Source organism: Myotis yumanensis, unplaced genomic scaffold (assembly GCF_028538775.1).
Source record: "Myotis yumanensis isolate MYYU_CA2020_CCGP unplaced genomic scaffold, mMyoYum1.0.hap1 SCAF_6, whole genome shotgun sequence".
In the NCBI taxonomy this organism is placed as follows: domain Eukaryota; kingdom Metazoa; phylum Chordata; class Mammalia; order Chiroptera; family Vespertilionidae; genus Myotis; species Myotis yumanensis.
In genome coordinates this window covers 98,060,125-98,202,229 of record NW_027223757.1, presented here as the reverse complement: position 1 = coordinate 98,202,229, position 142,105 = coordinate 98,060,125, and the positions used below count along the sequence as shown (strand labels likewise).

General features: G+C 49.3%; 3 protein-coding genes and 5 non-coding genes across 8 annotated transcripts; 3 read left to right on the top strand and 5 right to left on the bottom strand.

The window, feature by feature from the left end:
- Nucleotides 1-10,905: 10,905 nt before the first annotated feature.
- LOC139013305 (5S ribosomal RNA) lies at nucleotides 10,906-11,024 on the bottom strand. Its single transcript, XR_011471969.1, has one exon. It is a non-coding gene; the product is annotated as a 5S ribosomal RNA (ribosomal RNA).
- Nucleotides 11,025-20,214: 9,190 nt separating this feature from the next.
- TRNAQ-CUG (transfer RNA glutamine (anticodon CUG)) lies at nucleotides 20,215-20,286 on the bottom strand. Its single transcript has one exon. It is a non-coding gene; the product is annotated as a tRNA-Gln (tRNA).
- A 2,889-nt stretch (nucleotides 20,287-23,175) lies between these two features.
- On the bottom strand, nucleotides 23,176-23,257 carry TRNAL-AAG (transfer RNA leucine (anticodon AAG)). Its single transcript has one exon. It is a non-coding gene; the product is annotated as a tRNA-Leu (tRNA).
- A 566-nt stretch (nucleotides 23,258-23,823) lies between these two features.
- On the top strand, nucleotides 23,824-23,896 carry TRNAM-CAU (transfer RNA methionine (anticodon CAU)). Its single transcript has one exon. It is a non-coding gene; the product is annotated as a tRNA-Met (tRNA).
- Nucleotides 23,897-36,814: 12,918 nt separating this feature from the next.
- On the top strand, nucleotides 36,815-36,886 carry TRNAE-CUC (transfer RNA glutamic acid (anticodon CUC)). The gene has a single exon. It is a non-coding gene; the product is annotated as a tRNA-Glu (tRNA).
- A 43,722-nt stretch (nucleotides 36,887-80,608) lies between these two features.
- On the bottom strand, nucleotides 80,609-83,175 carry LOC139012769 (ubiquitin D-like). The gene is made up of 2 exons (XM_070419062.1): nucleotides 83,021-83,175; nucleotides 80,609-81,626 (listed from the first exon to the last, which is right to left on the bottom strand). Exons 1-2 carry the CDS (start codon nucleotides 83,045-83,047, stop codon nucleotides 81,045-81,047), a joined length of 609 nt encoding a protein of 202 aa, XP_070275163.1. The 5' UTR covers nucleotides 83,048-83,175; the 3' UTR covers nucleotides 80,609-81,044.
- A 10,100-nt stretch (nucleotides 83,176-93,275) lies between these two features.
- On the top strand, nucleotides 93,276-95,838 carry LOC139012768 (ubiquitin D-like). The gene is made up of 2 exons (XM_070419061.1): nucleotides 93,276-93,429; nucleotides 94,821-95,838. The coding sequence occupies exons 1-2, from the start codon at nucleotides 93,403-93,405 to the stop codon at nucleotides 95,289-95,291; spliced, it is 498 nt and encodes a 165-aa protein (XP_070275162.1). The 5' UTR covers nucleotides 93,276-93,402; the 3' UTR covers nucleotides 95,292-95,838.
- Nucleotides 95,839-117,387: 21,549 nt separating this feature from the next.
- On the bottom strand, nucleotides 117,388-141,891 carry GABBR1 (gamma-aminobutyric acid type B receptor subunit 1). The gene is given in 25 exon segments (XM_070419047.1): nucleotides 117,388-117,943; nucleotides 118,320-118,463; nucleotides 118,618-118,746; nucleotides 119,180-119,307; nucleotides 119,945-120,038; nucleotides 120,319-120,426; nucleotides 120,500-120,616; nucleotides 121,457-121,589; nucleotides 121,976-122,126; nucleotides 123,260-123,337; nucleotides 124,981-125,044; nucleotides 125,590-125,832; nucleotides 131,562-131,753; nucleotides 132,130-132,195; nucleotides 132,481-132,582; nucleotides 133,594-133,764; nucleotides 134,082-134,216; nucleotides 137,436-137,555; nucleotides 137,557-137,597; nucleotides 138,716-138,736; nucleotides 139,901-140,027; nucleotides 140,029-140,087; nucleotides 140,792-140,995; nucleotides 141,442-141,541; nucleotides 141,819-141,891. Coding segments are annotated over 24 exon segments (2,901 nt in total). The 5' UTR covers nucleotides 141,819-141,891; the 3' UTR covers nucleotides 117,388-117,769.
- Between the last annotated feature and the right edge of the window lie 214 nt (nucleotides 141,892-142,105).

Genomic DNA, 142,105 nt, shown 5'->3' with positions numbered 1-142,105 from the left:
CTCTTTCATGAAGAAGAACACTGAGCTCAGGTCCTGTCTCCTTTTTATTCACTTTGAATACACATTTGCCCTTTAGCAATGTGTACAGACAGATCAAAGGTAAAGTTTGGTATACAATGTAAAGATTATCAGGTCAGAAGAAAGCCTCAAGCCATTGCAATCACAGCAGGGCAGTCATGCTGATAGTCAGCCCTACTGAATATCAAAGTCCATTGGCCTTCCAATGTCTCTTTTTTTATGCTAACTGCTGTTTGCTTTAACCTCCGGCATCCATGAACACAATATATTCTTCCATTTGTTTATGTCTTCTGTCTTTTTTTCAACATCCTGCAGTTTTCTGAGTAAAGGCCTTTTAACTCCCTAGTTAAGTTTATTCCTAAGTCCCTTATATTTTTGTTGCAATTGTAAATGGGATTGCTTTTTTAGTTTCTCTTTCTGTGAGTTCATCATTGGTGTATAAAAAAGCCATAGATTTCTGGGTGAAATTTTGTATCCTGCTACATTGCCAAATTCATTTATTAAGTCTAGTAGTTTTTTGATTGATTCTCTAGGATTTCCTATGTACAATATCATATCAACTGAGAGTAATGACAGTTTTACTTCTTTTCCACTTAGGATGCCTTTTATTTCTTCTTGTCTGATTGCTATGGCTAGCACATCCAGTACTATATCGAACAGGAGTGGTGAAAGTGGGCATCCCTGTCTTGTTCCTGTTCTTAGGGGAAATGGTTTTAATTTTTCCCCATTGAGTATGATGTTGGCTATAGGTTTTCAATATAAGGCTTTTATCAATTTGAGGTATGATTTCTTTATTCCCACTTTGGTATTAGTTTTCTTCAAGAAAGGGTGTTAGATTTTGTCAAGTACTTTTTCTGCATCAATTGATATGATCATGTGCTTTTTGTCTATCAATTTATTTATGTGAGGTATCACATTTATTGATTTGTGAATATTTTACAAGCCTTGCATCTCCAGAATAAATCCCACTTGGTCATGGTGTATGATCTTTTAATGTATTGCTAGAAGCCATTTGTTAATATTTTGTTGAGGATTTTAGCATCTATGTTCATCAGGGATATTGGCCTGTAATTCTCTTTATCTGGTTTTAGGATTAGGATAACAATGTCTTCATAGGAAGAGCTTGGAAGTGCTCCTTCTTGAATTTTTTGGAATAGTCTGAGGAGGATCAGTGTTAGTTCTTCTTTGAATGTTTAGTAAAACTCCCCTGTGAGGCTGTCTGCACTAGGGCTTTTGTTTGCTGGAAGTTTTTTGATTACTGCTTCAATTTCATCACTAGTTATCAGCCTATTCAGGTTTTCTGATTCTTCCTTATTGAGTTTTGGGAGATTGTATTTTTTTTTAGGAATATGTCCATTTCTTCTATGTTTTCCAATTTGTTGGAATGGAGTTGTCCATAGTTGTTGTTTTTTCTTTTTACAATCCTTTGTATGTTTATGGGGTTGGTTGCTATTTCACTTCTTTCATTTCTGATTTTATTTGGGTCATCTCTCTTTGTTTATTGGTGAGCCTGGCTTGTTTATCCTTTCAAAGAACCAGCTCTTGGTTTTATTGATCTTTTGTAGTTTTTTTTTTTTGTCTCTATGTCATTTATTTCCACTCTGGTCTTTATTATTTTCTTACTTCTGATCACTCTGGACTTTTCTTGTCACTCTCTTTTTAATTCTTGAAGTTGTAAAGTTAGATAATTTGTTACCAGTTTTTGTTGTTATTGTGTTTTGAGATAAGCCTGTAATGCTATGAACTTCCCTCTCAGGAGAGTTTTCACTGTGTTCTATAGATTATGGATTGTTGTGTTTTCATTGTCATTTTTTTCCAGGATGTTTTCTATTCTTTGATCTCTTTGGTAACCCAATCATCTACTTCTATAAAAACCCTGGGTGGTGTTCATCATGGCCAGAAGCTCATCCAACCAGAAGGAAGTCAGTCCTGCAGGGGTTGTCTTGGAAATGGCTGCGCCCCCCCCACCCCCACCCCTATCTGTTTCCTGGAGCTGTTTCCTATAAGAGCAGGGTTTGAGGCAGGAACCCGCCCTCAGAGCATGGAGGCATATCTTTAGTGAACCTGAGTGGGGGTGGCTGAAAGGCTTAGAAAAGACAGACAAGAGAATGAAAGCTGGGTCTCAGTGGGACACTGCTTCTCTGAGAGACAGCGACCATGCCCACAGCTGTGTCTTTATTTTATAGCAGATACCAGGAGGCAAAGTAAGGGCGTGACCAAGATGTTTACAACTTTCTCCTGAGTTTCAATCCTACTCAACTACATGCACCTGAACTCTATCAAGCCTACATCACTCAGGCACTTGGGGCCGCGTGTTCGGATCATAGGTTCAAGCTTACAACTATAGCTGTTGGCTATAATTGTGCTGAGAGGGCCCTGCCCTCCAAGCTGGGACTTGCACGTGGCAATGAGAGGACTGTGCCCTCTCATCAGTCCAAGGCTTGAACTTGTCCAAAACACTGTAGTGGCTCCCCACAATAAAGTTTTAATACATTATATTAGAGGTTGTGGAGGTACTGTTTTACCCACAGCATCTACAGGAATCCTGAAAATTTACTTCTCGGGTGGAAACACCTTTCATTTCCAATATAAATTACCCATTCCACTAAATGAAACTTTAGTTTCTAGACTCGATATAAACAGTGAAGTTGCTAAAACTATTAAAAAGGCCCAACTTCTCATTATTGATGAATGCATCATGGCATCCAGTCATGCTATAAACACCATAGACAGATTACTAAGAGAAATTATGAATTTGAATGTTGTATTTCGTGGGAAAGTTCTCCTTCTTGGAGAGGATTTTCGACAATGTCTCAGTATTGTACTGCATGCTATGGGATCGGCCATAGTACAAACGACTTTAAAGTACTGTAATGTTTGGGGATGTTTCAATAAATTGTCTCTTAAAACAAATATGAGATCAGAGGATTCTGCTTATAGTGAATAGTTAGTAAAACTTGGAGAGGGCAAACTTGACAGCATTTTTCATTTAGGAATGAATTATTATTGAAATCCCCTGTGAAATGATTTGTAATGGATCTATTAGTGAAGCTACCTTTGGAAATAGTGTATCTATAGAAATTCTTTGTCCCAAACAATGAGCATGTTCAAAAATTTTTAAATGAAGAAATTTTGGATATACTTGATGGAGATTTTCACACATATTTGAGTGATGATTCTACTGATCCCACAGATGATGCTGAAAAGAAAAATTTTCCCATTGAATTTCTTAATAGTTTTACTTCTTTGGGAATGCTGTGTCATAAATTAAAATTGAAAGTGGGTGCAATCTTCATGCTATTGAGAAATCTTAATAGTAAATGGGGTCTTTGTAATGGTACCAGATTTATTATCAAAAGATTACGACCTAACATTATCGAAGCTGAAGTATTAACAGCATCTGCAGAGGGAGAGGTTGTTCTGATTCCAAGAATTGATTTGTCCCCATCTGACACTGGCCTCCTATTTAAATTAATTTAACGACAGTTTCCCATGATGTCAGCATTTGCGATGATTATTAATAAATCATAAGGACAAACTCTAGACAAAGTAGGAATATTCCTACCTGAATCTGTTTTCACACATGTTCAGTTATATGTTGCTTTCTCTTGAGTTTGAAGAGCATGTGACGTTACAGTTAAAGTTCTAAATACTTCCATCACAAGGGAAATTAGTCAAGCACTCTGAAGGTGTTTTCACTCTTAATGTGGTGTACAGGGAGATATTAAAATAAGTTTAATCACTTTATCAGTCATTGTTTGCATCACTGTTGTTTTTATATCATGTTTTTATTGTTTTCATATCATGTTTTTGTTGTTTGTATATCATGCCTCTGTTGTTGTTATATCCTTTTGTTACTGTTTATTTACTAATAAATTTATATATTATTTTCATATACATTTTACTAACTTCCCTTTATCTCTCACACTTCCATTATAGAGAAAGGGGAAATAGCAATATTAAAATATCTCTGCTAAGTAATTCCATTTTTAAAAAAATATATATTTTATTGATTTTTTTACAGAGAGGAAGGGAGAGGATAGAGAGTTAGAAACATCGATGAAAAAAAAAAAAAAAAAACATCGATGAGAGAGAAACATCAATCGGCTGCCTCCTGCACACTCCTCCCTGAGGATGTGCCCGCAACCAAGGTACATGCCCTTGACCGGAATCAACCTGGGACCCTTGAGTCCGCAGGCCGATGCTCTATCCACTGAGCCAAACCGGTTAGTGACATGGTCGGCAAACTGCGGCTCGAGAGCCATATGCGGCTCTTAAGCCCCTTGAGTGCGGCTCTTCCACAAAATACCACGTGTGGGCACGCACATACAGTGCGATTGAAATTTTATGGCTCCATCTTGGATGGCTGGGAGCAGACCTTCCAGGTCCCAGTTTCTACGGCTGCTGCTTGGCTGCTGTTGTTGCCAGGCCATCGCTCATCTTTGTGCTGCTGCCTCCTCTCTGGCACATGCTCTCGCTCCTGAGCCTGGAAGCAAGACACGAAAATACCAGTGAAAGTGGGAAGCAGGGCTTGCTGCTCCCTCTCCCCTTGTCCACAGTTCAGTTCACTTGAGAGGTCAGAACACACAGAGCAGAGACGCAGGAAAAGGGGAAATGAGATGGGATTTCAAAAAGGAGAGACGATGGTGTGAGAGCCCCAGATCTGAATACACTCTAACTGAGAAGCAAGCACTGAGGCCACCTGTGTGAGGTTGGGGTGAGAAAACAGTAAAAAGATGAGCTGGAGACTCATTTCCCCATCCTCGCTCCATATAAGAATTTTAAGACAGTAACAGTCAGTCCAACTTGGTACCCATTAGGGGCACCGGAGGCGGCCTCACATTTGCGTGGACCTTTGGTTTGCGGTCGGTGCTGTGCAGTTTCATCCATAAGCTGTAAGCAGGAGCGTCTGCTGTAGGCGACATGGCGACCAGAACCAGGACCTGCATCCCCAGACGGTGTGTATTTTGTGGGCCCAGAGGCTGCTGAGCGCACAGCAGTGCTGCGGAGTCAGGACCACACCCTTGTCCCCAGTGCTCCTGCCTCTCCAGGCAGCAGGTCTGGGCGTTGGTTCCTGGGTCACAGCCCATGACAGAGGCTGGTGAGCGGGGAGCGCTGCAGGGTTCCTGCAGAGGGCAGAGGGCAGAGGGCAGAGTGCAGAGGGCAGGGCCCACCCTGCAGGAGGGCGGAGCTGGGTGGCGCTGCATGAGCATGCGCATCCGGGAGAGCCACCTGGGTCATGTGGGAGGTCACAAGGCGAGGGGACTGCAGGACACAGGGAGACACCTGGAAGCTGCCCTTAGCCCTGAAGCTCAGGACAGGCGCTCCCCCCTCACCCCCACTCCCTCCCACAGCCAGAGTCCCAGGTGCTATGACAGCGCCCGCCCGCCCGCCCGGTGGGAGCAGAGGCAGCCCATGCTCTCAGATTCTTGTTAAAGCTTTACTCTAGTGTGTCTGAGTGTCTGCTTACATCACTTAATAATTAAATAATTAGATTGACACACAGAGATCCCCATGCGTGTCGGTGGGAATTAGGAAGTCAGCGGCGTGCCTGATAGCTCAACAACTGACCTCTCCAGGATGGGAATTCGCCAGCAGGTTGCCTGCAGATGAAACGGTCACATGTTGCCGTCCTCTGTCTGCAGCCTGCCACACGCTACTGCACATTTAAACTTGCCGGGTTTTAAAGTCATGGGAAACAATTTTTGTAAAACTCTTAAAAATGGTGTGTGTGTAAGAGAGAGAGAGAGGGAGAGAAAGAGAGAGAGAGAGATGGTAAGATAGAGGTGAGAAAAATAGAGCTAAATATAAAATAGCGGTCCATCCCATTGGTTGTGTTTCTTGGGTGACCCTAAGTCATCCGTAGCTCTTGATCCCATTCTCTCCTCAACTGTCTGCCTTTTCTGGCCCTTTCCAGGGTCCTGCTCTGTGGGACGATCTCTGACTCCTTGTGGGGCAGAGGGAAGCCTGGGCTCCGGGTCCCACAGAGACCTTCAGGGTCAGGGTCACAAGGAAGAAAAAGGTTGGGAACACAAGCGTCACTGCAGACCTGCCGTCCCCCCTCCCCTCTCGCCCTCCTCTCGCTAACCCCCCCGCCCCCAAGCTCAGGCTCAGCGCCAGCTGTCACAGAGCATGGCACATGGTCCCAGCACAGGCTGAGGAGGCCCTGGAACACGCTGTGACTGGGGGGAAGGTGTATGGATTGACTTTCTATCCAGGTCAGACAAGCATTTGGAAGCCCTGGAGACACAGGCAGGAGCCTGAGATCCCATGGGGCCCCGTTTGTTCACTGGCAGGTCTCACAGCTACTTGGGAGGTCAGATGACACCCACCTGCCTGTCCCCCAGGGGCACATGCAGGTCACAGCCCAGGCCAGGCCCGCACCCACCTGCCTGTTCCCCAGGGGCACATGCAGGTCACAGCCCAGGCCAGGCCCGCACCCACCTGCCTGTCAGCCTCGGGGAGGCCTCCCACCCTCTCTCCTTGGAGACTCCATCAGCTCCTCCTGCTTCGCCGGGACGAGGTTCCTGCGCTAAACCTCCCTCCGGCCCCTTCGCAGGCGCAGGCAGTTCTCCTGACTCACAGAAGGGTTATTCCAGGCTGTTGCTCCGTCCTGTCCATGTCTTTCCTCACAGGTCCCCTCGCTTTGCTGAAATCTCCCCTCCTCCCTCCGGGAAGCATGTTTCCCTGAAGACCTGGGAGGGCGCTCATTCCGTTTGGGAAACAGTCACCTCAGAGGCACTGGGAGTTGGGACTGTGAACTAGGACGTCTACTCAGGTTCATTCTCTTGTAACGTTTTATACTTTTCACTGTCAACTTCCTCAGGTTTATCCTTAGCATTTCCTGTTGACATGGTGGCACATGGCCCTGCTGTTGTGACAATGCTGACAGCGCACTGGTAATGCAGTCACTCTGCCTGGGTTTGCATCACAGCATCCCGATTGGACGCCTCAGGCCACAGCACCTCTCAGCACGTCCTGGACTCAGGCCTGGGCTTGACGGATCCGCCTGATGTCGCCAGCAGGCAGTCCCCACGGGAACATTTCCTCTGTGAGTGAGGGAGTCCTGCTTGTGCACAACATGAATGTAGCGAGAATCGGAGCGAGAAATGCATCTGATCCTTGAAATGGAGTCAAGGATGTGACATCTCAGAACATGGGGCCCCAGGAACAGCAGGTGCGATGAGGACCTGCCAGCAGGAGGCCCTGCTGAGCTGATGGACTTGCCCGGAGGAGCAGCAGGTGCCTGTTCAGCTAGGGGAGCGGGCGGGCTGGCATCTCTGGGGCAGAAAAGCCTCCGGCACCGGGTACTCCCCGGCCGGCTCCCATCCAAGCCCTAACCAGGCCCGACCCTGCTGAGCTGCCAGATCAGTGGAGATGGGGCACGTTCAGGGTGGAAGATGCAGGCGGCGGCATCTTCCCCATCTGCCCACGAGCCCCGCCTGGCCTCCAGGCCCCTCAGCCCTTGGCCCCACTCTGAGCTGGTGCTCCGCCTGCACCCGCCCTCTCCCTGGGACCAGCTCTCTCGCTGAGCCTTTAGCTGTCCCTCAACCCACCCCCCCCCCAACTCTGAGCTTCCAAAGGGGCAGGAGGGCACCTCCTAGTGAGTGGGATTCCCTGGGTATTAAGAGAGGGGGTGCCCTCCCCAGTGGGAAAAGAAGGAGCCCCCTAGGGAGGGCGGAAGGGGCTGGGCGGCCCAGGGCCTTTTGTGGGGGGCTGTGGGGTTTTGTTAGCAGGTGGGGGTACCTCCCTCTGCAGCAGGGAAAGTGTTCAGTTCCCCTTGTTTCCAGGCACTTGGGTCCCCAGAGGAGCACTGGGGCTTCCTCCTGGCCAGACGGGTAAGAGACATCCTCTAACTGAGGGGTGCCCTCTGCAAGTCAGGCGACATGTTTTCCTGACTGGGGGTGCTGGTCTGGGGGGACCCACGAGAGTAGGCGGGGACACTCACCAGGGCAGGGAGTGGGGTGGGGGGTGAGGCTGGAGGGAGTATCGGGATGGCAGGAGGGGCGGGTGGTTCCTGCAACAGTCAGCACAGTCCCTGAGGGACAGCCCAGGGCCTAGGTGGGCAGCTGGGAAATTCCTCGGAAACAAGACCCTGGGGCACCCGGGGAGCAGCCCCAGGTGTGGGGGCTGGGGGGGGCGGGGAGGCCACCTCTGGGGCAGAAAGGTGACAGCACCGGTCCTCCCCTGAGCCAAACCGGCCAGGGCCTCCCACTCACGCACTAACCAGGCCCAAGGCCACTTAGCCTCCCAGTTCAGAGGCCATGGGGAGCGCTCAGGGTGGTATCCCTGAATGTGGTGGGGGCGGCACCTGGGAGCCCCCAAAAATGTAGCCTGGCCTCCAGGCCCCTCTGCCCTGGGCCCCCACCTGAGCTCATGCCCCACGACCCACGCCCCACGCCCTCTCCCACTGCACACTCTCCAATGGGGCAACCCCAGGCTCCTGCCATGCACCCAGCGTTCCAGCGAAGCCGCCATCGTTCGAGGGCCACAGCCCCGGCAACCAAACAGGGACCGCACTGCCCACTCACAACTGTGATGAGGTGGGAGTTTTGCCCATCAGAGCAAATAGCCACAGGGTGAGGGTGCTTACCCAGAGGTCACAGGTAAAGGATTTACAGGCTGTGGGCAACCAAGGGTTTCAATTCTAGCTCAGCCCCTTTACTACTGGTTGCCCGTAAGGGAGTCACTCCCCCTCTCTGTGCTGCTGTAGCCTCACCTGTACAATGGGCCAAGCTGCTGCTCCTACTGCCCCACCTGCCCTGCGGGCTTTCCGCTTCCTAGCCAGCATCTCACCACCCTCCCCTCCCCCAGCTTTCCTGGGACTTTACAGGACCCTCTGGACCTCTTTCATGGACCCTGGACAAGTCACTGCTCTCCTGTCTCCTTGTTAATACCAGCTGTCAGAGTCCCACACGAAAGAGCAAGCAGGAAAGATTTCTTGGCAGGACTCTTGGCAGGCGTTAGAGCAGGGACAGACTGCCCACCAGGGAGATGGCATCTGGGAAACATAAACCATCCAGGGTTTCAAGGGTTTGGGGACAGGGGGTCACACCTGAGTGGGCAGGAGAAAGGGTGCCTGGCCATGTGATAGGCTGGAAAAAGGCACCTGATTAGGGGGCAGAGCACGTGATGGCCACAAGTGGGCATGTGATCAGGGGCAGGGCCACATGATGGCCACAAGTGGGCATGTGATCAGGGGCAGAGCACGTGATGGCCACAAGTGGGCATGTGATCAGGGGCAGGGCCACATGATGGCCACAAGTGGGCATGTGATCAGGGGCAGGGCCACATGATGGCCACAAGTGGGCATGTGATCAGGGGCAGAGCACGTGATGGCCACAAGTGGGCATGTGATCAGGGGCAGGGCCACATGATGGCCACAAGTGGGCATGTGATCAGGGGCAGGGCCACGTGATGGCCACAAGTGGGCATGTGATCAGGGGCAGGGCCACGTGATGGCCACAAGTGGGCATGTGATCAGGGGCAGAGCACGTGATGGCCACAAGTGGGCATGTGATCAGGGGCAGGGCCACATGATGGCCGCAAGTAGACACCTTATTAGGGAGGCTATGCTTCATGATAGGCCAGATGTGGGCAGCTGATCAGGGGGGCAAGGCCACGTGATGACTGGAAGTGGGCACCTAATCAGGGGATGGGGCCAGGTGATGGCCATAAGTGGACATGTGATCAACGGCAGGGCCACCTAATGGCCAGAAGTGGGCGCCTGATCAGGGGCCGAGGCCTCATCAAGGCTGAAAGTGGGCAGGTGATCAGGAGGCGGGGCCACATGATCATTCGAGAGTGGGGCTGAGCTCCCACCTGATGTCTGCACCTGCTGTCTAAGGGGTCACCACACTTCCCCTGCCAGAATGGTTTGAGGACCCTGGAGTTGCAGGTAAGACCTGGGGTCTAGTGACAGGCTGAGGCACAGGATTAGCTGGGCCCTGGAACTTCCGTGGAGCTCTGAGTGTGCTGTGCACCAAATGGCTTCTCCAGGGGATGGGAGATGTGGCCACGGAGGTGTGTGGCATCAGGGACTTGTACCAGGCGGCACCCGGGTGGAGTCACCTCTCAGAGAGCGAATGCAGGAAGTCAGAGGGGTTTGGAGACCCGACCCGGAATTAATTTCTTTTCCAGGTAAAACTAAATCTGCCAGGGGATGCAGGCAGGGGAAGCTGGAAACAGGGAAAATTATGGTACTTTGGAATCTAAGCCACAGGCAGGGAGGGGAGGCCTGTGCTCTACACAGAATGTGCCCTTGGCCCAATGCCTGGCACTGCATCAAAGTCACCAGCTGGGATAGAGCCCGGACAAAGAGAGCAAGTGGCCAGAGGCAGAGGTGTTAATAATGGAACCCTGTCCCCTGGGGGTGAAGGAGTGGGTAGGGAAGGGTGGAGCCCATCAGAGCAAAATGGCCAGTTTGAGGGTACTTACCCAGAGGTCACAGATAAAGGATTTACAGGCTGTGGACAACCAAGGGCTCCAATTCTAGCTCAGCCCTTTGACTACTGTGTGCCCATAAGGAAGTCCCTCTCCCTCTCTGCACTGATGTAGCCTCGCCTCACAAATGGGCCACAGCTGCTCCTCCTACTGCCCCACTTGCTCTGAGGGCTTTCCACTTCCTAGTCAGCACCTCAACAGCCATCCCTCCCCCAGCTTTCCCGGGACTTTACAGCACCCTCTGGAGCTCTTTCATGGACCCTGGGATGGAAAAAGCGAGGCGCTGTGTGGTTCCCTTAGCAGTGCCTCCCCAGGACTGTGGGTTCAATCCATTCCCCTGGTTGTTGGGCCCCTGTTGACCCCGGGCAGCTGGGGACTTCCACCTATGCAGGAGAATGTCTTCCCACAAACTGCCAAAGAGAGGATGGGAAGGGCAAAAAAAAAAGCCTACAGCACCCGGTATTCCCAGGCGGTCTCCCATCCAAGTACTAACCAGGCCCGACCCTGCTTAGCTTCCGAGATCAGACGAGATCGGGCGCGTTCAGGGTGGTATGGCCGTAGACGCTGGAGCCGGCCTCCGGGAGCCTCAAGAGCCCGCGGCGCCGGGCCTCCAGGCCCGCTGAGCCCTGGGCCCCCTGGCTGACCTGCTGCTCAGCTCCCCCCACCCTCTGCCCCGCCCGCCCTCTGGCCGGGACTACATCTGTCCCTGCTGAGCCACCAGCTGCCTCTCATCCACCTTCTGAGCTTCCAGGAGATGCGAGACGCGGGAGAGCGGCTCCCGGGGGCGGTGTGCGATGTCCCGGGGAGCCCGGAAGGGGGCGCCCTCCCCAACTGGGCTCCGCTAGGGATTCCATTTCACATCCCCATGGCAGCATTTTGTTGGGGAGAATCCAATGGCTAAACACGTAGCTGGGACCAAAAATGTGCATGTGCCTAGGCAGGGTCCAGGGGGAGGGGAGGTGGAGGCCGCCCACCGTGTAGGCCCACAGCCAGCCCCAGGTCTGATGCGCCGTGTCCCGGGAGACCATAGGAGGGGATATGGCCTGGGTGGTCACCCCTTCGTTTCCTCCGTTTCACCCTCTTACAGGTGGAGACCTAGCGAGGTGGCCCAGGGCGGTGTGACTCCACCAGTATCACAGTGCTGAAGCCCAGGCCTGTTGGGAGTGGCGGTCCAGGCCACATCCCACCCCGTCTAGTGATCTGGCCCTCTCTGAGTTTTTGCATCCGGCGCAGGTCACACTGCCCACAGGTGGGGCGGGTTTGATGTCATATACACCGGTCCAGGCCTCTAGAAGACTGTTTCCTGTACCATCCCTCGTGTGTCGGCAGGGTCCCTGGGAAGGCCCAGGAGGACACAATGGCTTTGCCAGGACACTAAGCCAATCAGACAACGCAGGTCTCACTGGGCTCTCCTGAATGCTAGGCCCCTGGTGGCAAGATCGGGGAGCTGTGGGAGAAAGCTGAGTTGGGGAACTTGGAGTATTTCTGGGGGTGTCAGTCAAAAGCCCAGAGGGCTTTCCGGGCAAGTGTGCTTAAAGGAACACATACAGGTAATGGAACCTTGCAAACCTGATGTCACTTCCTCAGTGACAGGACAATACAGAAGCTAGAACTCTGGTCACCAGGCCCCACATTCCTGAGACAGGCCCCTATCACCTCACTTGACTGGAGACCTGGGAGAGAGCAGGATGTTCTCCACTGGTCTCCAGATGTCCTTGGGCTGTGTCTTTGCAAAAGCTTACAACAAAACTGTTTCACACAGGCAGACAGTGGCTCTAGTCTCCCTTCTGACGCCTGCTGTCCTTGAGCAGTGTGTAGCCTCAGGTAACTTAGGACTGCCTAGCGTTGGCCAATCCCAGGGAGGCCACAACTGGGAGCACTTGAGGGCATCGTATCAGTCCTTGCCACTGTGTGTGCCCATGTGGGAGCACACTGACCACCAGAGGGCAGCTCCTGCATTGAGTGCCTGCCCCCTGGTGGTCAGTGTGTGTCATAGTGACCAGTCATTCCCAGTCCTTCTGCTGTTAGGGTCAGTTTGCATATTACCCTTTTACTATATAGGATAGAGGCCTGGTGACGGGTGGGGGCCGGCTGGTTTGCCCTGAAGGGTGTCCCGGATCAGGGTGAGGGTCCCGCTTGGGTGCCTGGCCAGCCTGGGTGAGGGGCTGATGGCTGTTTGCAGCTGGTCACACCCCCTTCAGGGTGGGGGTCCCCAATGGGGTGCCTGGCCAGCCTGGGTGAGCGGTTGATGGCTGTTTTCAGGCTTGCCACACCCCCTTTAAGGTGGGGATCCCCACTGGGGTGCCTGGCCAGCCTGGATGAAGGGCTGAGGGCCATTTTCAGGCTGGCCGGTGACTGAAGCTCCCAGCCTCTCCTTTTTTTTCTTTTTTTTTTTAAATTCTGGGATTTATTTACCTTCTATAATTGAAACTTCATTGCTATCACTGGAGCTGAGAGCCAGCTCCAGCTCTGAGGCCACAGTCTGCTGAAAGCAGGTATCTGGGGTTTGTTTAGCTTCTATAATTGAAACTTTGTTGCTTTCGGAGATTAGAGCCAGGCCGCGGCAAGCGGGGAACCTTGGCTTCCTCCATCACTGGAGCAAGCAAGCCTCCTGCTTGCTTCAGCTGCATGGCTGCCGGCCGCCATCTTGGTTGGCGGTTAATTTGCATATCACCCTGATTAGCCAATGAGAAGCGTACAGTCAATTACTCTTTTTGTCTTTTATTAGATAGGACTAGGGCAGTGATGGCAAACCTATGACACGCGTGTCAGAGGTGACACGCGAACTCATTTTTTTGGTTGATTTTTCTTTGTTAAATGGCATTTAAATATATAAAATAAATATCAAAAATAAGTCTTTGTTTTACTATGGTTGCAAATATCAAAAAATTTCTATATGTGACATGGCACCAGAGTTAAGTTAGGGTTTTTCAAAATGCTGACACGCTGAGCTCAAAAGGTTCACCATCACTGTACTAGGGGCTCGGTGCATGAAATTCGTGCATGGGGAAGGGGGGGTGTCCCTCAGCCCAGCCTACACCCTCTCAAATCTGGGACATCCCTCTCACAATCCAGGACTGCTGGCTCCCAACCGCTCACCTGCCTGCCTGCCTGCCTGCCTGATTGCCCCTAGCCACTTCTGCCTTCCAGCCTGATCACCCCCTAACCACTCCCCTGCCAGCCTAATCAATGTCTAACTGCTCCCCTGCCAGCCTGATTGCCCCTAACTGTCCTCCCCTGCAGGCTTGAGTTCCCCCCCAACTGTCCTCCCCTGCAGGCTGGTCCCTCCCAACTGCCCTCCCCTGCAGGCCTGGGTCCCCCCCAACTGTCCTCCCCTGCAGGCCTGGGTCCCCCTCAACTGTCCTCCCCTGCAGGCCTGGTCCCTCCCAACTGCCCTCCCCTGTTGGCGTGCCTCCCCTGTTGGCCTGGGTACCCCCCAACTGTCCTCCCCTGCTGGCCCGGTCACCCCTAACTTCCCTCCCTTGCCAGCCTGATTGCCCACAACTGCCCTCCCCTGCCAGCCATCTTGTGTGTTGGAGTGATGGTCAATTTGCATATTACCTCTTTCTTAGATAGGCTATGCATAGCCCATGGACATGGGCAATAGGGTGGTGAAGACCTGGGGGTGAGTAGGGGCTGAGAGGAGGAGGGAAAGGCAGAAGAAAATGGGAGACTGCTGGGGTCCAGCCCCAGCAGGTCCAGGGGTCCCCAAAGGTGTGGACAGAGTCGGCGAAGAAGGAATGACACGGAGGCTGCGTTCAGTTGATCATCATAGTCGGGTTCTCTTGTCAGGGTCTCCTGCCATGTTCTGTAGCCATGTCCTCTTGCTAGGTTCTCAAGCCAGGGTTCTCCAGATTCTCCAGCCAGGTTCAGTCGCCAGGTTCTGTAGCAAGGTTCTCCGGCCAGGTTCTATCCAGGTTCTCCTGCCATGTTCTGTCTAGGTTCTCCAGTGAAGTTCTGGTTAGGATCTGACGTTTATTGTCTTGTTACATCCGTATTTATACCAGCCAATTTTAATCCTGTCAATTTCTATTACAAAGGTTAGGGTGTTTCTTATCTCCATTCCAGGGAGTAAAGATTATGTAGCTTAACTACCAGCCTGGCACTTAGTTAAGGGGTTGTATCCCCTCCCTAACCTCAAGGAAAAATCCCCACCTGAGGAAACAACCTTTCTCAGAGAGGTGACCTTGGTTAAAACACATGGCACTAAGGAGAGCAAACATATTAAGAACAATATGCTATATATGCCAGGTCCATTGAAACATATGCTGTGCAGATGTTTCTTTCCTGCAGCGACTGTGTCAAGCAGCAAGGATGGACTGGCTTCCGGCAGGAGACATCGGTAATCCTATCAATAACAAAAAATACGTTTAAAAGAAAGAACTCAAGGCATGTTCAGCCTGGCCTGCATGGTTGAGTGGTTGAGCATTGACCTATGAACCAGGAGGTTGCAGGCTCCATCCCCTGTGTGGAGCAAGCAGGAGGCAGCCAATCAATGATTCTCATCATTGATGTTTCTATCTCTCTATCCCTCTCTGAAAGCAATAAAAATATTTTTGGGGAATAAGAACAACTCAAGTCTTATTTAAGTAATTGTGTCACTGAAAAAATGTGATTATCTGTAGCCACTTAAGTATTATTTTTTGAAGTGATAATTTGCTTGCCTAATTATATATACACACACACTAGTGGCCCAGTGCACAAAATTCATGCACGGGAGGGGGTGTCCCTCAGCCTGGCCTGCACCCTCTCCAATCTGAGACCCCTCAAAGGATGTCCTACTTCCTGTTTACAGGGATTGAGCCTAAACCGGCAGTCAGACATCTTTCTCACAATCCGGGACTGCTGACTCCTAACCACTCACCTGCCTGCCTGATTGCCCCTAACCACTCTGCCTGCCGGCCCGCTTGCCCCCAAATGCCCCCTCTGCCAGCCTGCTTGCCCCCAACTGCCACCCCCCCTGCTGGTCTGCTCACCCCCATCCTGATTGGTCATTATGTGATGGCATCCCGGCCAATTTCCTCTATTATTAATATCTATAGTAATAAAAGCATAATATGCTAATTAGACCGGACAGCCGAACAACCTTCCAGACATCCTTCCAGATGATCTTCTGGATGAAGCTGGGGCTGCAGGGCCGAGGCAAGCTGGGGTGGCTGCAAGGGTCAAGCTCCTTGTACGAATTTTGTGCCCCAGGCCTCTAGTCTATATATAAAAGCCTAATATGCAAATTGTCCCTGTGGGAGTTCCACCAGGAGACTGATCACTCACTATGACATGCGCTGACCACCAGGGGGCGGCATGAACGAAGGAAGGCCCCGATCAGCCCTGATCGCCAGCCAGGCCTAGGGACCCTACTAGAGGTCCTGCACAGGGCCTCTAGTAGATAACAAAAGCCTAACATGCAAATCGACTGAATGGCAGAATGACCGGCAGAATGACCAGTCGTTATGATGTGCACTGACCACCAGGGGGCAGACACTCAATGCAGGAGCTGCCCCCAGCCCAGGCCAGCCAAGGTGGGTATGAGCAGAGGCCCCCAGACCTCCTCTCTGGTTGCCCCACAGAGGGAGGCGACCAGCAGCAGCAGTGGGGGGCAGGGACAATGAGCAGGCAGCACCAGCTGGCCAAGGCAGGTATGAGTGAGGGGCCCTGATCACCCTGCCAGTCACCCCACAAATTGGCCCTGATCGCCAGCCAGGCCTAGGGACCCTACCTGTGCACATATTCCATGCACTGGGCCTCTAGTGTATACAGATAAACTTGCTTCATTAGACCTGCTTTCTGATTTAGCTAAACTTTTTTCAGCCCAGTGAAGCACCCCAACTTCTCTTTCAGGTAATTGTCAGCAACACAGCAACATGAAGCAGATTATTATTGTAGATCATGCAGGGAGAACAAAGGGTAAAATATTTAACTGCAGCGGTGTTTGACTATATTCTGCTCAGTGAGAAAACCTGAAGTCATTTTTAAGGTCCACCATTTCTTACTTCTTTTCAATTGGGTCAGGTTTCTAAGCTTTCTAAATCTCCATTTTCCAGTTAATGAAAAGAAAATAGGATTCTACTGAGTCTCCTATCTACCTACTCCAGGACAACTGTGAGGATCACATGAGGTGAGGCACGGGAAAACGCTTCACAGACATTTGGTTAAAGTGTGAAATGTTTCCACCTGGCTATAAAGCAAGTTGTGTTCCTGGATAAAGAAACTCCAAGGAGGCTAGTTGCTAGGGAGAGGAAGCCGGGCGTTGCCATGTGATGTCATTACCTGGTGCCCACAGCCATTGTTTCTGGGCTGGGCTGGGCCATGGGGTCTCTGCAGCATTGGCTGTAATTCGGTGGGGTGCCTCTCCGGGGTGGTGGCAAGGCCTGTGTCCCACTTGGGAGAAGCCAGTGTTGCTTTGGCGGTGCCAGGTCCACAGAGCCATTTCTTTGTAAATGGCAGCTCCTGCATTGAGCATCTGCCCTGTGGTGGTCATTGCACGTCATAGCGACCAGTCGGATGGTCGGAGGGACACTTAGCATATTACCCATACACACACACACACACACACACACACACACACACACACACAGATGTTCTCTTATAGTTTGGGTCTTGACTCAGAACTCTTTCCTAGCCAGAATGCAAGTACTGAGGGTGCTGAGCCCAGGTTTGGTCTGACCCCACGGGAAGGGTGCCTTCCCACCACCTACAACACATCTGAGTTGCCAGTCATTGCCACATGGAGTGGGAGGATCACACCATCGAGCTCTAAGTTTGGGGCAATTTGTTACCTAGTATGATGTAATTAGAATAAGGAGTGGCATTAGGTTATTAAACACATCAATATAGGTTACTCACTGTGACCAGTGCCATGGAGGAAGAGATGGGTGCTATGAAAAAGAATAACACTGCGGTGGGAATGGTGTCCTGGACTGCAGGGAGAATCGCTCACGGACCTGCAGGGTACTGGGCCTAAGAAGGTTACAAGGCCTCTGTAAGCTCTGGGGCCATTGCTCCCCCTCCCGGTGCCCAACTTCACACACTTTCCTGGCAGGTGACCCACTCCCTCCAGAATCAGCTTCTCGTAAAACTTCCTCTATCTTCCCAACATGACAACGTCTTCCTTCTTCAGTATCTTCAGAACTTACACCGTGTAGCATCTAACTGACACTGAATAAGGAATTGTCTTACCAGTATATAGTAATTTTAAACTTGTCTAGGTAAAATACACATAAAGGGCAGTGTTTCAGTGTAGAACTCACGGATTAGCTACATGTGTGTAGTAGCTATTCTCCAGATAACAATGAAGAATGCTCTCAGCTTCCCAGAAGGCTCCCTCTTGCTTCCCTCCATTAATACCCACCCCAAAGGCTATTCAAAAGAAATCATTTTTTCATATTTCTAGAAACATTCATTATTTCGCCTGTTCTTGAACTTCATATAAATAAAATCATACAATAATCACTTTTTTGTCTGACTTTTTTTTACTCATTATGTCTGTAAGAATCATTCTTATCTATAGCAGTAATTTAATTTTCTTCTGCTGAGTAGTGATTCACTGTATCAATATATCACCATTTAGTTAAGAATTTTGCCATTGACGAGTATTGAGTTGCTATCAGCTATTGTCTATTATGAAGAAGCTGCCCTGAACATTCTTATAAATGTGAATGGACAGGTGGGCTCATTTGTGGAGTGGGATGGATGAGTTACAGCATAGGTATATGTTTAGTTTTATAGATATTGCCAAACAATTTTCCAAAGTAATTTCCTCCTATTCCTTTGATTACTTTTCTAAACTTTTTTTCTTTTCCATTGCTACATTTTTATTTCCTTGTATGAATATGCCACAACTTATTTGTGCTTTCTGTTGGTGGGTACTTTAAAAATTTTTTTTTAAATCTTTACTGTAGAGAGTATTATAGATGTCCCCCATTTTTCTCCCCATTGCCCCCTCCACCCCATTCCCACCCCACCCCAGGCCTTTACCACCCTATTGTCTGTGTCCATAGGTAAGATCTTTGGTTAAACTCTTCCTACCCCTTCCCCCCCTCCCCTCTGAGATTCATCAGCCTGTCCCATATTTCCATGCCTCTGATTCTATTTTATTCACAAGTTTATTTTGTTCAGTAGATTTCTTGTTGGTTTATTTTGATTTTTACATTAAATTGTTGATAGATATGTATTTGTTGCTATTTTATTGTTCATATTTTTTATTTTTTTGCTTTCTTCTTCTTCCTCTTCTTAAAGAATACCCTTCAGCATTTCATGTAATACTGGTTTGGTGGTGATGAACTCCTTAAGCTTTTTCTTATCTGTGAAGCTCTTTATCTGACCTTCAATTCTGAATGATAGCTTTGCTGGGTAGAGTATTCTTGGCTGTAGGTCCTTGCTATTCATCACTTTGAATATTTCTTGCCACTGCCTTCTGGCCTGCAAAGTTTCTGTCGAGATATCAGCTGACAGCCGTTTGTGCACTCCCTGTAGGTAACTAACTGTTTTTCTCTTGCTGCTTTTAAGATGCTCTCTGTCTGAGCCCTTGGCATTTTAATTATGATGTGTCTTGGTGTGGACCTCTTTGGGTTCCTCTTGTTTGGGACTCGCTGTGCTTCCTGGACCTGAAAGTCTATTTCTTTCACCAGGTGGGGGAAGTTTTCTGTCATTATTTCTTCAAATAGGTTTTCAATATCTTGCTCTCTCTCTTTTTCTGGCACCCATAATGTGGGTGTTGGTGGGCTTGAAGTTGTCCCAGAGGCTTCTTACACTATCTTCATATTTTTGGAATCTTTTTTCTTTTTGCTCTTCTGATTGGGTGTTTTTTGCTTCCTCATATTCCAAATTATTGATTTGATTCTGAAACTCCTCTACCCTACTGTTGAATTCCTGTATATTATTCTTTATTCCAGTTAGTGTATACCTAATTTCTGACTGGTCCTTTTTCATGTATTTCACATTCTCACGAAGTCCCTTGAAGCTCTCATTAAGATCCTTTAGTAACTTTATAACCATAGTTTTGAACTCTGTGTCCAAAAGGTTGCTTGCTTCCATTTCTTTCATCTGTGACATGTTTGGAGTCCTGGGAGGCTGGGGACGGCTGGGCGCCTTCCCTGCAAGCACCATGCTTTCCTGCTGCGCGCTTCCCCGTGCTCCGGCCGGGACTCCGGAAGCCTCGCCGCATCCACTCAAAGTTTCAGACTTGCGTGGATAAAGCTCCGGCTGAAAGCGGCAGAGGCTTACAGTGCACATTCGTCGCCCGGGTGGTCTTGCCCAGCGGGGAGGGCGCGGAGCGTAGGGTTGGCCGCGGGGGGCCATGGCGGGGGAGGGGGGGCCGACGTGGGCGCGGCCCGTGTCCGCAGCCAGTCCCTCTCCCACCTCTGGTTTGTTCCCCATCCTGCTCTGCAGTATCTTTCCGAGCCTGACCACCGACCCGCACGACTGACCCTCAACGTAGTCTGTCGCTTTCCTTTTCCTTTTGGCGGCTCCTTAACCGCGGATTGGGAGTGCTGGGCTGGGGAGGGCAGGAGGGTCCCCAGCCTGCAGACCGCGCGCTGCAGCAGCCCGCCTTCCTGACTACTGCGTGGTTTTAACTTTTTAAAAAATATGTATTTTACTGATTTTTTACAGAGAGGAATAGAGAGTTAGAAGCATGGATGAGAGAGAAACACACCAGTAGGGGACCTGAGACCTTTCAGCCCGCAGGCGGATGATCCATCCACTGAGCCAAACTGGTCAGGGCTACTGCACCGTTTTAAATGAGATGAAAAGTTAAGGTTCCACCGAGATTTGAACTCGGATCGCTGGATTCAGAGTCCAGAGTGCTAACCATTACACCATGGAACCCCTTTTGGACCAGCTGGGCTGGCAACCCTAGTAACTCATTTCTCCTAAAAAACCCATGCGATATAGTTATAGAATATAATTGAAAAAGAAATGCTACTTTTTTTCTGTCTTTTTTTTTTTTAGAAATGCTAGTTTAAATGAAAGCTCTGCTTCTTCCTCCTAATTGATTTTTTTTTAATTTTCAGGAGTATTTTTAAAAATTAGATCTAAGCCGTTTGAAGGACGTGGGGTTTCTCTGGATGTTTTCACTGACCTCCTGTCCCGGTTTCTTTCCCTGGCTACCAGGGGCACGGCAGGGTCCTGATCCGAGAATATTGTTACTTCTGGCGATTTTGATTTCGCCTTCATTTTCGACCCACACAAGGACAAATTGGATTTTAATCTCCCCGTTCAAAAGGGAGATTTTACCTGAGCTAAATATTAATTATTGACCATGTGCCCTTAATGTATGGCTAGTAGTCCCCAAGGCCAAATTGCTAAGAAATCCCTGAAACAGTTTCAGTTATTCATCCTTTTGTTAAATCTCCAACCAAGCAAAATAGCTGCTCAATGAATGTGGTGAAGTGAGTGTATCTTTTGAGAGGTCAGGAGGGAAGCAGAAAAATTCAAAGACTTTTGGCCAGGTGCCAGTAACGCCCCCTCCCTCCACACAGCTCTCCCACCCGTCTTCACGAACCTCCTGGCTCAAGGTGGTCTAAGCTGGCTCAGATGTAGCTGGATCAGGGGCAGGTCTCCCGCCCCCCCTCCAGGTGGCATATGTATTATTCCATGAGCCACAACCTTTTTTCTTAAAGAGAAAGAAAAATGTTCACTGGTTTAAAACGATACCAGAACTTAAAAGCCCATTCACTATTCGACTATTGGCTTGACATTGCTCTCTGAGAGGCCAGGGGGACTGTGTTTCTGACCTTTGTACATTTACCTCCCCCACCTGCCCCCCAGGAAAGCGGGTAAAGACCAGGAAAATAGGGCAGGTGGCCATGGATTGGTTTGTTTATTTTTTGTACTATATTTTTTTGGTCACCTCTTCGTGTGATACTGATTTTTGTGCGTGTCTGTGTATTGGGATTAACAACTTTAATGGTGCAAAACATTGTAATCTTTTCTACTTTTATTGAGAAACAATTATATTAGCTTCAGGATTGCAACATAATGATTCAATATTGTATATATTAAGAAATGATCACTGTAATAAATCTAGTGAACATCCATCACCACAGTTACAATTTTTTTCTTGTGATGATAGTTTTAAGATATCCTCTCTTGGCAACTTTGAAATAAACAATACAGTATTATTAACTATAATCATCACAGTTACATCCCAAGACTTGTTTATTTCATAGCTGTGAGTTTCCCTTTTGATGACGTTCACTCATCTTGCCCACCCCATCCTGGAGGCTTGTTTATTCTCGACTCTAGAGTTCATGAGGCTGCACCTTTTCATTGGAATCACCTACGGTTGGGTTACAAACGTTGCAAGGTAAATGCAAACAGTTGACAGCACGGAGGGAAGGAGCAGAGGGCGCGATGACTGGGCTCCAGTCCAGGCCAGTCTCTCTGGTAATCCACAAAGGTGGTTCGCAGTCCCCTGGCAGCAGGGCTGAACCCGGAGTGAGCAAGTCCGCAGGCCAGACCACACTTGGATGGATGTCCTATAGGAGGAGCTGCAGAACCCTTGCCCCCTCCCTACACGGAAGGTCTCCGAGTCTTCCTGGCTCCTCGGCTGTGTACCTCGCTCACTTCACAAATTAGAAAGCCTTTGTGTCCTGTGCACAGTCACCGAGACCACAAATATTTATCTAGTCCCTGTGACGTGGGGAAGCAAGAGAAACATGGTTCTGTATCTGGCAGAACTGGTGCATGGGGAGAAGCAGACAATTGCACAAACACCTCCAAAACTTTCAGTAAATGCTAAGTCCGGGTTGAGGGGTACCAGCACCTCCGCTGCTCACCGGCAGGAAACCCCAACCAAGGGCCGCCTGCAGCAGCACAGCCTGCTCCCCGCACACTGCATTTCTCCTTTGCTCTATTTCTCCGGTTTCGAGTTTTAAAACTTCATTTTTAAACTGGTGAATTCACGTATTTGATTTATGAAACAAATGCCCACTCATTGTAACAACTCAAACTGAAATGTCTAAAGTAAAAGTTACAATCTCCCCCTTTTCTCTCCTCTGTTACCGCTGGGAGCCATGTAGTGCTCCCCCTACAGCGTGCTGATGGGAATTGGGGGGGCCGGGGCGCTGCGGGGCGCGGCGGGGAGGACGCCGCTTCCAGCTGGGACCCGGGGGTGGGAAGAAGCCCCGCGGGCAGAGCGAGCCTCCCCGGCGGACAGAGGGAACCGAAGAGGAGACGCAGAGGCCTCTCGTCGGTGGGGCGCGGCCGCTGCCTGGCCAGGCCCGGCCCCTGGGGCAGAGTCCCGGCCGCTCAAGTCGCGTCCTTCGGGCTCGCAGGGGAGCAGGAGGCGCCGCCGGCCGCTGGCCGCTGGTCGCGCCGCGGAAAGGACTGCGCGCTGCGGTCCCGAGCGAGCACCCGCGCACCGGAGACGCCGACTAAATTCTAAAAACGCGAATGATTAAATGAAGGTCTGTTAAGTGTTGAAAGCTTCTGGGTGTTGAAAATACAGTGATGAAGGGAGTAAATATCTCTCACACACACGCACGCACACGCACGTGGGTGCTCATTAACTATTTGTTAATTGAAATAGTTGAAGGCCTATCCGGTGTGGCGGCCGTTTGGAAACACGGTGAGCACGGTGCTACCTCTGGCCTGCGGGAAGGCACGGTAGGGCTTGAGGAACCTCCCTGAAGCGGGAGCCTCGGAGCTGTTCACCTGGGGAGTAAAAAGGGGCGTCCACTGACCGGGTCACGGTGGAGCGCGGGAAAAGGCATGTGGCAGCGGTGGGATTCGAACCCACGCCTCCGAAGAGACTGGAGCCTTAATCCAGCGCCTTAGACCGCTCGGCCACGCTACCGCCCGCCAGAGGCTCCTGGTCTGCACTTTCCCGGCACTGAATGTCGCTTCTCCCGGCCTCGCTGCCTCCCCGCTCCCAGGTGCGCCCGGAGCCCGGAGCCGGGGCGCGCCGGTGGCCCGGGAGGAGGCTCCTGCCCCCGGTGCCACCAACACAGGAAAAGGGGTCCTGCCAGCGGAGGGCCCGGGGGCGCTGAGGACGCGGAGGGGAGCCTCCGGGCCGGGAGAGAGCCAGGTCCGCGCCCCTGGGAAGGTCGAGGGGAGTCCCAGGCCGCCGGCCGCCCCCACCCGCCTCGGCCCGAGCGCCTCCCAGAACCCCGAGCAGGCAGCGCGGTTCCGCTCCGGCGGCGGCTCCGCAGCCCGGCCCCTCGCGGAACCGCCTCCGTCCCCGGCCGCCCAGGAAGGTTCGCGGGGAGACGGGTCGGCCCTGCTCTGCTCGGCACCGCTTTAGGGCGTTTGGATGCTTCCTGTCAGTTGCACTGTGCTTTCAGACATTATGACCCAGGGGTCTTTGGTTGCCGCAGCTTACAACGATGCTGGTAGACATTCCGCGGCCGAGCAGCAGCAGCTGCCTCCTTAGCGCAGTAGGCAGCGCGTCAGTCTCATAATCTGAAGGTCCTGAGTTCGAACCTCAGAGGGGGCAGTGCCTTGTTTTTGTTTGGCCTTTTTCTTCTTAAATCTTAACCTAAAAGACAATGGAGCTAACAAAAATCTTTCTTCTTTCTCTATTTTTTTCTGTAGAAAGTGTACACCATCACCATAAAAAAATCCAATGAGGACAAACGGTAATTTGCTGTTTAACCCAACCATGTAATGTTTCGTTACAAAATAGTGATTTTCTTTAAGAATTAAATACTCCAGAATTTTTCCACTCCTTAAACACCACTTGTAGCTAGGGCTAGGAGACTTTTCATATGCCTTTGGGATATGCTTGGCAATTTTTTTTGTTACAAAAAACATCAGCGATAAGAAATACACTGGTTGAGAGGGAGAAGGCAGAAGTGGGAAACGTAGTATGATGTTCAACATGTATTAATGACTGGTTGTTTATTTTTTGTCATTATTCTGCAATTGTTTACCACCGGATCCCTAATGACAGCCTACATGGAAAAGAAAAGTGTCATTGGACCTCTTTTCGCTTCCAGTGTTATTGACTAGATCTCTAAGTCATCCAACTCTGCGGTGCAGGGCGGTGTAAAAAGAAAAACGAGAAGTAAAGAAACGAGAAGTGATATTTCGAGTCAAGATAAGTACCTGACTCAAAAATGAACGAGATTGATATTTAACATCCTGCTCTTTTTCTAAAAATATGTTCTTATTAATTTCAGAGAGGAAGAGAGGGAGAGAGAGATAGAAACATCAATGATGAGAGAGAATCATTGATTGGCTGCCTCTTGCAGGCCCCCTACTGGGGATTGAGCCTACAACCCTGGGCTTGTGCCCTGACCTGGAATCCAACCGTGACCTCCTGGTTCTTAGGTCAACGCTAATATCCTGCTCTTAACATCTTTATTTATTACGTCGGAAGCAGTGGAAAGATATTTGTTGATATTTACCACGCATTGTTCCAAATGTGTCCCTCCCTATTAATCTATTCTCTCTCCTCTTCAAACCCACACTTACAGACTCCATCAGCATGCTCAGGCTGGACATTTGCAAGTCACACTTCCCAAACCTTTGCCGATTGGTTTTTATCTTAAGTTCCCTTAAAAGAGGAACTAGAGGGAGACTGGAATGCAGGAAAAGGGCTATTTTTATTTTATTTCTACTATTCTTGTCAATGTCCCTCCAACAATGGAAGTTGATTCCAAGCTCTGTTCTCTGTAAGGCCCAGCTCGGAAGTTCCAATTCTCCCCTGCGGTCCCCAGCCCTAGACACTTCCTGTGCTATTGTCTCAGGGTTACCAGTGTCCCCACTGAAATACCTGGTGTTGCTTCTTACCTAGACCTTGGCTGAGACGGGGGCTGGGCGCACACGGCGGGAAATGCGGCAGGAGCTCGCTATGTTTTAGTGGGAATGGCAGGCAACAAACTCTTTACTCAGTATGAAAGATGTCACTCGGCGTCATTTGACACGTCTGGATTCGTTCCCATCCTGCAGGCTGCCCTCCGACCCTCTCTGCGGGGCCTCTCCCCCTCTGCCGACCCAGCAGAGTGTCTGAGGGCTCCTTCCTCAGCGCCTGTGTTCTGCTCTGAAGGATCGTCCAGTGGCCTCATTCAAACCAATGGCTTTGCTGCTCTCAGAGCTACCCCGTTAGTCCAGAGTCCGCCCCGGAGTCTCCTGAGCCCCCTGGCTGCAGGAAACCCGCGGCTGCACCTCCGATACCGCACTCAGCCCTCACCTTCTGCGTGCCTCCAGCCACTCGCAGTCCTAGGGTTACTCTCGTAGATCATCCCAGCAGCCCAGTCTTCCCAGCGAGGAGGCTGGGCATCATCTTGCACCGCCTTCTAATGTAATTGTGGATGCAGTCAGTGTGCAAGCCCTCCAGGCTGTTTCCTCTGACCTCCGTTCTTTATCGCTGGGTTTCCAGAGATCGCCTCCTGTCCGGTCTCCTCGCCACCTTCCTCCAGTTCATCCGCACGTGTGCCCGAGTGATCTTCCTAAAGTGCAAGGGCAATCGTGTCGCTTGTCTATTGAAAACCTTTAACACCTCACACTTTTAAGAAAACGTTCTACGTGTTAGGGCACACACACCTCCTGATCTGGTGTCTGCTCACCTCTCCTCTGACCTCACCAAGCTCTTGCACCTAAACTGAACTGATCACACAACAGAGGATTTGAAAGAAAAAATAACCAGGAAGTGAAACAGACAACATGCGTGTGGACACTGACCCGGGTTCTGGACAAGCCTGTGTGATCTGACCCTGCACTCCTCCTCCCCCCTGCAGCTCCTCCCTGCCTCACAAACACTGCGAGAGGCCAGGCCCTGACTATGATACTTACTGTTTCCCTTTTCCCTTTAATTCCTGTCTGGGAAGATAACTCAGCATTGGGCACGGTCTTTGAACCTACTTTGCAGGTCAAAACATGCAACTAGTTGTGCGTATACTGAAGGATGTTCAATGCCTGGCCATGTCCACCCCAGTGAAGACACCAGATTTGGAAGATACCAGATTTTTCCTTGGGCAAGTATTGCAATGACCGCCACAGCAATAACCAATCAGGAAAAACCTTTCAATTTCTTTGCATGAATTATTTTAGACAACAGAATTGCTACTGACCATATCCTAGCTGAGCAAGGTGGGGTTTTACTCTGTTGTTAATGCCTCTTATTGTACTCTGATAAAGTAAAGATGAACCTAGATTAAATCTGAATATAAACCAAAAGCCAGTGTCTACTGGCACCTCATGGTTCTTTAATATCTTCAGCTGTCTGCCCTCAGGTATTGCCTCCTGATTCAGATCTACTCTTATAATTGGACTTGGCATTTTTTTTGTTATTATAAACATTTTGCTGTTATAAATAATTGTTTTGTTATAAATAATTGTTTTGCAGAGCTTGATGTTATGAAGACACCACCCGGATAATGCTTGCTCAACTTTTTAAGATGACCACTAAAGCCTACAAGATTTAATATGAGAAACCTCAAGAACCCATGAAAGGTATTTACCTTTAAAGAAAAATGACGGTAAAGCCTTCCTCTGTGCTGACGCTCTTGCTGCTCAGATGTGGCCTAAGGCTCCTACGCAGGACCTGACAGAACCCAACCCTGAAGGAGCCACCTGACAATGGAGAACCAAGGATGCTTTTACCAACCGATCAGTGTTTCTTTCAAAGGAAGATCTTGATCAAAAGAGGCAAATGTAAACATAATATAAACGGAGCCACTTTGAAATGGAGCTGGAGTTGCCATCCCAGAAGAACTGCCCTACACATCTTATGCCTCAAATGTTTGGGATGTTGAAACAGGGAAAAATGACCATTTTGGACTGGGCCTAAAGCAACATTGTGCCCCAAAGAACTGTTCACAAGGATAACAAGAAAGCAGTTAATATGACTACCAAAGAGGTAGTCATAATACACTAAAAGTTAAAAACATTGTTTAGGAAGGCGGGGGAGGGGGGGTAAAGCTTAACCAAAGAACATATATGCATATGTGCATAACCCACGGACACAGACAATAGTGTGGTGAGGCCTGGGGGGCGGAGGAGAGGGGTGAAGAGGGTTATAAGGGGAGCAAAGGAGACATCTGTAATACTTTTAACAATAAAGATAAATAAAAAAATAAAATAAAATAAAAACACTAGAATTAGCATCACTATATTATATTATCCTATCTGAACCAATAGAAATGTCTATCTTCTATTGATTTAACTATTCCCCTTTCCTTGCTCATCAATACCCCTTGACTTTGTCTCCTAATTGGAAACTATTTGGTCTTCTGCCTGAATCTGTGCTTCTTGAATTCTTTAAAATCTTAAATAAATGTTTGTTGCCGCTCACTTTGAAAGGCCTTTCATTTTTATGTTATAAACCTATACACAAATGTTTATAGCAGTTGTATTAGTAGAAGTAAGAAACTGGAAACAACCTGACAAAAAGACACCTATTGAGAAGGGCTCCTGGTGGCTAACTGGGCTCCAATTTTAAAACCAGAGCCTCGCAGCCATTTCTACACAGCAGCCTCTCACACAAACTGCATTTCACAGAAGCCTCCAGCTGACCGGCCTGCCTGCACTGTGCCCTGCCAGCTGAGCCAGCCCTTATAAAGAAGTTCCTGGTATCCTATTTCAACCAATAGGACTGAGGCTTTCCCCATCCAGTCAGAGATGTGCAGCTCTGGCTAGAGTGGCTCTATTCTGATCAATCAGGACAGTACCCTGTGGACCAATCAAACTGGGAGGATGTGGAGTCCTCATTTGCATGAGGATGGATCAACCAGGGAACAAGGTCAGGTGCTTCTATTTATACTAGAGGCTTGGTGCACGGATTTGTGCAAGGGTGGGGTCTCTCGGCCTGGCCTGCGCTCTCTGGCAATCTGAGACCCCTCAGGAGATGTCAGAGATCCAGTTTTGGCCCAATCCCTGCAGGCTAGGCTGAGGGACCCCACCAGTGCACGATGGGGGCCAGGGAGGGCTTCAGGGCATGTCTGGCCGGTCTTGCCCAGTCCCAATTGGCCTGACCCCAGCAGCAAGCTAACCTACTGGTTGGAGTGTCTGCCCCCTCATGGTCAGTGCGTGTTATAGCGACTGGTCGAAGGGTCGAATGGTTGGATACATATTAGGCTTCTATTGTATAGGATAAGCAAGCGCCCCTGTGACTTAGAGAGTGCATTTTATCTTTCTATGGAGACTGAAAACTTTGATTTCCTGGCTGTGCTGAAACACTGAACATGCCTCCCTGAAGCAGAGCAGACCTGTCTCACTAGAGAAGGGCTGGGTCCCAGGGCTGCCTGGCCCTAGGGCTGCCTCACTGCCATGCTATTTCTACAGACCTGCTGTATTACAATTGAGTTGTTTTGTACTAAAGTTTTCATCTTCACCACACCCCAAATTGGGGAATCCTGTTGGCATTGAATTGGCACCAAACATCAGTTGACAAACCCAAATGTCCTTTATTGGGGGAAGGTTTAAACAAACCCTGGTAAATTCTTACTACAGACCAGTACACAGCAATAAAAAGGAATGGAGCATTGACACTAAGTAACTCAACAACCTGAATGTTTCACCAGACAATTACTATGAGTGCAAAAGCCTATCCCAATAGGTTACATATTGTATGATCTTATTTATATAATACTAGAGGCCTGGTGCACAAAATCGGTGCACAAAATCTGTGCACGCGGGGCGGGGGGCGGGGGTGTCCCTCAGCCTAGCCTGCGCCTTCTCACAGTCCAGGAGCCCTCGAGGGATGTCCACCTGCTGCCCCCAGGGGGGAGCAGGCCTAAGCCGGCAGTCAGACATCCTTAGCACTGCCACGGAGGCGGGAGAGGCTCCTGCCATTGCCACTGTGCTTGCCAGCCATGAGCCCAGCTTCTGGCTGAGCAGCACTCCCCCTGTGGGAGCGCACTGACCACCAGGGGGCAGCTCCTGCACTAAGCATCTGCCTCCTGGTGGTGAGTTCACATCATAGCGACTGGTCATTCTGCCATTTGGTCAATTTGCATATTAGCCTTCTATTATATAGTATTCTTAAAATTACAAAGCCATAGAAATGGAAAGAAGGTTAGTGTTTGTCAGACTGTGGGTGGGGGGGCAGAAGGAAAGTGGAGTGGCTATTAAAGGGCAACATGAGAGATCTTCATGGTGATGAATTGTTGTGTATTTTGACTTATATTAACATCAATATCCCAGTAGCGATGCTACTAAGTGTGTGGAAGCATGGGAGACTTGGTTGGAAAGTTTGTAAGGAAGAAATTCTGAAAAGGGAGGCTGGCTGAAGGTGGCCCGCCTCTGTGTCTCAGAATTCCAACTTAGGGAAGTTGGCTGAAGGCGGCAACTTCCTAATTGTTTCTTCACCTTTCCAAACAAGTCTGCGCACGTGCAGACCCTTGGTTGTTTACCAGAATCATTATGCTTAATCTTTAGGTGTCCTTGCTTAAAGGATACTGCAGACACATGTGTCTCTCCAAGATTACTTACCCTACTGATTGTATCTAAAAGATAAACTTTATCTTAAACTGCTGTTACAATAAAAACCTGAAGAGGCAGGCAAATGAGGCTGTCTGGTTCCTTTAGCCAGGCAGTCCCTTAGCCCTCTCTTTCACAGCAAACGTGTGTCAGAGTTATCATTCATCCGTTGCTCAGGGTCTGCTGGTCAGCCTTGGCAACTAAACTCACAGGGTTTGCCACTTGGGGATACTCTGTTCAAGAACGAGATGTGGTTGTCATTGGGTAGTTTAACTTACTTGCAGCAAATAAAAGAGACAAGGGATTTACATCCAAAACTGTATCCCCAAGACATTCGCCAGTGGTACATAAGGGGTTAATATCCAAATTTTTTTAAAGAACACATACTACTCAACACCAAAAAAACAATCTAATTTTAAAAAATGGACAGAAGACCTGAATAGATACTTCTCCAAAAAGGAAATACAGATGGCCAATAGACACATGAAAAGATGCTCAAAGTCATTAATCATCTGAGATGCAAATTAAAACAACAGAGATATCACCTCACACCTGTCAGAATGGCTACCAGCAATAAATCAACAAATGACAAGTGCTGGCAAGGATGTGTAGAAAGGGAACCCTAGTTCACTGCTGGTGGGAATTGAGGACGAAAGGGCCACATGCTAACCTAACGAGCTCAGGGAAGGCCTGCATGGCAGTCTTGAAAAACTCAGAGACCTAAAGTAACCACAAAAGATGGTCTGAAATTAAACTTCAACTAAAAGCAGTTATGGTGGGTAGTCACCTCCTAGGCCGGTATCTTCCCTGACAAGGTCAATCTTTACCTTAACTGAGCTTATTGTCTTTTTGCATCTAGGATAACATATCATTGAAATGTCAGGGTAACTTGTAACTTCCCTTTTTCCCCAGACCCTTCAGGGCACAGCCAAATGCCCCGGGCGCCAGGACAGAGACCACAAAGTCCTTCATTGTTATTGTTATCGTGCTAATTGTTGGCTGTTGACTATCCTGTACCCACCTAAGAATGTGTCTATCATTTTACTCATTATCCAATCCCAGCAGTGTCCCCACTTTGCTTTCTCCTGCCTCCCTAATCTATCACCAATGGACTTCATGTAACCCGTATACATTTCCTCCTTTAATTGTAATGTATAAAATAAGGTGAAAAACCACCATTCTCTAGAGCATTATTTCAATCTGTTGAGATTCTGCTTCCTGGCAATTGTGGACAGTTTGGCTCAAGTAAACTCACAAAATTTTTTTACAGGTTTGGATGTTTTTACATTAATAGAATGCAGACTGGTGCAGCCTCTGTGGTCTTAAAAAATTAAATATGAAACTTCCATTTGCCCAGTGACCCCACTTCTAGGAATATACCCTAAGAAACCTGAAACACCAATCAGAAAGAATGTAGGCACCCCTATGTTCATAGCAGCACAGTTTACAATAGCTAAGATCTGGAAACAGCCCACGTGCCCAACAGCTGATGAGTAGATGAAAAAGGTGTGGTACATTTATACCATGGAACACTATGTAGCTGTAAAAAAGGATCTCTTATTATTAGCAACAGCATGGATGGACCTGGAGAGCATTGAAACAGGAATTTTAGGGGTAAACTAGGACAGGTTTGGGAAATTTTAGAAATTTTGGACATTAAGGGGACCATGGAGGAAGCACAGGGCTGCAGAGCAGCAGAAGGTATATTTCCACACAATAAGGAAACTGAAAGGCTGCAACAGGTACATTTTCATAGAATGAGGGAGCTGGGAACAGCAGAAGGTCTATATTTACAAAATAAAGAGAAGGAAGCCCTTTATCCAGAAGGAGAAGAAGGAAGCCCAGAGGGAATAGGAAAACAATAAGGAAGGAGGGGGGAGAACTTCACATGTCCCTTGTGAGGTTCAACCTTTGAGCCCAGGAGTAACTATCGTAACCAGTTTAGGGAAACAGTGAGCAATCAGAGGGGATATGAGGGCATCAGGATCTGCAGCCTTTATAAGCCACAGGGAAAAGGAACTCAGTGGGACCCTTTCCCCCGCCCCACGTGGGAATCCATTCTGTGGGACGCTTTCCCTCTCCCCATGTGGGAGTCTGTACTTGTTCTTCAATAAATCTTCACCTTTGCTATGCCACTTTCTGTCCATGGATTCATTCTTTGATTCTGGTGGACCAAGAATCCGGGTTCCAGTCCAAAAATTCTGTTTCAGTATTATGCTAAGTGAAAGAAGAACAAAATAGATCCAGAGACATAGAAGCATGGAACAGATTGAAGAACATCAGAGGGAAGATGGTGGTGGGTGGATGGGTGGGAAGAGATTAACTAAAGAACTTGTATGCATATATTGCATAACTCATGGACACAGATAATAGGGTGGTGAAGGCCTGGGGCGCCGGCGGGGGGGGCGGGGTGGGGGCAGGTGCAGGGTGGAGGAAGGTCAATGGGAAAAAAAACTCCACAAAGGGGACAGCTGTAATGCTTTCAAAATTAAAGATAAAAATAAATAAATACATAAATAACAAGTGTTGGCAAGGATGTGGAGAAAAGGGAACCTTCATGCATTGTTGGTGGGAATGCAGACTGGTGCAGCCACTATAGAAAACAGTGTGGAGGTTCCTCAAAAAATTAAATATGGCCCTGGCCGGTTTGGCTTGGTGAGTAGAGTGTTGGCCTGTGGACTGAAGGGTCCTGGGTTCGATTCTAGCCGGGGGCACATGCCTGGGTTGCAGGCTCAGTCCCCAGTGTGGGGCATGCAGGAGGCAGCCCATCAATGGGTCTCTCTCATCATTGATGCTTCTATCTCTCTCTCCCTCTCCCTTCCTCTCTGAAATCAATAAAAATATTTTTAAAAATAAATAAAAATAAAAAATAAAAAGTATGTTATTTTAAAAAAAATTAAATATGAAACTGCCTGTTGACCCAGCGACTCCACTTCTGGTGAGAAGGAAACTGGTCTTGCAAGGCCTGTCAGACCATAAAAACTGTGAACAATGCACTGCCCTGGGGCAGGGGGGAGGGAAGGTCATTATCGCTGGCCCCAGGACAGATCATCGGATATGGCCTGGGGACCCCCAACACCTGGGGGCCTTCCTGTAAGCCCATGAAAGGGGGTGGAACCATATATGCAAAACAAAGACCCCAGAAGGTTATAAAAAGTGAAGCCCTCTGCGTGTTACTCACTCTGATTTGGAAATTATTCCCGGAGTCCACTAGTGTTAATAAATGTGTTCCTCCCTTTCTCTAGCAAGCATGCTTGGTATTTCTTTGGTCTTCCGTAACACTGGGAATATATCCAAAGAAACACAAAATACTAATTCAAAAGAATATATGCACCCCTATGTTCATAGCAGCATTATTTACAATAGCCCTGGCCGAAGAATGAATCCATGGACAAAAAGATATGGAAGCATCCCAAGTGCCCATCAGCAGATGAGTGAATAAAAAAGCAGTGGTACATAAATATTACCCAACCATAAAAAGGATGAAAACTTGCCATTTGCCAACAACGTGAATGGACCCAGAGGGTATAATGCCAAGTGAAATAAGTCAGCTGGAGAAAAACAAATCCCATATGATAGATGTAAAATTTAAAGTGCAAAAAACCCCATAAGTAAACAAAATGGAAACAGACTATGGCTATGGCTACAATGGTCAGACTGATGGTTGTCAGAGGGGAGGGTGTTGGGGGGCTTCCTAATAAAGGTGAGGGGATTGGGGGCTGGTGGAGGTGAGCAAAGGGGCGGGAAATGGGGTCAGTGATAAAAACAATGTTAAAAATGTAAAAAAATAAAAAAGAAAGTATAATGTTTAAAAAAAAAAAGGTGCCGGGATTAGGAAGTATGAATAGATAGGCACAAAACCACCACGGGCTGTACGGTACAGCCAGGGCACCTGGCCCATCCCCCTGTAATCACTGTGCAGTGCCAGGTGGGCCCGAAACCACCCAGGGAGCCCGTGTGAAATCATGGCTGTCTAGTCAGCAGGCTGGAACAGACACAAGGTCAAAGGGAAGGAAGTCTGTGATTGAAGCATTTAGAGAAGGCAGAGCTCTGCCTCCTGAAGGAAGGCCCAGCGACTCGGCGAGCGGCCTGGTCAGCCATGTTTCTCTTCGCAGTTGGCTCCACTCATCAGGTTGGTTCTTGCCAAGCTCGGCCTGTTCACAGCTGCGTTTGCAGAAGGCTGGGCTGCATTTTAACCTCAGGAAGAAGAGCATTTAATAAGAGCTCCCAGACCCGGAGACCCAGCTCAGTGCTAATGCTCTATAGCAGTGGTTCTCAACCTTCCTAATGCCACGACCCTTTCATACAGTTCCTCATGTTGTGGTGACCCCCAACCATAAAATTATTTTTATTGCTACTTCATAACTGTAATTTTGCTACTGTTATGAATCATAATGTAAATATCTGATATGCAGGTTGTATTTTCATTGTTACAAATTGAACATAATTAAAGCATAGTGATTAATCACAAAAACAATATGTAATTATATATGTGTTTTCCGATGATCTTAGGCGACCCCTGTGAAAGGGTCGTTCGACCCCAAAGGGGTTGCGAACCACAGCTTGAGAACCGCTGCTCTATAGTGTTACAAGATGTGATCATTTCGAATAACTGCACTTGTGAATCTACAGTTATCTAAAAATTTTAAATTTAATTAAAAAAAAAGAGGGAGGTCAGGACACTGAGCATTAGCCATTTCTAAAGAGTTCTTAGAAGTGAGAGGGAAGACTGAATGGAGCAGCCGGAGAGCACAGGGAACAGGGCAGTCCAGGCCCCAGGTCCCAGGTTCTCTACAGGCCACTCTCACTGACCAGCGTGGGAGAGGCCGTCCCCACCGTGGTTCTTGCCAGTGTCATGGGAACAAATTGAAACGAGTGCCCCTGCTTGCACCGTGATAAGGACAACTTAGCAAAGCAAGCAAGCTCATTAGAGCAGCCGGGCAAGCGAGTCTATCTCCTGTGTCGGGCCCAGAGCGCAGGGGCTGTCCCGCTCACCCGGAGAAGGGGTGCCTGGCGACACCCTCCTGCCACAGGTCTCCGATGTCCTCTGCTGAATACCTTGGCGTAGGTAGCTCCAAGGTCCCTCTGCACTTTGTTGTCGTCTTCCCAGCATTCCTGCGAGGCACCGGGTAGCTTTATGTTGGGGGGCCTTGAGACTGCTGGCTTCTCTGTTTAGGGAGTAAAAAAACATAAAACTGCCCCTTTCCCCACCCTCCCCCGCTTCTTTCCGCATTCTCTCCCTTAGGGAGGCTTTTAACCTGGGTCCTTGGCCGGGAGAATGTGGCTTGTTAGTGACAAGCTGGCTGCGGGCTGTCCTCGCTGCGTGGCCTTGTTTAATGCTCTTGTCCCAGCTTCCCTACTCCTCCTGCGCTCGAGTTTTTCTAGCTTCTCGCTGTCCTGTAACAACCTGCGAAGGAAGGGCTCGGTAAGAGCTTGCATCCTGCACGAAATTAAGTTTTAGTGCCAAAACAGAACCCAGGCGTGTGGAAGCTGGGAAGCTGTTGACGGCTCCGGGGACTGAAGGCAGACCTCAGCGGAGGAGGCCGGAGGGGAGCCAATGCGGTTCTTTCGACAAGTTTGGTGATGCGCGAGGAGAGCGAGTCTGGGAAGGGCGCGAGGGCGCCCGGAGGGCGTGCGCCGCCTTTCGCTGTTGGGAGCTGGAGAGCAGGAGCCCGCAGCTTGAAGAGAGGCCGGCGAGGGACGGACCGAAGGCACCGGGCGTGATGGCACCCGGAGGAGCCAAACGCGCAGGTGAAGGGATTCGCCTGGGGAACCAGGGAAAACTTTCCTCTGGGTGGAAAGATGAGGTTGGGATCTGCAAAAAGCTAGCAAATTAGGAGGGAGGGAAAAGAGGCGAAGGAAATGTCCTTTGCTCCCTTCGCTCCGCAAGGGCCCCGCTCCCTCCTCCCCCTCCCGCGGGAGGCCCTCTCCACCCCACTCTGTCCACGAACGCCCGTTCCGGCCTTGCCTCTCTCGTCAGGGGTGTGCAGGCGCCCGCGACGCAATAAATATCAAGGGGGCATGGAACTGAGAATAAAATGAATCGGTGCCCCTCGTATTAAACTTTCCTTTCCATGTCTGTCTATCGGGCCGGTCTCCTTTGCGTTATAAACCCGCAGAGAATACGACGAGGGGAAGGGGCCAGGAAAGAAAATGAACAGGAGGAGGAGGGGGACGCTTGGGGGTGACTCCCTGGGCCGAGGGCGGGCGGCCGGGAGGAAGAGGCGCAGGGCGAGCGGGAGACGCCCGGCCCGGACGGGGCACAGCCCCGCGGGGACCGAGGGGCGCTCCTGCGCTCGCGGACGGCGCCTCCCGGGGAGAAGGCGCTCCCGCTCGGCTCCTCCACCCGCACGGTCGTTTTCTCGCACGAGTCTGTTGTACTTTCCTTTATGAGTTTGAGAAAAACATTCTCTCTCTCCTTTTTTTGTTCAACGAATATTTTCATATTTGTAGTGGGTAGATCCACTATTTTAATCCCTGAGGCGCTCTCTCTGCGACGGCGGGGTGGACCCGGCCTCCGAGACCTTCCGCCCCGCGCCCCGCGCCCCGCTTGCTGCTCGCTTCAGATAAGGCGGAATGGCCTTGTCACTTAAGTATTTTATTCACTAGATATTAAATATTTTTAAAATAAACACCATGACGAACACTTTGAGGAATCCAGAGATATATTTAAACACGTCTTGGACAGTTTATGAGGAGAAAGACAAGGAAACCATTTCAAATTAGTGAAACAGGAGCTGCGGCCCTCGCTAAGGCTACACTTTACTCGAGCGGACTCCCCACGCCCAGAGCAGAGAGGCCCCGACCGGCTGCTGCCCCAGATCTCCTCGGTTGGCACAGCGCCCCTCTCTAGGTCTTATTGGCTGGTGCGCTGCGGTCCATGAAAAAATAAATATAATTTTGCACTAGTTCGGGGAATCGGAAAGGAAGCTATGGTCGCAGGATTGGAGCATTTGACTGATAAACTTTTGTCTAAGAGGCACCGTTGTCCTCCCTGGTGGTCTAGTGGTTAGGATTCGGCGCTCTCACCGCCGCGGCCCGGGTTCGATTCCCGGTCAGGGAAGTTGCTTTTTCCGCCCCCCCCCCCCCCCCCCCCCCCCCCAGCGGCCGCATTCCTTCCGAGCTAAAGGAAACCTATAAAGATTAAACTCTAAATTGCATACAGTTGCCCTTAATATTCATATGAAGCGTATTTTACTTGGAAATTTTGTGACATTCTTGGTATCTCAAATGCAAAATGACTTTTCAATAAGTTCTAGAATTTTGTTAATGAGCTCTGCACTGCTCTAAGTGTTTTTAAAATGTAACTCATTAGTTGGATAATTCATTGAGCGGGACATCTTGGAGACAGTTGATTAACTTCAGGAGTTGTTTCATATTAGCATCACGCGTTGAAAAGATAGTTGATAAGGTGAAAGGAGAAATTGGGAAGTCATTTTCAGATCTGTCTCAGCTGGCGGTGCGTGCGTTTCGGACCGGGAGAGCTGCTGGAGCTGGGACAGGCACACCCTCGCTCCCGGGCTTCCGCGCTCCTCGGTCCCATTCTGGGAGCGCCCCGAAATGCCGACACGGGACTTCCCCCGGGACCGAGGCGGTTCCGGGACTGCGTGATCTCTCGGGAGCCTGGGGTTTCCCCGACTAGGAACAGGACAAGGTCGTGGGATCAGCAAAACCGCGAAGCCCGCGCGCGAGTGAGGAGCACGGCGGACCGCCGCCCGAGGGATGAATGACGCTGCTCGCGGAAGGCAGGCCGGTGCCCTCCTGGCTCTGACCGGGCGGGGCGCCTCTGTGCCGAGGGCTTCGGGCCGTATTGGGAATAAATCTTTGTTACTAGGCTTGTCTAATAGCAACTACAGATATCTTGCTTGTTCTTCCCTTCTCGTTTCTTATGAAAGTTCGATGCACATATGACCTCTTCCCCAGCTTCTAAACAAAGGCCGTGCTGACCTTGGCCTTCCTGGACTGAGACATGGTGATGTGATGTTTTTGTGATCGTGTTAAATGAAGCAGAACTTTCTCTAACTAATTGCACATTCCCTGCTCTCCCCCACGCCCCCCCGCCCCACACACACACATAAATTCATAAATTCCAAAACCTCTCTGAGCTGGGACACTCCTTTTGCCATTTGCCAGTACTCTCCTTGGGTGAATAAACTCGGACACATACGTAAGATCAATTTGTCTAAGAAATTTTGTTTGGACATAAGCATAAAGCAGTATAGTTTGTCAGTTTCCTGTGTATTCTGAGGCTCTTCCCTGTCTTTCTGCTTCATGTTTCACCGGAAATCAGCTCTGGAGGCCTGATGGCACTCACTTCCTGAACACTACCCTCTTCATGACGTCATAGTTCGTCTCTGTATAGCAAGAGTCCTTTGCTTCATTTCTTTTCACAGCTCTGTTTTTATGAAGTACTCGGGGTGGGACCCCAAAATGTGCTCAATGTTTTTTGTTTATTTGTTTCTTTTTTGAACTTTCCACATAAAGCTAATGAGACAGGGACTCTTCTTTGAAAGCTATGTGACTTTTTCCTTCTTCTGTTATGAGCTATTATTCATTCTCCTTGGAGAAAAAAATGTATTTTAGCACAATAGGTTCTGTTCACTCACTTGTCAACTCAGAGAACAAATGACAAACACAAAATCCATCTTAAGGCAAGAGGAAGAAGGAAGAATGTGAATGGGTGTAAAACAGGACAGCCATTGAGGCCAACAGCCCATCCTGAGCACTAAGGCCAGTGTGGGCTTGCGTTACACTGGGTACCCTAGTCCCTGTGGAAGGTGAAAAATGAGCAGGACAGTCATATCTCCTAACACCCCAAACCCCAGCTTTCTCATCGGTTAAAAGGAGTAAATACATTTATTGCATAAAATTACTATGAGGAATAAATGAAATAATGCACAGACGTGCTCAGCCATACTATTATCCTAATCCATATGTTTTTACCATTATCATCATCATTATTACCCTTGTGGTACTTAATGTTGAATGGCGGAGACAGATATTATAAACAAGTTTTGTATTGGTAGAAAGATCAATCTGTTAAAATGGAGTGTGGAAAAAGCATGAGAGAGAGAGAGAGAGAGAGAGAGAGAGAGAGAGAGAGATTCCAAGGCAGGAGAACAGATGGAGACCTGCCTTCCAGGACAAGGGACCAGGACCGGCGCAGCACAGGACTGAACGCGCCTGCCTGTGAAGAGTCCTGCACACTCAGGACTTAGAATTCGAAATTCTTTGAAACTTGAAAAATCTCTGCTACTGATGAGATGGCACAAGTTTTCAATGTTGAGCTTTCTGGCCATACACAGTAAAGCTAGGACTAGAATTCCATGTATATTCCAATGGCAGTTGCAGACATATCCTAAAGACACATATTGTAGTTGCTTCCCAGAAAAATTCTGAAGTCAGTGGGCCCTGGGGAGCGGGTTAATTATTTATTTTTTAAAAATATATTTTTATTGATTTCAGAGAGGGAGGGAGAGAGAAACATCAATGAGGAGAGAGAATCATTGACCCAGGGGATTGAGCCCGAAACCTGGGCATGTGCCCTGACCAGGAATTGAACTGTGACCTCCTGGTTCATAGGTCAATGCTCAACCACAGAGCCACCAGGCTGGGCTTAAATGCTTACAATCAGACTAATCTCTAAACAGAGGATCGTCAGGTTCTCCGTTCAATTTCCAGGAATCTGTGCAGGTGGTTGGGAATCTCATTCTCCTGCCCAGCTTACCCACAAGGCGAACCTGTGCACGGAAGCTCTGCAGCCCTTCTGGCGGGAACAGAAGCAGCAAGAAGTGTGTTGAGTAGGAGCAGGCCGCAGGCCAGCCACGCCCCCGACCAGGAAGAGGGGTGCATTTGTACTACTTACTAATAACTCCTGTTCTGACTGTGCCAGCCTGAGGAAATGGTCAGAGAGTGGCATGTCCAGGGACCCCTGCTCCACCCCCAGCACCCCTGCTGGCCAGTGGAGGCTGTCCGTGCAGCCTCCTCCAGTTTTAATCCTCCTTTGCCACCTGCTGCTTTCTCCCTTTCCTCACTCCTGGCTCCTTCAGGAATCTTGGGTTTCTGCCCTGGAGGCCTGTAGTGGGAGAAGGACTGAGGATTCCCTCCTCTCCCCCCCAGTCTTGTCATTGCAACCCTCATGCAGCCCACTCCTTGGTGCATTGTAAGTTCCTCCAAGCAGGTCTTTCCAGATCCACCCCGTGCTCCCCCAACAATTGTGACCCAGCCGGTCTCCAGCCCCACGCTGAGCTGGAAGTGGAAGAGCTGGGCCGAGGCCTGCCCTTCCAGCCTTGGTTCTGAGGGCAGGGCAGCACCTGCCAGGGTCTCCGCTGGACCCCGTCGTACAGCCTGGCACCCAGCAGCCTGTGGATGCCCACTTGTTGGCGTCACTTTCTCTCCAATTATTTCTTCATTTTTCTATTGGTTTCCCCCCTCTTAGTTCGCTATGCAGGAGTGTGCTAGTGAACACTAGAGACAGGAACTTGGTCCCGGCTTGATGTCTTCGGTGGATGAAATGGAAACTGAGGGAGCACTGACCATCAGCACCCCACGGGAGGGCCTCTGCTCTGTGCGTCTGGCGGTTAGAGTGTCACCAAGCAGCCAGTCTCCATCCAGCTGGGCCAGTCTGCCCGCAGAATCCAGCACTGAGGGGACCTGCTGCTGCGGCGGCTGAGGGCCAGGCGGCTCCGACGCCAGGGAGAAAGGAAGCTCCTGGCCAGGGCTGCGGGGGAGCGCGGGGCCCCGCAACGAGGGAGAGGGGAGAGACCGCATTCTCACGTTCCTTGAAAATCCATTTTCTTAGTCATTTTTCTGAAGTCATCTCCCCAGGAACTAGCACTGGTCATTGGTCAAGTATTGCAACGACGGATGATAAGATAATACTGAATCAATTTTTGACTTTTTTTAGGAGGACGAGGTCATGTGAGGACAAAGTCGAGATTTGAGACGCTGGCTGGAGACTGAGGAGATGCGGCCACAAGCCAAGGGGTGCGGGCGGCCCAGGACGCCGGTGAGCGGGACTTCCGGCCCCCGGGCTGAGAGAGGGCCCTCCCGGCGGTCGGACGCCACGCCCTTTGTGGTAGTTTGTTACCTTGGCCGCGGAAACTCCCCGGGCAGTGTGCAGCCAGGGCTAGGGGAGCGGTCCCTGCTGCAGGCGTTTGTAAGAAAGCCCAGTTTTCGTTAGATGGCAGAATCCAACACTTACCGGCACCGAGTTTCTTGGAGGGACTGGCAAAACCAATGGGAACTCCGCGTGAGTAACTGTCTCTCCTGTGGCCTCATTCTCGACGTGACCCCGCAGCCCGCTCTCAGGTGAGCACACCTGTCTGGCGAGACTTTGGGGTCTTAACTAAGAAGGGACGCGGGCAGCGCCTTCACCAACGCGTTGCGTCGCCTCTGGACGCAGCTCCGCTTGCAAACGATTTGCCTTTCCACCTGAGCCGGCCCCCGCCTTTGGCTCCCCCGCCCCGCCCGGCCCCGGGGCATTTCTGGGGAGACAGAGGCCTCCGTAATTTTTACCTCGAAATCTCCGCACCGGCTGCCTCCGGCGGGTGTCCCGGTCCGCGGACCTGCAGCCCCGAGACCCCCTGGGCGCGCCCCTTCTCAGGGGCTGGTGACAAAGGGGCGGGCGCCGGGTTCCCGGGCTCCTGTCGCAGCCTCCCCCCTCCCTTCTCCCCTCCCCGCGGAGCAGGGCTCTGGGGCTAGGCCGGCAGGGGTTCCCTGCGGGCTGGGAGGGGCCTCGGGAAGGGAGCCGGAGCGGACCGCATTGCCCTGGGAGAAAATGCAGGAAAAGCAGCATTTAGTGGCCGAGCGTCCGAAACCTTGGCTAAGGTCTCGGCCGTGGATGTCCACGCCGCGCTGTTCAGACGGTCCTCCCGAGGGCGGGCCTCGCCCTCGCCCTGAGCGCCGCCAGCCACCTCCCTCGGGCTCCTCTCCAGCCGCCTCTCCCACCAGCTCCAGCCTCACACGGAGGAGGGTCCCTGTCCCCCTGACTTAGAGCCTAGGGAGCTCTCAAGCATTAGGTAGGTTATTGCCCAAATGTGGAAAAGTGCTCACCAAAAGCGTTCTGTACGTGTAGGCCGCAGGGCCCGATTTCGCGGGCGGGTTAGGGAGTGCGCACTGCGCGGGGAGGGAGGCGGCGCGCCTGCGGCTCTGCTGGGGGCCATTGTTCAGGTCTCAGCGCCCGGCTGTGTGAGTCTCTGTGCTGCTTTTATTCACCAACAACGAGTTCTCTGATTCTCCACAGGCATCAGCTGGGTGTCCCACGGGTCAGCTCAGCCCCGGCACCAGCCGAGTTGCCGCTGATCCCCGCTCAGCCCACAGACGTTCCCACCTCTGGCACCTTTGCCCGTCCCAGGCCTGCGGACCTCTGACTGACGAGCGGTAAACAGGTTGGGTAATTTGCAGAACCACTCACAGAACTCAGGAACACACTTACTTGACTTTCATTTAATGGTTTATTATAAACAGATATAAGTCAGCAAGAGCCAAGCCGAGTGCAGGCATGGGCTGAGGCACCTGGCTCTTCCATTCCTGCCCAGATCCCCACCCTCCCAGCACCTCGGCTCCTCCTCTAGTCAGCTCTGAAACTCTCCTAGGTCAGTCATTTTGTTTTTTAATGAGGCTTTCATCACGTGGGCATGAGTTACTAACTCAATCTCCAGTCCTCTCCCCTCCCGGGAAGGATAGGGAAAGAGACCCCCCCACCTCCCTTCCCAGCGGAGCATGGCTTGGTCTTTCCGGCAACCAGCCCTCACCCTGAAACGATGTGGGGGCCCACCAAGCATGGCCTATTAGGACAGAAGGGGCTCCTAGCATCCAGAATTTAAAGAGATGTGGGACCTGTGTCAGGAACTAGGGACAAAGACTACATATATATTTCCTACTATCCCACAGTCACCAACTGCCTTATGTCCTGGACTATCTTTCAAGAATATTTATTGAGTGACATCAGAGGAATGGTGTTGTGAGATCCCTTGGCCTCTCCCCCTGAAACTTTAAAAACTTGATCTACTACAACTCAACAAAGGGTTCCCTGCTCAATGCAGAGGCAGCCTGAGGCCCAGCATGAAGCATCTGAAGGTGGGCAAACGGGAGCTGAGAAGGGAGGAGAGTCCAGATGGCCCAGCGAGGGGAGGAAGCAGGCAGCAGCAGGCACTTCCTTCCCAGAGGGGGATGGGGCAGAGAACCTCAGTGGGCACTCCAGCAGGGCAAGCTGCGTGAGCCATGGCTGAGGCGGCTGAGAGACTGGGGAAAGGACTCAGGACAGCGGTTCTGCCACGCTGCCCACTGTCTAGTGGCCAGAATGTCAGACAAAGAAATGGAGTCACAGAGCCATGCCATCCCCTGGGACTCCCAACACTTGTCTCCAATTGCCCTGCGTATCCGGCAGAGGAGCACATTATCTGTGAGCCAAGAGCTATTGCAGCAGAATCAGTGTTCCCTCTGTGACTGTTACCAAGGTGGGTGCATGAGGGGTGGGCTCAGTGGGGGTAAGGGTGCCGCCATTACTTGATGAGTCTGGCTAAATCAATCTTGTTTATCTTTTCGAAGAACCAGATCTTGGTCTCATTGATTTTTTGTATTTTTTTATAGTCTCTATGTCATTTGTTTGTGCTCTGATCTCTATTATTTCCTTCCTTCTACTTATTCTGGGCTTTTCTTGCTGTTCTCTTTCTAGATATTTAATGTAGGCTTGGATAGTTTATTAAGATTTTTTTCTTGTTTTCTGAGGTAGGCCTGTAGTGCTATGAACTTCCCTCTTAGGACTGCTCTTGCTGTGTCCCAGAGGTTTGGGGCTGTTGTGTGTTCGTTTTCATTTGTTTCCAGGAAGTTTTTTATTTTCTTTTTTTATCTCTTTGGTAATCCATTCATTGTTTAATAACATGCTATTTAGCCTTCATGTGTTTGAATGTTTTTGGTGTTTTTACTGTAGTTGATTTCTAATTTCACGCCATTGTGGTCTGAGAAGATATTTGATATGATTTCAATCTTCTTAAATTTGTAGAGACCTGTTCTGTGTCCTAATATAAGGTCTATCTTTGAAAATGTTCCTTGAGAAGAATGTATATTCCATAGCTTTCGAGTGGAATGTTCTGAAGATGTCAATTAGTTCCGTCTGATCTAGTGAGTCATTTAGGATTGCTGTTTCCTTGCTGATTTTTTGTCTAGAAGATTTATCCAGTATGGCAGTGGAATGTTACTAGTAAAGTCCTATACTATAAGTGTATTGCTGTCGATTTCTCCTTTAAAGTCCTCCAGAAGTTTTTTTTTATTTTCTAAAATATATTTTATTGATTTTTTACAGAGAGGAAGGGAGAGGAATAGAGAGTTAGAAACATCGATCAGCTGCCTCCTGCACACTCCTCACTGGAGATGTGCCCGCAACCAAGGTACATGCCCTTGACGGAAATCAAACCTGGGACCCTTCAGTCTATCCTGCCCGAAGCCGGTCCATCCTTGCTGCTTGACACAGTCGCTGCAGGAAAGAAACATCTGTACAGCATATGTTTCAATGGACCTGGCATATATAGCATACTGTTCTTAATATGTTTGCTCCCTTTAGCGCCATGTGTTTTAACCAAGGTCACCTCTCCGAGAAAGGTTGTTTCCCCAGGTGGGGATCTTTCCCTGAGGTTAGGGAGGGGATACAACCCCCTAATTAAGTGCCAGGCGGGTAGTTAAGCTACATAATCTTTACTCCCTGGAATGGAGATAAGAAACGCCCTAACCTTTGTAATAGAAATTGACAGGATTAAAATCGGCTGGTATAAATACGGATGTAACAAGACAATAAACATCAGATCCTCATCAGTTCCTAACCAGAACTCCAACCAGAACTTTGGCTGGAGATCCTGGCTATAGGTCCTGACTAGGCTGCTGATCAACTGAAGGCTGTCTTCGTGTCATTCCTTCTTCGCCGACTGTGTCCACACCTTTGGGGACCCCTGGACCTGCTGGGATTGGACCCCAGCACTATCCACTGAGCCAAACCGGTTAGGGCCCTCCAGAAGTTTTTGAAAATATATTTAGGTGCTACTATATTGGGTGCATATATGTTTACCAGGATTATATTCTTTTGTTGGATTGACCCCTTTAATATTATGTAGTGACCTTTATTGTCTCTTGTGATGGCCTTTATTTTGAATCAGTTTGTCAGATATGAGAATTACTACCACAGGTTGTTGTTTTTTCCCTTTTCATTTGCATGGACAAATTTTTACCATCCCTTCACTCTCATCTTGTGTGAGCCTTTTGTTCTGAGGTGGATCTCTTGTAGACAGCATATAGTTGGGTCATGTTTTCTTATCCACTCCACTACCCTTTGTCTTTTGATTGGAGCACTTAAGCCATTTACACTAAGGTTATTATTAATGGTTACTTATTTATTGCCATTTTAATTCTGTGTGCCTAGCTTCTATCTCTGTTTCTTCTTCTCATTACAGCAGTCCTTTTAGCATTACTTGCAGTGCTGGTTTGGTGTTGACAAACTCCTTTAGCCTTTATTTTGTCTGGGTAGAAAGCTCTTTATTTCACCATCTATTTTATTTTATTTTATTATTTTATATATTTTATTGAATTTTCACAGAGAAGAAGGGAGAGGGATAGAGAGTTAGAAACATCCATGAGAGAGATCGATCAGCTGCCTCCTGCACAGCCCCCAGTAGGGATGTGCCCGCAACCAAGGTACATACCCTTGACCGGAATCGAACCTGGGACCCTTGAGTCCGCAGGCCGACGCTCTATCCACTGAGCCAAACCGGTTCGGCATCACCATCTATTTTAAATGATAACCTTGCTGGATGTAGTAATCTTGATTTTAGATCCTTATTTTCCACTAGAGGCCCAGTGCAAGGGATTCGTGCACTGGTGGGGGGCATGGCCTGCGGGGATCAGCCCAACTGTGGGAGTGCTGCTCATCTGGGTCATCCCAGCGGTGCTCCCACTGTGGGAGTGCACTGACCACCAGGGGGCAGCTCCTGAGTTGAGCGTCTTCCCCCTGGTGTCAGTACACATCATAGCTACTGGTGAACTGGTTGTTTTGGTTGTTCCGCTGTTCGGTTGCTGGGCTATTATATAGGACTAGTAGCCTGGTGCATGAAATTCGTGCACATTAAAAGGGAATTAATTAGCGGAAATATTTTATTTTATTTTATTTTTTTCTTGTTTTTTTTTCTAGCAGAAATATTTTAATATTGCTATTTGCCCTTTCTCTATAATAGAAGTGTGAGAGATGAAAGGAAATTAGTAAAATGTATATGAAAAAATATATAAATTTATTAATAAATAAACAGTAACAAAAGGATATAACAACAACAGAGGCATGATATAAAAACAACAAAAACATGATATAAAAACAACAGTGATGCAAACAATGACTGATAAAGTGATTAAACTTATTCTAATATCTCCCTGTACACCACATTAAGAGTGAAAACACTTTCAGAGTGCTTGACTAATTTCCCTTGTGATGAAGTACTTAGAACTTTAACTTTAATGTCACATGCTCTTCAAACTCAAGAGAAAGCAACATATAACTGACCATCTGCAAAAACGGGTTCAGGTAGGAATATGCCTACTTTGTCTAGAGTTTGTCCTTGTGATTTATTAATAGTCATCACAAATGCTGGCATCATGGGAAACTGTTGTTGAATCAATTTAAATGGGAGGCCAGTGTCACATGGGGACAAATCAATTCTTGGAATCAGAACAACCTCTCCCTCTGCAGATCCTGTTAATACTTCAGCTTTGATAATGTTAGGTCATAATCTTTTGATAATAAATCTGGTACCATTACAAAGACCCCATTTACTATTAAGATTTCTCAATAGCATGATGATTGCACCCACTTTCAATTTTAATTTATGACACAGCATTCCCAAAGGAGTAATACTATTAAGAAATTCAATGAGAAAATTTTCCTTTTCAGCATCATCTGTGGGATCAATGGAATCATCACTCAAATATGTGTGAAAATCTCCATTGAGTATATCCAAAATTTCTTCGTTTAATTTTTGAACATGCTCATTTTTTTGGACAAAGAATTGCACATTTAGATATATTTTTAATATTATCTATAGATATAGTATTTCCAAAAGTAGCTTCAATAATAGATCCATTACAAATCATTTCACAGGGGATTTCAATAATATCCATTCCTAAATGAAAACTGCTATCAAGTTTGCCATCTCCAAGTTTTACTAACAATTCACTATAAGCAGAATCCTCTGATTTCATATTTGTTGTAAGAGACAACTTTCTGAAACATCCCCAAACATTACAGAACTTTAAACTCCTTTGTACTATGGCCGATCGCATAGCATGCACTACAATACTGAGACATTGTCAAAAATCCCCTCCAAGAAGGTTAACTTTCCCACCAAATACAACATTCAAATTTCTCTTAGTAATCTGTCTATGGCATGTATAGCATGACTGGATGCCATGGTGAATTCATCAATAATGAGAAGTTGGGCCTTTTTAATAGTTTTAGCAACTTCACTGTTTATATTGAGTCTAAAAATTGAAGTTTCATTTAGTGGAATGGGTAATTTATATTGGAAATGAAAGGTCCTTCCACCGAGAAGTAAATTTTCAGGATTCCTGTAGATGCTGTGGGTAAAACAGTACCACCACAACCTCTAATATAATGTACTAAAACTTTATTGTGGGGAGCCGCTACAGTGTTTAGGACAGGTTCAAGCCTTGGACTGATGAGAGGGCACAGTCTTCTCATTGCCACGTGCAAGTCCCAGCTTGGAGGGCAGAGCCCTCCCAGCACAATTATAGCCAACAGCTGTAGTTATAAGCTTGAACCTATGGTCCAAACATGTGGCCCCACGTGCCTGAGTGATGCAGGCTTGAAAGAGTTCAGGTGCATGTAGTTGAGTAGGATTGAAACCCAGGAGAATGTTGTAAACATCTTGGTCATGCCCTTACTCTGCCTCGTGGCATCTGCTATAAAATAAAGACACGGCTGTGGGCATAGTTGCTGTTTCTCAGAGAAGCAGTGTCCCACTGAGACCCAGCTTTCACTTTCCTGTCTGTCTTTTCTAAGCCTTTTAGCCGCCCCCACTCAGGTTCACCCTTGGCCGTGCTGGCACGGCACACTTTATAAAGATATTTCTCCACACTCCAAGGGCGTGTTCCTGCCTCAAACCTTGCCCTTACTGGAAACAGCTCTGGGAAACAGCTCAGGGGAGGGTGCAGTCGCTTCCAAGACAACCCCTGCAAGACTGACTTCCTTCCACTTGGTCGCGCCTCTGGTCGTGATGTACACCCAGGGTTTTTATATAAGTAGATTTACCTTGAGTACTTCATGCCATTCCCTTCTGGCCTGTAGAGTTTCTGATGAGAAATCAGATGACAGCCTCATGGGAGCTCCTTTGTAGGTAACAGTTTGCTTTTCTCTTGCTGCCTTTAAGATTCTCTCTTTGTCTTTAATTTTTGGCATTTTAATTAACATGTGTCTGGGCGTGGGTCTGTTTGGGTTCTTCTTGCTTGGGACTCTCTGTGCCTCCTGGACTTGTGTGACCTTTTCCTTCACCAGGTTAGGAAAGTTTTCTGCCATTATTTCTTCAAACACCTTCTCTATCTATTACTCACTTTCTTCCCCTTCTGGCACTCCTGTGATGGAAATATTGTTACTTTTCATATCCCACAGCTCCCTTGAACTGTCCTCCTATTTTTAAATTGCTTTTTCTTTTAATTGAGTGATTTATTCTACCCTGTCTTCTAATTCACAGATTCGATCCTTGGCTTCTCCTAATCTGCTGTGTGTTCCTTCCACTGTGTTCTTTATTAGAGCTATGCCATTCTTCATAGTTACTGTATCTTTTCTCATGCTGTTGAGCAATTTTGCCATCATTATTCTGAACTCTATGCCTGATAAATTTCTTATCTTTATTTCATTTATTTCCTCTTCTGGAGAATTCTCTTGTTGTTCACTTTGGGGCTTTTTTTGTCTCCCCATATGGGCTGCCTGTTTGGGTTTTTTTCTGTGTATTAGGTAGACCTGTTATGACTCCCAGTCTCTAGTGCAGGACAATGTCAGATGCTGTTTGTGACTGGCCCTGAGTACCTTGTTTGGAGATATCAGCAATCCACAAGTTATGGCTCCCTCTGCTGGTGCTTGGTGCCTTTGTAAAAGACCAAGCTGTGCACCAAGGTCTGCTTTACCTAGCTCTGGGACCAGAAAAAGATCAGACAAAGACTCAAAACTCTAGAGATCCACCTCTGCCTGCAGTTTGATTGTTATTCAGTCTTGATTAGCCTCAGGCCATTGACCACAGCAAGACATAGATGCCAGAGGATGGGGCCATAGGTTTTACACCAGGGTAGGGTAATTGCTTTCCCTCAGGCAAAAGCTGCCTGGACGGTAAAGATATGCTGGAGGAAGATGCCCTCTGCAGTTTGGGGGACTGACTCAGCACAGAAGACGGGGCAGCTGCTTTCCAACCTCTAACCCCACAGCCCCCAACCCTAGATTTTCCTCACACAGCTGTAGTCCACTCTGCCCTCCCTCTGCTGAACCCCAAGGTGAGTGGCTGCACACACAGTTTTGTGCATTGGACCTTTAAGTGGGTGCCAGCATTTCCAGCTGTCTCTCCCTGACAGACAGCAACCCTGCTGCTTTTCACAGCCAGATGTTATGTGGGCACCTTTCTGGTGATCTGGGTTGGGCAACCCAGATTAGGGTTTAGACCCCAGAGTTTTCAGGTGGCACCTCCCACTGCTGAGATATCCCTCCAGAATGTCAGTGCTGTCTGTGGGAGCCCGGCCAGCCTTTTTGCACCTTTGCACTTCCTACCAATCTCTGTGCGGTCTCCACTTTTCATTCTTGGTTATCAGGGTTCTCTCCAGCTAGCCTTCAGTTGGTTATTCAGGATGCTTTCTCTGTATTTTAATAGTCATTCTAGATTGGTCCTGGGAGACTGTCAGTGTAGCTTTCCCTTACTGTGCTGCCCTTTTGGAGTCAAGTCATGTCTCTTTTCATCACCATTTATAAAACCTTTTAGCCTCTCGTGACTAGCCCTACCTCAATTTTCCTCTGGTAATGACCATACTGTTTTCTGTCTATTTTTGTTGTTGTTGTTAATCCTCACCCAAGATTATTTTTTTGCATTGATTTTTATTTTTTATTTTTTTAGAGAGAGTGAAGGGGAGGGGATAGACACAGACAGAGAAACATCGATATGAGAGACACACATTGATTAGTTGCCTCCCACATGTACTCCAACTGGGGGCTGGAGATCAAGCCTGCAACCCAGGCACATGCTGTTGACTAGGAATTGAACCTGTGACCCTTTAGTCCAGGGTTCAACACTCTAACCACTGAGATAACCAGCCAGGGCTGCTTTTTTGTTTTTTATTTTTTCTTTAATCCTTTCACCTTTTTAACCTAATCCTCTTAGCCCCACTGCTCTGACAGCAATAAGTGTGTTTCTCTTTTATTTGTAGTATATTTCGTTTGTTAGATCCCACATATTAGTATAAGTGGAATCATATGGTATTCATCTTTCTCTGACTGGTGTGTTTCAGTTAGCATAATATTGCCCAAGTCCATCCATGCTGTCACAACAGATAAGATCCTTTTTTTTGGTAGCTGAGAAGTATTCCATTGTGTAAATGTAATACACAGCTTTTTTATCCTCTCATCTACTGATAGGCCTGTTGGCTGCTTCCAACCTTGGCTATTGTAAATAATGCTGCAGAGAACATAGAGGTGCATATAATCTTTCAAATTAGTTTTTCACTTTTCTTTGCATAAAATCCCAGAAGTGGAATTGCTTGGTCACTAGGTAGTTCCATTTCTAATTTTTAAAAAAATATATTTTATTGATTTTTTACAGAGAGGAAGGGAGAGAGATAGAGAGCTAGAAACATTGATGAGAAAGAAACATCGATCAGCTGCCTCCTGCACACTCCCTACTGGGGATGTGTCCGCAACCAAGGTACATGCCCTTGACTGGAATCAAACCTGGGACCCTTCAGTCCACAGGCCAACGCTCCATCCACTGAGCCAAACCAGTTAGGGCCATTTCTAATTTTTTGAGGCAACTTCATACTGCATTGCACAGTGGCTGCACCAATCTGTATTCCCACCAACAGTGCATGAAGGTTCCCTTTTCTCCACATCTTCGCCAACACTTGTTGTTTGTTGATTTATTGATGACAGTCTGACAAATGTGAGGTGATATCGCATTGTAGTTTTAATTTGCATTTCCCTGAAGATTAGCGACATTGAGCATATTTTCATATGTCTATTGGCTATTTGTATTTCTTCTTTGAAGAGGTGTCTATGCAGGTTCTTTACCCATTTTATTAAATGGATATTTTTTGTTGGAAGTTATATAAGTTCTTCATAAATTATGGATATGAACCCCTTATGAGATGTATCATTAACAAATATGTATTTCCATTCAGTGAGTTGTTTTCATTTTGTTATGGTCTCCTTTGTTGTGCAAAAACTTTTTAGTTTGATGTTGTCCCCTTTTTAAATTTTCTCTTTTCTTTCCCTTGTCTGAGGAGATGAGAAAAAAATATTGCTACAAGAAATGTCCAAGGTTTTGCTGTCTATGGTTTCTTCATGAATTTTTATGGTTTCAAGTCCAACATTGTTTCATTTTTCTCCTTTATTATTATTTTTTAAAATATATTTTTATTGATTTCAGAGAGGAAAGGAGAGGGAAAAAGAGGTAGAAACATCAACAATGAAAGAGAATCATCAATTGGCTGCCTCCTGCATGCCCCACACTGGGGATTGAGCCTGCAACCAGGCATGTGCTCTGACCAGGAATCAAACCGTGACCTCCTGGTTCATAGGTTGATGCTCAACCACTGAGCCACACCAGCTGGCCTGGTGAGGGTTTTATTCTAGGCTCTCTATGCTGTTCCATTGATTTAAGGTCTGCTTTTATGCCAGTACCATGCTGTTTTGATTATTATAGCCTTGTAGTATATTTAGATATCAAGTAGTGTGATTCCTCTAACTTTGTTCTTCTTTCTAAAGATTTCTATGGCTATTCAGGGTCTTTTGTGGTTCAATATAAATTTTTGGAATATTTGTTCTAGTTCTGTGAAATATGCCATTGGTATCTTGATAGGAAAAGCATTGAATCTGTAGACTGCTTTGGGTAGTATGGACATTTTAATTATGTTAATTCTTAATTATCCATGAACACAATATATACTTTCACTTATTTGTATCTTCAAATTTTTTTTCAGTGTCTTATAATTTTTCAGATACACATATTTACCTTCCTGATTAAATTACTTCCTAGGTGTTTTTTGGTGCAATTGTAAATGGTATTGTTTTCTTAGTTTTCCTTACTTTTCATAAAATTGATCCTTATTGTTGAAAGTATTACAGATGTCCTCTTTTTCCCCCATTGACCCTTCTACCCAACACCTACCACCCCACCAGGCCTGCACCCACTATTGTCTGTGTCCATGGGTTACTGCAAAAATGCATGTAAGTCCTCCGGTTAATCTCTCCCCACCCACTCCCTTCTTCCCTCTGAGATTCCACAGTCTGTTGCATGCTTCTATGTCTCTGGATCTATTTTGTTCATCAGTTTATTTTGTTCATTATATTCCACATATGAGTGAGGTCATATGATACTTATCTTTCTCTGACTGGCTTATTTCACTTAGCATAATGCTCTCCAGTTCCATCCATGCTGTTGCAAAAGGCAAGAGTTCCTTCTTTTTTACCGCAGTGTAGTATTCCATTGTGTAGATGTACCACAGTTTTCTAATCCATTCATCTGCTGATGGGCACTTAGGCTGTTTCCAAATCTTAGCTATGGTGAATTGTGCTGCTATGAACATAGGGGTGCATATATCCTTTCTGATTGGTGTTTCTGGCTTCTTGGGATATATTCCTAGAAGTGGGATCACTGGGTCAAATGGGAGTTCCATTTTTAGTTTTTTGAGGAAGCTCCATACTGTTCTCCACAGTGGCTACACCAGTCTGCATTCCCACCAGCAGTGCAGAAGGGTTCCTTTTTCTCCACATCCTCTACAGCACTTGTTGTTTGTTGATTTGTTGATGATAGCCATTCTGGCACGTGTGAGATGATACCGCATTGTCATTTTAATTTGCATCTCTCGTATAATTCGTGACTTTGAGCATGTTTTCATATGTCTTTCGGCCTTCTGTATGTCCTCTTTCGAAAAGTGTCTATCTAGGTCCGTTGCCCATTTTTTGATTGAATTGTTTATCTCTCTGTTGTTAAGTTTCATAAGTTCCCTGTAAATGTTGGAAATTAAACCCTTATTGGTGATATCATTGGCAAATATGTTCTCCCATGCAGTGGGACTTCTTGTTGTTTTGTTTATGGTTTCCTTTGCTGTGCAAAAGCTTTTTATTTTGATGTAGTCCCATTTGTTTATTTTATCTTTAGTTTCCATTGCCCTAGGAGCATTATCAGAGAAGAAATTCCTTCAGCACATGTTTGCGATTTCGCTGCCTGTGGATTCCTCTAGTATTTTTAAGGTTTCCCATCTTATGTTTAAGTCTTTTATCCATTTGAGTCTATTTTTGTGTATGGTGTGAGTTGGTGGTCTAGTTTCATCTTTTTGCATGTATCTGTCCAATTTTCCCAACACCATTTATTGAAGAGACTGTCTTGACTCCATTGTTTAGTTCCTTCTTTTTACCCACTTTGGTCTTTTTGTTGTTATTTTGTTCCTTTTCTAGTTCCTTTAAGTATAAGGGTAGATTGTTTACTTGGGATTTTTCTTGTTTCTTGAGGTAGGCTTGTAATGCTATGAGTTTTCCTCTTAGGACTGCTTTCACTATGTCCCATCATTTTGGGTTGTTGTGTTCTCATTTTCATTTTTTCAAAGAATCTTTTGATTGTTCTCTTGATCTCATTGTTGAGCCATTCATTGTTTAGTAATATGTTATTTAGACTCCATGTCTTTGTGTGTTTTTCAGTTTTTCTCTTGTTGTTGGTTTCTAGTTTCATACCATTTTGGTCAGAGAAGATGATATGATTTCAATCTTCTTAAATGTATTGAGACTTGTTTTGTGTCCTAACATGTGGTCTATCCTAGAAAATGTTTCATGTGCTCCTGAAAACAATGTATATACTGCTGCTTTAGGGTGAAGTACTCTGAAGATGTCAATGAAATCCATTTGATCTAATGTGTCATTTAAGCCTGCTATTTCCTTGTTGATTTTCTATATGGAAGATCTATTCATCAGTACTAATGGTATGTTAAAGTCCCCTAATATGACTGTATTAATGTTGATCTCTCCCATTATGTTAATCAACATTTGGTTTATATATTTAGGTTCTCCTATGTTGGGTGCATGAATGTTCATAAGAGTTATATCCTCTTGTTATATCACTCCTTTATCATTATGTAGCATCCTTCTTTGTCCCTTACTATTGCCTTTGTTTCAAAGTCTATTTTGTCAGATATAAGTATTGCTATTTCAGCTTTTTAATATTTCCATTTGCATGAAATATCTTTTTCCATCCCTTTACTTTTAGTCTGTGTGTATCACCCATTCCTAGGTGGGTCTCTTAATTTCTTATCCGTTCAGCTACCCTAAGCCTTTTGATTGGAGCATTTAGGCCATTTACATTTAAAGTGATTTTTGAACCTGGCTGGCATGGCTACAGCGTTTAGCATTGACCTATGAATCTAGAGATTGTGGTTCTATTCCCAGTCAGGGCATATGCCTGGCTCTTGGGCTCAGTCCTCAGTGTGAACCGAGCAGGAGGCAGCCAATGAATAATTCTCTCTCATCATTGATTTTTTTTTCTCTCTTTCCCTTGCCCTTCCTCTCTGAAATCAATAAAAATATATAAAAAAAATAAAGTGGTTATTGATTGGTATACATTCATTGACACTTTCTTCTTTATAACTATGTTCCTCTCTTCTTCTTTCTTCTTCTTCTTCTTCTCTCCTCCTTCTTCTTCAAAAAGGCCCTTTAACATTTCTTGCAATATTAGTTTGGTAGTAACAAACTCCTTTAGTTTTTTATTTTCTGGGAAGTTTTTAATTTATCCTTCAACTTTAAATAATAGCCTTGCTGGGTAAAGTACTCTTGGTTGTAGGTCCTTACTTTTCACCACTTTGAATATTTCATGCCAAATCCTTCCAGCCTGAAGTGTTTCTGTTGAGAAATCAGCTGACAGTCTAATGGGAATGCCTTTGTAGGCAACTAACTGTCTTTCTCTTGCTGCTTTTAAATTTTTCTTTACTTTTACCTTTGCCATTTTAACTATGATGTGTCTTGGTGTAGGACTTTGTGGTTTCATCTTGTTTTCAACTTCCTGTGCTTCCTGGACTTGGGTGTCTTTTTCCTTCACCAGGTTAGGGAAGTTTTCAATCATTTTTTCAAATAGGTTCTTAATCCCTTATTCTCTCTTTTTCTTCTTTTTTTAAATTTTATTTTTTATGAAAAAGGGAATAGAGGTCATGAACAAGAACCAGACAGAAATGAAGAATAATATATCTGACATCAAGAACACACTGAAGGAATTAAAAGTAGATTGGATGGAGCAGAGGATCAAATCAGTGAGTTTGGAGACAAGGTAAAATAAATACCTAATTAGAGAAGCAATAGAAAAAAAGAATTAAAAAGCAGGAGGATAGCTTAAGGGAGCTCTGGGACAACACGAAATGCAACAACATCCACATTATAGGAATACCAAAAGGAGAAGACTGTGAGCAAGGAACAGAGAACCTTTTTGAAGAAATAATGACAGAAAACTTCCCCAACCTGGTGAAAGAAAGTCACTCAAGTTCAGAAGGCACAGAGAGTCCCAAACAAGATGAACCCAAAGAGACCCACACCTAGACACATCATAATTAAAATGGCAAACATTAAAGACAAAGAAAGAATATTAAAGACCAAAGGAGAGGGAAAGAAAATTACTTACAAAGGAGTTCCCATTAGAACGTCAGCTGACTTCTCAATAGAAATACTTAAGGCCAGAAGGGAACCGCATGAGGTACTCAAAGTAATGAAAAGCAAGACTACTGTATCTAAGACTACTGTATCCAGTGAAGCTATCATTTAAAATTGAAGGTGAAATAAACAGCTTTCCAGACCAATAAAAGAAAGGTTAAAGACTTAAAAACAAAGACCATAACAAGAAACAAAGAAGGCCTCTACATAATACTAAAGGGAATGATTTAACAAGAAAATATAAAACCCTTGTAAACATGTGTGCACCCAATATAGGAGCACCCAAATATATGTTTTAAAACCCTTGATGGACTTTAAGGGGAGAGATTAACAGTAACACAGTCATATTAGGGGACTTTCACACCCCAGTGACATCACTGGATAGATCTTCCAGACAAAAAAAATCAACAAGGAAACAGAGGCCTTAAATGATACACTAGATCAGATGGATCTAACTGATATTTACAGAACATTTCACCCCAAAAGGACAGAATATACATTCTTCTCAAGTGCACATGGAACAATGTCAAAGATAGACCACATGTTAGGACACAAAACAAGTCTATACAAATTCAGGAAGATTGAAATCATATCAGATATCTTCTCTGATCATAATGGTATGACACTAGAAATCATAAGAAAAAACTAAAAAAAACAGAAATACCTAGAAGCTAAACAATGAATGGGTTAACAATGACATCAATGATGAAATCAGAAAATATCTTGAAATTAATGCAAATGAGAGCACAACAACCCCAAATCTATGGGATGAAATGAAAGCAGTCCAAAGAGGGAAATTCATAGCATTACAGGCCTACCTGAAGAAACATGAAAAAAAATCTAACTTTACACTTAAAGGTACTAGAAAAAGAATGATAAACAAAGCCCAGCCCAGCCAGTGTGGCTCCATGGTTGAGTGTTGACCAAGAGATAATGGTTCAATTCCCAGTAGGGGTACATGCCTGGGTTGTGGCTCAATCCCCAGTGTGGGGCATGCAAGAGGCAGCCAATCAATGATTCTCTCTCATCATTCATGTATCTATCTCTCTATCCCTCTCTCTTCCTCTCTGAAATCAATAAAAATATATTTTAAAAAAATAAATCCAAAAGTGAGTTGAAGAAAATAATATATATCAGAGCAAGAATGCACAAAATAAAGCCTTGAGAGCATACAAAATATTGATGAAACCATTCCGGTTAAGATGGTGGCATAGGTAAAAGTAGTATTCAAATCCTCCCACAACCACATCAAAAATACAATGAAACTTCAGAAAAACCATCTTTCAGAACTGCCTAAACTCTAGCTACAACTAGGGAATTAAAGAAGAAGCCACATCAAGACTGGTAGGAGGGACAGAGATGTGGAATGGGCTGGCTCCACATCCACGTGTGACATTTAAAACCGGAGGGACATCTCAGATATGGAGGTTTCCCCCCTGAGAGCAAGGGGGCCCATCCCCACACATACCCACCCTCCCTCCCAGCCAAGGGTTTCAGAGTTTAGAAGAGAAGTCCCCATATTTTTGGGCTGTAAAATCCAGCAGGGATTGTGGCTGAGTGACATGGAGGCTGCTGGTGTCCCAGGCAATTCCTCTTAAAGGGCCCACTCATGGACTTACTCAGACTCACTCCCTTTGAGCTCCAGTGTGGGGCAGCCACTTGAAAGAGATCAGGGACATATGGGAAGGAACTAAATTGCCTGGCAGGGGGTCAGCTTTATGCCATAAAAAAAGTCCTGGCTGAAGCCATTGTTTCTTTGCTGAGTGCCCCACCACCACCACCACCACCAGCAGCAGCAGCAGCTGACAGATAAGGCACCATATCTGAGTCTCCATCAACCTGTCACACACTTTCACTCTGTCCTGGTGATTCCCTGGGACCCTGCTTCACATAACCTGCAGGCTCATTCAAGCCATTTCCAGTGGCATTTCCATACAAATAGTCTCTCTTACTTTCCTAAAATCTCTAACAAGCAGCATCTGGTCTCTGCATATCCCCTACCTCTTGCTAAGTTGCCCTAGGCCAGGCACTAACAACAGCCCATGTTGATTCACAGCTTGGTCTTTCCTGGGCACCACCAAGTCCAATTCAAGTAGCAGCCATTCACTCTAGCTAGTGTTTGGAGGTCCCGACGGTGGCTGAATTTACACCTCCTGGGAGGCCCCTGAGCCAGTGCACCCAGTAGACAGCTTCAGACAATGCCACATTATAACCCTATCACATCCAGAAGTGACACACTCAAGGGGCAGACTCGGTGAGCCCCAAAGCTCCACTGAAGCAAGTCCTGCTCCACAGGGGCATCTCCTACACAGCAGCTCTTCTGCTGTAGTCACAGATGGTCCTCACAGCCAATGGGCCTGGGGGTCAGTATCTCCTAGTGACTTCAACAATAATGCAGGCTCAACAGGACAGTGCACACAACCTACACAGGGACACACCTAGAGTGCCCAACTCAGGTGACTGAGGAGGCCGAGCCACTGGTCCCTACAGAACACCTACTACTCAAGCCACTCTATCAATTTCAGGAGACATAGCAGCTTTATCTAGTACATAGAAACAAACACAGGGAAGTAGCCAAAATGTGGAGATAAAGAAACATGTCACAAATGAAAGAACAGGAGAAATCTCCAGAAAAATAATTAAATGAAATGGGGAAAAGCAAACTACCAGATACAGAGTTCAAAACAGTGGTTATAAGAATACTCAAGGAAATTAGTGAGAACTTCAAGAAACTTAGTGTGAACTTCAACAGCATGAAAAGAACCATAAAAAAGAACCAGTCAGAAATAAACTATATACTAACTGAAGTGAAGAATAATTTACAGGAAATCAACAGTAAAGTACAGGATGCTGAGAATCAAATCAATGATTTGGAATGTGAAGAAGCAAAAAACACCCAATCAAGTTTATCACTACCAAGCCAGCAATGCAAGAAATGCTAAAGGGACTGGTTAAAAAGAAAAAGAGAAGAAGGAACACAGGCACAAAAAATAAAAATGGCGACAAGTTCCTATCAATAATAACTTAAAATGTAAATGGACTAAATGCTCCAATCAAAAGTGGCTGAATGGGTAAGAAAACATGACCCATACATATACTGTCTACAAGAGACCCACCTCAGAACAAGGGACTCACACAGACTGAAAGTGAATGGATGGAAAAATATCTTTCAGGCAAATGGAAATGAGAAAAAAGCTGGGGTAGCAATACTTATATCTGACAAAATAGATCTCAAAGTGAAGGACATAACAAGCCATAAGGAAGGCCACTTCATTATACTAAAGTGATTAATACAAGAGGATATAACCCTGGTAACATACATGTACCCAATGCAGAAGCACCCAAATACATTTAAAAAAAAAAAAAAACCTCCTTGAAGATATGAAGGGAGAGATTGACAGCAACACAAACATAGTAGAGGACTTTAATATCCCACTGACATCACTGGATAAATCCTCTAGACAAAAAATCAGCAAGAAACAGCAATCTTAAATGACTCACTAGATCAGATGGGCTTAATTGACATCTTCAGAACATTTCACCCCAAAGTCACGGAATATACATTCTTCTCAAGGGCACATGGGACATTTTCAAAGATAGATCACATATCAGGTCACAGGCAAAGTCTCTCCAAATTCAAGAAGATTGAAATTATATCAAGCATCTTCTCAGACCACAATGGTATAATATTATAAATAAACTACAATAAAAACAATCAAAAAAATTCAAACACTTGGAAGCTGAATAGCATGCTATTAAACAATGATTGAGTTACCAAAGAGATCAAATAAGAAATTTAAAACACCCTGGAAACTAATGACAATGAAAACACAACAATCCAAAATCTATGGGACAGAGTAAAAGCAGTCCTGAGAGTGAAATTTATAGCTCTACAGGCCTATTTCAAAAAACAAGAAAAAATGGCAATAAATTCTGTAACTCTACAATTTAAAGAATTAGAAAGAGAGCAACAATAAAAACCCAGAGAACCCTGATAGGACTGAAGGAGGAAACCGCATAGAGGCTGGTAGGAGAGGTGGAGGCCCGAAAGGGCTGGCCGGGCACCCACAGATGGCAACTGAAGTCCCAGAGAGATATCTCAGCTGTGGGGGGTGCCACTGAGAACTCTGGGATCTAATCCCCATCAGGGCTCCCCAGCAGAGAGCACCAAACTGAGGAGGGTACCCACATAACATCTAGCTGCAAAAAGCAGTGGGGTGCTGTCTGCCAAGGAGTGGCAGCTGAAAGTTCAGGCACCCTCTTAAAGGGCCAACGCACAAAAATTCCCTGTGGAGCCACCCACCTTGTGCTCTGGCAGAGGGAGGATGAAGTGAACTGGAGCTGTGAGAGCAGAACCCAGGACTGGGGACTTGGGGGATAGAGCTCAGAAGGCAGACACCCCAAGTTTCCTGGGCTGAGTCATTCCCTCAGACAGAGGAAGACATCTTTCCCACATAGACATCTGCCTTGCCTGGGGGGAAGACAGTCAACACACCCTATTGGAAAACACCTTGCCCTGAGGCCACTTAAGAGATTAAAAGTAACAATTAGCCTCCAGGCAGAAGCAACCGCCCCTTGCTGTTGAAAAAATCTCACCACACATGAGGATGATTGCCTGGGGGCAATTCAAGTTAGAATCCTATTAGTCTATAGACAGAGCCGGTCTCTGAAGGCTTTGAGTCTTTGCCTGATCCAATTAGTCAGAAACAGCCTTTAACACAGTCCTGTACTGGAGACTGAGAGGTGTAAAGGATCTAAGTAATACATAGCACAGACCCAAACAGACAACCAAAGTGAGGAAACAAAGAAACAACTCCCAAATGAAAAAACTAGAGAATTCTTCAAAAGAAGAGATAAATGAAGCAGAGATAAGAAATTTATCTGAAACAGAGTTCAGAGTAATGATGTTAAAAATGCTCAACAGTATGAAAAAAGATATAGTAACTATGAAAAAAGAACAGTCTGAGATAAAGAATGACATAACAAATAAAGAACATATTGGAGGGAATACACAGCAGATTAGGTGAAGTTGAGCAAAATAAGCCAGTTGGAGAAAGATAAATATCACATGATCTCACTCATTTGTGGAATATAATGAACAATATAAACTGATGAACAAAAATAGAGCCAGAGGGGGAAAAATATTCTAGAATATAATAGAAGTAATTCTGCTATTTTTAATATTTCCTACAAATTTTGTGATATCATACTATGTTAGTACAGTTTTGGTAATATTATACTTAAAATCCTTTTATTCTTGAAATATTAATGCTTATTGCATGCAGTATTATTATATGTAAGATCTTTTTTTGAATAATTGGTGTTTATTGCATGTAACATTATTATATTTAAGATAGTTTTTCTTGAAATATTAAGGTTTATTGCATGTAAAAAAATAGCTGAGAATGGATAAATGATTTTTTTAAAAAGAAAAGCCCAGAGTGAGCAGAAGGAAAGAGATAATAAAGATCAGAACAAAAATAAATGACATAGAGACCAAAAAAAAAAATGCAAAAGATCAATGAAACCAAGAGCTAGTTCTTTGAAAGGATGAACAAGATTGATGAATCTCTAGCCAAGCTCGCCAAGAAGCAGAGAGGACCCAAATAAACAAAATGAGAAATGAAAGAGGCGAAATAAAAACAGACTCCACAGAAATACAAAGGATTATTAAAAAAATACTATGAACAACTCCATTCCAACAAACTAGACAACCTAGAGGAAATGGACATATTCCTAGAAAAATACAACATTCCAAAACTCAATCAGGAAGAATCTAAAAATCCCAATAGGCTGATAACTATGGAGGAAATTGAAGCAGTCATCAAAAAGCTTCCAGCAAACAAAAGCCTGGGTCAGACGGCTTCACAGGACAGGGGAGTTTTATCAACCTTCAAAGAACTAAAACCTACCCTCCTCAGACTACTGCAAAAAATTCAAGAGGAAGGAACACTTCCAAGCTCATTCTATGAAGCCAGCATCACCCTAATACCAAAACCAGGGAAAGACATCACAATGAAAGAGAATTACAGGCCAATATCCCTTATGAACATAGATGCCAAAATCCTCAACAAAATCTTAGCAAATCGGATCCAGCATTAAATCAGAAAGATCATACACCATAACTAAGTAGGATTTATCCCAGGGATGCAAGGATAGTACAATATCCGCAAATCAATAAAAGTGATACATCATATAAACAAACTGAGAGATAAAAATCACATAGTCATATCAATTGATGTAGAAAAAGCATTTGACAAAATCCAACACCCTTTCTTGATAAAAACCCTCAGCAAAGTGGGAATAGATGGATCATACCTCAACATAATAAAAGTCATATATGACAAACCCACAGCCAACATCATACTCAATGGGCAAAAACTAAAACCATTTCACCTAGGAACAGGAACAAGACAAGGATGCCCAGCTCTAGCTGGTTTGGCTCAGTGGATAGAGCGTCAGCCTGTGGACTGAAGGGTCCTGGGTTCGACTCCGGTCAAGGGCACGTGCCCGGGTTGAGCACTCGATCCCCAATAGGGGGTGTGCAGGAGGCAGCCAATCAATTATACTCTCTCGTCATTGATGTTTCTATCTCTCTCTCTCTCCCTCTCCCTTCCTTGCTGAAAATCAATAAAAATGTATTTAAAAAAATAAAAGTAGAAATAATGGTGCAAAGTACACCATTATAACATCTTTATTAAAAAAAAAAAAGACAGGGGAAAAAAAAGGACAGGGATGCCCACTTTCACCACTTATGTTCAACATAATACTGGAAGTACTAGCCATAGCAATTAGACAAGAAGAAGAAATAAAAGGTATCATCCAAATTGGAAAAGAAGAAGTAAAACTGTCATTATTCCCAGATGGCATGATATTGTACATAGAAAATCCTAAAGACTCCATCAAAAAACTACTAGACTTAATAAATGAATTCGGCAATGTAGCAGGATACAAAATTAATGCCCAGAAATCTATGTCATTTTTATACACCAACTAGAGGCCTAGTGTGGGGTATGCAGGAGAAAGCCAATCAATGATTCTCTCTCATCATTGATATTTCTATCTTTCCCTCCCTCTCCCTTCCTCTCTAAAATTAACAATAAAAATATATTAAAGTATGTTTAGGCTAAAAATTTACAGTCTTTTGGTATTACCCAAACAATTTAAATATTTGTAGAAAAAATAAACACCTACTTTTTCTTCTTTTTTTTCTTTTAAAAAAAATATATTTTATTGATTTTTTACAGAGAGGAGGGGAGAGGGATAGAGAGTTAGAAACATTGATGAGAGAGAAACATCGATCAGCTGCCTCTTGCACGCCCCCTACTGGGGATGTGCCCACAACCAAGGTACATGCCCTTGACCGGAATTGAACCCAGGACCCTTGAGTCTGCAGGCCAACGCTCTATCCGCTGAGCCAAACCAGTCAGGGCAAACACCTACTTTTTCAATAGTTTATCAGTATTGCTACTGAGTCAACAAACTATGAGAATAACAAAAGACCTACTCTTTTACTTCCTCTTAAATTTCAATTATGGAATCAAATGGTACTCCATTTGAGATGATATTTTTTGCAGAATATTTGGTGAATTATATTGAATTGTTAGTATGATTTCTTCAGAGTTCTTAATCAGGATAAATCCTCTTTCATTTTTCAGGGCTACTGAGCTGTAGAATTAGATTTTTTTTTTTAAGAAATATATTTTATTGAGTTCTTACAGAGAGGAAGGGAAAGGGATAGAGAGTTAGAAACATCCATGAGAGAGAAACATCGATCAGCTGCCTCGTGCACACTCCCTACTGGGTATGAGTCTGCAACCAAGGTACATGCCCTTGACCAGAATCAAACCTGGGACCCTTCAGTCCACAGGCCAATGCTCTATCCATTGAGCAAAACCGGTTAGGGCTAGAATTAGATCTTGATGGCACTGTTTATCTTCAGATGGTAATATGACATAATGGAGATTAGCATGGACTCTGAAAGTTGAGGAACCCAAGCTCAAATAATAAGCAACTTTCAGTGCTAGAAAACACTTATATTTAACTCCACCTGTGCATGAAACGTAAATGTAGAGATCAAACCTGTTTACACATGTAACACCCAATATAAGATGTAGAATCTTTTTCAAGATTTTAGAAGTTTCTTTCATTCCCCTTTCCGACAACGACCCTCAGAATTTCTTAATTTTCTGACCTTTATAATCATTGATAGTACCATCAGCTCATGAAACTCATATCAGTGGATTTATATGATGTATTCTCATTTGTCTCACTTCTTTTGCTCAACATAAAATCTATGAAATTAACCCATATTGTTCTTCATATCAAGATTTTATTCTCTTTTTTTGTAGGTGTGTAGTATTTTATTATTTGAATTTACTACCACTCTTCCATTTTCCTGTAAGCAGATTTGTAAGTTGTTTCTAATTTGAAAATATTATGAATAAAGATACGCTAAGCATCCTTTCACATATGATTTTGAGGACCTATATGCTCATGTCTTTTGGATATATAAAAGCAGTAAATTTAATGACTCATGCTGTAGGCATATGTTTAGTTTTAGTAGATACAGTTTAGCATCCTTTTATCTAACTTATACAACCAACTGCAGTGAATGAGAGTTCCAGATCCTGCAGATACTTGCCAATAATTAATATTATAAACCTATTTAATTTTAGCTATCCAGGTAAGTAAGTAATGGAGGAATAAATTTGAGTTTACCTGGAGAGATGATATTGAATATATTTCATATATTTTTTGAGATTTGGATTTTTAAATAAATCTTTATTGTTCAGATTATTACAGTTGTTCCTCTTTTTTCCCCCCATAGCTCCCCTCCACCCAGTTCCCACCCCACCCTCTGCCCTTACCCCCCCCCCACACTGTCCTCATCCATAGGTGTACGATTTTTGTCCAGTCTCTTCCCCCATCCCCCACACCCCTTTCCCCCCCGAGAATTGTCAGTCCACTCCCTTTCTATGCCCCTGATTCTATTATGTTCACCAGTTTACTCTGTTCATCAGGTTTTTTATTCACTTGATTTTTAGATTCACTTGTTGACAGATATGTATTTGTTGTTCATAATTTTTATCTTTACCTTTTTCGTCTTCCTCTTCTTAAAGAATACCTTTCAGCATTTCATATAATACTGGTTTGGTGGTGATGAACTCCTTTAGCTTTTCCTTGTCTGTGAAGCTCTTTATCTGACCTTCAATTCTGAATGATAGCTTTGCTGGATAAAGTAATCTTGGTTGTAGGTTCTTGGTATTCATCACTTTGAATATTTCTTGCCATTCCCTTCTGGCCTGCAAAGTTTCTGTTGAGAAATCAGCTGACAGTCGTATGGGTACTCCCTTGTAGGTAACTGACTTTTTCCCTCTTGCTTCTTTTAAGATTCTCTCTTTGTCTTTTCCTCTTGGCATTTTAATTATGATGTGTCTTGGTGTGGTCCTCTTTGGATTCCTTTTTTTTTCGGTTCTCTGCGCTTCCTGGACTTGTAAGTCTATTTCTTTCACCAGGTAGGGGAAGTTTTCTGTCATTATTTCTTCAAATAGGTTTTCAATATCTTGCTCTCTCTCATCTTCTGGCACCCCTATAATTCAGATGTTGGGACGCTTGAAGCTGTCCCAGAGGCTCCTTACACTATCTTGATATTTTTGGATTCTTTTTTCTTTTTGCTTTTCCGGTTGGGTGTTTTTTACTTCTTCGTATTTCAAATCTTTGACTTGATTCTTGGGATCCTCTTGTCTGCTGTTGGATCTCTGTATATTATTCTTTATTTCAGTCAGTGTATGCTTAATTTCTAGTTGGTCCTTTTTCATATCCTCGAGGTCTCCCTAAATTTATCAGCAGTTTCTAGAAAATTCTTGAAAAACTTTATAACCGTAGTTTTGAACTCTATATCCAGTAGTTTGCTTTCCTCCATTTCTGTTGAGTAAGTTTCCCTCCACGTTCTGCGTGGAGTAGAGTTCGGTATCTGAAAGAGGGGCCGCACACAAATGAGAGAAATGACATGAGTTAATTTTGGAATACGGGGGACCAGGCGGGCAAGTCCGGAAGGACTTCCAGCGAAACTCAGGCCACTCCAACCTTTTATTTGATGTGGGGTAGCCCTAGGGTAAGGTGGTTTGTCTGGGGTAGCCCTAGGGTAAGGTGGTTTGTCTGGGGTAGCCCTAGGGTAAGGTGGTTTGTCTGGGGTAGCCCTAGGGTAAGGTGGTTTGAATGACACACAGAAGGTAGGGAGGTTGCTTCAGCTACCAATATCTAGATAAACTGGGTGGTGCACAGCCCTGACCTTTGCTAGGGCTTCAAGGTTACTAACTTTTTGGGGTCTCTGTCTATACTCAGCTAGTGAAGACAATAAATGGACTTCGGCACATTTCTGTCATTTGTGATCTTTTTCTTTGTCTCCGCATTTTTTATGCTTCCCTGTGTTGATAGAGTGGCTTTCTGTGGTAGGTGTCCTATAGGGCCCAGTGGTTCAGCCTCCCCAATTACCTGAGGTGGACACTCTTGGTGCACCCCTTTGTGGGCTGTGTGCACAGTCTTGTTTAGTTAAGCCTTGATTGTTGTAGGTATCACTGGGAGGAATTGACCTCCAGGCCAATTGGCTGTGAGAATCAGCTGTGTCTACAGTGGGAGAACTTCTGTGCTGGAGACACCCTTCTGGGGCAAGACTTGCTTCAGTGGCGCTTTGGTGCTCACTGAGTCTGCCCCCTGAGTGTGTCCCTTATGGATCTGAGGAGTTGTAATCTGGATGGTCCCACTCTGACCACTGGGTACACTGGCTCTTGGATCTCTAAGGAGGTGCTAATTTAGCCTCTGCTGAGGCTACCCAGCAGGAGCTACGAAGAGATCCGCAGGTTTCTCTTCCTTGTTTGGGGTTTGGAGGTGCCCAGATGAGGCCCAGCTGTGAAGCAAGCTGCTGTGGGGCCTTGGGCCTTCTTTTGGATGTTCTGGGTCTTTCTGACCAAGCTGCAGTTTGTTAGGTAATTTTAGATTGCAAAGGGCCAGGTCATTCATATACAGAAGCCTCTGTGCACAGCGTGGGTGGGGAGGGGCCTCAGGGGATCAACAGGGCGGAGCAACTAGCTATGGCTGTTCCTCGGTCCTACCCTAAGAGGCCCCGCATCTCAGTGTCCTGGTAATCACTGCAAGCACCTCTGAGAGAAAGCTGCCCTCGAGTTCTGCCCGCTGCCAGACAGTCCAGTTTCTCCCCGTATGAGTCTGGGTTCCCAGAGACTCACCCAGAAGTGGAGTCAGGGCCATTGGGAGCTAGTGCCTCCCTCCCGATTGAAAAAGACACTTGTGTCCTCAGTTGCCAGCCCCTTTCCACTCGCGCTCGAGCCTCCATACCTCTGCACTTTACTTCTGCACCTCCTCTGAGTCTGTGTGCTTTTCTCTTTCCTTCTAGTTGTAGAATTTCCACTCAGCCAGCCTTCCTGTGGTTCTGGATGATGTCTCTTTTGTCTTTTAGTTGTATTTTTGAAGTGATTGTGCGAGGCAGAAATTTTAGGTGTTTACCTATGCCGCCATCTTGGTTTCTCCTTGGATGTTATTCTTTATCAATTCTTGTTTACATTTGTGGTCTCTTTCCTGAGGTGCCGTGATTTTCCCCATATTGCTGAAGGATATTTTCACTGGAAATAGGACTCTGTTGACAGTTCTTTTATTTTTAGACTTTGTGGTTTCTAATGGAAAACCTATTGTCATAGAATTACTTTTTCCTTATAAATAAAGTGTTATTTCTCATTCAGAACTTTCAAGAATTTTTTCTTTGTTTTTATTTTTCAGAAATTTGACTATGATGTGGGTGTTGCTATCTTTGGGTTTATCTCATTTTGTATTTCCTCACCTTCTTAAAATTGAGGATTTCTGTCTTTTGACCAATCAGAAGAGTTTTCAGCCATTATTTCTTTAAGTACTTTCAGCTCTGTCTCCTTTAATTTCTTCCTGGACTCCAAATGTGACAGTTTTATTTATTTTTGTTGTTGTTATGACTCCAATGGTTCTTGTGGTTCTGATCTTTTTCTGTTATTGTTTTCAAGCCCATGTTCTCCCTATTCTCATTGGATATTTTTATTGTTATATTTTCTAGTTCCCTGAGTGTTTCCTCTGTTCCAGCCATTGTGCTGTGAGCCTATTCACTGAGTTATTTATTTCAGTTATTATATTCTTTTGTACTATAATTTTCATTTGGTTCTTCTTTATAGCTTCATTTTCTTTGCTGAGACTTTCTATTTACTTGCCATAACTTTCTATTTTTCCCATTTAAGGATGTTCAAAATCTCTCATGTAAACATTGTTTTGATGGCTGCTTTAAGCTTATCATCAAATAACTCTGACATCTCTACTATCTCAGTGTTAGTTTCTGTTACCTTTTTTATTCAGTTTTAGATCTTTCTGCTTCTTTGTATGGATAATTTGATAATTGAAACCTAGAAATCTTGAGCATTATGAAACTCTGGGTCTTTTTCACCCTGTGTTATCTGGCTTTGCTTTGATACTGCTCTGGTAAGGGAAGTGTGAGATGCCACCTCATTATTTCAAGAAGAGAGTAGAAGTCCAGGTTCCCCACTTGGCCTAAGGTTTGTAGCTGTGTGTGTCGGAGGAGGGGATGGATATTCATTATTGTTATGAGAGGGTGGGAGTTCTGGCTCCCTGCTCTTCTTCTGCCAATATCTCCCCATGTGGAAGGATAGGTCTGCCTTGTTTCTATTTCTTACGGTTTCCACTCCGACCTGGGACTGACTCCCGCACAGCTGGGACCTGGACTGTTACCTGCCGGACTCAGCTGACCAGCAGCCACCGCAACCCAGCACTGACTTCCAGTCTGGTCGAGCTTTGATGGTAACGGTCGTTACACCCTGGCTCTTTATTATAGAGATAGTGAACTTACAGAAAGAGAGATTAAAAAAACAATCCCATTTACCATTGCACCAAAAAAATGAAGATACCTAGGAATACACTTAACTAAGGATGTAAAAGACCTGTACTCAGAAAACTACAGGACGTTGAAAAAAGAGATAGAGGAAGACATAAACAGATGGAAGAACATACTGTGTTCATGGACTGATAGAATCAACATCATTAAAATGTCCATACTACCCAAATCAATCTAGAGATTCAACGCACTCCCCATTAAAATACCAATGGCATATTTCACAGACCTAGAACGAACTCTCCAAGAATTCATCTGGAATAAAAAAAAGACCCTGAATTGCTGCAGCAATTCTGAGAAAGAAGAACCAAGAAGGAGGGATCTCAATATCAGATATCAAGCTGTATTACAAAGCTACGGTTCTCAAAATTAACTGGTACTGGCACAAGAATAGACATATAGATCAATGGAATAGAATAGAGAACACAAAAATCAACCCAAACCACTATGCTCAATTAACATTTGACAAAGAAAGCAAGAGCATACAATAGAGTCAAGACAGTCTCTTCAATAAATGGTGTTGGAAAATTTGGACAGATACATGCAAAAAAAAAAAAAAGAAACTAGACCACCAACTTACACCATACACAAAAATAATCTCAAAATGGATAAAGGACTTAAACATAAGATAAGAAACCATAAAAATGTTAGAGGAATCCACAGGCAGCAAAATCTCAGACATATGGCAAAGCAATATCTTCATCAATATAGCTCCTAGGGCAATGGAAATAAACAAATGGGACTACATCAAAATGAAAAGCTTCTGCACAGCAAAAGGAACCATCAACAAAACAACAAGAAAGCCCACTGCATGGGAGAACATATTTGCCAATGTTATCTCCGACAAGGGTTTAATCTCCAACATTTACAGGGAACTCATACAACTTAACAAAAGGAAGATAAACAATCCAATCAAAAAATGGGCAACGGCCCTAAATAAATACTTTTTGAAAGAGGACATACAAAAGGCCAAGAGACACATGAAAACATGCTCAAAGTCACTAATCATCCAAGAGATGCAAATCAAAATGACAATAAGCTACCATCTCACACCTGTCAGAATGGCTATCATTAACAAATCAACAAATGACAAATGCTGGCAAGGATGCAGAGAAAAAGGAACCCTTTGCACTGCTGGTGGGAATGCAGGCTAGTGCAGCCACTGTGGAAAACAGTATGGAGTTTCCTCAAAAAATTAAAAATGGAACTGCCATTTGACCCAGTGATCCCACTTCTAGGAATATATCCTAAGAAACTACAAACACCAATCTGAAAGGATATATGCACCCCTATGTTCATAGCAGCACAATTTATAATAGCTAAGATTTGGAAACAGTCTGAGTGCCCATCAGCAGATGAGTAGATTAAAAAACTGTGGTACATCTACACAATGGAATACTATGCTGCTGTAAAAAGGAAGGAACTCCTACCATTTGCAATAGCATGGATAAACCCGGAGAGCAATATGCTAAGCAAAATAAGCCAGTCAGAGAAAGATAAATATCACATGATCTCACTCATTTGTGGACTATAATGAACAACATAAACTGATGAACAACAACAGATCCAGAGACAGAGAAGCATTGATCAAACCATCAATCCTCAGAGGGAGGGCAGGGGAGGGTGGGGGTAAGGGGGAGAGATCAACCAAAGGACTTATGTGCATGCATATAAGCATAACCAATGGACACAGACACTAGAGGAGTGAGGGCACAAGCGGAGAGGGTGGGGGGAGGAATGGGGGGATAAAGACACATGTAATACCTTAATCAATAAAGAAAAAATACATTAATTAATTAAGTTAATTAAATTTTTAAAAAAACACCCAATCAGCCCTAGTTGATTTGGCTCTGTGGATAGAGCATCAGCCTGTGAACTGAAAGGTCCCAGGTTTGATTCTGGTCAAGGCCACATGTCCGGGTTGCGGGCTCGATCCCCAGTGGGGGGTGTGCAGGAGGCATCCAATCAATGATTCTCTGTCATTATTGATGTTTCTATCTCACTCTCCCCCTCTCCCTTCCTATCTGAAATCAATAAAAAAAACAAAAAAAACACCCAATCAGAACGGCAAAATAAAAAAGGGTCCAAAAATATGAAAAGAGTGGAAGGAGGCTCTGGGACAACTTCAAGTATACCAACATTCATATCATGGAGGTGTCAGGAGGAGAAAATATACAGCAAGGAATTGAAAACCTATATGAAATAATAGTGACAGAAAATCTCCTAGTTGGTAAAAGAAATAGATATACAAGTCCAGGAAGACCAGAGAGTCCCAGAAAAGGTGAACCCAATGAGGCCCACACTAAGACACATTATAATTAAAATGCAAAAGGTTAAAGACAATCAGAGAATCTTAAAAGCAGCAAGAGAAGAGCAGTCAGTTATCTATAAGGGAGCACCCATACATCAGCTGATTTCCCAACAGAAACTTCAAAGGCCAGAACGGAGTGGCAAGAAATAGTCAAAGTGATGAAAAGCAAGGACCTACAACCAAGATTACTCTACCCAGCAAAGCTGTCATTAGAATCAAAGGTCAGACAAAGAATTTCCCACACAAGAAAAAGCTAAAGGAGTTCATCACCATTAAACCCATATTATATGAAATGTTAACTGGTCTTATTTAAGAAGAAGAAAATAATAAAAAATATGAACAATAAAATGGCAATAAATACATATTTATATTCAATTGAATCTATAAATCAAAATAGACAAGCAGAACAAAAAGAGACACAGATTGCCGTAACCGGTTTGCTCAGTGGATAGAGCGTCGGCCTGCGGACTGAGGGTCCCGGGTTCGATTCCCGTCAAGGGCATGTACCTTGGTTGCGGGCACATCCCCAGTAGGGAGTGTGCAGGAGGCAGCTGATTGATGCTTCTCTCTCATCGATGTTTCTAACTCTCTCTCCCTCTCCCTTCCTCTCTGTAAATATTCAATAAAATATCCTTAAAAAAAAAAAAAAGAATGAGTTGTTAACAGTGAATTTAAAAAAAAAAGAGAGAGAGAGACACACAGATTCATAGATACAGAGAACATTTTGACACTTGCCAGATTGAGGTGGGGAGAGGTTTTGGGGAGATGTGTGAAAAAAGTGAAGAGACTTAGAAATACAAATTAGTAGTTACAAAATAGTCATGGGGTGTAAAGTAAAGCATAGGGAATAAAGCCAACAATATTCTAATAACTATGTATGGTGTCAGATGGGTATGACATTCTTTTTGAATGACCAGTTAGTAAGTTTTATAATGTCTAATCACTGTGCCCAACACCTGAAACTAAGATAATATTTTATGTCAACTATAACTGAAAAATAAAAAAGTGATTTTTTAAAAAGTATCAATGAAACCAAGAGCTGATTCTTTGAAAAGATAAACAAGATTTAGCCAGACTGATCCATAAAAAAGAGGACAAAAATAAATAAAACCAGAAAAGAAAGAGGCAAAGTAACAACTGACTCCACAGAAACACAAGAGATTGTAACAGAATATTACAAACAACTATATGCCAACAAATTGGACAACCTGGATGAAATGGATAAATTCCTAGAAACATACAACCTTCCAAAACTAAATAAGGACGATTCAGAAAATATGAATACATGGACTGACTGGTGTGGCTCGGTTGGTTGAATGTTCTCCCATGCACCAGGAGGCCGCTGGTTCGATTCTCAGTTGTAGCACATATCCTATTTGTGGGCTTGATCCCCAGTTGGAGGCATGCGGAGACAGCCAATTGATGTTTCTTTCCATTGATGTTTCTCTCTCCCTTTCACTCTCCCTTACTCTCTTTGAAAATCAATAAAAACATGGCTATCTCTCTACCTACCTATCCCTCTATGTGTATCGATTATAACTAATGAAATCAGAGTTATGGACCGATGGCTTCCCCAGTGGATATTACTAAACAAAGAAGAATTAACACCTATACTCCACACATTATTCCAAAACATCCAAGAGGAAAAAAGACTTCCCAGCTCATTTCACAAGGTCAGCATCATCCTAATTCCAAAACCAGGTAAAGACACTACAAAGAATGTAAATTATAGGCCCCTATTCTTGATGAATATAGATGCTAAAATCCCCAACAAAATATTAGCAAACCAGATCCAGCAATATATTAAAAAGATCACACACCATGATCAAGTCAGCTTTATTCCAGTATACACGGTTGGTACATATGTCTCCTCAGGCAAGGGAAACAGAAGAAAAAAAATAAATAAATGGACTACATCAAACTAAAAAGTTTTTGCACAGCGAAGGAAACCAACAACAAAATGAAGAGGCAACCCACTACATGGAAGACTTTTGCCAATGATACCTCTGATAGGGGTTAATATCTGAAATTTATAAAGAACATATAGGACTAAACACCAGGAAGACAAACAATCCAATTTAAAAAATGGGCAAAGGACCTGAATAGACACTTCTCCAAAGAGGACATACAGATGGCCAAGAGACATGAAAAAATGCTCAAAGTCACTAACCATCAGAGAGAGGCAAATTAAAACCACAATGAGGTACCATCTCCTCCTGTCAGAATGGCTGCCATCAACAAATCAACAAACAATGAGTGCTGGGGAGGATGTGGAGAAAGGGAACCCTCGTGCACTGCTGGTGGGAATGCAGACTGGTGCAGCCACGGTGGAAAACAGTATGGAGTTTCCTCAAAAAACTAAAAATGGAACTCCCATTTGACCCAGCGATTCCATTTCTGAGAAACCGGAAACAATGATTCCAATGACTGCATGCACCCTATGTTCATTGCAGCGTTATTTACAATAGCCAAGATCTGGAAGAGCCTAAGTGTCCACCAGTGATGAGGACATAAAAAAGCTGTGGTCCATCTACACAGTGGAATATTACTCGGCTATAAGAAAGGAACTCATCTTTGCAACAGCCTGAATGGGCCCGGAGAGCGTTGTGCTGAGTGGAATATACCAGTCAGAGAACGACAAATGCCATATGATCTCACTTACAGTGGGATCTAATGAACAAAATAAAGAAAATAGAAAGAGACTTGTAGATACTGAAAACAGGCTGACAGCTGTTAGGGTGGGGGCTGGGGGGCTGGGTGGAAAAGGTGAAGGGATCAAGCAGAAAAAACAGTCTCATAGATGCAGACAGCAGTGTGGTGATTGACGGAGGCGGGAGAAGAAGAGGGTAAAGGGATCAGTGGTGACAGAAGGACACCACTTGGGTGGTGCACACACAGTACAGTGTACAGATGATGTGTCATAGGATTGTACCCCTGAAACCTATGCCATTTTATTGACCAATGTCATCTTAATAAATTCAATGGAAATTTTTTAATTGATTTCAGAGAGGAAGGGGGGAGAGAGAGAGAGAGAGAGAGAGAGAGAGAGAGAGAGAGAGAAACATCAACGATGAGAGAGAATCATTGACTGCCTGCCTCCTGCAGGCCTCCTACTGGGTGGGGGTGTACTGGAGGCTAAGTCCAGCGGGTCTTGGGTCATAATAAAGGCGAGAAGTCCTCAAAAGGTTGAATGGACTCTTGCAACAGGGCTGAAAAAGAGCCCGGGGCAGTTCCCCCAACCTGATGGTCCTTCTTTGTTTACCAGACCTTACCTTTGATATGTATGTCTGCTTTGCTGGGGGGCAAAAAGTGTGAATAAAAAGCCTGGGTCTGGAGATGGAGATTTGGAGAGCCCACTTCACTAGAAAGTGGAGCCTCCCCTGGCTCCCCCATGCCTCCCCCATTTCTATTTCTAGCCTCTAGTATATCCATTTATGCGCAGCCCTTCTCCAGATTCCTGAACCCTTAATGTGGAAAGACCCTAGCAGGGGTGGGGGTCGAGCCCGCAACTGGGCATGTGCCCCCGGCAGACTCGAACCCGGGACCCTTCAGTCCGCAGGCCGACTCTCTATCCACTGAGCCAAACCCACTAGGGCTCAATAGACATTTTTTAAAAGGAAAAGGACCCCTAACTGGTTTGGCTCAGTGGATAGAGCCTCGGCCTGCGGACTGAAGGGTCCCAGGTTCGATTTCAGTCAAGGGCATGTACCTTGGTTGCGGGCACATCCCCAGTAGGAGGTGTGCAGGAGGCAGCTGATCGATGTTTCTAACTCTCTATGCCTCTCCCTTCCTCTCTGTAAAATAATCAATAAAATAAAATATATTTTAATAAATAATAAAAGGAAAAAAGGAACTGAAAAAAATAGGGGGAAAAGGAGAAAATAATATGATCATTAATAAATAATAATACAAGAATTTTTAAAAAGACTTTCATGACCTGGCACAAACTCCTTTCATCTCTCTGGCTTTCAGCTTTTTCAATTAGCAGGACGGGGTGGGGGGTGGGGGGTGGGGGGGAGTGGGGGGTGGTGGGTGGAGGCTGAACAAATGAGCTCTAGGTTAGGTCCAAGCTCCACCCTAGGCCCATCTTCCCGAGGACTTTGTGCTTCTTGTGGCTGGTTCCCTGACACAGAGGAGACGAGGGTGAGTGCTCCCCGCCATCGCTGCCAGGGTGTTTTGAACCGCATTCATCCCGGCCGAATGCAAGCAGTTCACTTGGTTGCCATGGCAAGCACCAGTCACCTCGGTAGCAAGTTCTAAATTCAGAACTAGGACAGGATCCACGGCGAGCCCAGCAGCCGGGCTTGTTCTCTCGTTGCGCGGAGCGGTCCCGCGGGGAGCGGGCAGGCGCGTGCTCCCCAGGAGACAGGGAGTCGGGAGGGGCCGCCTTCTTAGCGGAGGGAGCTGTGGGCGCCCAGAGCCCACCTCCCGCAGCCGCGGGCCCGGAACGAGACGCCCCTGCTCCGGGCCCAGGGCGCCCGCCTCGCCTCGCCTCGCCTGGCCCCCGCGACGCGGTCCCCTCTGCCGCTGGTCCGAGCCTCCGCACCGGCATCAGGCGGCCCGGCTGGCGGGGCGGGCAGCTCCGTCCTGGCCACGCGTCCCCAGAGGCGGGGCTTCAGCAGCACCCGCGGCGCCGTCCGAAGGCGGCCCCCAGCCGCAGGCGGCGGGAACCGGGCGCACCGCCCGCTGACCACCGGCCTGCAGTCACACCCGGAAGACGCGCCTCGGGAGCCCTTCCCTGGGGATCGCACCTTCCCCTTCAGCCGTTTCTTAAAAGGTGCAGCACGTGTGTCATCTGTTACAGCTTAAAGGGCAGTTCTCGGAGCAAGTCAGGGCTACCCCAGACCGCCCACATCAGGAATTCTGTGGGCAAAAACCATCTTAAAGTCTGAAGCTGCTGCCTTAGCGCAAGGGTGTTTGCCTGGACGTTTCAGGACCAGGGTGTGCCCTCCGGGTCCTGGGGAAGACGCAGTTCCCGCTCTCCGCCACACGGGGGCACGACGAGCGCTGTTAGCTTTGCTAAAGGGAAAGGCCTCTGCCAGATGGTGGTCTCCAGAAAAGTCCAGAAGAATTGGAAAGACAAGGAGAAGGTGTTTGTAAACAATAGCTTTAAGCCGATCTCCAAAGCCAGCCCAGGAACGTGAGGGAGGTCCAAATCATCTAGAAGGAGAAATGCTAGCTTCCACCAACAACTTCAAAAATAACTTTTCTTAATCTAATGGACAAAATAAACTGACCAACAAAATAGGTCCAGGGGCATGGAGGCATGCAACGGACTGACGGCTCTCCGAGGGGGGTGGGTGGGGGCGACGGCGAAGGGAAGAGATTAACCACAGAACTTACATGCGTGTATGCATAGCCCATGGACACTATATATGACAACAGCCTGGGGAAGGCTGGGAGGAGTGGGGAGTGGGAGGGGAGGCGGAGGGGGAGGGGGGGGAAGGGGGACATCTCTAGTACTCTCAACAATAAAAAGTAAAATTAAAAACCACAAGGAGACACCAAAACAAACAAACAAAAAAAACCTTCTTCCAGTGGAAAGGCAGGTTATTCAGAGGGAAGGGCAGGAGGGGGAGGTAGGAGAGGGTACAGCGGGATAAATGGTGATGGAAGGAGACTTGACTTGGGGTGGTGACCACACAGCATACAACATACACATGATGTATTACAGAATGGTACAGCTAAAACCTGTATAATTTTATTAACCAATGTCAGCCCAACAAATTCAATGAATTTTTTTAAGAAAAAGAAAAACATAAATTAAATGGTGGGAGAAAAATTAAACTATTTCAAAAATGAAGGCAGATTTGGAAATAGCATGAAGGAGGATAAACCATTGTTAACGAAAAAACAAAAAAATATTTTCAAAAAGTCATGGAATACTTAAGAAAGTTAAATCTAAGAAAGGAAAAGAAAGAAAGAAAAAAGACAGCTTATTGAAGGGAATAGCTGTGCACAAGCAAACACACAGGCAGCCCTAACCTCCAGCAAGTGAGCCCATCAGGATTTAGTAATAACTTCCACCTTCAAAACTTCTGATTTTCCCTCTGACAGCTGTCAGTTGGAGGGGTTTGCAGGGCAGGGGGAAAAGGGTGACAGGATTAAGAAAGAAAGAGAAAGAAAGAAAGAAAGAAAGAAAGAAAGAAAGAAAGACGAACACACTCAAAAGTAGCTCTAAAATCAGTAAACTGGGCAAACTGAAGAATGATTCTTTAGGTATAGTAGAAGGGAAAGAGAAGGATGAGTGACATTTGCTCATGTTCATAATAGCGATCATGAAAGAAATCCCACATAATAAAGATATAATATGCAAACTAACCATCACACCCTCACACAAGATGGCCGCCCCATGTGGTCACAAGATGGCCTGCAGGGGAGGGCAGTTCTGGGCGACCAGGCCGGCAGGGAGGGCAGTTAGGCGTCAATCAGGCTGGCAGGGGAGTGGTTAGGGGGCGATCAGGCTGGCAGGGGAGTGGTTAGGGAACGATCAGGCTGGCAGGGGAGTGGTTAGGGGGCGATCAGGCTGGCAGGGGAGTGGTTAGGGGGCGACCAGGCCGGCAGGGAGGGCAGTTAGGCGTCAATCAGGCTGGCAGGGGAGCGGTTAGGGAACGATCAGGCTGGCAGGGGAGTGGTTAGGGAACGATCAGGCTGGCAGGGGAGTGGTTAGGGGGCGATCAGGCTGGCAGGGGAGTGGTTAGGGGGCGATCAGGCTGGCAGGCAGAAGCAGTTGGGAGCTAGCAGTCCCGGGTTGTGAGAGGGATGTTCGACTGCCCGTTTAGGCTCGATCTCACACTGGGCAGTCGGACATCCCTCGAGGGGTCCCAGATTGGAGAGGGTACAGGTTGGGGCTGAGGGACAGCCCCCCACCCCCCCCACCCCCCCAGTGCACAAATTTCGTGCACCGGGCCTCTAGTAGATTTATAATAACTTTACTCATTGGTGAAAGAGAGATCATTTTTACAATTGGTTGAGTAATAAATGAACTCTCCTTAATGGAAAAACGTAATACATATATTTAAAATATTTCCTTTCCAATATTCTGAGTGAGAATTATAATTTATTTAAAGCTTCACCCAATTAAAAATCTTTACGCACAAATAGTATACCATATTGCATCCAAACTGGCATTTTCAATATTAGTTTCAATTTTTATTTATGTTGTTTTTGGCACTATTTACATTAAATAGAAGTTTTAAGAAACAAAATAGGGCATATTTACTCTTCATCTTATTTAACCTTATTTGTATGTGTGTGGACATAGCCTAGATCCCAGTTTAGCTTTCGCTTTCTGTTTAAGGCCCTGAGTTGTTACCTGTTGTTTCTAAAGTATTTTAGAATTGAGAGCAATGCATAATAATATCTATTTTGGAAAATGTCATTTATTTTTATTAATGTAAAGTTACATGGATAAATTTGTTAATTTTGATGCCAATAACTAGCGCATGCCCATTTGCTTCATTTTCTTTAAAAGTTGTAGAATGTAATATTACTCAAGATAAATGCTCTGTGTTTTCCATATTAAAGTAAGTTCAGGTAAGATCTTTTCATCTTTTTCTGCATACACTATTCTCACTGTCCAAAATAATAAGAGCAAATTGCAACTGTCAAAAACAATTTCAGATTTTCCAGGTGGGGGCCTGCGCAAAGATTGGTGTTTCCATGCCCCCTTCCCCCTCCCCACCTCTTCCCCTGAAACCCGGAGCTCCAGAGGGGACCTGCTCATCAGCACCAGCACCCCCGCTTCCTGGGTTTGACCTCCGCCCTGAGTGCTGGGAGGAACAAAAAGTGTTTGTCTTATGGTTTTCCGATCGCCCAGACTCCCACCGAGTCCTGCCCTGCTGGAGAGCCTGGGCAGGAGGGCCCCCCAGTGAGGAAAGGCAGATCTTTCTCCCACCCCATCTCACCTGCCATGCTTGCGCCCGGATCACCTACGCCCAGAGAGCTCCCTGGGGACCCATGCACCAGGGACTAGCACCCCGGTGTTCTCTGGGATCTTCCACAGGAAAGCGGTGGACAGGCGTGGGTTCCCAGCTGAAGACCGTGTCTGCCTCTTCTACAGCTCGGCCATCTACACCTACCTGCAACCCACACACAGCTACAGCCAGAGGCACGGCAAGCGCGGTTCACTTTTCTACAGCATAGTCTCACCGGCCCTCGGCCCTCGACCTACTCACCTGCAACCTGAGGAACAGGGAGTGACAGGGCAGCGAGGGGGCCATCGGGAAGTCAGTCTGTGGACAGGGCAGGTTGGGCAGTGAGGAGCGGGGTAGGCAGGAACCTGTGAGCCCAAGGGCCAAGCCTGGGAATGCCCATTGGCAGGTTAGTCAGTTTAGCCTTGAGGCTCTTCATTTCTGTGTGAGAATCTGCAAGAGTTTGCCCTCGGGAGTCCAAGGCTAATAGGGAGACCCTTCCCCATTAGGAAGTGCTCATGTGCTTCAGGGAAAACCCCTGCATCCTCTGCAAATAGAGGCTTGGAGGTTGGAAATGGCCCTCGGGGTTCCTCCCGGGCTGAGCAGGAGAGGAAGCATGATTTGGGGAAGACCTTCCGCATGCTCAGCAGGTACTGTTGACCTCCCCCATGGTGGTGAGATGAGGCCCGCGATGCTTAGCTTGGCTCTCTCCCAGTCTGGCGGAAGATGCCCCGGAACACTCCCTGGCATCGGGAGTCTTCCACACGGACGAGGGAATCCTAGCCTCTACCTTGAAGCACACCCCATCCCGAAGAAGGAGCCAGGGCCTCTCACACAGGGAACCAGTTCCATCCAACGCCGCCTGGCCAGGTGACCAGTGCCCACCACAGAGCGCCTGCCCCATCAGTTTAATGAGAAACACCCACCAGTATGGTTTGTGCTGGGTGGGGTTAAGTTGGGAAACTCTTCTTCTTCAAGGAGGTGGTTCTTGAGCAAGTTTTAAAGATAAGAAGGGACCAGACTAGTGGATCAGTAGGTGGACATGGCTTAGGTGGTGAGAAAAACATGCATGTGACCAGTAAAGTAACATGAGAGAGGGACAGTAAGATAGAGGATTGAATGAAGGGTGTAAGACGGAGAAAGGGCTATGAGATTCCGAGAGAGAACCTGGTGGTGAAGGAAGCAGAAAGGAGAAAGTTCTATCTGCCAGAAGCTGGGCAGAGTGTGGGTGTCAATCCGGGGACCAGCCCCTAGACCAGTGATGGCGAACCTATGACACGCGTGTCAGAGGTGACACGCGAACTCATTTTTTTGGTTGATTTTTCTTTGTTAGATGGCATTTAAATATATAAAATAAATATCAAAAATATAAGTCTTTGTTTTACTATGGTTGCAAATATCAAAAAATTTCCATATGAGACACGGCTCCAGAGTTAAGTTAGGGTTTTTCAAAATGCTGACACGCCGAGCTCAAAAGGTTCGCCATCACTGCCCTAGACCCTTTACCCAAACTGACACCCCACCGCCAGAGACACGAGCTTTCTAGTCCCCAGCGAAAACATGTATCCGTGTCCGCCTTAATCCCAGAAGTAAGAGCCATGGGATCGGGTGTGGGACAGAGGGAGCAAGAGGGGCATGGCGCCAGGTTTCCTTTTATACCAAACAGCTTTGAATGAGGAGAGGAGAAGCAGTTTAATTGAATTTCTAAATTCTTTATTAATTAAACTGTGATCACGTCAGAATAATTAATTCACTTCATAAGAAACCATTTCATTGTTCCCTACAAGTAGAAATTCAATGTGGTTCAACAGTCATCTAGTGATGCGATAGATAGCGCGCTGGCTTACACATAGATGAAAACACAGAAATTAGAACATTGATCCCAGCCTAGAACTGACTATGTTGTTAGATAGGAAAGGAAATGGGGGGTTGTCTATAAATCAGGGGGAACCAAAAAGGATCACACTCAAGCTGGCTTTGAATGCTCTCTCTCATGAGCCTTCACAATGTTACCTTCTGTTCTCAGTTACACACAATCCTGCCACTTAACTACGCGAGAATCAAAGCGTCATAGAGTTGAAAAGTGTTCTGCAGCCTACCACCCCACTCCAAATCTCCTCTCCCTCCTCACCTGTTTCTCACTAACTGGGAGAAGTCATCAGCGGATGTGGTTGGTGAGTAAGAGCTAAGAGGAAATAAGCTCTCTTTTGCTCCTACTGTCATCTCTCCCCAGGATGGTCCCCCCCCGATGCAGTGGGGTGTCAAGAAGAGTAAGGTGCCCTTCCTGATGCCATAACGTGCCATGGTCTTCCCATCTTCCAGCCTCTTTCCATTGCAAGTCACAATCTGCTTCTCGGGGGGCACCGCGGTCTTGGTCTCGATCATCTCTTTCACCTGGGCCACTGAGCTGGACCTTCGCACCTGGAGGAGGTGCCTCTGCCCCTCGACACCCGGCTCCACCAGAACTAAGGGCAGCTCCTCGTCACTGGGCTTCACCACCCGCAGGGTGAGGTGGATGGTCGTCTCGTGGTCGATGCCATAAGATGACAGCGTTCTGTGCAGCTTCAGCGGCTTCGAGCCCAGCAGAAGGACCTGGTCCTGCACGGGCACGTGGGTCTTGGATCGGACGTGTTCGCCGATCTTCTTCACTCTGTCCTCCAGGTTGGCAGGGAAGGTCATTGAGCCCCACTCCTCAGAGTGCACCTTCACCTGGACGAGGAAGGCCAAGAGACAGTTGCCAGGAATACCTGCCATGTTTCCCACTCCTCCCCCCCTCCCCAGTGTCTTCTGCCCTTCATTGCTGTCAGGTCCTCCGGCTCCTTCCTCACAAGTGGTGTCCTTCCCTGCCTCGAAACGTCTCTTTTGGAATCCCCAGGTTATAACACAAAGACAAACATCAGTTTTATTTCTTATAATAATCACACCTCTGATCCATCCCCAAACCGTCATTAACAATCTCCCACCATATATACCTGCTTCCTATCCAGATAAAGTGTGTCAAATGTCAAGAACTAAATACCGCCCTGGCCAGTGGCTCAGCTGGTTGGAGCATCGTCCCGCACACCAGCAGGCCGCAGGTTCAATCCCGGTCAGGCCGCAGGTGGGAGGCAACCGACCCATGTCTGTCTCTCACACTGGTGTTTCTCTCTCATCAATTTCTGAAGATTAAAGAAAAAAACTAAATACAAGTACAAAGCACCCAAAGGCGTACACCAGACTCTTAAAAACAACTTCCAAATGGAAATTCCAAGATTTGGCAGCGTCGTCATCGGGCACCCACGGGCCTGCCCCCGTTGAGTGCTGTAGGAGGAACCCTGGTGAGGACACAGTCTCTGTACTGTGGCTTTCTATTGGAGGTCTGGTTGCTTTATAGTAATAACACGTGTCACAGCGACACTACATTCGATGCTATCTGCTCGTCTGTGTTTCCTGTGTTTCTCTAGCTAACCTGTTGTAGAATATGATCTCTTCCTGTGATTAACACAGGGCCTCACTCACAGAGGGCAGGGCTCTACCTGACGTGAGCCCTGTGCTGTGGCTTGAGAGCCTGGTGGCCCTCCCTCATGCTCTGTCCAAAAGAAACATCTTCCCGACTGAGACCTCCGGGACTCTCTCCCCTGCCCCGCTGAGCGAGAGCGAGCGCTGCCCTCGCTGGGCTCTCCTGGGGCCTGGCCGGAGGGAGCGCGTTCCCACAGAAGGAAGGCAGCAGGTCGCTCACAGCTGAGGGTACGTGAGTTTGTGGACCTCTCTTTTGGGAAGAGAAGGAAACCGGTTTGAGAGCCCTGGACCCCTAAACAGGATAAGGGAAAGGGCTCCGGGCAATATTTCCATCGTTTTCAATGTTGCCAGTCCCATGGGCACAAAGCCCAATGCCACCTCTCACCATGAGTCCCTAACCGTGGCCAGCCCAAGGCCTGACACAGAAGGAACTCGGGAGCCAAATGATCAGCTTTTCTCCCCAGAACCTTCCTTCACACCCTCCTTGGAGACGCCTTCCAGCCACCCCTCTCTGAGCACTGCCCTCACCCATTCCTGAGACCCTCATCTCTTGGAGGTGCCTTCCCTCCCCCGCCCCTCGTCCCCTTTATCAAGGCCCAACTCACACAGAGGCAGGCAGCATGCGCAGCCATCGCTGCAGCCGAGGGAGCAGCAGAAACAGCCTGAGAGCAGGAGCAGCGCCAGCACCCAGCGTCCACGCAGAGAGCAGAGCAGGAAATCCCCTGGGTGTCTGCTTTCCGTGCCCTTTATTGTGGGTCTCTGGTTCTCTTTCACTTTTGCTGCAGAGTCCACACCCAGAGAGCACTTCCTGACCACGCACCCCCGCAGCCAACCCACTGCCTCCTTCTTCCAGACCTGGGAGGGGCCTCTCTGCTGAGACTCTCTCCTGATTGACAACCGCCCCCCACCCCCCACCCCCCAGTCCTGACTTACGACTGTCCAGTCTGCAGCCCTGGGCCCTCAATGGCTATAGCCCTTGAACACTTGGTGGTCTGTGGGGAAGCACGGGACTCGGTTAGAAGGTCTGTAAGGAGGATTCTCCGAAAGGTCGGGGGGCCTCTAGGGGGCCCTTGCCGAAGGCAGCAGCCCCTGCCTTGACTTTTCCAAACAAGTCCGAGCCCCCGGGTGTTTTGCTGGAATCTGTATGCTGAGTCTTTAGACCCGACCTTATAGACGCATGTGCCTTCTCAAGGATGCTTGCCCTGCTGATTGTATCTAATAGTTAATTTTAGTTCAAGCTGTTGTGACAATAAAAGCCTGAGGAGGCAGGAGGACGAGGCTGCTTGGTGCCTCCTGCCAAGCAGTCCCTTAGCCTCTCTTTCATAGAAACGTCTGTCAGTCATCATTCATCCGTTGCTCAGGGCCTGCTGGTCAGTCCCGGCAGTGGTCCTCTCCTGCTGCTTTAGGAGCCCCATCAGCTAGGCCCTTTCTGAGAGCAGGGCCCCAGGAGCAGCCTGTCCTCTCTCCAGGCTGGAGGCGGGAGGCCTGCCCCAAGACATAGGAGACATGACCCTGGCTCAGTCCTGGGTGCCGCCTGCTACATTACCGTGGGCAGATCTGTTCACCGCCTTAGATACTGGTTTTCTGGCCCATAAAATGAGATGACTGGAGGGAGCTCCTAGGTGTCTGCCAGCCTCAGACGACATGTGTATAAAATGTCCTTTCTGCGGCTCCCCAATCCTCCCCGATCCTGTGCCAGAACCTGCAAACCAAATCCTCGACTCGAGAGCAAGCCACAGCCAACAATGGAACGCTGACGCCGGCTCCCACACGCGGAAGCAGGCCCGCACCCACTCTGAGGGCCGGGGCCTCCACTCCCCCCACCCTCGCTCCCCACTGCCCTGACCCCAGCGACACCTAAGCATGCGCTGGCTCCCCGGCTCTGCCGCCCTGGCCCTGCCGGGAGCTCACCCAACCGCCACCACCCTCCTCCATGCCCCAGGAGCCACTCCCGTCCCACGTCCCACACTCTCAGGGCGTTGCCACCGAACCCACCTGAAAAGGGCACAGCTTCGGGCTCCAGATGTTCCCAAGGAAGAAGGCTGTGAAAGGCCGAGTTATCCTTTGTGTCTGCTGTGCTTCCCGCCGCCTTGGACTGCGACTTCGTTTCCTGGTAGATCTCAAACCATCTCACTTTATTTCAGGGCTTTTGCCTCGGGAGAGCTGGGTTCGGCGGAAGTGCCCACACAGAGTGACGGGGTCCAGGGGCTCCTGCCAACATCCCCCAAAGCGGAACACAGACCGCGTTCTTCCACTGAAGCTCTTGTTGCTCAGCTAATAAAACTGGGAAGACGGACTATGATGGACATGCATTTTGTGGGGTTGGGCACATTCCTGTAAACACACAGGCCCGGTCGGAGGGGGGTCTCGGTGGGAACCCCGCTTCCCGCTCTTCTGCGTGCAGAGGCCTCTCCGGGTCCCATGGCCCCGGGTGGAGCGACCGCTGCTGTGGCCTCTGGGTCCGCACAGCAGGGCAGGCTGCTCTGCACCCCGTGTGCACTAGGCCCTGGGTTTGCTGAAGCGGCAGGCAGAGAGTCTGAGGGCAGCTGCCAGGGACAGAGAGCGCTGCTGCGGGCAGGGACGTGGGCAGGGGCAGGGGCAGAGGCAGGGGCAGAGGCAGGGGCAGGGGCAGGGGCAGGGGCAGGGGCATGGCCAGGGCCAGGGCCAGAGCCAGGGCCTGCGGACAGGGGCAGGGGCAGGACCTGCGGGCAGGGGCAGGGCCAGGTACAGGGCCAGGGCCAATGCCAGGGAAGCGCAGTCCCGCTTCCCACTTGTCCGCACCCACTGCCATCTCAGATCCTCAGCCACTTCTGGGAAAGGAAGGCGGAGAGAAAGTGGTCAAGGCTGCTTAACAGCAAACCGCCCTCTTCTTCCTTTTCCTTCTTCGCCATTCTCGCCTCGGCAGCCACACCATCTTGGCGCCAATGTCTTCCTTCTCAGGGGACGCGAGACCCTCAGCCAGAAGCCGCAGGAGGCCTGGGATGACGCTCCCGGGAAGGGTGTCTGCCCGCTGAGGCCCTCGGCCCTGCACGTCCCAGCCCAGGTGGAACTGCAGTCCGGGTGTGAGCTGCTTGCACACACGGGTCCCTGCTCCCTGCAAACCCTGCACACGGGCGCCCCCTGCCCCAGGTTACCCAGTGCACCTTTCCCCAACACCGCCCACACCTGAGAGTGTCAGAATGGGCGTCGCAGGCAGCGCCTCCTCCAGGGAGCCTTCCCCAACGCCCTGGTCCTGCTCCCCTGCCCCCCTCTGCGGGCTCCGTGCACATTTATGCAGAGGCAGGACCATCCGCTGCTCCTCCTGGGCCCACGGCGCAGAGCAGGCCTTTTGAGGGTCTTGACTATGTCTCATTTAACTTGTATCTTTATTTACTGAATGAATGAATGACTAAGTTATGAATAAAAGTGGAAAATATCCACTGAGTATTATATTTCGGGAATTGCACAAGATACTTTTAAATGGTACCTCACTAACCATTTCTCGTATTCTAATGAGGGAAATATTAGTATTCTTATCGGTAAGCAAGGAGCTAACTCACCCACAGACCTATTATGGCAGCTGGTAAGCCAGGGTTCAAAAGCAAATGTCTATTTCTACAGGCCTTGTCCTCTTACTACATTGTGCTTCAGTGGAAAGAAAAGGGGTGCACGCATATGAAGGCCTTGTTTTCACGGGAAAGGTGCACGGGAACACAGATAGGTAAAGGAAAGCCGAGGGTGCAAGGGGCCTTGGAAGGAGTGAGAGCAAGGGGAGTTTGGGGGTCTGTATGTTGGCAGGAGTGTCCCTGGGTGGCACACCCTGCGGGGCCACCCTACACTTCCCTGCTCGGCTGTGAGGGCAGGAGGCAGGGCCTGGAGGAAGGCCACCGCCTCCCACAAAAGCCCTGAGAACCACTCTCCCAGGACTGAGTGCTCCGGGCCCCGTGAGGCAGCTCCACAGGGCGGGGCGGGCGATGCAGGAACTCCCCTGGAGCTGGGGATTTCCACCACAGAGTCAGGTCTAGGCACCCGAAAGCAAAACTAAGTCGGGGAGTGCCCTACCCAGAAAGCATCTGGATTCCGAGAAGCAGTGTCCCTTCAAGTAACAAAAATAACAGCCCTGGACTCTGACCTCTGCCCTTCCCCCTCTGCCTGTCCTCTGTGAACGTCCCTCCCAGCCCAGAGCCAGGGCGAGGGCTACCCCAGGTCCTGTGCCCTCTGCTCCCCACAGCCAGGCTCTCTCCTGGGGGCCTCACCTCCTCCTGGCTTCTTACCACACATTCCACCTTGCCTGTCTGTGTCACAGTAGACGGTTTCACAAGCAGAAAGATGTCTTTTGATTGGCCCCTCTAACAGACTCAGAAAGCCAGCCGCGGTCAAACACTGTGCTGTGAATAGCCTGCCAGGCTGTAACACAAAGGCCAGCTGTCCGCACGCCTCTCCGCCTGGCCCTGGCTGGTGGGGAGGCATGGGACTGCTCGCTGCCCCCACCGAGCCCTCCCTGGGCCAGCAGCCCTTTCCCATCTCTCTACCAACATCCATGAAAGACTTTGTAAAACTACTTTGAGATCTAGAATATTGCTTCAGAAAGGCACACCAATTTCAATCAAAATGCTACTGTGAATTCTCATTTACTGATGGTTGTGGGGGTCGGGGGTGCTTCCTGCGGGGGGGAGACTTGTCCACTCTCAGAGGACAATTTTGCAGACCCATCAAAACGGATATGCCACACTAAAACAACCCAAACGCCTTTAATTATAGGGAAATACAGCCCTGACCAGTTTGGCTCAGTGGATAGAGCGTCCGCCTGCGGACTGAAGAGTCCCGGGTTCGATTCCCCTCAAGGGCATGTACCTTGGTTGCAGGCACATCCCCAATAGTGGGTGTGCGGGAGGCAGCTGATGGATGTTTGTCTCTCATGGATGTTTCTAGCTCTCTATCCCTCTCCCTTCCTCCCTGTAAAAAATCAATAAAATATATTTTAAAAATAATTATAGGGAAATACATAACTAAATTGCAGTATATCACTGCAATTGATACAATAGATGGATTATACCTGCAATAGGGATCACTATGCTAGAAACCTATATCTACATATAAAAACTAAAGCTTCCTTTCGGTCAGCCATTCGACCGGTCGCTATGATGTGCACTGACCACCAGAGGGCAGAGGCTCAACACAGGAGCTGCCCCCTGGTGGTCAGGGAGCTCCCACAGCGGGAGTGCCGCTCAGCTGCCTGGCCTGTCCCAGTGGCCCACCAGCCTGGCGGCAGCCACTCACTCCCTCAGCAGTCCTGCAGGTCCAATCTCCAGAGAACGAGCCAGGCATTGATGGACCTCTCCCTTCCTCTCTGAAATCAATACAAAAAAACAAACAAATAACCAAACTAACAGAGAGACAGAGATATAGGCTACTTTGAAATTCAAAGCATGCTAATTTAAAAAAAAAATGACAAAGCCCAATCTAAATGCTGATGTGAGTTACTTGAAGATATTGCATGGAGAATAAGGCCTTTGGGAACCTCTGACCTCTCATCTTGCCATATTGAGAGTCTACAGTTTAAGAATGGCAACTTAATATTTGGTGAAAGTATTTTATTGAGTGGCATGAATGTATGTTACTTTGTTATATAACTTAGAGATGTAATGTAGACTCACTCTATTAAAAGTAAAGTAATGTAAATAAATAAATAAATAAATGTATGTGCTGTTATGGCCTGAAACATAAACGCTCTAAAGGGAAATAAACACAAGCAGAACTGAGCAACAGGGTGCTCAGGACCATATGTGTGCAATAAAACTACTGTCAAATGTAAAAACCCCGAGTGCCATAGTTACACAATCATGCTCTAGAGTTTATAATTTTGCAGTACCTATCAAAATTAAAAACAGATATGCCACACTAAAACATATATGTTATGTATATGTTACATATATTCACTTGAGGTATCAAAGTTTGTGATAAAAATATAATTTTAAAAGTGTTCATGTACATATCCTCTAACTCCAAAATTCCAATTTAGGAATTTATCCTATTAACATACCCAGATATGTATGAAATAAGCTAATTATGAAATATTCATGTGCCATTATTTATAATAAAAAATGAAAACAATCTATGTCGATAAGGAACTCAATAAATGAAAGTATATAGAGTGGAATTAACTTTAAAAATCAAGTTGCAAAAGTATATGTATAATATTCTGGTATTTAGAAGAAAAGAAAATCTACAGAGACACTGAACTATCTCTGAGGGGAGACATTGCCTCTGGGGAGGGAAACTGAACTGCCTATGGAACAAAAGCAGGACTTGTCCTATTTTCTTATTTTTTAGTTTTTCACCCTGTGTATAATTTACGCTGCATCGGCACCCGTCCCAAGCGGGGAGGGAGAGGCCGGGACGCGATCGGCCCTCCGGGTGGGCAGGGGACACCTTTACTGGTCTGGGATCCAGACCCATCCCGCCGACGTTCACGCTGGTTGTCAGGAGTCACCTGGCGGACACGTTTATATCCTTTCTTCCTTGTGGAGCATCTACAAAGGGGAAGTGGCCCTGGTGCCTAAGGCCGACTTCCAGCAGGTTGGCGGTGCTGTCGAATCATGCCGGTGGTGCCAGGTCCCTCTGCCTGGATTCTTCTCTGAAGATTGGACCTGCAGGACTGCTGAGGGAGTGAGTGATCCCTATTGCAGGTATAATCCATCTATTGTATCAATTGCAGTGATATTCTTTAATTTAGTTATGTATTTCCCTATAATTAAAGGCGTTTGGGTTGTTTTAGTGTGGCATATCCATTTTGATGGGTCTGCAAAATTGTCCTCTGAGAGTGGACAAGTCCCCCCCCCCGCAGGAAGCACCCCCGACCCCCACAACCATCAGTAAATGAGAATTCACAGTAGCATTTTGATTGAAATTGGTGTGCCTTTCTGAAGCAATATTCTAGATCTCAAAGTAGTTTTACAAAGTCTTTCATGGATGTTGGTAGAGAGATGGGAAAGGGCTGCTGGCCCAGGGAGGGCTCGGTGGGGGCAGCGAGCAGTCCCATGCCTCCCCACCAGCCAGGGCCAGGCGGAGAGGCGTGCGGACAGCTGGCCTTTGTGTTACAGCCTGGCAGGCTATTCACAGCACAGTGTTTGACCGCGGCTGGCTTTCTGAGTCTGTTAGAGGGGCCAATCAAAAGACATCTTTCTGCTTGTGAAACCGTCTACTGTGACACAGACAGGCAAGGTGGAATGTGTGGTAAGAAGCCAGGAGGAGGTGAGGCCCCCAGGAGAGAGCCTGGCTGTGGGGAGCAGAGGGCACAGGACCTGGGGTAGCCCTCGCCCTGGCTCTGGGCTGGGAGGGACGTTCACAGAGGACAGGCAGAGGGGGAAGGGCAGAGGTCAGAGTCCAGGGCTGTTATTTTTGTTACTTGAAGGGACACTGCTTCTCGGAATCCAGATGCTTTCTGGGTAGGGCACTCCCCGACTTAGTTTTGCTTTCGGGTGCCTAGACCTGACTCTGTGGTGGAAATCCCCAGCTCCAGGGGAGTTCCTGCATCGCCCGCCCCGCCCTGTGGAGCTGCCTCACGGGGCCCGGAGCACTCAGTCCTGGGAGAGTGGTTCTCAGGGCTTTTGTGGGAGGCGGTGGCCTTCCTCCAGGCCCTGCCTCCTGCCCTCACAGCCGAGCAGGGAAGTGTAGGGTGGCCCCGCAGGGTGTGCCACCCAGGGACACTCCTGCCAACATACAGACCCCCAAACTCCCCTTGCTCTCACTCCTTCCAAGGCCCCTTGCACCCTCGGCTTTCCTTTACCTATCTGTGTTCCCGTGCACCTTTCCCGTGAAAACAAGGCCTTCATATGCGTGCACCCCTTTTCTTTCCACTGAAGCACAATGTAGTAAGAGGACAAGGCCTGTAGAAATAGACATTTGCTTTTGAACCCTGGCTTACCAGCTGCCATAATAGGTCTGTGGGTGAGTTAGCTCCTTGCTTACCGATAAGAATACTAATATTTCCCTCATTAGAATACGAGAAATGGTTAGTGAGGTACCATTTAAAAGTATCTTGTGCAATTCCCGAAATATAATACTCAGTGGATATTTTCCACTTTTATTCATAACTTAGTCATTCATTCATTCAGTAAATAAAGATACAAGTTAAATGAGACATAGTCAAGACCCTCAAAAGGCCTGCTCTGCGCCGTGGGCCCAGGAGGAGCAGCGGATGGTCCTGCCTCTGCATAAATGTGCACGGAGCCCGCAGAGGGGGGCAGGGGAGCAGGACCAGGGCGTTGGGGAAGGCTCCCTGGAGGAGGCGCTGCCTGCGACGCCCATTCTGACACTCTCAGGTGTGGGCGGTGTTGGGGAAAGGTGCACTGGGTAACCTGGGGCAGGGGGCGCCCGTGTGCAGGGTTTGCAGGGAGCAGGGACCCGTGTGTGCAAGCAGCTCACACCCGGACTGCAGCTCCACCTGGGCTGGGACGTGCAGGGCCGAGGGCCTCAGCGGGCAGACACCCTTCCCGGGAGCGTCATCCCAGGCCTCCTGCGGCTTCTGGCTGAGGGTCTCGCGTCCCCTGAGAAGGAAGACATTGGCGCCAAGATGGTGTGGCTGCCGAGGCGAGAATGGCGAAGAAGGAAAAGGAAGAAGAGGGCGGTTTGCTGTTAAGCAGCCTTGACCACTTTCTCTCCGCCTTCCTTTCCCAGAAGTGGCTGAGGATCTGAGATGGCAGTGGGTGCGGACAAGTGGGAAGCGGGACTGCGCTTCCCTGGCATTGGCCCTGGCCCTGTACCTGGCCCTGCCCCTGCCCGCAGGTCCTGCCCCTGCCCCTGTCCGCAGGCCCTGGCTCTGGCCCTGGCCCTGGCCATGCCCCTGCCCCTGCCCCTGCCCCTGCCTCTGCCCCTGCCTCTGCCCCTGCCCCTGCCCCTGCCCCTGCCCCTGCCCCTGCCTCTGCCTCTGCCCCTGCCCCTGCCCCTGCCCCTGCCCCTGCCCCTGCCTCTGCCCCTGCCCCTGCCCCTGCCCCTGCCCCTGCCTCTGCCCCTGCCCCTGCCCCTGCCCCTGCCCCTGCCCCTGCCCCTGCCCACGTCCCTGCCCGCAGCAGCGCTCTCTGTCCCTGGCAGCTGCCCTCAGACTCTCTGCCTGCCGCTTCAGCAAACCCAGGGCCTAGTGCACACGGGGTGCAGAGCAGCCTGCCCTGCTGTGCGGACCCAGAGGCCACAGCAGCGGTCGCTCCACCCGGGGCCATGGGACCCGGAGAGGCCTCTGCACGCAGAAGAGCGGGAAGCGGGGTTCCCACCGAGACCCCCCTCCGACCGGGCCTGTGTGTTTACAGGAATGTGCCCAACCCCACAAAATGCATGTCCATCACAGTCCGTCTTCCCAGTTTTATTAGCTGAGCAACAAGAGCTTCAGTGGAAGAACGCGGTCTGTGTTCCGCTTTGGGGGATGTTGGCAGGAGCCCCTGGACCCCGTCACTCTGTGTGGGCACTTCCGCCGAACCCAGCTCTCCCGAGGCAAAAGCCCTGAAATAAAGTGAGATGGTTTGAGATCTACCAGGAAACGAAGTCGCAGTTCAAGGCGGCGGGAAGCACAGCAGACACAAAGGATAACTCGGCCTTTCACGGCCTTCTTCCTTGGGAACATCTGGAGCCCGATGCTGTGCCCTTTTCAGGTGGGTTCGGTGGCAACGCCCTGAGAGTGTGGGACGTGGGACGGGAGTGGCTCCTGGGGCATGGAGGAGGGTGGTGGCGGTTGGGTGAGCTCCCGGCAGGGCCAGGGCGGCAGAGCCGGGGAGCCAGCGCATGCTTAGGTGTCGCTGGGGTCAGGGCAGTGGGGAGCGAGGGTGGGGGGAGTGGAGGCCCCGGCCCTCAGAGTGGGTGCGGGCCTGCTTCCGCGTGTGGGAGCCGGCGTCAGCGTTCCATTGTTGGCTGTGGCTTGCTCTCGAGTCGAGGATTTGGTTTGCAGGTTCTGGCACAGGATCGGGGAGGATTGGGGAGCCGCAGAAAGGACATTTTATACACATGTCGTCTGAGGCTGGCAGACACCTAGGAGCTCCCTCCAGTCATCTCATTTTATGGGCCAGAAAACCAGTATCTAAGGCGGTGAACAGATCTGCCCACGGTAATGTAGCAGGCGGCACCCAGGACTGAGCCAGGGTCATGTCTCCTATGTCTTGGGGCAGGCCTCCCGCCTCCAGCCTGGAGAGAGGACAGGCTGCTCCTGGGGCCCTGCTCTCAGAAAGGGCCTAGCTGATGGGGCTCCTAAAGCAGCAGGAGAGGACCACTGCCGGGACTGACCAGCAGGCCCTGAGCAACGGATGAATGATGACTGACAGACGTTTCTATGAGAGAGAGGCTAAGGGACTGCTTGGCAGGAGGCACCAAGCAGCCTCGTCCTCCTGCCTCCTCAGGCTTTTATTGTCACAACAGCTTGAACTAAAATTAACTATTAGATACAATCAGCAGGGAAAGCATCCTTGAGAAGGCACATGCGTCTATAAGGTCGGGTCTAAAGACTCAGCATACAGATTCCAGCAAAACACCCGGGGGCTCGGACTTGTTTGGAAAAGTCAAGGCAGGGGCTGCCGCCTTCGGCAAGGCCCCCCTAGAGGCCCCCCCGACCTTTCGGAGAATCCTCCTCACAGACCTTCTAACCGAGTCCCGTGCTTCCCCACAGACCACCAAGTGTTCAAGGGCTATAGCCATTGAGGGCCCAGGGCTGCAGACTGGACAGTCGTAAGTCAGGACTGGGGGGTGGGGGGTGGGGGGCGGTTGTCAATCAGGAGAGAGTCTCAGCAGAGAGGCCCCTCCCAGGTCTGGAAGAAGGAGGCAGTGGGTTGGCTGCGGGGGTGCGTGGTCAGGAAGTGCTCTCTGGGTGTGGACTCTGCAGCAAAAGTGAAAGAGAACCAGAGACCCACAATAAAGGGCACGGAAAGCAGACACCCAGGGGATTTCCTGCTCTGCTCTCTGCGTGGACGCTGGGTGCTGGCGCTGCTCCTGCTCTCAGGCTGTTTCTGCTGCTCCCTCGGCTGCAGCGATGGCTGCGCATGCTGCCTGCCTCTGTGTGAGTTGGGCCTTGATAAAGGGGACGAGGGGCGGGGGAGGGAAGGCACCTCCAAGAGATGAGGGTCTCAGGAATGGGTGAGGGCAGTGCTCAGAGAGGGGTGGCTGGAAGGCGTCTCCAAGGAGGGTGTGAAGGAAGGTTCTGGGGAGAAAAGCTGATCATTTGGCTCCCGAGTTCCTTCTGTGTCAGGCCTTGGGCTGGCCACGGTTAGGGACTCATGGTGAGAGGTGGCATTGGGCTTTGTGCCCATGGGACTGGCAACATTGAAAACGATGGAAATATTGCCCGGAGCCCTTTCCCTTATCCTGTTTAGGGGTCCAGGGCTCTCAAACCGGTTTCCTTCTCTTCCCAAAAGAGAGGTCCACAAACTCACGTACCCTCAGCTGTGAGCGACCTGCTGCCTTCCTTCTGTGGGAACGCGCTCCCTCCGGCCAGGCCCCAGGAGAGCCCAGCGAGGGCAGCGCTCGCTCTCGCTCAGCGGGGCAGGGGAGAGAGTCCCGGAGGTCTCAGTCGGGAAGATGTTTCTTTTGGACAGAGCATGAGGGAGGGCCACCAGGCTCTCAAGCCACAGCACAGGGCTCACGTCAGGTAGAGCCCTGCCCTCTGTGAGTGAGGCCCTGTGTTAATCACAGGAAGAGATCATATTCTACAACAGGTTAGCTAGAGAAACACAGGAAACACAGACAAACAGATAGCATCGAATGTAGTGTCGCTGTGACACGTGTTATTACTATAAAGCAACCAGACCTCCAATAGAAAGCCACAGTACAGAGACTGTGTCCTCACCAGGGTTCCTCCTACAGCACTCAACGGGGGCAGGCCCGTGGGTGCCCGATGACGACGCTGCCAAATCTTGGAATTTCCATTTGGAAGTTGTTTTTAAGAGTCTGGTGTACGCCTTTGGGTGCTTTGTACTTGTATTTAGTTTTTTTCTTTAATCTTCAGAAATTGATGAGAGAGAAACACCAGTGTGAGAGACAGACATGGGTCGGTTGCCTCCCACCTGCGGCCTGACCGGGATTGAACCTGCGGCCTGCTGGTGTGCGGGACGATGCTCCAACCAGCTGAGCCACTGGCCAGGGCGGTATTTAGTTCTTGACATTTGACACACTTTATCTGGATAGGAAGCAGGTATATATGGTGGGAGGTTGTTAATGACGGTTTGGGGATGGATCAGAGGTGTGATTATTATAAGAAATAAAACTGTTTGTCTTTGTGTTATAACCTGGGGATTCCAAAAGAGACGTTTCGAGGCAGGGAAGGACACCACTTGTGAGGAAGGAGCCGGAGGACCTGACAGCAATGAAGGGCAGAAGACACTGGGGAGGGGGGGAGGAGTGGGAAACATGGCAGGTATTCCTGGCAACTGTCTCTTGGCCTTCCTCGTCCAGGTGAAGGTGCACTCTGAGGAGTGGGGCTCAATGACCTTCCCTGCCAACCTGGAGGACAGAGTGAAGAAGATCGGCGAACACGTCCGATCCAAGACCCACGTGCCCGTGCAGGACCAGGTCCTTCTGCTGGGCTCGAAGCCGCTGAAGCCGCACAGAACGCTGTCATCTTATGGCATCGACCACGAGACGACCATCCACCTCACCCTGCGGGTGGTGAAGCCCAGTGACGAGGAGCTGCCCTTAGTTCTGGTGGAGCCGGGTGTCGAGGGGCAGAGGCACCTCCTCCAGGTGCGAAGGTCCAGCTCAGTGGCCCAGGTGAAAGAGATGATCGAGACCAAGACCGCGGTGCCCCCCGAGAAGCAGATTGTGACTTGCAATGGAAAGAGGCTGGAAGATGGGAAGACCATGGCACGTTATGGCATCAGGAAGGGCACCTCACTCTTCTTGACACCCCACTGCATCGGGGGGTGACCATCCTGGGGAGAGATGACAGTAGGAGCAAAAGAGGGCTTATTTCCTCTTAGCTCTTACTCACCAACCACATCCGCTGATGACTTCTCCCAGTTAGTGAGAAACAGGTGAGGAGGGAGAGGAGATTTGGAGTGGGGTGGTAGGCTGCAGAACACTTTTCAACTCTATGACGCTTTGATTCTCGCGTAGTTAAGTGGCAGGATTGTGTGTAACTGAGAACAGAAGGTAACATTGTGAAGGCTCATGAGAGAGAGCATTCAAAGCCAGCTTGAGTGTGATCCTTTTTGGTTCCCCCTGATTTATAGACAACCCCCCATTTCCTTTCCTATCTAACAACATAGTCAGTTCTAGGCTGGGATCAATGTTCTAATTTCTGTGTTTTCATCTATGTGTAAGCCAGCGCGCTATCTATCGCATCACTAGATGACTGTTGAACCACATTGAATTTCTACTTGTAGGGAACAATGAAATGGTTTCTTATGAAGTGAATTAATTATTCTGACGTGATCACAGTTTAATTAATAAAGAATTTAGAAATTCAATTAAACTGCTTCTCCTCTCCTCATTCAAAGCTGTTTGGTATAAAAGGAAACCTGGCGCCATGCCCCTCTTGCTCCCTCTGTCCCACACCCGATCCCATGGCTCTTACTTCTGGGATTAAGGCGGACACGGATACATGTTTTCGCTGGGGACTAGAAAGCTCGTGTCTCTGGCGGTGGGGTGTCAGTTTGGGTAAAGGGTCTAGGGCAGTGATGGCGAACCTTTTGAGCTCGGCGTGTCAGCATTTTGAAAAACCCTAACTTAACTCTGGAGCCGTGTCTCATATGGAAATTTTTTGATATTTGCAACCATAGTAAAACAAAGACTTATATTTTTGATATTTATTTTATATATTTAAATGCCATCTAACAAAGAAAAATCAACCAAAAAAATGAGTTCGCGTGTCACCTCTGACACGCGTGTCATAGGTTCGCCATCACTGGTCTAGGGGCTGGTCCCCGGATTGACACCCACACTCTGCCCAGCTTCTGGCAGATAGAACTTTCTCCTTTCTGCTTCCTTCACCACCAGGTTCTCTCTCGGAATCTCATAGCCCTTTCTCCGTCTTACACCCTTCATTCAATCCTCTATCTTACTGTCCCTCTCTCATGTTACTTTACTGGTCACATGCATGTTTTTCTCACCACCTAAGCCATGTCCACCTACTGATCCACTAGTCTGGTCCCTTCTTATCTTTAAAACTTGCTCAAGAACCACCTCCTTGAAGAAGAAGAGTTTCCCAACTTAACCCCACCCAGCACAAACCATACTGGTGGGTGTTTCTCATTAAACTGATGGGGCAGGCGCTCTGTGGTGGGCACTGGTCACCTGGCCAGGCGGCGTTGGATGGAACTGGTTCCCTGTGTGAGAGGCCCTGGCTCCTTCTTCGGGATGGGGTGTGCTTCAAGGTAGAGGCTAGGATTCCCTCGTCCGTGTGGAAGACTCCCGATGCCAGGGAGTGTTCCGGGGCATCTTCCGCCAGACTGGGAGAGAGCCAAGCTAAGCATCGCGGGCCTCATCTCACCACCATGGGGGAGGTCAACAGTACCTGCTGAGCATGCGGAAGGTCTTCCCCAAATCATGCTTCCTCTCCTGCTCAGCCCGGGAGGAACCCCGAGGGCCATTTCCAACCACCAAGCCTCTATTTGCAGAGGATGCAGGGGTTTTCCCTGAAGCACATGAGCACTTCCTAATGGGGAAGGGTCTCCCTATTAGCCTTGGACTCCCGAGGGCAAACTCTTGCAGATTCTCACACAGAAATGAAGAGCCTCAAGGCTAAACTGACTAACCTGCCAATGGGCATTCCCAGGCTTGGCCCTTGGGCTCACAGGTTCCTGCCTACCCCGCTCCTCACTGCCCAACCTGCCCTGTCCACAGACTGACTTCCCGATGGCCCCCTCGCTGCCCTGTCACTCCCTGTTCCTCAGGTTGCAGGTGAGTAGGTCGAGGGCCGAGGGCCGGTGAGACTATGCTGTAGAAAAGTGAACCGCGCTTGCCGTGCCTCTGGCTGTAGCTGTGTGTGGGTTGCAGGTAGGTGTAGATGGCCGAGCTGTAGAAGAGGCAGACACGGTCTTCAGCTGGGAACCCACGCCTGTCCACCGCTTTCCTGTGGAAGATCCCAGAGAACACCGGGGTGCTAGTCCCTGGTGCATGGGTCCCCAGGGAGCTCTCTGGGCGTAGGTGATCCGGGCGCAAGCATGGCAGGTGAGATGGGGTGGGAGAAAGATCTGCCTTTCCTCACTGGGGGGCCCTCCTGCCCAGGCTCTCCAGCAGGGCAGGACTCGGTGGGAGTCTGGGCGATCGGAAAACCATAAGACAAACACTTTTTGTTCCTCCCAGCACTCAGGGCGGAGGTCAAACCCAGGAAGCGGGGGTGCTGGTGCTGATGAGCAGGTCCCCTCTGGAGCTCCGGGTTTCAGGGGAAGAGGTGGGGAGGGGGAAGGGGGCATGGAAACACCAATCTTTGCGCAGGCCCCCACCTGGAAAATCTGAAATTGTTTTTGACAGTTGCAATTTGCTCTTATTATTTTGGACAGTGAGAATAGTGTATGCAGAAAAAGATGAAAAGATCTTACCTGAACTTACTTTAATATGGAAAACACAGAGCATTTATCTTGAGTAATATTACATTCTACAACTTTTAAAGAAAATGAAGCAAATGGGCATGCGCTAGTTATTGGCATCAAAATTAACAAATTTATCCATGTAACTTTACATTAATAAAAATAAATGACATTTTCCAAAATAGATATTATTATGCATTGCTCTCAATTCTAAAATACTTTAGAAACAACAGGTAACAACTCAGGGCCTTAAACAGAAAGCGAAAGCTAAACTGGGATCTAGGCTATGTCCACACACATACAAATAAGGTTAAATAAGATGAAGAGTAAATATGCCCTATTTTGTTTCTTAAAACTTCTATTTAATGTAAATAGTGCCAAAAACAACATAAATAAAAATTGAAACTAATATTGAAAATGCCAGTTTGGATGCAATATGGTATACTATTTGTGTGTAAAGATTTTTAATTGGGTGAAGCTTTAAATAAATTATAATTCTCACTCAGAATATTGGAAAGGAAATATTTTAAATATATGTATTACGTTTTTCCATTAAGGAGAGTTCATTTATTACTCAACCAATTGTAAAAATGATCTCTCTTTCACCAATGAGTAAAGTTATTATAAATCTACTAGAGGCCCGGTGCACGAAATTTGTGCACTGGGGGGGGGGGGGGTGGGGGGCTGTCCCTCAGCCCCAACCTGTACCCTCTCCAATCTGGGACCCCTCGAGGGATGTCCGACTGCCCAGTGTGAGATCGAGCCTAAACGGGCAGTCGAACATCCCTCTCACAACCCGGGACTGCTAGCTCCCAACTGCTTCTGCCTGCCAGCCTGATCGCCCCCTAACCACTCCCCTGCCAGCCTGATCGCCCCCTAACCACTCCCCTGCCAGCCTGATCGTTCCCTAACCACTCCCCTGCCAGCCTGATCGTTCCCTAACCGCTCCCCTGCCAGCCTGATTGACGCCTAACTGCCCTCCCTGCCGGCCTGGTCGCCCCCTAACCACTCCCCTGCCAGCCTGATCGCCCCCTAACCACTCCCCTGCCAGCCTGATCGTTCCCTAACCACTCCCCTGCCAGCCTGATCGCCCCCTAACCACTCCCCTGCCAGCCTGATTGACGCCTAACTGCCCTCCCTGCCGGCCTGGTCGCCCAGAACTGCCCTCCCCTGCAGGCCATCTTGTGACCACATGGGGCGGCCATCTTGTGTGAGGGTGTGATGGTTAGTTTGCATATTATATCTTTATTATGTGGGATTTCTTTCATGATCGCTATTATGAACATGAGCAAATGTCACTCATCCTTCTCTTTCCCTTCTACTATACCTAAAGAATCATTCTTCAGTTTGCCCAGTTTACTGATTTTAGAGCTACTTTTGAGTGTGTTCGTCTTTCTTTCTTTCTTTCTTTCTTTCTTTCTTTCTCTTTCTTTCTTAATCCTGTCACCCTTTTCCCCCTGCCCTGCAAACCCCTCCAACTGACAGCTGTCAGAGGGAAAATCAGAAGTTTTGAAGGTGGAAGTTATTACTAAATCCTGATGGGCTCACTTGCTGGAGGTTAGGGCTGCCTGTGTGTTTGCTTGTGCACAGCTATTCCCTTCAATAAGCTGTCTTTTTTCTTTCTTTCTTTTCCTTTCTTAGATTTAACTTTCTTAAGTATTCCATGACTTTTTGAAAATATTTTTTTGTTTTTTCGTTAACAATGGTTTATCCTCCTTCATGCTATTTCCAAATCTGCCTTCATTTTTGAAATAGTTTAATTTTTCTCCCACCATTTAATTTATGTTTTTCTTTTTCTTAAAAAAATTCATTGAATTTGTTGGGCTGACATTGGTTAATAAAATTATACAGGTTTTAGCTGTACCATTCTGTAATACATCATGTGTATGTTGTATGCTGTGTGGTCACCACCCCAAGTCAAGTCTCCTTCCATCACCATTTATCCCGCTGTACCCTCTCCTACCTCCCCCTCCTGCCCTTCCCTCTGAATAACCTGCCTTTCCACTGGAAGAAGGTTTTTTTTGTTTGTTTGTTTTGGTGTCTCCTTGTGGTTTTTAATTTTACTTTTTATTGTTGAGAGTACTAGAGATGTCCCCCTTCCCCCCCCTCCCCCTCCGCCTCCCCTCCCACTCCCCACTCCTCCCAGCCTTCCCCAGGCTGTTGTCATATATAGTGTCCATGGGCTATGCATACACGCATGTAAGTTCTGTGGTTAATCTCTTCCCTTCGCCGTCGCCCCCACCCACCCCCCTCGGAGAGCCGTCAGTCCGTTGCATGCCTCCATGCCCCTGGACCTATTTTGTTGGTCAGTTTATTTTGTCCATTAGATTAAGAAAAGTTATTTTTGAAGTTGTTGGTGGAAGCTAGCATTTCTCCTTCTAGATGATTTGGACCTCCCTCACGTTCCTGGGCTGGCTTTGGAGATCGGCTTAAAGCTATTGTTTACAAACACCTTCTCCTTGTCTTTCCAATTCTTCTGGACTTTTCTGGAGACCACCATCTGGCAGAGGCCTTTCCCTTTAGCAAAGCTAACAGCGCTCGTCGTGCCCCCGTGTGGCGGAGAGCGGGAACTGCGTCTTCCCCAGGACCCGGAGGGCACACCCTGGTCCTGAAACGTCCAGGCAAACACCCTTGCGCTAAGGCAGCAGCTTCAGACTTTAAGATGGTTTTTGCCCACAGAATTCCTGATGTGGGCGGTCTGGGGTAGCCCTGACTTGCTCCGAGAACTGCCCTTTAAGCTGTAACAGATGACACACGTGCTGCACCTTTTAAGAAACGGCTGAAGGGAAAGGTGCGATCCCCAGGGAAGGGCTCCCGAGGCGCGTCTTCCGGGTGTGACTGCAGGCCGGTGGTCAGCAGGCGGTGCGCCCGGTTCCCGCCGCCTGCGGCTGGGGGCCGCCTTCGGATGGCGCCGCGGGTGCTGCTGAAGCCCCGCCTCTGGGGACGCGTGGCCAGGACGGAGCTGCCCGCCCCGCCAGCCGGGCCGCCTGATGCCGGTGCGGAGGCTCGGACCAGCGGCAGAGGGGACCGCGTCGCGGGGGCCAGGCGAGGCGAGGCGAGGCGGGCGCCCTGGGCCCGGAGCAGGGGCGTCTCGTTCCGGGCCCGCGGCTGCGGGAGGTGGGCTCTGGGCGCCCACAGCTCCCTCCGCTAAGAAGGCGGCCCCTCCCGACTCCCTGTCTCCTGGGGAGCACGCGCCTGCCCGCTCCCCGCGGGACCGCTCCGCGCAACGAGAGAACAAGCCCGGCTGCTGGGCTCGCCGTGGATCCGGTCCTAGTTCTGAATTTAGAACTTGCTACCGAGGTGACTGGTGCTTGCCATGGCAACCAAGTGAACTGCCTGCATTCGGCCGGGATGAATGCGGTTCAAAACACCCTGGCAGCGATGGCGGGGAGCACTCACCCTCGTCTCCTCTGTGTCAGGGAACCAGCCACAAGAAGCACAAAGTCCTCGGGAAGATGGGCCTAGGGTGGAGCTTGGACCTAACCTAGAGCTCATTTGTTCAGCCTCCACCCACCACCCCCCACTCCCCCCACCCCCCACCCCCCCACCCCGTCCTGCTAATTGAAAAAGCTGAAAGCCAGAGAGATGAAAGGAGTTTGTGCCAGGTCATGAAAGTCTTTTTAAAAATTCTTGTATTATTATTTATTAATGATCATATTATTTTCTCCTTTTCCCCCTATTTTTTTCAGTTCCTTTTTTCCTTTTATTATTTATTAAAATATATTTTATTTTATTGATTATTTTACAGAGAGGAAGGGAGAGGCATAGAGAGTTAGAAACATCGATCAGCTGCCTCCTGCACACCTCCTACTGGGGATGTGCCCGCAACCAAGGTACATGCCCTTGACTGAAATCGAACCTGGGACCCTTCAGTCCGCAGGCCGAGGCTCTATCCACTGAGCCAAACCAGTTAGGGGTCCTTTTCCTTTTAAAAAATGTCTATTGAGCCCTAGTGGGTTTGGCTCAGTGGATAGAGAGTCGGCCTGCGGACTGAAGGGTCCCGGGTTCGAGTCTGCCGGGGGCACATGCCCAGTTGCGGGCTCGACCCCCACCCCTGCTAGGGTCTTTCCACATTAAGGGTTCAGGAATCTGGAGAAGGGCTGCGCATAAATGGATATACTAGAGGCTAGAAATAGAAATGGGGGAGGCATGGGGGAGCCAGGGGAGGCTCCACTTTCTAGTGAAGTGGGCTCTCCAAATCTCCATCTCCAGACCCAGGCTTTTTATTCACACTTTTTGCCCCCCAGCAAAGCAGACATACATATCAAAGGTAAGGTCTGGTAAACAAAGAAGGACCATCAGGTTGGGGGAACTGCCCCGGGCTCTTTTTCAGCCCTGTTGCAAGAGTCCATTCAACCTTTTGAGGACTTCTCGCCTTTATTATGACCCAAGACCCGCTGGACTTAGCCTCCAGTACACCCCCACCCAGTAGGAGGCCTGCAGGAGGCAGGCAGTCAATGATTCTCTCTCATCGTTGATGTTTCTCTCTCTCTCTCTCTCTCTCTCTCTCTCTCTCTCTCCCCCTTCCTCTCTGAAATCAATTAAAAAATTTCCATTGAATTTATTAAGATGACATTGGTCAATAAAATGGCATAGGTTTCAGGGGTACAATCCTATGACACATCATCTGTACACTGTACTGTGTGTGCACCACCCAAGTGGTGTCCTTCTGTCACCACTGATCCCTTTACCCTCTTCTTCTCCCGCCTCCGTCAATCACCACACTGCTGTCTGCATCTATGAGACTGTTTTTTCTGCTTGATCCCTTCACCTTTTCCACCCAGCCCCCCAGCCCCCACCCTAACAGCTGTCAGCCTGTTTTCAGTATCTACAAGTCTCTTTCTATTTTCTTTATTTTGTTCATTAGATCCCACTGTAAGTGAGATCATATGGCATTTGTCGTTCTCTGACTGGTATATTCCACTCAGCACAACGCTCTCCGGGCCCATTCAGGCTGTTGCAAAGATGAGTTCCTTTCTTATAGCCGAGTAATATTCCACTGTGTAGATGGACCACAGCTTTTTTATGTCCTCATCACTGGTGGACACTTAGGCTCTTCCAGATCTTGGCTATTGTAAATAACGCTGCAATGAACATAGGGTGCATGCAGTCATTGGAATCATTGTTTCCGGTTTCTCAGAAATGGAATCGCTGGGTCAAATGGGAGTTCCATTTTTAGTTTTTTGAGGAAACTCCATACTGTTTTCCACCGTGGCTGCACCAGTCTGCATTCCCACCAGCAGTGCACGAGGGTTCCCTTTCTCCACATCCTCCCCAGCACTCATTGTTTGTTGATTTGTTGATGGCAGCCATTCTGACAGGAGGAGATGGTACCTCATTGTGGTTTTAATTTGCCTCTCTCTGATGGTTAGTGACTTTGAGCATTTTTTCATGTCTCTTGGCCATCTGTATGTCCTCTTTGGAGAAGTGTCTATTCAGGTCCTTTGCCCATTTTTTAAATTGGATTGTTTGTCTTCCTGGTGTTTAGTCCTATATGTTCTTTATAAATTTCAGATATTAACCCCTATCAGAGGTATCATTGGCAAAAGTCTTCCATGTAGTGGGTTGCCTCTTCATTTTGTTGTTGGTTTCCTTCGCTGTGCAAAAACTTTTTAGTTTGATGTAGTCCATTTATTTATTTTTTTTCTTCTGTTTCCCTTGCCTGAGGAGACATATGTACCAACCGTGTATACTGGAATAAAGCTGACTTGATCATGGTGTGTGATCTTTTTAATATATTGCTGGATCTGGTTTGCTAATATTTTGTTGGGGATTTTAGCATCTATATTCATCAAGAATAGGGGCCTATAATTTACATTCTTTGTAGTGTCTTTACCTGGTTTTGGAATTAGGATGATGCTGACCTTGTGAAATGAGCTGGGAAGTCTTTTTTCCTCTTGGATGTTTTGGAATAATGTGTGGAGTATAGGTGTTAATTCTTCTTTGTTTAGTAATATCCACTGGGGAAGCCATCGGTCCATAACTCTGATTTCATTAGTTATAATCGATACACATAGAGGGATAGGTAGGTAGAGAGATAGCCATGTTTTTATTGATTTTCAAAGAGAGTAAGGGAGAGTGAAAGGGAGAGAGAAACATCAATGGAAAGAAACATCAATTGGCTGTCTCCGCATGCCTCCAACTGGGGATCAAGCCCACAAATAGGATATGTGCTACAACTGAGAATCGAACCAGCGGCCTCCTGGTGCATGGGAGAACATTCAACCAACCGAGCCACACCAGTCAGTCCATGTATTCATATTTTCTGAATCGTCCTTATTTAGTTTTGGAAGGTTGTATGTTTCTAGGAATTTATCCATTTCATCCAGGTTGTCCAATTTGTTGCATATAGTTGTTTGTAATATTCTGTTACAATCTCTTGTGTTTCTGTGGAGTCAGTTGTTACTTTGCCTCTTTCTTTTCTGGTTTTATTTATTTTTGTCCTCTTTTTTATTGATCAGTCTGGCTAAATCTTGTTTATCTTTTCAAAGAATCAGCTCTTGGTTTCATTGATACTTTTTAAAAAATCACTTTTTTATTTTTCAGTTATAGTTGACATAAAATATTATCTTAGTTTCAGGTGTTGGGCACAGTGATTAGACATTATAAAACTTACTAACTGGTCATTCAAAAAGAATGTCATACCCATCTGACACCATGCATAGTTATTAGAATATTGTTGGCTTTATTCCCTATGCTTTACTTTACACCCCATGACTATTTTGTAACTACTAATTTGTATTTCTAAGTCTCTTCACTTTTTTCACACATCTCCCCAAAACCTCTCCCCACCTCAATCTGGCAAGTGTCAAAATGTTCTCTGTATCTATGAATCTGTGTCTCTCTCTCTCTCTTTTTTTTTAAATTCACTGTTAACAACTCATTCTTTTTTTTTTTTTTTTAAGGATATTTTATTGAATTTTTACAGAGAGGAAGGGAGAGGGAGAGAGAGTTAGAAACATCGATGAGAGAGAAGCATCAATCAGCTGCCTCCTGCACACTCCCTACTGGGGATGTGCCCACAACCAAGGTACATGCCCTTGACGGGAATCGAACCCGGGACCCTCAGTCCGCAGGCCGACGCTCTATCCACTGAGCCAAACCGGTTACGGCAATCTGTGTCTCTTTTTGTTCTGCTTGTCTATTTTGATTTATAGATTCAATTGAATATAAATATGTATTTATTGCCATTTTATTGTTCATATATTTTATTATTTTCTTCTTCTTAAATAAGACCTGTTAACATTTCATATAATATGGGTTTAATGGTGATGAACTCCTTTAGCTTTTTCTTGTGTGGGAAATTCTTTGTCTGACCTTTGATTCTAATGACAGTTTTGCTGGGTAGAGTAATCTTGGTTGTAGGTCCTTGCTTTTCATCACTTTGACTATTTCTTGCCACTCCGTTCTGGCCTTTGAAGTTTCTGTTGGGAAATCAGCTGATGTATGGGTGCTCCCTTATAGATAACTGACTGCTCTTCTCTTGCTGCTTTTAAGATTCTCTGATTGTCTTTAACCTTTTGCATTTTAATTATAATGTGTCTTAGTGTGGGCCTCATTGGGTTCACCTTTTCTGGGACTCTCTGGTCTTCCTGGACTTGTATATCTATTTCTTTTACCAACTAGGAGATTTTCTGTCACTATTATTTCATATAGGTTTTCAATTCCTTGCTGTATATTTTCTCCTCCTGACACCTCCATGATATGAATGTTGGTATACTTGAAGTTGTCCCAGAGCCTCCTTACACTCTTTTCATATTTTTGGACCCTTTTTTATTTTGCCGTTCTGATTGGGTGTTTTTTGTTTTTTTTATTGATTTCAGATAGGAAGGGAGAGGGGGAGAGTGAGATAGAAACATCAATAATGACAGAGAATCATTGATTGGATGCCTCCTGCACACCCCCCACTGGGGATCGAGCCCACAACCCGGACATGTGGCCTTGACCAGAATCAAACCTGGGACCCTTCATTTCACAGGCTGATGCTCTATCCACAGAGCCAAATCAACTAGGGCTGATTGGGTGTTTTTTTTTTTTTAATTTAATTAATTTAATTAATTAATGTATTTTTTCTTTATTGATTAAGGTATTACATGTGTCTTTATCCCCCCATTCCTCCCCCCACCCTCTCCGCTTGTGCCCTCACTCCTCTAGTGTCTGTGTCCATTGGTTATGCTTATATGCATGCACATAAGTCCTTTGGTTGATCTCTCCCCTTACCCCCACCCTCCCCTGACCTCCCTCTGAGGTTTGATGGTTTGATCAATGCTTCTCTGTCTCTGGATCTGTTGTTGTTCATCGGTTTATGTTGTTCATTATAGTCCACAAATGAGTGAGATCATGTGATATTTATCTTTCTCTGACTGGCTTATTTTGCTTAGCATATTGCTCTCTGGGTTTATCCATGCTATTGCAAATGGTAGGAGTTCCTTCCTTTTTACAGCAGCATAGTATTCCATTGTGTAGATGTACCACAGTTTTTTAATCTATTCATCTGCTGATGGGCACTCAGACTGTTTCCAAATCTTAGCTATTATAAATTGTGCTGCTATGAACATAGGGGTGCATATATCCTTTCAGATTGGTGTTTGTAGTTTCTTAGGATATATTCCTAGAAGTGGGATCACTGGGTCAAATGGCAGTTCCATTTTTAATTTTTTGAGGAAACTCCATACTGTTTTCCACAGTGGCTGCACTAGCCTGCATTCCCACCAGCAGTGCAAAGGGTTCCTTTTTCTCTGCATCCTCGCCAGCATTTGTCATTTGTTGATTTGTTAATGATAGCCATTCTGACAGGTGTGAGATGGTAGCTTATTGTCATTTTGATTTGCATCTCTTGGATGATTAGTGACTTTGAGCATGTTTTCATGTGTCTCTTGGCCTTTTGTATGTCCTCTTTCAAAAAGTATTTATTTAGGGCCGTTGCCCATTTTTTGATTGGATTGTTTATCTTCCTTTTGTTAAGTTGTATGAGTTCCCTGTAAATGTTGGAGATTAAACCCTTGTCGGAGATAACATTGGCAAATATGTTCTCCCATGCAGTGGGCTTTCTTGTTGTTTTGTTGATGGTTCCTTTTGCTGTGCAGAAGCTTTTCATTTTGATGTAGTCCCATTTGTTTATTTCCATTGCCCTAGGAGCTATATTGATGAAGATATTGCTTTGCCATATGTCTGAGATTTTGCTGCCTGTGGATTCCTCTAACATTTTTATGGTTTCCCATCTTATGTTTAAGTCCTTTATCCATTTTGAGTTTATTTTTGTGTATGGTGTAAGTTGGTGGTCTAGTTTCATTTTTTTTTTTTTTTTGTATGTATCTGTCCAAATTTTCCAACACCATTTATTGAAGAGACTGTCTTGACTCTATTGTATGCTCTTGCTTTCTTTGTCAAATGTTAATTGAGCATAGTGGTTTGGGTTGATTTTTGTGTTCTCTATTCTATTCCATTGATCTATGTCTATTCTTGTGCCAGTACCAGTCAATTTTGAGAACCGTAGCTTTGTAATACAGCTTGATATCTGATATTGAGATCCCTCCTTCTTGGTTCTTCTTTCTCAGAATTGTTGCAGCAATTCAGGGTCTTTTTTTATTCCAGATGAATTTTTGGAGAGTTCGTTCTAGGTCTGTGAAATATGCCATTGGTATTTTAATGGGGAGTGCGTTGAGTCTCTAGATTGCTTTGGGTAGTATGGACATTTTAATGATGTTGATTCTATCAGTCCATGAACACAGTATGTTCTTCCATCTGTTTATGTCTTCCTCTATCTCTTTTTTCAACGTCCTGTAGTTTTCTGAGTACAGGTCTTTTACATCCTTAGTTAAGTGTATTCCTAGGTATCTTCATTTTTTTGGTGCAATGGTAAACGGGATTGTTTTTTTAATCTCTCTTTCTGTAAGTTCACTATCTCTATAATAAAGAGCCAGGGTGTAACTACCGTTACCATCAAAGCTGTTAATTTTATTGATCTTTTCTACTATTTTTTTTGCCGCTATGTGATTTATTTCTTCTCTAATCTTTATTTCCTTCCTTCTACTTACTCCGGGCTTTTCTTGCTATTGTCTTTCTAATTCCTGAGGTAGTATGGTTAGATAGTTTATTAGACGTTGTTTTTTTTTTCTGACATAGTCCTATAGTGCTATGAACTTCCCTCTCAGTACTGCTTTCACTGTGTCCCATGGATGTTAGATTGTTGTTCTTGTGTGTGTGTGTGTGTGTGTGTGTGTGTATTTTCATTTATTTCTGGTAAGTTTTTTATTTCTTCCTTGATCTCTTTGGTAACCCATTCATTGTTTAATAACATGCTACTTAGACTTCATGTGTTTGAATGTTTTTGAGTGTTTTTATTGCAGTTGATTTCTAATTTCATGCCATTGTGATCCGATGCTTGATATGATTTCAACCTTTTGAACTTGTAGAGACTAAGTTTGTGTCCTAACATGTGGTCTATCTTTGAGAATTATGCTGTGCACTTGAGAAGGATATATATTCTGTAGCCTTGGGGTGAAATGTACTATAAATATCAATTAATTCCATCGGACCTAGTGTGTCATTTAGGATCAGTATTTCCTTGATTTTTTTTTTTTTTTTTTGTCTAAAAGATCTACCCAGTGATGTCAATGGGCTGTTAAAGTCCCCTACTATGATTGTATTGCTGTCCATCTCTCCCTTAAAGTCCTCCAGAAGTTTTAAATATATATATATGCTCCTATATTGGATGTATATATATTTACCAGGGTTATATCCTCTTTTGTATCAATCCCTTTAATATTATGAAGTGCCCTTCATTGTCTCTTGTTATGGCCTTCATTTTTATGTATATTTTGTCAGATATTAGTATTGCTACCTCACCTTTTTTTTTATTTTCCATTTGCACGGAAAATTTTTTCCCATCCCTTCACTCTCACCCTTTGTTACTCTTTTGTTCTGTGGTATATAAACCACATATATATGGATCATGTTTTCTTATCCATTTAGTTACCCTGTTTTTATATTGGAGCATTTAATCCATTTACATTTAAGGTTATTGTTGACAGGTACTTATTTGTGCCCATTTTCTTTCTTTATGCTTGTGTTACTCTCTCTATTTATTCTTCTTACAACAGTCCTTTAGCAATTCTTGCAGTGCTGGTTTGGTGATAATGTACTCTTAGTCTTTTGCTGTCTGGGAAGCTGTTTATTTCACCTTCCATTTCGAATGATAGCCTTGATGGATAGAGTAGTCTTGGATTCAGTTTTGTGCTTTTCATCATTTTGTATACTTCATGACACTCCCTTCTGGCCCAAAGTCTTTCTATTGAGAAATCAGCTCACAGTCTAAAGGAAGCTCCCAGGTAGGTAACCTTCTATTTCTTTCTTTCAGCTTTCACGATTCTTTTTTGCCCTAGCAGGTTTTGCTCAGTGGGTAGAGCACTGGCCTGTGGACTGAAGGGTCCCAGGTTCGATTCTGGTCAAGGGCACATGCTGGGGTTGTAGGCTCAATCCTCAGTGGGGGGCATGCAAGAGGCAGCCAATCAATGATTCTCTCTCATCATTGATGTTTCTATCTCTCTCCCACTCCCTTCCTCTCTGAAATCAATTTAAAAAAAAAAAAAAGATTCCTTCTTTAAGGAGAACCAAGATGGCAGCTTAGGTAAATGCCTGTATTTGCCACCTCCCACAACCACATCAAAATTACAGCTAAAACAGAACAACCATCATTCAGAACCACCAGAAACCATGCTGAATGGAAGTCCTACAATAGAGAAGTAAAGAAGAAAGCACAGCGAGACTGGTAGGAGGGGTGGAGGTGTGGAACAGGCTGGTCCGACACCCATGTGTGCCATTATTTTATTTTTTTAAAAATATTTTATTGCTATTTTACAGAGAGGAAGGGAAAGGGATAGAGAGTTAGAAACATGGATGAGAGAGAAACGTGTGCCCGCAACCAAGGTACATGCCCTTGACCGGAATCGAACCTGGGACCCTTCAGTCCGCAGGGGATGCTCTAGCCACTGAGCCAAACTGGTTAGGGCTGCCATTTTTTTAATCAGGAGGAAGATTGTCCCTGCCGAGGTTGCCTGTGAGGAGCAAGGGGTCCCAGCCCCTCCCCCAGCCCAGTGAAAGAAATCCCCACAACTATGGTCTGTAAAAACCAGCAGGGATTGTGGCTGAGTGACATGGAGGCTGCTGGAGACCCAGGTGTTCCACTTAAAGAGCCTGCACATGACCTTACTGGGACTCCCAGCACTGGGTGGCTTTGGGGGACCCAGACACATATGGGGAAGAACTGGGTTTCTGGCACTGGGGCAGGAACTCAGCAGCAACTTTCTCCCAAATTGGGGTGCTCTCAGGGGTCATTGTTCCTGGGCTGGACCTCCCCTGTCACAGGACTGACTGGTAGCCATAGCTGAGTCTCTGTCAGCCTGGAATACACTGTTTGCTCCACCTGGGGATTCCCTGAGACCCCATTCAAGCTGTTTGTAGCACCTTGTCCTGTCCTGGCTCGTGCCTCAGATTTTGCTAAAATCTCTCAAACAAGCAGCAGCTGGTGACTGTGCCCCCAGACTATCAATAAAAGGTCCAAGACCCAGCACTAGCACCATCCTGCCTTGCTTCACAGCTGGGCATCACCAAATAGCAACCGTCTGCAGATCCTTCTGTAGCTCCTGCAGGGTGGCCCCAGGCACTGTCTGACTTTGCACCTCCCTGGAGGCCCTAGAGCCAGTGCACCTGGTGGACAGCTTCAGACCATAGCAGATTACAGCTCTACACATCCATAAGTGACACACTCAAGGGGCAGATTCAGAGAGCACCAAAGCCTCACTGAAGCAAGTCCTGCTCCATAAGGGTGTTTCCTGCACAGAAGCTCTGACAGACTAATACATCTCAGAGAGATGGGGGAAGAGGGGTGGGAAAAGATAACCCAAAGATATTACCTATGGATGTTAGTAATAGGTAATAGGGTGGTGAAGGCCTGGGGCTGGGTGGGAACTGAGACATCTGTAATACTCTCAATAATGAAGAATTTTTAAAAATATATTTTGTCTTTAATGCTTGCCATTTTAATTATGATGTGCTTAGGTGTGTGTCTTTTGGGGTTCATCTGATTGGGACTCTCTGTGTTTTGTGAATTTGAGTGACAGGAAAGTTTTCTGTCATTATTCCTTGTTCAGATTCTTCTCCTTCTGGATCCCCTATGATGCAAATATTGTTTCATGTTGTCCCAAAGCCCCCTTAGACTTTCTTCCTATTTTTTAAATTTTTTCCAGTTGCTGTTCTGAAGGTGGTTTTTTTTTCTACCTTATTTTTTAATTCACTAATTCAGTCCTCTGCTTCTACTAGTCTATCTGTTGATTCCTTCCAGGGTATTTTTTATTTCAGTTATGTCTTTCTTCATTTCCGCTTGATTCTTATTGATGGTTTCTATGCCTTTTTTTATGTTTTTATTGATTTCAGAGAGGGAAATGGAGAGAGAGATGGAAACATCAATGATGAGAGAGAATAATCAATTGGCTGCCTCCTGCTTATCCCCTATTGGGAACTGAGCCTGTAACCCAGGAACATGCCCTGACCAGGAATTTAACCATGACTTCCTGGTTCATTGGCCAATGCTTAACCACTGAGTCACACTGGCAGGGCTACCTCTTTTTTCTTTTTTTGCTGCTCTAGTTCTCATTAAGTTTCATAATATGCTCATTAAGTTGCTTGTAGTTCTAAGTTGTTTGAGCAGCCTTAAAACCATTACTCTGAATTCTTTATCTAGCAAATTGCTTGCCTCCATTTCATTTAGTTCCTTTTCTAGCAGTTCCTATTTTTCTTTCATTTAGCAGTCATTTATCTCCCCATTTTTGCTGACCCTTTGAATTTGTTGCTACATATTAAATCAAACTGCTATGCCTCCCAGACTTTGAGAGGTGATCTTATATAGGATGGGTTCTGTGGGACCCAGTGGTGCAGTCTCTCAGATCTCCTGAGCTGGGTGCTCTAGGAAAGCCCCTTAGTTGAGTTATTTGGGTTTTCCTGTTGTAGTTGGTCTTGAATGTTGTTGTCCTGTTCACGAATGAAATCTCCTCTCAGGCTGGCTATGAGGCTCACCCCCGACCACATCATGCAAACTGTTGTGGAGATGCTGACAGAACAGAACAAAACACACAACAAAACAAAAACATTCACAAGACCCTATAGCACCAACAAAAGCAGCCACCAGAGAATAGAGAATTAGGAAAGAGAAAAGAGAGCAAAATTGATAGAAGAAAAGAAAGAAAAAATATGAGGGGAAAGAAAACAAACAAATAAAGGGGGGGGAGGAATATGAAGGGGCAGAGATGAAATAAGGAAAATAACAATAATGAATAGGGGAAGGAAGACAGTTTAAAATAAAAGAGGAAGAAAAAAATTTGAAAAGGAAAATAGAGAAACCAGATAGACCCAAAATAGGAAAAGAAAAAAAAGATGTGAAAGGACAAGAAAAAGAAGAAAAAAAAATGGGTAGGAAAAGGCAGATACATGAATGAAACAATAGAGACTAACGTAATAAATAAACCAATAATGCAGAGATAAATTTAAAAAAAGAAAGGGAAGAGTGAAGTGGTGTTCATCTCAGCAGTTTAGTGCCTCCTGGAGCTCCCTCTGGATCCTGCTCACGTAATGACTGAGGCTGATTGTGCTGCTGGTGCTGGGCTCCCGGGGCACTTGGGTGCTAACCAGTCAGACACGGTCCTCCCTCGGCTTCCAGCACCAGCTCGATGCTCCAAGCGATCCAGCTTGTGTCTGTCTCCACAGGCCTTGGCTGCACACTGCACGTGGGAGGGCCACGCTGCCCTCTAAGGCAGGTCTGTTAGCCGCAGGGGCCCAGGGCTGGGGCAGTAAGCTTCTCCAGAGTCCCGCCTTAGCTTGCCAGGCAGCTGTCAATCTTAATCACTCAAGTCTGTTTTGAAAGGGCTTTAGGAAAAATGGGGAGTCTAGACCTCTGGTCTCCCGTGAGGGGAGGTGCTGTTCAGATCTCAGGGACTGTGGTGGGGGTGTTTCTGGTCCACGAGCTGCTCCTCTGCCAGTGGCCCAGAATATGACTCTGCTCTCAGCTGGGCAGAGACCCTCCTATGCAGGTTGTGGGATCAGCTGGAAACCCGGGGCGTCTACCAGCTCTCCCGCCTGGGAGAGGCACCAGTCAGGTTCCTGGGATAGTGGGGTGGACGGCCCCTCCCCCCAAGCAGTCACAGACCTGTCCTGAGACTGTTCAAAACTGTAGGTTTGGCCTCTGTGGCTGTCGATGCAGGGTCTGGCAGGCAGGGCTCCGGAGGGTGGGGTGCGCTGTATCACCTAGGACGGAGATTTTTCCTTTTCCTGGAAAATGGCTGCTTCCATTTGGAGGAGTGCGCTGAAATAAATGCAGGTCTCCCGCTGCTGCTTTCCCCTCATGCTCCCACCCCGGCCTCTCCGTCGGCACCTCCAGTCTGCACTGCCTTCCCTCCACCAAAGGCTGCAAGGGAACTCCTGGCCCTGGGAGGAGGCGCAAGGAAGGCCTGCCTAATGCGCGCCCTGCTCCTTTATTAATAACTAGCTAAGTATGGCGGCAAAAATGCCAGAGAGAACACTCTGTGAAGTATACGGTATCTAACCACTGTGCTGAACACCTGAAACTCATACAAACATTAAATGTAAACTGTAGCCCTAACCGGTTTGGCTCAGTGGCGAGAGCGTTGGCCTGCGGACTCAAGGGTCCCGGGTTCGATTCCAGTCAAGGGCATGTGCCTTGGTTGTGGGCACATCCCCAGTGGGGAGTGTGCAGGAGGCAGCTGATCCATGTTTCTCTCTCATCGATGTTTCTAACTCTCTATCCCTCTCCCGTCCTCTCTGTAAAAAAATCAGTAAAATATATTTTTTAAAAAATGTAAACTGTAATTGAAAAAGATTAAAAATAAATGATAGCCCTGGCTGGTTTGGTTCAGTGGATAGAGCATTGGCCTACGGACTGAAGGATCCTGGGTTGGATTCCTGGTCAGGGCACGTGCCCAGGTTGCAAGCTCAATCCCCAGTAGGGGGCGTGCAGGAGGCAGCCAATCAATGATTCTCTGTCATCACTGATGTTCAAAACACATTCCTCTGCACCTGGAGACCAGGACAGCACAATTGCTTTAATTGCTTCAGTGGCTCCAGAAAATGTGTTTTCTGTTGATTCAGTGGCTCCAAGACCTAAAACTATAATTAATCTTTGTAGATAACTAACTTGCTCAATTTAGCTTCTGTAACAGACTGCTTTTGCAAACCAGGTTCCTCATTCCAAACCTAGAGATGTAATTGATACCTTTGTGATATTTGCCTATATAAGCCTGATGTTACTGTCATTCAGGGCTGCGAGACTTAGAGAGCATTTGCCCCTCGTAGCCGCCGGCTCTGAAATAAATGTGGCTCCTTAATTCGATTTCTTGAGGCGCCCTTTTGTGATTCGTGGGGTACAATACAACAATAGAAAACTACCTTGTAATCAGACTTCAAGATCCTGCAGAGAGACACTCGGGCTAGGGACCTGCAGCCCTTACCTGCGCCCCCCCCCCCCCCCCCCACACACACACAGCCTTTCTCCCTTATCCTGTACAATCAGCCGCCAGGAGGGGAGGGGAGGGACTTCTCCCATGTTGCTGGCATTGTTGGAATAAACGCTCAGATATCATCCAACCCTGTCTGCTTAATTTGGTTCAAGTAGTGACAGGCAGCCAAATTTTTTATGTCCAGTTTCAGCATCACCCCCCAAACAGGCCCCTCGGACCCACAGATTATTTTGAGTGAAAGGCTATTGAGAACCAGCAGGTTAGGAAAAGCTCTAAAAGCAAGACCCAAGCCGCCCTCTCGAAGGGAAAGATGTTTGTAAAGGTGCCTCTCTCCCCGGCAGCAGGGAGGCCTCAACTTACATCTGCGCAGCCATCCTTGCGCAGACCCTGGCTCACCGCTTCTCCTGGCCTCCGGTACATGCCAACCCTTCTCCTTTGGTCAGCCTGGGGCAGCCCCACTCTGACCCCTTTGGGTTATTCATCAGTGGGGGCTCCCGTGGGGGGGGGGGGGGCAGGGGGCACACGTTAGTACACGTCTCTGTTTCTCTCTTGCTGACCTGGCCTTTGCCAGCCCGGTGTACAGGCTCCAGCTGGAGGACCAGGTGGAAGGGAAAACGCTTCCCCCCTCCCCCCCAGCATGCATCTGGGAAGGTGCCTGTGGGCTGTACCCAGGGTGTGGCTTCAGTGTGTCTCTCTCCCTCAACTGTCGGTCCTGGTACCTTGCGGCCCACATCGACTACAATGTCACCACGTAGGCCAGTGGTGCTGGGCTCATCTTCTAGGAGATGGCCTGTGGGTGAGAAGGGCTAGCTCAGGGGAGGCGTGCCTGGCAGGGAGCACAACCTGAGACCTACCGCAACCACATAGGCTGGTCTGCAACTGAAACTCCCCAGGTAAAAGTGAGTCACGGCAGGTGGTCACGTCCTAGGCCTGTAGCTTGCTTGGCAAAGGGCAATCTTTACCGTAACTGAGCCATTGTCGTTTACATTTACAGCCTGCCCTTCTCCCAGGCGTCCTGCTGCTCCGTGTTTCCCACCCACAGAAATGGTGAGATGATTATTGTTTTTTCAGGCCACTTTTTGGGGGTAACAGGTTAGGCAGACACAGGTCACAACACGTGCAGCTGGATGCTGACTCTGCTCCTCGCTGGCTAGGACCTGGACAGCAGGAGTCCTCGCCGAGCCAGGCTCCTCGCCAGGTAATCGGTGAGCAGGCGCCTTCCCCACGGGCTGGCCTAGCATCTGAGCCATGACCGGATGCCCACCAGTCCTGGCTGCCCATCTACCTCATTCACCCATTCACCTGCTCACCGACCAGCATCTCCCACGTGAAAACGTGCCCTCGCAAAGCCATCTTGCTCACTGAGCTACCCGAGTGCCTACAGGAGTGCCTGTCTCAGCAGCTGTCCCAACCAAAATATGTTGACGGAAAAATAACACAACTCACAAAAGCAAGCGCTCACTGTGCAAGAGTGAGGACGGAGCCAGGGCGCAAGAGGCTGGAGGCCTGGTGGGCGCTGGAGCCCCAGCCCTCTAGACCAGGGGTCCTCAAACTTTTTAAACAGGGGGCCAGTTCACTGTCCCTCAGACCGTTGGAGGGCCGGACTATAGTTTAAAAAAAAACTATGAACAAATTCCTATGCACACTGCATATATCTTATTTTGAAGTAAAAAAACAAAACGGGAACAAATACAATATTGGTATTTGCATGTGGCCCGCGGGCCGTAGCTTGAGGACCCCTGATCTAGACAGAGAGGTCTGAAGCCCAGGGGGCGGAGGCAGGGCTGGAGACGCCGGGTGACTCCTCCCAGAGCCGCTGAGCGGTGGTCTCCCCACTGGGCAACACGCCCCACCCCGCAGTAGCCCTACCACTGGCTTGCATCCTGCACTCCTGTCAGCAAGTGTCCAGCTCACCCCTGGCCGCAGGAGAGCTTCTGACCTTTGGTAACGTACACTGCACCTCAGTGCAGAGCAAGTGCAGGTGGCGATTCTGGTCTCAGGCCCTGCCCAGGGCTGGGATGCAGCTCCTACAGACAGGGCCCCTCTCCACGCTGCAGCCCAGAGGCCTCCGCCTCCCTGAGGGGGTCACGGTGGGAAGAATGGAAATGCAATGTAAGTCCAAGTGGTCCATGGCAGAGAACCCCAGAGTGCTTTTCCAGTCCTGGCCTGAGGTGTAGCCATGTTGCTTTTAGAACCTGGCTCTGAAACAGGATAATGAAACCACAGGGCCCATCCAACCTGGCAGCCCTTTTGCAAAAATCGCTTTAAAAAATCAGTACCAAAGGGAGAGAAGCTGAGCTTCAAAAAAGCACTTCTGTGGAGCATTCGGGATCTTGCTCCCTGGCATATGTTGTCAGTTTGACTCAAATAAACTTATAAAGTCTCAGAACCTCCCCACAAAGAATTATAAAAGAATTATTATGAAAGTCCTAGGCAAGTTTGTTTGTTTTTTCCATTGACCATCCGCTACTTCCTTTCATTTGGATAGCAAGTCCAAACACCCAGGGCCCTTAGCCAGACTTCTGAGGTGCGAGGACGTGTCTCCCAGCGGCCATCACCTCGCTGTTGCTACCCCTCAGTCCTAGGAATGGTCCTTGCAGGTCAGCTCCCAATGCGTGTCCCTCAGTGAGAGCAGCGGCCCTGGCCAGCATTTACCCAGCATCTCCGTGGCCAGGGCTATCTGATGCACAAGGGATGTCATGCTGCCAGCAGGGGGGCGGCGAGGGAAGGTGGTCACCACTGTCTTCACAAATGAGCCCTTAGCGGGTAGCATGGGCTGCAGTTCTGCATGAGGTGGAATCTACACTCAACCACTGATGTCCTCGCAGGAATCTCAGCCCTAATCGTGTTGGGCTGTGCCCTGCTGAGCCCTCAGAGGCGGAACAGACACCTCTTCACGCCCTGCCAGCGCCAAGAAGGCGCCAAGAAGCCCCAGGCCGGCGGAAGGTGCACTCTGCTCACAGTGGGGACAGGTGCTCACTGGTTTATTGAGATTCAGGGGGGTCCCCGAGACACACATGTGCAGGGACACACCCGCTCCCCACGGCCCATCGAGCCAGGTCGGCAGCCAGGGATGCTGCCTTGGTCAGAATTCTCACCAACTACCCTCTGGAAGCAGCTCCCAAACCTGCCCACGCCGCTGCTCCTTCATCACCCCACACAGCCCCGGGAGCATGCCCCGAGGGGGCAGGAAGGGAGAGGGTGTGGTGAGGCTGAGGGCAGAGGTGACGGCATCATATGGATGAACCAGGGCAGAAGGTCTGTGCCCAGAGGGGCTGTATTTACAGGAGGGTGGGGAGCCTGGCTTCTCCACTTCCCTCCCCTACGGGCCTGTCCTCCCCACACCCGCTCACTTGTAAAGCAAATGGACTCGACTCCCATCACAGCTCAGCCGGTCGGGGAGCTCAGGGGGGCCCCTGGGCAGGCCCCCAGAGGGGCCCGGGGGTGTGGGAGGGGGGCGCCGGGCACGGAGCTGCTGCCGAGACTGGAGCTGGCGGCGCAGTTCGGAGACTCGCTCCTCTTTCTGGAGGAAGGCAGACAGGTGGGAGCCGGGAGTCAGGGGGTGGCAGAGGAAAATAGATAGAGGATAGAGGGTGGGTGGACAAAAGAAATTAAAATGAGAAACTGAGAAGAAAAGCCCAAAGGCCAAACTGGGGCACCACTGAGGACAAAACCAGGCAGGAGAGAATGGGGAGGGGAGGGCAGCGCAGCTTCCAATCAGATCCCCTCGCCCAGTCTGAGCGCCTGTCACTGCGCGGCCCACGGGCCCGTCCACCCCCTTTAGAGGAGGCTGTGCCGAGGGCTCCGCCCGGCAGAGCCCTTCCTCCCCTGGGTCTCAGGGCAGGGAGTCCTCTGGCTGGGCCCCGCCTCCCCGCCTCCCGCACTCCTGGGCCTCACACCTCGGCGATGATCTTCTCCAGCTCCCGGTTCTCCTTCTCCAGCAGCCGGGACTTCTCCTCCTCGTGGTTGTTGGTCGAGGACCCCGTCTTCATGGTGTCCTGAGCCTCCGACTGCCATTCCCCTCGGGTGATCAGCCTGCGCATCTGGGGGCGGGTGTGGGGCGCGGGAGGGCCAAGCAAAGACCGTGAGCGACCGGCTGGGCAGGGGGGTGGGGGGGGGTGGGGAGCCAGCCTGGCCCCCAACACGGGAGGCGGCAGGGAGCGGTCTGGGAGGAGATCGGACACCAGCGAGGCTCACCTTGGGCACAAACAGCACCACCAGCGTGATGTAGGAGGAGAAGACGATGGCGAGAGAGGCGAAGGCGAAGGCTGCGTCCTGCTGGCTGGACAGGATCATGGTGACGGGCGCGGTGATGAGGCACAGGACCTGGGGGCGGGCGGGGCGTCTCAGGGAACGGCCGAGCCAGGCTGCCCTCCCCCAGGAGAGTCTGCGCTCAGGCTCCTGGTGGCCTTTCCATTGAAAAGGACTCGCACTCGCGCACACACTGCCCCAAAGCAGCTGCCTCCAGTCCCGTCCCGCAAGTCCCGCAAGGCCGGCCCTGAGCTCAGACACCCCTGGGGCCCCCAGAGCACACCTGCGGGAACCTCGCCTCCGACTCCCCTGTGAGCCAGAGACGCGCCTGGCTTCCGGCCCCTCCCCCACCGGCGGGGGCAGCCACACCCACCCCTCGGGCGGCTGTGCACACGGACACGGACACGCGGTGCCGTGTGCATGTCGGGTGCTCCACAGCCCCGAGGCGTCACAGCACCCGTCACTCCACCCGGGGTCCCCATCCTCCCAGGCCGCCCCCGGAGCTCACCGCCACATTGTAGATGGCCATGCCCACCGCCCGGTGGTCATTGATCTTCTCGGTGGACACACTCTTGGTCTCATAAGCAAGAAAGATACCCAACAGCAGCAGCAGCCCCTTGTAGCCATAGAAAATGCCTGCGACAGCGGCGGGGGGTCACTGGGCGGAAGCCTCGCGCCCCAGCTCCGAGCTCCCCGTGAACAGGGAGCCCCTCCCCATCACCCTCACCTGCCCACCTTCCCGGCCTGGGCGCCAGGTCACAGGGGAAGGTGATGGTCATGACCCTTACCCTCCGGCTGGGAACCCAGCTTTGCATATGAGGGGTCTGCCGTTTGTGGCCACAGAGGAGAGTGAGCTGAAGGCGGAGGACTGAAGCCCGCGCGCAGCGGGCGGGGGCAGCCGGTGACGGAAGACGAGGAGGAGCCCATCCCCAGGGCCCTCCCTCCCCGGGGCAGGGGGGCACAGCTCTGCCGTGTCCTTCCTCAGACCCTAAGCTCCTCCCAGCGACACCGCTGCCCCCTCTCAGGGCAGTCCAAGACAGAAGGTCATAAACTGGGCTGCCGTCCCTCCAAGCCTGCCCACACCCCCACCTCCACACCCCACACCCCCACACCCCCCACACCCCACACCCCCCCCACCTCCACACCCCACACCCCCCCACACCCCCCACACCCCCACACCCCCCACACCCCCACCTCCACACCCCACACCCCCCCACACCCCCACACCCCCCACACCCCCACACCCCCCCCACACCCCACACACCCCACACACCGAGCCACGTGTTCATCTTCCGGGAGCTGCAGTGCTCCAGCTGCGGCAGGATGGACACATCGATGTCTTCCTTCGGCTCCTCCTTGGCGAAAGTCTAAAGGAGATGAGGCCGCAGGAAAACGGGCATCATCCTATGTCCCCCAACTGTGCTGGTGCCTGACTCCCAGCTCTGCCCCGTTTCCTACGAGACCCCAGTGCTGAGGCCAAATCCCACTCTAGGCCTGGACAGGCCCCCCACACCTTAGGGATGGCTACCCTCCCCACGACCCGGGGAGCGCACAGCCCTCCTGGCGCCGCGGCCCCGCTCCAGAGGAGCCCTGGGCCTAGCAGCTCAGCCTGCAGCCCTGACGCTCGGCCGCCTGGCCCCGCGGTACCTCGATGGTCCGGTGCAAGGGGTCCACGATCTGCCACACGGCGAGAGTGAGGAGGTCCGTGCCCACCAGCAGGCCCACCGTGGCGTACAGCTTCCAGGGCTCCAGGGTCTGGCGGGTGAGCACAGGACACGGTCACCCCTGGGCCCGGCGGCCAGGCCCAGGGGAGGACGCCAGCACTCACCTTCCTCCACTCTTTCTTCTCCTCCTTCTTGGTGAAGACCGTGTGGACCCACCAGATCTTGGTGAACATGGAGCCGTAGCCCAGACTGAAGCCCAGGCCGAGGAGCCAGAGGCGGGCCTGGGAAGGAGAGGGCGCTGGGGCTGCGGCGGAGGCAGCCTGGGGGGGGAGGGGGGCGCACCAGGGACAGTGGAGGAAGGGGCTCCCTACCTTCAGCAAACCCCTCCCATCCATCGTCTACTTTGCCACCAGGGGATCTTCCTAAAACCTCCTGGTCTAATGGCCAGTCACTTCTGGCCGCTCCCCAGGCCTCCGCTGCTGGCCTGTGACACTGCCCTGCCACCCTTTACTCCTCCAGCTGACAAACCCAGGAGTCCCTCAATATTCAAACGCCGCTCTTCTGTGAGGGCCGCCCTCTTCCCCGTGTCCCACAGCAGCCTGCACCCCGCTGCCTCCTCCCCCTGGAAGCAGCCTGCCCGTGGCCTGGGTGCCGGTGAGCTGACCCCTGTGCACAGCCTGGGCCGGAGACAGGCACCAGGCAGAGGAGAGGGGAGAGTAAGGTGGGCAGGGGACACGGGGTGTTTCCTACCAGCACAACACAGAACCAGAGATGCTGCGGACAGCAGCCCTTCCCCACAGCGCCAGGCTCCTCCCTGCACTGCATCCCGAGGCCAACCGGTGTAGCAGGGCTGCCTCCCCACTGGCCCCGCTGTGGGTCCGGATTTTTGCCGTCGTCCTTCCCAACCCCCCAAGGCTCCACAGGAAATACAGTTCTTGTTCTCAGCCCCCAAGACAAGACAAGCCACCGCTGTCCCTCCGTGGGGACCCTGCTTTTGTCTTCAGGACCCTGGCAACCTTGGAGCCCACAGTGAACTGACAAGCGAGCTACAGAATGAACGCACCTGGAGGCACAGGGACAGGTGGGAAGAAGGCAGGGACGGCAGGGGAGCTGCGCCTCACCTGGCAGACAAAGGGGAACTGGTTTCTCCCGATGTGGTACCCGTCCAGCCCCAGAGGGAAGACAGCAGCCAAGGCCAGCGAGCAGCCCACAGCCGTCAGGTTGTTCAGGGTGGGCTGTGAGTTCTGGATGTAGCTGGAGCCCAGGCGGGAGCAAGGGAGAGGAAAGCAGAATCAGCTCCTGCTGAAGGGAGGTCGTCTCCAAAGGCCGCAGGACAAGGAAGACAGGCCTGGGCGGGCAGCAGAGCCGGGAGAAAGCCGACTGGCCTGGCCGCAGGGCTGGGAGGGCCTCCCGCCCAGACCAGGTCACCCCACCCCGAGCCCTGCCCGCCTGCCCGGCCCCTAAGCTGCAGGGACGGGAACTCTCTGGCTTCACCTTCCGTGCGCAGGGACCTAGGGAAGCGGTAAGTCAGTGAAAACCCGACACGTGGCCTCAGTGACACAGGTTTGACTCTCTCCCTTCATTGATCACCATCTTGGAGAGGCAGACAGGACAACAAAAATGTCAGAAGGTACACTTACCGGACGTGGGAGTTGTAGATGTTAAAAGACAAACAGACAACAGCTAGGACAATGCCCAAGCTGGAGAGAACCGAGACGGAGATAAAGAGTTTCTGTGACAGGAAGCGGAATGTCTTGATTACCAGGGTCTGGTCAGCAGGAGGAGACCCTCCTACAGGGGGAGGAGGGAGAGAGGGAAAGAAGGAGGAAAGAAGACCCAGGGAGGAGGTGGGGCGGGGGAGGCAGCGGCAGCGGCAGCTGCAGGCGGACAGCGCTGCGGGCCGGCTCTCAGGTGCCAGCAGACATGCGCTCAGAGGGGGCTGCTGCGCTGTCCGCAGGCTGGCAGAGCCGGGCCTCATAGTCTTTTCTGTTATTGTTTGTCCTGTTTTCCTGTCTTTCTTGTAGGAAAGGGAAATGGGAAGGGAAAGCTGAGAAAATTATGAGGTTTCTTACAACTCAAATCAAAAGCTTTATGATTGTAGAATCATAAAGCTAAGAGCCTCCAAGAATCTGGTCTGGCCTCTTAGCTCCAAGAAAGAGGAAAAAGCTGACCTGTGACTTTTAGCCCTGGCTGGGGTATCCCCAAAGGTGTTTCCAGTATCGAGAGGAAGCTTAAATTTGTCAGAGTTCACAGGGGAAAAAGGCTAATTTCAATGTGTGTGGCCTGGGAGAGGTGTAATTCAGGCCACGCAGCATTTATAGCCCGGGACCTGCCCACGTTCCAGGAAGCAGCAGTGGGGGGCCTCCTGGGGTGGCAGGCCGGCCCCTTGCTGTGCCTCCGCCGTCCTCACGATGCCCACCTTTGTTTTACCAGGACCTACCTGCCTTTGCCCACCTCTGGTACCTTCCCCACTTCCTATTATTTTAGCCACCAAGCCCTCAGAGAACACCGCTTACTGCCCTCTTTAACAGGTACATTCCTGTAGACAACACTCATCTCTCCTGTAGTTGAAGCAACTGCTTTCTTGACAAATAAAGAGGCAATTCCAGGCCTGATACATCAAGGCACCAGACATCGGGGAGACCCGAATGGAGTGCCCATCTCCCACACCTGCCTGCCCCTGCCTCCACTCCCCGGTGACTGTTTCTAAGTGTATGCTACCAACTGCCTATTCCCTCTCACGATACACCAGCCTCCTCTGCCCAGATCTTGGACATTCTATTCCCTTTCTCTTCACCCAATCCTAGTCCACCCCCCGGAGCATTTCAACCTCATGGCATCTGCCACCCACCTTCATTCAAGTGCATGACGCTGCTCATGACTGTTCAGAGGGATTGAAGGAAAACATCCGTAGGACCACTTACCAATCCACTTATCCGTTTTCGACCAGGAGAGGTCATCCTTGGTGCTGTCATAGTAGCCGATCTTCTTGTAGCTGCCACCTGGGCAGACAATAGGAGCGCCGTGGGGTGGGGAAGACTACTCCCGGCACCCCCAGCCTTCCACTCCCCTAAGGCAGCTTTCTGTGGTTGCAACCGATTCCCTTCACCCGCGCCCTGAAGAGACTTGGAAGGGCCTGAGCGGTCACGTGGATGAGCAACCTGACGTAAAGGCAGTGTAAAGGGTCCCACAAAACAATATCTGTATGTGGGAAGCCGCCATTCATCGCACAGCCCACCTCTCATAGCAAGATCTCTCTCCCTGTGGGTCCAGCTTTAAAGCGTTAAACATGTTTATCCTCCCTCTCGTGAAAGAATCATGGCATCTGTTTTCCCAGTGGCTTCCACTTTCGTTTTATAAATTCCTCCCTTGTTGGTTGGCTTGGGTTCTAATTCCACAGATAAGTTGTACCTGCCTCTCAAAGTGCCGCCAAGTGCAACTCGGTCACTCCTAAGGTTCTGTTCCAGACTGTCCTAGTTACCCTGCTTTCCCATCAAAGGCCGACTCGCGCCCCCCTCCCCATGGCCGCCGGCCATTCCCGCTCCTCCTGGTACAAAGAAGCTCTGAGAGAATGTGGGAGGTGGGAGCCAGGAAGAAACTTTTCACAGGGAGCCAAGGAACAGCTCTCCCAGCCACGCTGAGCGGCTGAGTGGGGAGAGGTTGGAAAATTAACTCATGGGAGTTTTGCAAATACATAAGTGGGCCAAGCTATAAGAAAACACGACCTGGAAAAACCAAACTACACATACTAAAAAAAAAATTAAGAATGTTTACTTATGCCCTAGCCAGTTTGGCTCAGTGGATAGAGCATCAGCCTGCAGACCTAAGGGTCCTGGGTTCAAGTCCAGTCAAAGGCACATACCTTGGTGGCAAGCTCCTCCCCAGCCCAGGCCCTGGTCAGGGCTCGTGCAGGAGGCAACCAATCAGTGTGTTTCTCTCACACTGATGTGTCTCTCTGTCTTTCCCTCTCTCTTCCACTCGCCATAAAAAAAATAGAAAAATATCCTCAGGTGAGGATTAACAACAAAAAAGAATGTTTACTTATGTATGTAGCAAGAAAATTCTTTAAGTTCCCTTCAAAAACAACAGGTTTCTGCCCTGGCCAGTTGCTCAGTGGTTAGGACATCGGCCCTTGGACCAAAGGTTCATGGGTTTGATTTCTGGTTCAATGGAGGCGTGCAGGAGGCAACCAATCAATGTTTGACCCTCGCATCGCTGTCTCTCTCTCTCTCTCTCTCGCTCTCTTTCTCTCTTTAAAAACCAATTTTAAAAATATGCTCATGAAATTAACTCTGAAAAAAAAAATAGCAGGTTTCCTAGATTCAGCTTTCCTTGAGTCCATGGGTATGCAAATGACAGGTCAACTTCTCACCCCAAGCCACCAAAGGGAAACTCCTGAAATCAGAACAGAAGCCGACGCGGAAACAGCGCACACCCCCTGAAGGACACGACCACTGCAGCTCAGAGACACTCGCCCACACACGAGCTGCTTTCACTATTACTGTTACTAGTGTTAGTTAAAAGCTTGACGGACAGTTAAAAGAGAAGGTAGAGAGGCACCAAGGCCATCTTGTGATGTCTCCTGGTTTCCTAGCCCAGCCCACCTGCCCCTCGCTCCCCCCCCCACCCCCGCCCCCAGGCTCACCCTGGAGCTGCTCAATAAGTGTCCATGCCATCCGAGAGCCGCTGGCATCAAACACCACGTGGCCCTGAGGGAGAGGAACAGGCACAAGGGGGATAAAAGCAAGTGTGAGAGATCTCGGGACTCACGCTTTGAATCCTGGTGTTTTTGAAGCTAATTGAGGTTCTGAATGAATTCTATTTATGGCATTTGCCTGCATATAGGACATACCCCAGATAACCATACCCTGGATTTCAGAAACATTATTCTTTTGAGAAGCTTCACCACGAGATCTGGATGGAAGAACCCCCAGAGCACCAGGAGCCTGGCTTCTGGGTGTGGGGCCTGAGCAGGTCACTGAGTCCCTGGCTGGTTTCCCCACTTTAATGGAATAAGCAAATGACCTCTTTCCTCTTTCAAAGCCCTGTAGTTCTTATCTGACAGACATAGCTGGGCTGAAAGGAATGAGGAGAGGGCTGAAGCAATGGGGCGGCCTTTCCCCTTCTAGTCTCAGGTGGGTTTGGGGTCCCTACTCCTTGGACTGAGACCAGCTGCTGCAGGGAGGCAGCTGAGAGGAGGTGTTTCCAGAGGGGCTCCCAGGAGCACGTGTGTGGAGGGGCCACTGGCACTCACGGAGACGCCCTCGAAGGACGAGGAGTTCATCGCCCGGTAGATCTGGTCGGTGATGGTCTGGTTGTTGTAGTTGAAGTCTTCCAGGCGCACGCCCGCGTGGCCACCCCCTCCCGAGGTCTTGTTCAGGGCCAGGGCCAAGGCCCAGATGGCATCGTAAGCCAGCGGGGCCTCCTGGAAGCCCCCCGTCTCCTCGGGGTGTCTTTTCAGTCTCTTGGTCAGTTTTTCCACAAATTCCTGGGATGTCTAGGGAGGAAGGGGTTGGAGGGTGGGAGGGCTTCTGGTTCCCCCATCTCGACTTGAATAGATGGTTTACGTTCATGTTGTCAGGTCGAGCAAATGTACACATAAAACCTCGAGCTACACCCGTGTCTGTTTTACACCCGAAGCCACTAGACTAGGGCGGGAGCAGCTGGGACCAACACCTTCATGTGCACAGCTGCTCAGAACTACCCACAGAGCTGACACCGCATGATAAATGGTGAAGGTTAGAACGTGGAGAGAAAAGCAAGAGAATGGTTGTGCTCTCAGCTCCAACCTTCCCAATAGAGCTCACCGGCCAAAGAGCCCCTTTGATGCCCAAAGACCCAGCGGCGGTGGCACCACAGCCTCCTCACGCGGCCTGTCCCAGGGAGCCTTCTCGGGGCCGGACTCCTACCCCGCAGGCTTGCAGTTCACGGACTCGCAGGCATCCCCTAAGCTTCAAGGTCTATTATTCAACCCCTACCCACACCCTTCCAGCCCTCTTTTTCTTGGAAATCTTTTTCCAAGAAAGCTAAGTAACAGAATGACAGTTCCTTTACCTCTGTCGTGAAATGGGTCAGAGACCTGAGTTTCCATACCCGGCAGTCACTTAGCTAGATGACCAGAGGTGAATTCCCGGAAGGGTTTGGAGATGGCTCCCACATAAAGGAGAAAATCACACTGCCCTTCCCTACCTCCTAAAACCACACCCAGTGGCGACTTCTCAGCAAGACACAGGTTAGACACGGGCACTGGATTCGATCTGAATATATTAACATACACTCACTCTAATGAGGAAATGAATGAAGAACAAATAAAAGTCTTCATTCCCGCCCTAACCGGTTTGGCTCAGTGGATAGAGCGTTGGCCAGCGGACTGAAGGGTCCCAGGTCCGATTTCGGTCAAGGGCATGTACCTTGGTTGCGGGCACATCCCCAGTGGGGGGCGTGCAGGAGGCAGCTGATCGATGTTTCTCTCTCATCGATGTTTCTAACTCTCTATCCCTCTCCCTTCCTCTCTGTAAAAAATCAATAAAATATATTTTTTTTAAAAAAGTCTCCATTCCCCATGCCGTGCCCACTTTTCTTTCTATTCAACTTTCTGGACACAAAGGAGTAGAAAATGCAAAGGCCAGGCAGTGTGGTGCAGTGGGAACAGCCTGGCTTTGCAGACAGACAGGCTGGCTCTCCTGCCCTTGAGGACAGGACCAGGCTCCACCCCTCTCTCCTTCCTCAGAACCCAGCACTGTGCCCTCCCAGATAGATGTCCACTGGTGAGGGCACTGAAGATGCTCTGTATGATTTCATGAGGGGTGTGTGTGTGTGTGTGTGTGTGTGTGTGAAATACAGAATGCACAACTCCAAGAGTGAGCCCTCATAAAACTATGGACTTTGAGTGGAAATGATGTGTCATTGTAGGTGCATCAGTGACCACTCGGGCATGCTGACAGCGAGGGCTCTGCGTGTGTGAGGGCAGGGACGTGTGGAAAATCTCTGCTCCTGCCACTTATCTTGCTGTGAACTTGAGCTGCTTTAAGAAATAAAGTCAGGCCCTAGCTGGTTTGGCTCGGTGGATAGAGCATCGGCCTGCGGACTGAAGGGTCTTGGGTTTGAGTCCAGTCAAGGGCACATGTCCAGGTTTTGGGCTTGATCCCTAGTAGAGGACATGCAGGAGACAGCCGATCAATGATTCTCTCACATCTTTGATGTTTCTATCTCTCTCTCCCTCTCCCTTCCTCTTTGAAATCAATAAAAATATTTTTTTTTAAAAAAAGATATTGCTCAGTGAATAGCTTTAAAAGAAAAACAAAGTATTTGTTGCCCAGCTGGTGTGGCTCAGTGGTTGAGCATTGACCTGTGAACCAGGAGGTCAGGGTTCGATTACTGGTCAGGGCACATGCCCTGGTTGTGGGCTCGATCCCCAGTAGGGGACGTGCAAAAGGCAGCCCATCAATGATTCTCTGTCATAGTTGATGTTTCTCTCTCTCCCTCTCCCTTCCACTCTGAAATCAATAAAAATATTTTTTTAAAAAAACTATAAAAAAATAATACCTAAAACTAAAAGCTCAATTTTCCTCACTCCCTAACACTTCCCAGCACATAAGATTAAATCCTTAAAATCACCTTAGACTCCTTCAAATCACCAAATTTCTTAATTGTTTTGTTGAAATGTGTCGTTAATACCATGCATTCCTACACAGAGCACTGTTAATAGTAATAACAATAGCTAACGTTTACCTTGTCTGTAACAGGCACCTTCCTAAGGTCCATGTGTCACTCACTTCGCCTTTAAATGAGGTGTATGGCCCTTTTAGAAATAAGGAAACGGGCACAGGAAAGTTCAGCTGCCTGAAGGTGCACGGCTAGTGCGTGGCAGCAGGACCCACAGCCGGGCGCCTGCGCCGAGTCCGAGCCCGAGCCCTGTGCTGCCCGGGCGCCCAGGCCTCGCAGAGCGCCGCTGAGAGGGCGGCAGCGGCTGAGGCTTTTAAAAATAATTGTAATTGATTTTTTAGAGCGAGTGAGAGAGAGAAACATCAATTGCTGTTCCACTTATACATGCATCCTTGGAATGCTTCTTCATGTGCCCTGACCGGAGATGAAACCACAGCCTTACGTATCAGGACAAGCTCCAACCGGGCCACCGGGCAGGCCGCTGGGCCGCCCGAGTGTCCTCCTGCCTCCAGGTCTATCCAATCTGCAGTTCAAAGTAATCACTATGTCAGAAAGTCACCCCAGCAGGCAGGGACTCCCCCCGCTCTGCATGCTGCGCCCCTGCCCAAGCCCCGCCCTCCTCTCGCCCCCCCGCCCCCCCACTGGCTCGGCCGCTGCTGGCACCCCTGAGCCCACATAACTAGTTACCAGAAACAGCGCCTCTTGGGCTAGCAAAGGTATGGCTGCCGCTTTTCTTTTCTTCTTCTTTTTTTTTAAAATATATTTTATTGATTTTTTACAGAGAGGAAGGGAGAGAGATAGAGAGTTAGAAACATTGATCAGCTGCCTCCTGCACATCTCCTACTGGGGATGTGCCCGCAACCCAGGTACATGCCCTTGACCGGAATCGAACCTGGGACCTTTCAGTCCGCAGGCCGAGGCTCTATCCACTGAGACAAACCGGTTTCGGCTGGCTGCCACTTTTCAAATAAAAATGTTACTAGGCAGCTCAAGGAAAACAGAACAAAAGTTCCATAACGCACAGAAATTAGTGAAGTAACCAAGTGCAAATTTATGAAACTAATTTTCTAACAGCCCCGTCTGGCAGTTTCTATATGTAAGTGTGGATGCTCAACAGTGACCTAAAATGTACATAATGAGGTAAGTTTTATTTTGTATTTTCTCCAGGTCTGATGGCACCTCTATCGCTGTCAGAATTTACTCATTTAGCCCCAGCCGCTTTGGCTCAGTGGATAGAGCCTCCACCCACAGATTGAAGGGTCCCGGGTTCAATTTCTGTCAAGGGCGTGTACCACAGTTGCAGGCTTGATCCCTGGCCCGGGTCAGGGTGGGTGAGGGAGACAACCAATCAATGTGTCTCTCTCACATCGATGTTTCTCTCTCTGTGTCTCTCCACCTCCCTTCCACTCTCTCAAAAAATCAATGGAAAAATATCCTCAGGTGAGGGTTAACAACAACAACAAAAAATTTACTCATTTTACTCACAACCTTGCTCCCACCACCTACTTGCCCCTCTAGCCCAGAGCCATCACCGTTCTCCAGAACCGCTCTCACCCACTGCGCACGGCCGGCTCCTAAGCCAGGGCTGCTCGTGTCCGCACGACTGGCCTTTGCAGCAGGATAGCTCTGTGTTGCAGGGGACTGTCTGGTACATGGTAGGAGGTTTTGGAAGCATCCCTGGCTTGTCCACTAGACAGCAGTTGTGACAACCAAAATCACCCCTCGATATTGCAACTTCTGGTTGAAAACCACTGCTCTAACCAATGGTCCTCAAAATACGTCCCCAAGCCAGAAGCATCAACATCCCCGGGAATCTGTCAGAGATGTAAATCCGGCGGCCTACCCAGACCTCCGGAATAGGAACTTCCAAGGGAAGAGGCCAGTAACCTGCACGCTAACCAATTTCCAGGTGGTTCTGGAAGCTCGTTTCAGAACTATTCACCTAGATTCAAGGCTACCAACTCGGCTCCTTTTCTAATTCGCCGTGGCTCTGGGTCCCAAAGACCGACCCTTGCTTCTGATCCACCTGCCTTGGCCCGTTTAACTCGCCTATAACCTCTTCCCTAGTTAGGTGTGACGGCTGCTTCTCCCCTGGTGCTGCAGGCTGCAGGGCAGGCCTGGTGTCACTAGAGCCCTGGGAGCTCGAAGGCAGGCAGCATCTTTCTCTAGAGACCAAGAGAAAGAAGACCTCCATCCAATGGACAACTCACCGGTCAAGTGACCTTTCAGAATTTTTCCAGGGAACTTTTCAACCAAGACGCCTTACACAGAGAATCCCTCAGACTGTCCCAGGACAGTGTCCATAAGCAGAGTCCACACGACAACTGGCCCTTCAGCACAATCCACGGCCAGAATAAACTTCTCAAATCTTCTTTCGCTCTCACTCAAAAAGAGTGTTAGCCAATCAAAGTAGGAATTTTTTAGTCAGACTTCCTGGTTCCCTGGAAGGTGATGGGGACACGGGTTTGGAGCGAGCCTGCCCGCCAACAGTTATATGACCTGAGACCAGTATGTCACTACCCTCTCTGAGCCTCAGCTTCTTGGCCTATAAAATGGAAATGAAAAACTAACATCAGAGTACTGCTGTGAGGATCACTAAAATTATGTATCAAGCTCCTGGTTTACTACACAAAAGCAATTACTACCAGAACTTTGTTTTAATGAGATATTTGGGGGCTTTATAACCATTAACACCCTCAGCTTGCTGCCCAAAGCAGGCATTCCAGACCTAGGACTGACCTGGGCACAATAAGCAGACACTTAGGTAGTCCTATCCAGCTCACCCAAGACTCTGTATTCCTTACGCTGTAGTGCCTTGCCCTCGCTGGTGTGGCTCAGTGGATAGAGCGTTGGCCTGCGGACTGAAGGCTCCTGGGTTCGATTCCAGTCAAGGGCACATGCCTGGAATCCCCAGGAAGGGGTGTGCAGGAGGCAGCTGATCAATGATTCCCTCTCATCATTGATGTTTCCATCTCTCTCTCCCCCTCTCCCTTCCTCTCTGAAATAAAATTAAAAAAATAAAATAAAGATGTAGTGCCTCTTGCCCTCACACCCTCGCCTGTGGCCCTCACCTGCAGGGTTGGGGCTAAATGACTTCAAAAGTCCCCTTTGCACCTGCAATTCTAGGAGGATTATCCAGAGCAGCACCAGGAGCACTGATGATTGAGCACCAGCTGGAAAAAGCTTTGAAGTCACCAAGAAAATAAACTATATTCCCACCCAGAACGGTGCTCCTTAGAGGTGTGCTTGCGTGTGCAGCACCTGTTATTATTAACACCTCTCCCTCATCTCACTTCTTGCCAACAACTCCTTGTTTCCATGGTAACAGCCCTTCCACTCATCAGACCACCCTCATCACACCACCCCACTGCCTCTCTTTCTTGCCCAAGGAAGTCAGAGCAGAAGTGGAATCCAGGGGAAACGATACAAACAAGTTCAAGGTGGGCACAGGCCCCCTGTGCCCCTGTACCTCCAAACTCCACACCTGCTCCCCTCCCCTTCAAGGCTCCCTCAGTGCTCCCCACCTGCCCAGGTCCGGCCGCTCAGTCCCCACACTCTCACCATGTTGGAAATGCTGCGGGTGTTGGCAGGGTTCAGCATGACAATCTCAGTGGTGATGTGGCCCTCCACCGCTTCGGTCATCTCGTCCACTGTGCAGTTGATGGACGGGTCATAGGTCTTGAACCAGTTGTCCGCGTACCAGCCAATGAGGAACCACACATACTTCTTCCCGAAGAGCCGCTCCTTGTACACCTGGATGCAGAGGAGGAGGGCTGGGTCTGTCACTGTTTTCTGGTCCTATCTCTTTGTCACTATCCAGTCTCTGGGGAATCAAATCTACAGGTTTGGGGCGGGGAGTAGGAGAGGCTCGCCGCCTCCTCCTAAGCTCCTCCCAGTGGCCTCTCCCAGCCCCTAGGAAAGACTGGAGCTACAGACCCCCCAGAAACACGAAGTGGTGGAAAAATGGGATCTGGAGTGTCATGCGTGTGAGAAGCCAAAGATGGAGTCAGAGCCAACTGCTGGGGACATCATGTTAGCCATCACCTCAGACCATCTGCTGTCAACTTCAGCAGAGCCCGCCCAGGGCCAGAGCCCGCCCAGGCCCTCCCTCTCCAGGCTCCAACTCCACCTCACAGAACACTTTGCGGGCTTCAGTCTCATAGAAAAGTCCCACGATGATGCGGGCGTCCTGGCGCTGCAGGAAGGAGGGAGACACAGAGTCCTGAGCGGGTGAATGTCACCTGGAGCGTGGAGACCAGCTTCCAGGAGAGGCTCCTGTCTCACAGAACCGAGGCGAGGTGCCCTGACGGAGGCGTCAGCCAAGGCCAGGGGCGCCCATTGCAATCTCTACGTGTATCCAATCCACATGCTGGGCACCTTGGGCTCACACACGTCAATGTCAGCTACATCTCAATGTCAAAACAAAAACCCAACATCCCCCCACCTGGTTCTTCTCACCGGCCATTCTCGGCCACCCCACCTTCAGGTTCTTGACGGGCACAGCTGGGTCTGAGAAGAAACTCTGGCGGAAAGTAATCTCAATTCCAGCCTCCTTCACGCGCTCCTCCAGATCATCCAGAGTCTTCGGCAGGAATGAGAACAGAAACACAGGTGCACAGTAGGTGAAGAAGAGATCTGGCTGGGATCGCACACCCCACAGGGAACGCAGTGTGAACCTTCCCCCGCCAACATCCTCTGCCCTGGGCGGGAGTGGTCAGAGGACGGCCCCTGGAGTCTCAGGAGGAAGCCCCCTGCACCTCTGTGTCCGACAAATCACCCCACTCAGCCCTCTCACCACTGACAGCAAACATGGGGGAAGGAAACAGGAGCCATAAAAGACAAGGCAGGGGCCTGGATAGACGGGGCGATGTCAACCTCAAGAGGCACGTGAGCAGACAGTCAAAGGACAGAAAGGAGTGTCCTGAATCACTAAGAGATTGGGGGGGGGGGGGGAGGGGTAAAGAGCCATGAAAGGGAGAGTAAAGAGAGGAATCAAAGAACATAACAAGGAGAAGAAACCCACTGTCTTCTCTCCCTCAGAGCTCCCCACCCCTCCACCTGGCCTCGTCAGCATCCTGAGTCAGCTACCTGACCCATGTTCATACTTCTCTCTCTGTCCCTGTCTCCTCTTTCTCTCCCTCTCTCTGTCTTTGTCTCCATCTTTCTCTCCTTCCCTCTCCCTCGCTGTGCCTGTGCCATCTTCATAGCTCCACCCTCTGCTCCCATTCACACACACACACCAGCCCTTGGAGTGCCCGGACCCTGCTGCCTCCCAGGGTTCCTACCACACATGTTCTCCCTTATTATGTCCCGACTTTGGAGTGAACCTACTTTGGTAGAAACGGGGTCACTTGGGGACTACCCGCCTGGGGAACAAGGCATCAAAGGGGGGAGCCCTAAAACCACAAAGTTGAAGGATCCTGAAAATTCAAGGTGCTCATTCCTCTGGCATAGAAAGTACATGCATTCAACCCCCGGGGATGTGTTCTCTTGTGCTAAAGAATCCAGGTCTCTCCCAGAATGAGTCCCAGGTCAGCCCTTTCCACCCGGAGCTGGAGCTGGAGCGGGCGCCCGCTGCCCAGTAACCCCTCACCGAAGTGAAGACTTCGGTGGTCTGCTGGATGGTGGCGATCTTCTTCCAGCCCCACTTCTCAAAAAGTTTCACACGGGTAGGATTGTGCAAGGTGGCTGACGGGTGAGTTCGAAAGAACGTAGGGAAGCGCTGCCGGTTCGACAGGGCTGGTGAGCTGGAGCCGTAGGAAAGCTACGAGGGACAGGAATAGGGTGACAGGGACGTCACTCGACAGGGACGTCATCCATGGGCTCCGCCAACAGCTGCCCAGAGCGTCTCCAACCCTGCCCACGCTCTCCAAGCACCTCTGCCTCCGCCCTAGGAACGCCATGGTCAAAGGCCTGCACACCCTCACCGTCTGACGCCAGCGCCTTCTAGTGGCTGCGGAGGGTCGGGCCTGGTGCTAGGAGGCCGATTAGTTCAGGTCTGCAAAGGGCTCTGAATCTTGGAAGCCATCCTCTCCAATACACCCAAAAAAATGGCTGGCCTTCTGACCCGACCCCACTCACCACAATGAGATTCCACATCCTGGCGGCCTCCGCCACCAGCGTGGAGACGGAGCTGCAGCCCGGCATGAGGATGATCTTGATGGGGTCGTTGTAGAGCAGCTCGTACAGGTACTTGGTGGCCTGGCCTGGGTCACACTGAATGGGGGGAGACCGTGAGGGTTGGCTCCCTAGCCTCCTCCCATCCCTGTAACTCCTACTCCATTTTCCCCCCAAACCGAGTTACTTCCCCCAACTACCCACCCCTCTGCTGAAACCCTTTTGTCATTATTGCCACGTTCTTCTCCCTCTGAGCGCAGCCTCCTATCTTCTCGGTCTCCCTCACCCGTTAAATAGCTGCCTGCCAGCGGCTGCTTACCCCGTACCGTGCCCTCTCTTCCACCTGCAGTACCATGTCCATACCCCTTCCCTCCTTCAGCTCACCCAGACCCTGGCCACCTTCCCTCCTGCTTCCTACCACGTTTCTACGCTCCAAACACCTTACGGGTAGAAGAGTCCGAAGGAATAGGAATAAACTCTCCCCGCGTCCCAGGCGGCCTCCTCAAAGCCATTTTATGAAAATCCCTCCCTCACATCTGCAAACTCCCTCTCTCCACCTTCCTTTTTTCCTCCCTCTTCTCTCACTGGGCTAGTGGCACACAGAGCAGAAGCAGGCGCTGGGGGCCAGCTCAGCATCCAGCCCTCCTGCTGGGCCTGACCTTTCATGGGTCCATTAGAAAAAGAGACACTCAGGGGCCGCCAGGGGAAGAAACAAAGAGGAGGAAGAACTGGGGAGAATAAATAGAACGACTCTCAAGCGATGACTTCTAGGGGTGCCTGAGGAGGGGCATGGGGATGGGGAAGTGAGCACGCAGAAAGCCTGAAAAGAAAAGAATGCGGGGGTGGGGGGTGGGGGGGGGTGGGGGGCGTGGCCTCTCTGCCCGCTGCCTCCTGCTGACAGATGACCTTTCAAAAGCTGCTGGAGCCCCAGGGAAGCCAGTGGGGAGCCAGGCCCAGAGGGACACAGACTGGAGGCTCAGGGGACAGAGGAGGGTGAAGTGGGGAGCAAGGTGCAAGGAAATAAAGAAGGCCCCTAAAGCTGGCTCACTCCCCACTGAGGCCTGACCTCGGGACACTGGGAGCTGCAGGGGGGGGGGGGGGGGGGCGGGGCCGGGGGGGGGCTGGCAGAGTCTGAAGCGCCACCTGCCCCCACGCCAAGGGCAGTGCTCAGTGTCCACTCAGTGGCTGATTTTTGAAGCAGCTTCTTCCCTCCCACTGGGTCTCCCCCGGAGCTGTCACTCCTGCCCCTGCCCCAGCTTCCCCAAAGCTCTCCACGCCCCTCCCCGTCTGAAGGAAGGTGGTTAGGAAAGAGGACATATAACACGGAAGATACATACAAAGAGGGCGGCGCGTGCTCCTCAATGTCTCTTCCTTGGTGCCCACATCCCTCCCTGCTGCTTCTCACACCCTCTCCCTTCCGCACCGAAAGCAGCACGCAGGCTTCCTCCCCAGCTCACCTCCCAGCTCCTCTCCTCTGCTCTCGCCAGGACCCAGATACACCCGTGTGTCTGCCTGTCCATCTCCCCTGCTGCCTCTGCTACTTTCTCCTCCATCTCCCTTCTCTCAGGTCTCCCCACCTCCAGGGCCTCACCTGTCTGGTGATGCATCTGCGCTCCCCGGGGCCCTGCCATAAAGCCCACACCCACCCCTCCCTGGCCTCCCACCGCCCATAGCAAAGTGCTTCTCTTGTTCTCCTAAGCTGGACCTTCCCCTCAGCTGGCCCTCTTCCCGCCCAGCGGCTCCCAGTCCAACACTAACTCTCTCCCTGTGCCCTGTTGCTATTCCCACGCACTTCGGGGCTTAGCTGCACAGGCCCCGAAAGGGCAGGATTTCTTGGTAAAAATGCAGGTCCTTGGGTTCATCCTAACCCAGGAGTGAGACTGCACATTGAGCCGCGCCCTGCGGCGATCCTTACGGATACTGAGGTTGGAGGGTCACTGACAGAGGACCGCAAGTTCTGGCTCCAAGCTCCGGACGGCCCTTGCACTCTCCCCTCCCCACTCTGCCCTCCTCGCTCACTCACCTGTGCCTAGGTGTAGATTACGGCAGGAACAGAAATCCTCAGCGCACCCCAGGGCGAGGTCGCCAACCCTCCCCTCTGGGCTCTCTCTCACTCCCGGCACAGGTCAGAGAAGATCAGTGTGAGCCGCCAAGCTTCCCTCCTCCCCGTGCCACAGCCGTGAGCCAGAGGGCCACCCCTACCACACCTGGACCCAGATTTCCTTCCCTTCCCTGCTCCCTCTCCTCACCTCTTACCCCACATCCCCTTTCCCGGCTCACATCTTAGAGCCACATGCTGTGAAGCTGTAAAGACTAGCTCCAGACCCAAGCTCCCAGGACGTGCGAGCTCTCCCTGCCCCGCCTCCTCCCTGTGCCCCCCCCCCCCCCCCCCCCCCCCCCCCCCGCCAGCCCCTGTCGACTGCTGTGCCCTGCTCCCCGGCCCCCGCCCCCGCCACTGCGGGGGCTCCCTTGTGGGCCTCTAATCCAGTTCATTCTCCCAGCGCCTCTGACCACCAAGGAGCCTTCCGGCCACACATTCCTCAGCCCCGCAGCCCAGGAGTCCTGCACGGGCTTGGAGGGAGGAAGTCAGATGGGACTCAGCGACCCTTCTGGTTTTTGTGATAAAGGAACTCCAGAGCCCAAATCCCTCAGAATGTTCTTCGTTTGGTCCCTATTCCTTCCAGCTCCGACCTGATGCCAAGATGGACCTTGCTCCCGGGGTAAATGTGACCAGTTCCTACCTCTGAGGCGCCCCCCCCCCCCCCCCATCCCAGGGTCAGCTCACTCCCCAGAGGACCTGGATCAGCTGGTCCCCTAAATCCATCCAGCTTCCCCAAGCCCAAGCTCGTTCGTGGGTCTCCTGCCTTGCAACAGGGCTAACTACTGTGAACCCCTAAACCCTCATCCTGAACCCCCAGCCCCCGGGACTCCCACGCCGCTGCACTCCCAGCCCTTCTCCTGCTGGTCACGTGGGAGGGGTCGGCCCGGAAGCAAGCGTCGGGACTGAGGCCCCCAGACCCCCCGCCCCCAGGCCCGGGGCTACCTGGCTGTCAGTCCCCCAGACCCCCTGCCCCCAGGCCCGGGGCTACCTGGCTGTCAGTCCCCCAGACCCCCTGCCCCCAGGCCCGGGGCTACCTGGCTGTCAGTCCCCCAGACCCCTGCCCCCAGGCCCGGGGCTACCTGGCTGTCAGTCCCCCAGACCCCTGCCCCCAGGCCCGGGGCTACCTGGCTGTCAGTCCCCCAGACCCCCTGCCCCCAGGCCCGGGGCTACCTGGCTGTCAGTCCCCCAGACCCCCTGCCCCCCAGGCCCGGGGCTACCTGGCTGTCGTGGTGGATGAGCTTGAGCTCATAGTCCGGCAGGATGTCCCTGCGGCTGTTCACGTCCTCCAGCGCCATCTCCACGGCCGGCTGGCAGGCCTGGCCCCCGGGCCAGCCCCCCGCTCATGGGAAACAGCGCCCCGATGTACACCGCGCGCCGTTCTGCGGAGGGGCGCGGGGGGACCCGCGGATGAGGCCGCGGGAGGTGGGGCGAGTGGGAGGCCCACGCCGCCGGAGCCACCCCCACCGCCATCGCCACCAGGAGCGGCAGCGGCCACCGCGCCCGGGGAGAGGCGCCCCCAGGACCCATGGCGGGGAGGGGGCGGCAGGCAGCGGCTGGGGAGCGCGCTCAGGGGGGACCCTGGTCCTGGGGAGGGCTGCGGAGGGGGTGCCGCGGAGGCGCCTCCATCCCTGGCTGCGTGGGGCGGAGGGGACTAGGGCCTCGGGGAGGCAGGGAAGATGGGCTCCCCAGGCCCCCGGCTCCAGCTCCGCTCCCGCCGCCGCCGACTCTCCTCGCGGACTGACCGACCGACCCGGGCGGGGGGGGGGGGACGCGGCTGGGAGGGGCTCTGACGTCACGGAGCTGGGGGCGGGGGTGAGGTGGGAAGAAGGGGGCGGGGAAGGAGGCGGGCTCTGCGGACGGAAGGACCCCGAGCGGAGGGGGGGCCGCAGGGAGGCGACCCCCTGGGAGGAGGAAAAGGACGTGGGCGGCGTGGCGGGCAGGAAAGAGGGGAGCAGCGTGCCGTGCAGGAGTGCGGAGGGGAGGGGGAGGGGAGGGGAGGGGGAGGGAAGGAGGGGGTTGGAAGGGGCCGGCCAGAGTGGGGGTGCTGGGAGCGTGTGGGGGAGGGGAGGGAGCGCGCCGGGAAGGAACGAGACAGTGGGTGGGGAGGGAGGGGGGAGGCCGTGAAGGTGCCGGGAGGCGCCGAGATGCGGGAGAGGGTTGGGGAAGCCGAGGAGGGCGGGCGGGCGGCGGGCGTCCTCAGGTGAATCCCGGGGAAGGGCGGGCAGGGCAGGAAGGTGCTGGGGATCGGGGAGCCGAGGACAGACCGGGGTCTCCGCGCCCCCTGCCGGGCCCTGCCGGGCGGCGCAGTCTGGGAGGAGGCGGCGCCCGGGAGGTGCAGCCAAGCGGGGAGGCGGCCGCGCAGAAAACCGGGACTGGAGGCGGGACCCCGGTAGGCAACGAGGGGCTGCGAACGGTGGGGGCGGGGGAGGACCCGATCCCGGCGGCAGAAGCCGGCCGCGGGTGGGGGGCGGGGTGGGCGCGTGGGGTTTCCTCTCACCTGAGTGCGGCGTTCGGGTCACTGGCAGCGGGAGAGACGGGATCAGAGAAGAGTTACCACGGGCGCCCGGCTTCCCCGGCCTCACCCCCAGCCCCCCACACCTGTCCGGGCCGGGGCCGGGGAGCGGGAGCCCGCCTCTCAGGGGAGGTGCCTGGGGAGGAGAGCGAGGCGGACTGTGGGTCAGGACTTGGGCTTTTTTTATTTTTCGTAGGATGACAGATTTTGAGACAGAAATGCCTACAGCTAAGACATGGGCAGATCCTGATTGGTGGAACCTAAATATTATAAATTGTGGGGGTCTCTCTTTAAGAGAAAACAATTACAAATACAATCGCTTTTAAGCTATTGCTGTTAAAATATCCTATGCATTTTACAAAACACCTATGGCCATGCGGACACATTGTTAGAGCACAAGGATCCCGAAGCTTGCCTCATTCGCTTGTGGTTAATCCAGCCTCGGGGACTCCTACTTGCCAGAATGGAATGACAAACTGCAAGCAGAATAATTAAGTGAGAACCTGAGGATCCGAAAAGAGTCGACAACTGTAGGGGAAGCGAAGGTGTGCCTGCCCGCCGGGAGGTGGGATGCGGGGGAGGCCTGCAGGCCAGGGCGGGAAGGGCTAGGAGTGAGGGTGTTCCTGGAGGAGGGCAGGAGGCTGTCTGGGCCGGGCAGAGGCTCCTCCTTGTGCTCTGACAGTTCTGCCCCCAGTTTTAAGCCTTTTTCATTTTATCCTGATAACTTTCCACCCAGATATTCTTCCCAATCTTACCAACTTCTCTAAGTATGACATGATTTATTTCTGAGTCTGTACAACAATCCAGTTATGCAATAAATGGGGAGGGGTTGGCTCTAGACGAGGTTTATGAATAGAAAGTTCAAAGTTTAGAAAAAGGGACTGGAGCTAGGAAAACTGGGGTATTTAAACCTTAAGGAGGGTGATGGAGGGTGAGGTTCATAATGGAGAAGAGAAAAGGTGAGGCCAAGCACTGGGACCAGCAGACAGAGAAGAGGAAGGTGCATAAAGGAAGCTCCACCCAACTCCGGCTCCCAGGGAGCGGCTGCTGCGGGAGGGGCCGGGACCGGTGGGTGAGGAAGAAGCTGGGCCTCGGCCTCGGCCTCCCCAGAGCCCTCCTTCCCCCCACCCACTCCCAGCTCAGGCGGCAGGCAGGCAGCGGCCCCCTCACCCTGGCAGTGGGGCTTGGGGCTGCTCCACTGGCCCTGACTACACGTGCTGCGGGACACCCCCGCCAGGTGGAAGTCAGGGTCACACCGAAAATCCACCCGGGCTCCGTCCAGGGCTGGGAGGTCCCCCGCCCGTCAGGAACACCTTCCCATTTTCCAGCATCAAATAAGACTTGGAGCAGATTCGGACTGTGGAGAGACATGAACAGAGAGGCAGGGTGAAGGCTCCTGCCCTTAGCGAGCAGGCGGTTCAGCTGTGGATTGGGGCCCACAGGCATCGCACAGTGCAGGAAATCAGCGCAAAAGGGATCGGCCTCCGGCTTCCAGGCCCCCCTTAGCCCTGAAGCATCCACACATTCCCACGGGAGAAAAGGAAGAAGCACTGCCACGTAGGAACCCAAGATGGAGCTATAAGCACGTAAAATGCGCTCTGCAGGGGGCGGCTCTGGCTGTGCGATGGAAGGAGGCAGGTGACTTCAGATGCAATCACATTTGCCTTCCGTGTTTTACCTGCTTGTATTCATGCTAGACGGGACTCTGTTTCTTGGGTGTGCAGTCTCTGCATTAGAGACAGGTATTCGGAAATGTGATAAATCATTTTAGAATGTTTTTGCATAATCTGCCACTAATAGTCCTTGAAGAGAATAAACTCACAAGATGAGTAATCAGGTTATGGGATCAATATGCGGTGGCCTGGGGGAGGAAAGGTGACCGGCAAGGCGCAGGCTGCTAGCCGCTGCCTCTCACTGCGCACCGGCCAGTCCCCTCCTGCAGCGCAGGTGGTTGTGAACTGGTTGCACGAGTCCAGGTGCCGGCTCACCCACGGTAACGCTAAGTCGGAGGCAGTAAGAGGAATGGTCTTGACCAATGAAGGGCACTGGGAGGCTACTCACCACAGCGGCTGGGGTTGTCCATCTCTGTCCAGGAGCCGTTGGCCAGGCACTTGCGGACCTTGGGCCCCACCACCTCGCGCTCTCCGCGGCACACGTACTCAATCTCGTAGTCCACGGGCAGGAAGCTGATAGCCTTCACCTGGTCCCGAGTCAGGCCCCGGTACCTGATGCCCCCTTCCCAGGGCGGGTGTATGATCTGGCAACCTGAGGGGAGTGGAGGGTTGGGGGGGAGGCGAGTCAGCTGCGGGGCGGAGAGGCTAGGGCGCGGTCCCCGGGCCGGGAGGACGGGGGTGGGGGTGGAGGCGGGAGGGAGAGGGTACCCCGCAGAACTCTGCTCATAGAACCCAGAAGTGGGGAGGGAAGGAGCCGGTCGGTAAGGAGAAAAGTAATGGGGAGATGGGGGGGGGGGGGGGGGGAGATGTGCGAGTGAGCCGGGAGGACATCGAGTGGAATCAGGATGTGAGAGGCTCTCACGAGGCCACCTGGGAGGGCTGGGTGGCGACGGGGACCGGAGCGGGCGGAGCTGAGGCCTCGAGCGGGTCGCAGGGAGGGGCCCAGCGGGCGACCGGGTGGCCGAAGGGCAGCGGGAGTACAGGGGGCAGGCTGGCGGGGCCGGAACGAGGACCCCGAGGGCTGGGGGTGGGGTGCACCTTCCGCGCTGGCGTTGGGGGTCTGCGCCCCGCCCGCGCCCTGCGGGCCGAGGAAGAGCGGCGCCAGCAGCAGCAGCAGCAGCGGCGGCGGCGGCGGCATCTGAGCGAGAGGCGGCGGCGTGAGCCCCGCGGGGCCGGCACTGCGCGCCGGGCCGGCCTCCCCGTAGCCTCCGGGCTCCGACCCGCTGCGCCGGGAACAGGAGGCTCCCGGCGAGGAGGCGGGGGCGGAGCTGGGTGGCCAGGGGCGAGGGGAGGACGCCGTCCCACCGCCCGCAGCCCCCCCCGGGCCTCCGCCCTCGCGGGGCTCCACCTCCCCGCCCCCGCCCCGCCCCGCGCGCCCGGCCCCGGCGGCCTCCCCGCCCCGGCCCCGCTCTTACCTCGGCGCCGGCCCAGCTCCCCCGCGGTCCCCGCCTCAAGGCCCCAGCCCCGGCCGCTCCTCCCCGCTCCCCTCGTCTGTCCCCCACCTTCCTCTTCTCCACCTTCCCCTCCTCCTGACCCTCCGGCCTGGAACCCGGGCGCCGCCCGGCCTGGCTCTCGGCCTCTTCTCGTTCCCGACCCCACCCCCGTTTCTCCTTCCCCGCGGCGGCGGCCGTGGGAGCGGGGAGCCCGGAGCGAAGGAGGCGGCGCCGGGGACCGGGAAAGCTCGGGCGGAGGGAAGAGGGAG

What these genes read in the sequence shown, in the direction of transcription:
- LOC139012768 (XM_070419061.1), top strand. Translation starts at nt 93,403, where the DNA reads ATGGCTGCGCATGCTGCCTGCCTCTGT. An exon ending in CGCATGCTGCCTGCCTCTGT is followed by an intron (nt 93,430 to 94,820) that starts GTGAGTTGGGCC and finishes TTCCTCGTCCAG; the next exon opens with GTGAAGGTGCACTCTGAGGA.
- LOC139012769 (XM_070419062.1), bottom strand. Translation starts at nt 83,047, where the DNA reads ATGGCTGCGCATGCTGCCTGCCTCTGT. An exon ending in CGCATGCTGCCTGCCTCTGT is followed by an intron (nt 81,627 to 83,020) that starts GTGAGTTGGGCC and finishes TTCCTCGTCCAG; the next exon opens with GTGAAGGTGCACTCTGAGGA.